This window comes from Cervus elaphus, chromosome 21 (genome assembly GCF_910594005.1).
Source record: "Cervus elaphus chromosome 21, mCerEla1.1, whole genome shotgun sequence".
NCBI classification, from domain to species: domain Eukaryota; kingdom Metazoa; phylum Chordata; class Mammalia; order Artiodactyla; family Cervidae; genus Cervus; species Cervus elaphus.
Genome location: NC_057835.1, coordinates 16,862,691 through 17,000,800, shown reverse-complemented (window position 1 = coordinate 17,000,800; position 138,110 = coordinate 16,862,691). Strand labels below are relative to the sequence as shown.

Here is a 138,110-nt window from a genome sequence, read left to right as displayed (position 1 = left end):
GTTATTTGTTTGCAGCCATCGGTAAATAGAATCTCGGAGAGGGGAGGTCCAGCATTAGCAATGCTCATTAGGACTCCTGGCATAAACAGAAGAATGTAGACATTGCAGACATAAATCTGAATCCCAGCTCTTCCACCTATGACTCTGTCATCTTTACCAAATTTTACCTCTCTGCAACTCAGTGTCCTCCTTTAAAATAAGTGGATAAGAGTAACAGTGGTAAAGTGTTGTTATAAGGATAAAATTTATATAAGGTAGTGTCTGGCCCCACCTCCAGCCCTCTTTTCAGCATGCACTTAACTGTAAGTGAGGAAAACATCAGATGCAATTCTCACTGAAGAATTTTCAAGCACAGACACATCACAGCTCTGCCAGAAAGGGCAATGCAGAGCAGCTTCTGGTTCTGCCTGGTCTCTTGAAAAACCAGACCATCCTCTGTAGAGTTTGAATTGAACAATAGTTAACTAGACACCGAACCTCAGGTTAAGACACCCAGTTGAGAGGTGCTACCATTCTTGCTTTATGGAGAATGAGGAATGCAGAACTTGTCACATAACTATGAAGTGAAAGAATAAGGCTTAGAACCAGGCTGTTGGACCCCAAGCCCAAGCTGGCAACTATAGTTACTGTCTCCACCTTTAGCTATGTGATCCTTAATCACCCAGCCCCCGCTTAACTACAGGCTCAATTCCAAACACAGTAGAGTCCTTGATGGAGACTGGGGTGCCCTGGGGACAAACTCTGAGCAGCATTTGGTCACATCAAGGTTCTACATTAAAATCTCCAAATACTCTTCACTTTCCCCAGTGGAACTATTACCAACGTTGTTATTCCAACACCCCTTCCCCCAAGAACTACATTTGTTCAGAAGCAAACATTAGGGAGTAAGATAATGAGACTTTGAAATTAGCAACATGATTCAACCCCAAAGCTCAAATGGAAGCATTTGCAGCTTCCCATCCACCCCCACTAATGTCAGTGTCTCTCTGTCACCACTGAGGAACCAGGAGAGGCGTAAAGATGCAAAACCCTACACTTGCAGAGTTGGGAAAGGAGCTAGTCCACTGCATGGCTAGCCCAATGCTTTTTTGCACAGATGCAAAAAATAAGCCCAGTGAGACCAAGAGACTTGTCCACAAGGCTAATTGGAAACATGAGAAATCCAAAGTGTTTCTCTGCCCAGGATTGCCTGTGACAAGGACATCATGAGGCAATAAAACACAAAGTGTTATTTTGCAAAAGAGAGGCTGGGTTGGCAGATCAAGGGCTTGCAGAGGATCTGGGCAGAGCTGAGAATAAGACTGCTGATGCATCAAATAGATTCATCTGACTCCTGATCCATCAAATAGACAAGACTATGTCTTGTCTTGACTTCGACTTGTAACTTGTCTTTAGGTAAATCAGGACTTTTCTGAACCTTAGCTTTCTCATCTGTGAAACAGGGATAAATATGATCATACCACAGAGACACTGAAGGAATTAAAATGAAAGAATAGGGACTTCCCTGGCGGTCCAGTGGTTAAGAATCTACCTGCCAATGCAGGGGACACGGGTTTTATCATTGGCCCTAGAAGATTCCACATGCTGCAGGGCAACTGTGTGCACAGATACTGAAGTCCTAGAGCCCGTGCTTGGCAACAGGAGAAGCCACCACAAAGAAAAGCTAGGGTACTGCAACTAGAAAGTAGCCCCACTCGCCACAGCTAGAGAAAGCTCACTCATAGCAACAAGGATCCAGCACAGCCATAAGTAAATAAATAAAAGCATGGTAATTGTGCTCCCTGATATTTACTCAAAGGAGCTGAAAACATGTGCACACGAAAACCTGCACACAGATGTTTATAGCAGCTTTGTTCATAATTGTCAAAACATGGAAGCAACCAAGATGTCATTATATAGGTGCATGGATAAATAGAGTGTGGGACCTCCAGCTAATGGGTATTATTCAGTACTAAAGAGAAATGGGCTTAGAAGCCATGAAAACATATGGCAGAAACTTACATGCCTATTACTAAGTGGAGGAAGCTCACCTGAAAGGGCTACATACTGTAGGAATCCAACTATATGACATTCTGGATCAAGCAAAACAATGCAGCTAGCAAAAATATCAGAGTTGTGGGGTAAGGGGTTGGGAGAGGGAGGATGAATAGATGGAACATAGAGAATTTTCAGACTTGTGAAAATATTCTGCATGATGCCATAATGATGGATATATGTCATTACACATCCATCCAAACCATAGAAAGTACAACACCAAGAGTGAACCCCAAGGTAAAGTACAAACTTTGGGTTTGTATGCACCAGTGTAGTATGCATCAGTGTAGATTAATCCTTGGTAGAAATGTACCATTCTTGGGAGTGTTGTCGATAATGAGGGAGGCCATGCATGAGTAGGGGCAGGGAGTATATGGAAAGTGCATGCATCTTCCTTATAATTAGGCAGTGAGCCTAAAACTGCTCTAAAAACTCTTTTTAATTAAAAAATAATAATAAAATGAAAAATGGTGCGTTGAGCTCTTGATGCAGAATTTAGCATGTGACACATGCTACTTGAGGGACAGCTGTTTATATGATCATTTTAGTTCCAAACTCCAAGTTTTTACAAAGTATTACTGAGTAATGGAATATGACTCAGTCATAAAAGAATGAATGAATGCCATAAAAAGAATGAAATAATGCCATTTGCAGCCACATGGATGGACCTAGAGATTATCAGACTAAATGAAGCAAGCCAAAGACAGATATCATAAGATATCACTTTCATGGGGAATTTAAAAAAAGAGAGACAGCAATACAAATGAATTTATATATGAAACAGAAACCGATCCAAAGACATAGAAAACAAACCTATGGTTGCCAAAAGGGGAGGGGTGGAGGATAAACTAGGAGTTGGGGATTAACATTTATGCACTGTTATATATAAAATAGACAACCAACAAGGACCTACTGTATTGCACAGAGAACCATACTCACTATTTTGTATTAAGCTATAAGGGGGAAAAGCTGAAAAACAATAGATAGATATTTGTAAAACTGAATCACTTTGCTTTACACTTGAAACTTAACACAACATTGCAAACCAAGTATACTTCAACAAAAATAAATTTTTTTAAATATTATGCCTTATCTGGAGTTTTTAAAAGGTTTTGATGGGCTCCCTGGTCTCCACTCAACTCTTTGCTTCTTTCTTTTTCCACCAAAAGGGTAATTTAAAGTGTCAGTTTGAAGACACTGAACTTTTGTTTGAGCTCTGATGTAATATCCAAATGATTTATTCACAGAAGCTAATCTGCTAACTCAGGCACCTTGTTTTATGGTCCAAACTCTTTCCATCTCATTCAACTCAGCTCTAGCCAGTTCCCCAGAGACAAAGTCTAAACACTGCTTTCTGAGACAGAGATCCCTACTTTGATCCTGAGCAGCAGAAAAGCACTAGATTTTGTTTTGTACTGTCTTGTTTTGTTTTGTTGATCCTAGACGGCCTAAAGGAACACAATTCACAATCCATGTTGAAAGCCCTTACGTCTGGGTGCATCCTGGTCTGCTTTCCCAGTGGAGTTCAGGTCCACACCCTTTCTCCTGATCTATCTCTACACATTAGATAAGGTCTGCAGTCCTATCTCTCAAAAATTCTCACCAATCAACACATTTCACAGCAAGAGGCTTTGTAGTTAAAACCTTTGACCTCAGAATTTTATCTTATCCCCTTCCTGGGTCATCCAAGACATTTCTACCAATCTCATAGAGTACAGGTGAGGCTAAGCAAATATTTGTTGAAAGAAAGAATGACTACATATTAACAGCTAACATTTATTGAGTATTTATGATGTGCTAAGCAATAGAAGCACATTATATGCATAATCTGATTTATTTCTTCTAAGAATACTATAAGGCAGGTACTAATATAATCCCCATTTTAAAGATAAGAGGACTGAGGCTCAGAAATTTTTAGCTCAGATTTATAGAGCAGGGACAGCAGGATTTGAACCCAGGGGCTTCTTTTCTCTAGCCACTCATGGTTTAGAACCGCTCTCTTCCCACTTCATGGATTATGAATATGAGAATATACAAGTAAATGGATAATTGATAGGAATGTCCCAATTCTTTCTTCAGCCCTTGGCCCTCAAAAGCCTATGTGTGGGTCTGTTGATCTTCCCTAATATCCTATTTCAACTGATTTAATTGATATCTTTCAGGAAGCCAAGGCTGGCTCATCTGTTTTCAATGAAAATTCAGCCTTTTTTTTCAGTCAGAAAATCTACCACAAAAGAATGGATACACATATAGGTATCGCTGAGACCCTTTGCAGTTCACCTGAAACTATTACAGTATTGTTAATTGGCTATAACCCAATACAAAACAAAAAATTCAGAAGAAAAAAAATAAATAAGAAATCTACCACAATAGACCACATTTTCCCAGTGACTTAATCATGGTTTTTGCTCTCCATTTTTTTAATAATATATATTGTATTTATTTATCTGGCTTCATTGTTGCACCATGTGGGATCTTTGTTGCTGTGTGCAGAGTCTTTAGTTACAGAATACAAACACTTAGTTGCAACCTGTGGGATCTAGTTCCCTGACCACGGATGGAACCTAGTCCCCTTGTACAGAGTCTAAGGTACTGGACTCCCAGAGAAGTCTCTTTTGCTCTCCAATTTGAAAGTCTCCATTCTGCCCTCTTCACACTGCCTGAGTTTGAATCCCTGCTTCATTGCTTACTAACTGCTTGATCCTAGGGAGATGATTGAACCTCCTCATGCTGCAGTCACCTCTTCTGCAAGGTGGAAATGAGAATGATGATATGCATCTGATGGGGTTGCTGTAAGGTCTAAGTGCTGAGTACATGTCAGTGCTTGGAAGAAAGTCTAAAGATGGAAATCTGCTCTCCACCCTTTCAGCATGTCTCTGGAATTGCATTTATAACCTCATCTGGAGACAAGGGCCAAATATCTCTTTGTGAATGAGGGAGCAGACCAAACGGGCCTCCTGCTTCCTCCTCCCACTCCCCAGCCTAGGTTCCCCGGTGAGATATCACAGAGAAATAAAATATTCCCCATGTGTGCATGCTAAGTTACTTCAGTTGTGTGCAACTCTGCAACTCTATGGACTGTAGCTCACCAGGCTCCTCTGTCCATGGGATTCTCCATGCAATGATACTGGAGTTGGTTGCCATGTCCTTCTCTAGGGGATCTTCCTGACCCAGGGATCAAACCCACATCTCCTGTCTCCTGCACTGGCAAGTGGGTTCTTTACCACTAGCGCCACCTAGGAAGCCCCCAAATATTCCCCAAGTAAATCAAACTAAAACAAAATGTTTGAAGACTCTTAACCTCCCAGAGTTCACTAAGCCTTCTCCAATCGCAGCATTTTCCATCTTAAGTCCCATCACACATGCCTCCAGCAGCTCTGACTGTCTACCTGCACTGTGTGGATTTTTTCCTTGCACTGTCCAATGTAGCCGTCATTCACAGGGGAGTAGGCCTCTCTATTCTGATAAGGCTTAAAATATGAGCTACAGAGTAATAGTCCAGCCATATGTCCTTCTGCCTTATCTGCAAATCCCCTTATCAGCTGTTTTATTGAGGCTGTTCAGGACACTTGATTCTCCTATCCTCACCAGAAAATGCCCTCATTCAGTCTTTCTTGGGCTCCTGGAGGAAAATGCACCAATGATGTAGTATCTGCTTTTTTTTAATTGGCATATCAATTAAGACATGCTGCCATGGTTTGTATAATTATTAGATTTGTCCCCACTGTTAATCAAAGAAATGTAGATTCAGGCAAAGCTTTTCTTAGAATGACAATACACCCAGTTCTGACACTGTTATATATATATTGAGGGCAGTCTAAATCACAGCAACATCTTCTCTGGGCTAGTACTTTAGCAATAAACATCAATGCCTTCAATGCCTCTGACTCAATAATTTCCCTTCTGAGACTCTATGCTAAGGAAATAATCCTAAACACAGAAAAAAATCTTTGTGCCCCAAGATGTTCATGTCAGTGTTATTTACCATAGCAAAAGCAATGAAATCATATAAACACATTTTTTAAAAAAGGAAATGGTTATATGACCTATTTTATAATGACCTCATAGAATACTTTGTAGCCATTTAAAATGGTACTTTCAATTAAGTTGACAATTTTTGTAATATCACGTGAAATGGGGGAAAAGGCAGAATACAAATGTACATATATTGTTGTTGTTTTTCAGTTGCTCAGTTGTGTCCAACTCTTTGTGACCCCATGGACTGCAGCACACCAGGCTTCCCTGTCCTTCACCATCTCCCAGAGCTTGCTCAAACTCATGTCCATTGAGTCTGTGACGTCATCCAACCATCTCGTCCTGTCATCCCCTTTTCCTGCCTTCAATCTTTCCCAGTATCAGGGTCTTTCCCAATGAGTCAGTTCTTCACGTCAGGTGGCCAAAGTATTAGAGCTTCAGCTTCATCATCGGTCCTTCCAATGACTATTCAGGATTGATTTCCTTTAGGATTGACTGGTATGATCTTTTGCTTAAAAGAAAGATGAGAAAATATAAAGACACTAATGAATGAATGCTGTCACAGTAATGGTTCAGAGTGCTGTGAGAGTGGATAAGTGCTCAGATTTAGACTGGAGGATCAGGGAAGCCTCTCAGAGAATCTAGAAGATAGCCAGGGAAAAGGACTACTCACGGAAGAGGAAACAGAACGTGCAAAGGTTCTGAGTCAGGAAAAACACAACAAATAGACGTTATTGAGGCACTGGCTACTGGGTGCTAACAATGCAATGAAGTCTTTCTTTTAGATTTGCTCTCCTGTCCAGAACCAGGAGCTAAAATTTCCTTGTATGTAATAAGGATTAATATTATCTGCTGAAAGTGAAAATCACTCAGTTGTGTCTGACTCTTTGCAACACTATGGACTGTATAGTCCATGGAATTCTCCAGGCCAGAATACTGGAGTGGGTAGCCTTTCCCTTCTCCAGGGGATCTTCCCAACCCAGGTCTCCCTCATTGCAGGCGGATTCTTTACCAGCTGAGCAATCAGGGAAGTCCATCTGCTGAAAAGACACTGGCAACTCAAAGTCTGAGCTTGGCGTGTCATGGGGAAAGGTAGCAGTAACAGCACTTGTCACCAGCAGTTGTCATGGGGCTGAGGATTCCTTCACTTAAGCCCTTAAAATAGGGCTGGCAAATGGCCAACAAGCACATGAAAAGACGCTCAATATTACTCGCCATCAGGGAAATGCAAATCAAAACCACAGTGAGACACCATTTCACACCAACTAACATGACTATAATAAAAAAAAGACAGATAACAACAAGGGTTGGTGAGAATATGGAGAAATCAGAACCCTCATACACTGCCGGTGGGAGGGGGGGCAAGTTGTGTCCAACTCTTTGTGACCCCATGGACTGTAGCCCACCAGGCTCCTCTGTCCAGGGGATTTCCCAGGCAAGAATATTGGAGTGGGTTGCCATATCCTGACCCAGGGATTGGACCCTGGTCTGCTGCATTGCAGGCAGATTCTTTACTGACTGAACCATTTCAGCTCAGCACACTACCAGTAGAAATAAAAAATGGTGCAGCCACTTTGGAAAACAATTTATAATTTCCTCAAATGGTTAAACATAGAGTTACCATATAACCCAGCATTCCCACCCTCAAGAGAAATGAAAACCTATGTTCTACACAAAAATTTGCAGAGGAATGTTCATAGCAACATTATTCATAATAAGAAGAAGTGGAATCAACCCAAATGTCCATCAACAACCCCATGGATGAAGAGATAACAGAGAAGTGATATATCCATACCAGGGAATATTATTCATTAATAAAAAGAAATCAATAAACAAATTAATTAAATAGAAATGTAATATCAATAAATGCTACAACATGAACCTTGAAAACATTATGCTAAATGAAAGAGGCTGTCACAGAGGACCACATGTAGTCTGATACAATGAACACGAAATGGCAAAAATAAACAAACCCATGGAGATAGAAAGAGTACTTGATGCTCAAGACTGGAGTGTTGATGGGAAATGGAGAGTAATTGCCAATAGGTACAGGGTCGCTTTTGAGGGTGATAAAAATGTTCTAAAGTTGATTGTGGTGATAGCTGCATAACTCTGAATATAGAAATAAAACAATGAACCATGCACTTTTTTTTTTTTTTTTTTGGCTGCTATCTCACAGTTTGCAGGATCTTAGTTCCCTGACCAGGGACTGAACCCGCACCATCGGCAATGAAATCATGGGGCTTTAACCACTGGACCACCAGCGAATTCCTTGAACCATGCACTTTAAATAGATGAATTGTATGATATGTGATTTTTATCTCAATAAAGTTGTTATAAAAAATAGGGTCAGACCAATTGGCACATAGTGTGTGCTTAATGTTGGCTAATATCACCACTATTCAATAAATATCTCTTTTCTCTGGATGAAACTTTTCCTTATAATGACAACTGTGAATCAATCAGGAAATTTTCTGAATAGGGGTCATAAATTCAAAGGCTTACAAAAACCATGCGGGAGCCAGAAAAAGGTCATAAAATGAAGGTGCCCAGCATAACGGAGTGGTGGAGACTGAGTCAAAATAGAAAGCTGACTGCTTCTCACCTCCATCCACATGGGAATCTAGGCCCAAAATTACCAGAGTTGACTTTTCCAGGGAAGGCAGACTTTCAGATTTTTATGTGAAACCTATTGACTTCTAAGTATTGGCATGCATACCTGCATGCTCAGTTATGTCTGACTCTTTACGACCCTGTGGACTGTAGCCCACAAGGCTGCTCTGTCTGTGGGATTTTCCAAGCAAGAATTCTGGAGTGGGTTGCCATGTCCTGCTCCAGGAGATCCTCTCCATCCAGGGATCGAGCCCACAACTGCTGCGACTCCTGCATTGGCAGGTGGATTCTTTACCACTGAGGCACCTGGGAAGCCCAAGCATCCACACCTATGTTAAAATGTTATAAGCACTGAGAAAGTCAAAACTTAACACTTGAGCCAATGAAGCAGCAGGAAAATTTCAGTCTTCAAGTTGCTTTGTTGTCTCTGCTCGGAGTACTTTAGCATGATTCCCAAAATTGTCCCCTGTCCACGTCCCTCCTCCTAAACTCTGCTTTACCCCTCACTTCCTCTGCCAAAACTCATCCAGGCTAAAAAGACAGAAGAATTCAAACATAAATAGTTTCTAAACATTCTGTAGAGTACAGTAGAGTGGAGAGTGACGGGGCACATAGCGTTTGATTCCTAATCCAATTAGAGAATCCCACAACAGAGTTTTTACTCAAAGACCAAATGTGACGTACAATCCTGTATCTCCAGTAGGGATTCCCTGGTGGCTCAGACGGTAAAGAATCTTCCTGCAATGCAGGAGACCCGGCTTTGATCCCTAGGTTGGGGAAGATCCCCTGGAGTAGGAAACCCACTCGGGTATTCTTGCCTGGAGAATCCTATGGACAGAGGAGCCTGGCAGGCTGCAGTCCATGGGATCACAGAGTCGGACACGACTGAGCGACTAATACTTTCATCTCCAGCGAAGCCGGTTTTCATTAACTTCCAGCACAGCATTCAGATATACTGGCCAGAACTTCAATATGTTCTTCTTCAGTGTTTAATCCTTTAGAGCATCACAGTTAATTATTTCAGTTTTATGGCTCACTGGGGGCAGCAAGCATCCAAGCGGGGTGCCTTCCACCTCTCTTCCCACCCAGTCAGCCCAGGGAGGTGTCAATATAATTATTTAAGGAGGTGAAAGGTAACGGGCAAGGAAGAGGAAGGGAATTGAGCCCGCAATTATGCACTAATGCTTCGACAGAGCAGCAGATGGCATTCCTTGCATAAATTATTATTTATCCGCGGAATTCCCCTCTGCCTATTACCAATTCCACCCTTTTAAAAAATTCTTTGTTGGGCCTGTGAAGTCCCCTGGCCAGTGTCCAAAGTCAGCTCCCTCCCCCACATCCCTCAGTGAGGGTGAGAATTCCAAGATGACCGCAGGCGGGCCGCAAGGGTTTCCGAGGGCACTGATGCTGAGGTCACAGGAAGGCATCCACTTTATTGTGCAGGCTGGAGGCAGGGTGCAGTGGCTGCCTGGGTGTGAAAGCAGAAAGTGACAAGCAGGGTCACCCAGCCTCTGCGTCACCCTCAATAATGAGACCTCTTGCGGGAGTTCCCTGCTGATCTAGCAGTTACAAATCAGTGCTTTCACTGCTGTGACCAGGTTCAGTCCCTGGTCAGGAAATGGAGATCTCCCAAACCGCAAAGCATGGCAATAATAATAATAAGACCTACCACATATAGACATCCACCAAAATGCCAGCTCAGGCAACATAGCTTGGAAATTACTATGCATGCCCCCATAGGACCCTTGCATCAGCCCCCAAGGCAAGCAAGAGCACTTCACTGGGGGAAAAAAAAGAAAATGAAGAAACCGGAAGCTGTGAGATAAAGAATTCTGCTAATCCTAATGACAAGACACCTTTTTAAAAAGACTATATAGCTGCATTTTTCTTTTTTCTTTTTTTTTAGCTTGTACAGAGTTACAAAAAACATCTCTACCTTTTCAACTATATGTTTTTTCTAATTCTTATTTTTTTCTGAAGAGAACAGGACTTTCAATCCATGTAATTGAAAGCAAAAAAACAGTTTTTAATTCCAGAATACTAAAATGAAAACAAAATCCTCAAGAGAGTAATGATACCCAAGACAGCTATGGTTTTTGAAGACAGCTGGCATTCTCAGCTAACCTTCAGGACAACTCTGGGGGGTTACGCTTGTTACCATTTCCTACAGATGGGGGCACTGAGGCTCTGTTCATTAAAGTCATTTCTCAAAGCCTCCAAACCCACAGTCAATGCCATGTTTGAACCCGGACTTACAGGGATTCCCAGGACAAAACAATGTAGTCTCTCCTCTGTATACCACCACCACCCTCACCCCCTCACCAACACAAAAATCTACTTCCCAAACACAAATATTAGCTGTCTCATGAAATTTTTCAGCAGACAGAGAACCAAGCCTCCTGGAGGGCAAAGACTGTCCATTTCTCTGTGTCCACTGCCTTGATACTCATCTGCTCTTGCCTCTTTGGCAGTTATACACCAGGATATAATGGGTATATATAAAAGGGTGTACATATATAAGGGTAGCCGTGAGAAGCAAAGTGCATTTCCCAGAGGAAACTGGCCCTGGTCAGCAGCAGCAGCAGCAGAGACATGGCAAGTGCTGGGCATCAGGGCTGACTGAGGCTTGTGGTAGAACAGATGAAGCCAAGACTGTGGCATCAAAAGGATTTGGATGCTGAATTCCACCTCTACCACTCACTGTGTGAGTTTGAACAAGTCCCTCCAAGGCGTCAGTTTTCCCCATCTGTAAAATGGAATATTAATCTGCACCTCATAGGATTACTGTGGAGACATAATGAGATAATGCAATGACTTTCTAACATTTTTAATACACAGTTAGAGATGCGGATGGTGACTGCAACCATGAAATGAAAAGACACATGATCTTTGGAAGGAAAGCTATGACAAACCTAGACAGCGTATTGAAAGGCAAAGACATCACTTTGCCAACAAACATCCATATAGTCAAATCTATGGTTTTTCTAGTAGGTATGTATGGATTTGAGAGGTGGACCATAAAGAAGGCTGAGTGCTAAAGAATTGATGCTTTCAAATTGTGGTGCTGGAAAGACTCTCGAGAGTCCCTTGGACAGCAAGGAGAGCAAACCAGTCAATCCTAAAGGAAATCAACCCTGAATATTCATTAGAAGGACTGAAGCTTCTAACACTTCGCAACCTGATGTGAAGAACCATCTCATTAGAAAAGACCCTGATGCTGGGAAAGATTGAAGGCAAAAGGAGGAGGGGGCGGCAGAAGATGAGATAGTTAGATAGCATCACCAACTCAATGAACATAAATCTGAGTAAGCTCCGGGAGATGGTGAAGGACAGGGGAACCTGGCATGCTGGAGTCCATGGGGTCACAGAGTGTCAGACAAGTTAGTGACTGAACAACAACAAAAGAGATGTAGTGTGTTTCATATTATAACCAAGTTCATGGGGGGGGGGGGCGGTCATTAAACCATACTTAGTAATATTCTTTGATAGCTTGGACACTTTCTATGCTAGTCCACTTCTGTGAACTACCACACCACTACCAGTTAAATTGACTTCATACCCAGTAAAGGATCATAACTTTTCCCTGTGAAAAGCCAGACACGATAAGCTTCTCCCTGCCCAGCACCAATAACTGTGTTCACACACCTCCTTTCTTCTGGGGGATTCTGTAAGAATCTCCTCTGGGTTTGATTATAAAACTGTGAGGAAACAAACCTGCAGGGGGCGCTGTTTTAAGCGGTTGTGAATTTTGGTTTAGTTTTTATTTTACCGTTTTTGTTTTTTGGTCATTGAGTCCAGTTCTGCTTATCTGGATGGCTTCTGTCTTCATCCTCCTCCTCAACCATCTCCAGGCTTCAACTATCCTCAAGGAATATGAACAAGACCCACCCATCGGTGGAACAGGAGCAAGGAAGAATTCTCAGATGGCTATCTTTGGATTAAAGCTGGGCTGGGCTGCATATGTCTTCCTCTTGGGAGCTCCCTCTGATAGCACTCATTCAATAGGCATTTACAGGACTTTCCTGATGGTCCAGGGGTTAAGACTCCATGCTCCCAAATGCAAGGGGCCCAGGTTCAATTCCTGGCTGGGGAACTAGATCCCATATGCCTCAGCTAAGACCTGGTGCAGGCAAACAGAAAGATAAAAATAATAACTTGTCCATGAGTGTTCATAACAGCACTATTAGTAACAGCCAAAAAAATGCACCAGGCAGTGTGCTAGGCCCTGGAGACCAGACTCTGCAAACGGCAATGTGGAGGCTTTCTTGGCAGGCGCCAACATGAATATGACACAGTCCCTCCTGACCCCAGAAATTTCTGGGCCAGGAATCACAAAAATCCATAAAAGCAGTAAACTGTTAGATTTATTATCACAAAAGCATGGACAATTAAGACTCTCAAGGGGAACTTCCTTGGTGGCTCAGTGATAAAGAATCCACCTGCCAATGCAGGGGACATGAGTTTGATCCCTGGTCCGGGATGATCTCACATGCCCAGGAACCCACACACCACAACTAGAGAGTAGCTCCCACTGGACGCAATGAGAGAAAAGCCTATGCAGCAACAAAGACCCAGCATAACCAAAAAATAAATAAAATAAAAAGACTTTCAGTGGAAGGGGAAATATTATCACAAGAGGAACACTCCTTAGGTGGCTTATTAACATGTAAAAGCAGAGATCTCAGACAGGCAGACCGAGGGCTGAATCTATCCCACAAACAGGTTTCTCTTCTATATATAATCTTCCCTAGTAGCTCAGCTGGTAAAGAACCCACCTGCAAGGCAGGAGACCCCAGTTGGATTCCTGGGTTGGGAGGATGCCCTGGAGGAGGGCATGGGAACTCCAGTATCCTTGCCTGGAGAAATTCCGTGGGCAGAGGAGTTTGGCGGGCTATAGTCCAAGGGGTTGCAAAGAGCCAGATGCTACTGAGCAACTAACCACAGCACCCCATAATTTTTTAACTGAGTTGCCAGCATTCGATATTCCACCTTCCCTGAAATTCCACCGTCCCTGAAAAATTGGAAGTGTTGGCACCAGTGGGCCCATATTGAGGGACAACAATCCACAGATGCCGAGTAGCAACTGCCAGCTGCATACAGACAAATGTTCTCCCGTCTGTCACAGTCCTCACCACTCCCTTCAGGCTTCCTCATCTACATTCCCTGTTAGGCCCCTGGGAGCATTCTAGCTTGCACGCCTTGATCTAAAACATGATGAAGGAAATGTGGATTTGAAGTCAGCAAAAGCTTTTCAATCAGGGTGTCAGTCTATGCTTTAAAGGAATAGTTTTTCCAATATCCCCGTCAGTTCACCAGGGCAAGAAAAGAGATGTAGATTACAGCAGAAGCTTTGTTCAGCCAGGAATTCACTCTGGGGTTGGTAGGACCACTCTGATGGTCAGTTACTAGACAGTATATGAATTGAATTCAGTCAAAGGAGGGTAATTCTAACAGAATGCCTGGATTTGTATTAAATAAGAACAATACATAATTCGACCTTGCAGATCTTCCAGAATTTTGCTCTCTCTGGATGAAGGGATCCATGAAATGGCTTAGGGTTGGAATAGTCAGTCAGTCTTACAGCAGAGGGAGACTGGCAAGGGGTGGGTTCGAAATTAGTCATCAAACTTTATGGAATCTCTCTGGGAGAAGAGACAACCCCTCTGGTTCTCATCTGTCCAATGTCACACATGTACTCATCCACCATTTTTCAATCCTGATGAAGTGATAAAGGAGAGAAATGTCATGGAACTCTCTGGGAAGCACCATGACATACTGATACATTAAACTTAAAATAGCATATTTTTCTGCTAAAATTCTAACAACTGCTAGCATTTACTGACCATAAGCCAAGCATTAGTGTGCATGTGTGTGTGTGTTCAGTAGAGTCCGACTCTTTGTGACCCGATGGACTATAGCCTGCCGGGCTCCTCTGTCCACAGAAATTTTCAGGAAAAGATATTGGAGTGGGTTGCCATTTCCTACTCCAGGCCAAGCACCAGGTTCTATATCAAATGCATTGTCTCATTTAATCTTTACAATAAGAAACTCAATAAGAAAGATGCTATCCTATGTACAATAGCCAGGACATGGAAGCAGCCTAGATCTCCATCAACAGATGAATGGATAAAGAAGCTATGGTACATATATACAATGGAATATTACTTAGCCATTAAAAGAAATGAATGTGAGTCAACTGTAGTGAGGTGGATGAACTGAGAGCTTGTTACAGACTGAAGTAAGTCAGAAAGAGAAAAACAAATACTGTATACTAATGCATATATATGGAATCTAAAAAAAAAAATAGCTGATGAACTTATTCACAGAGAAGAAATGGAGACACAGACATAGAGAACGGACTTGTGGACACAGCGGGGGAAGGAGAGGTTAAGACAAACTGAGAAAGTAACGTTGACATACATACATCATCACGTGTAAAACAGATAACCAGTGGGAAGTCACTGGATGACACAGGGAGGCCAGCCTGGCCATCTGTGACATCTGGAGGGCTGGGGAGGAGGCGGCCCGAGACAGAGGGGGTATATATACAGTTACAACTAATTCTCATTGATGTACAGCAGAGACCACCACAATATTGCAAAGCAATGATCCTCCAATTAAAGAGAGAGAGAGAGAGACACTGTGATGACAGTAGTCCCACTTTACAGATGAGAAAAGTAGTCAGATTCAGAGATGTCATGGGATTTGCCAGATTTAGCAATGAATGAGTCAGTGCACAAGGTTAAATGGAAGGGGACCCTCAGAACGATTTGGAATCCACTGCAGGCCAAGTCTAGGAGCGACCTGTAGTGGGTAGAAGAAAAAGAAGAGTCAATAGTGGAAACAGAAGAAGCAGCTGGGTATGTTAATGTCAGGAGAAGAAGTCACACTGGGATTCTCACTCTGACATATCAGGGCTGACACTGTTCTGTTGGGGGGCTGTCCTGGGCACTGTTGGACATTTAGTAGCATCCCTGACCTCTACCCAGTGTATGCTAGTAGGAACACTCCTTGGTAACAACCCCTGAATGGCTCTAGACATTTTCAAATGTCCCCTGAGGGCAAAATCACCTTCAATCAAAAACCACTGATCTACCAAAGAAGCAATCTTCTTCGAAAGCCATCAGTTTCCCTGGCTGCAACAAAGTTAAGAAAATGGGAAAGGCCCAAGGTGATCCAAGGGCACTAGGTGCTTTTAAGAAATTCCCTTCTGTCACAAAATCCATTAAAAGTAGTCACAGAAGGAACAGAATTTAAAAATACTAACCACCAAGGGTGAGCTGTTCACAGAAAGTCCAGAAGCCTTGGTTTGGGATCTCCCATCCCCCTGGCTTCCAAATGAAGGTCTAAGATTGAAAAGTAGACATTTCTACCCAGTGAGTCTCCATTACAGTCACCTCCCCACCTCCAACCCAGCTAGGGTCCATCCTGGAGACAGATGTTGCCCAAAAGGACCACGGTGAAGACAGGCCAAGTGAGCGAAAGTGTGGAAACTTCTGAGATTGGCTTGGGTTTGGCACTTACAGAACAATAAACCGAGCCTTTGAAGAAGCTAAACAAAGGAACCATTTGTCTATTCTAGCAGCTACAAAGTGAGGCAAGATTACAGCGAGGGACTAAAGAGTGAAAGAAGAATGCCAAGCTGGAGAGGAGACCAGGGTTTACCGAGTCCAACTCGGACCCTCCGCCAGGATCTAAGGTCCGTGGGTAAGACAGGCAACTGAGCGTCCTCAACGCGACACAGGAAACGTAGGCTCTAGAGCTTTATGTTAAAAACACTTGCTGATTTTTTTTTTCTTTCTCAGCTGCTTTAATGTATGCAGTATGCTAGAAGCAAGAGTAGGGGGAGAGAAACAACATTCAAAAACATGCATTTTTAAAAAGGCACAAAGCTTTTCTTCACTGCTTTTTTTTTTATATCATTCCTATGAATTAATGATGCTGGATTTTATTTGCTTGTCTGTTGGAGAGCTTTCCTGTACTCCTCTCATTGGGAACAAGGTTGGCATTAAAATGCTCGTCAGACTTTCCCTTCTTTTAACATTCCCTGGCTAGCTTGGTTTTAATCTAACAGTCCTTTCCAAATGATCTTTCTGCTGGAGCTATGTATGTATTTATCATTCTCCCCCGACCCTTTCCTTGACAGTCCTCAATGACTTGAAGGGTTTTTCTTTCTTTTCTTTTTTTTTTTTAAGTCAGTTTCTTATTGATTTTGGCCATACAGAGCAGCATTTGGGACCTTAGTTTCCCAAACCAGGGATTGAACCCAGGCCCCCTGCATTGGAGAGTCCTAACCACTAGACTGCCCAGGAAGTCCCTAAAAGGGTTTTGAAATAGCGTCCCAATCACCTTTGAGGGGCTTTCTGTCTCATCTCCAGGTTGCAGCTAGCTTTTTGATCACCCACGTCCAGTTTCTTTCCACTGCTCTTGTCTGTTGAAGATCCATAGGAAAGTTTCTCTGGGTGGGCTGGAGGGGGAGAGATATTCAAAGAAGGGGAGGAGACTGGGGTTACCTTATACAAGTCACACCTTCTGAATCTCACCATCCTGTGCCTGCAAAGAAAAGAGAAAGTGTGGTCAAATTGCTCATTCTTTCTGTACTTCATTTTTCCTAAGTATAAAACTGACGCATGACTGTCAATGTAAGAATATGCAGAGATCAAATGACTTCCAGTTATACCACCCTGGAGGGAAAAAAAAAATGTTTCCTGCAGTGACCCAATGTTCTCTTCCGTGAGGCAATCTTACTGGACCTGGAGTCCCAACCCCATGGGTGAAAACACAGCTGCTGTTTGGGCAACCTGTCTTTTCTTAGAAACCCAGCAGCACCCCAGAAAGGAAGGAGACACGCAGCCTGGGAGCGTCCTTAGACCAGCAAACCAGAAATGCTCATTTAATAGACACCTTGCCCTGACTTCCAAAAGGAAGTAGAAAGACCGAGGCTGTCCCTTAAAAACTTTTCTTAAAAGACAAACTTCATCAGCTATCTCCGGGTGATCAGGATCAGAAACTCTTTACAATCAAAAGAGATCTCAAAAGAGATCAAAAACTCTTTAAGTTCTGTTATTTTTCTATTTATAACTTTTATTTTACAGTAACATGCATCTCTTTGGTCATCTCGAATGATATTATTAGTTTTAAATTCCCTTGCCATTTCTCAACCCAGCAAATGTCTCTTCTAGGTCAAATGGCTCTTTAAAATTACTAAAAGAAAGATAGAGAAGTCCCTTAAGACAAGCCTTGCTGAGACATGGCTTTCCATTTCCTCGGCTGTGAAATGGGATGGCCCCTACCTTATTTGGAAGCACAAAACTCCAGGCTGCTACTTGAAAATACCACCACAGTTGATACTACTAGCCTGGGAGAGAAGGTTGAGTCCTGAAGCCACCAACAGCATCTCTGCTTGAGGTTCACATCGCCTACACATGGCTGGCATGGTTTGGTAGTCAGACCTTAAGACAGGTATAACAGCCATCTTTAGCAACTTCCAGAAACAGCCATCTGAGGTCAAACGAAACCTACTTTTATTGTTGTTGCTTGATTTATTGGTTTGAGTTTTTGTGGTTTGTTTTTTTTTTCCTTGCCACAGTAGAGAGCAGTCATTCAGCCTCCACAGAGTAATGCCAAAAGTGCAAGATTCCTAGGAAAACAGCTGAAGAGACCTCTTCCAGGAAGGAGTTCCTATTGCCAACGTTTCCTGAGGATCTATCTAGGTGATCAGACACTGTCAAACATCCTTCTGGTCACAGAGACCTATCTGAAATAGTCACACTCATTAAGCATGCTATGTAAGTTTCCTTCACATTTACTTCCACCTTTATTGCTCAGTTGTTTTGATATGAAAGCTTTTTATTAAAATAATCCTTTACACTTTTTTCCCAGTGGAATCCCAAATGCCCCCCCCCTTCATTGTTACGAAAACATCTGGCTCTTCACCAATTTTTTTTCATTTAAATAAAACAGTAGCAAAACTAATTCCTCACCTTCCCCGTGCCTCCACTTCCCCAATAAATCTAACGTCTTTCTCTAAAACTTGGTGGCTAGAAGATGATGGTTTCAACGGTGTGTGGTCTAAAGCGTGTTTTGCTGCTTTAAAATTTTGCTGGAATTTTTTTCGTGTGTATACTTGTTAATTATTTCACCGTTTCCCATAAATGGAATCAGCTCTCTATAGGGTGATGTTCGTTGTCTGCACGTTGCCTGCGTGCTCAGTTGCTCAGTCATGTCCGACTCTGCGACCCCATGGATGATAATAACCTGCTCCTCTGTCCATGGAATTTCTTCAGGCAAATATACTGGAATGGGTTGCCATTGCCTCCTTCAGGGGATCTTCCCGACTCAGGAATCGAACCTGCGTCTCCTGAGTCTCCCGCATTGGCAGGCAGATTCTTCACCACTGAGCCACCTAGGAAGCCTGCCCGTGAGTAGCTATGGGTTAATTTTCACCACTGCTTATGCAGTTGAACAGCCGCCTCTGAACCACTTTTCTCTCCAGTGATTCCTCTTTCCACCTCCCTGCAGTTGGCCTGAAGGAATCGTAAAACGGCGGCTGGAAACTCATTTTAAGGAACCGCCCCTTCCTCAGCCCGGTGCAAACCCTGCGCTCCCGGACGCCCCTGCCCCCACCCGACCCGCCCGCCCTCAGCTGGCATCCCGACGCAGCGACCTAGGTTGCCAGTAGAGGGCACGCTTACTTTAACTTTCGCAAACCTGGGGCGCGGGTGCAGCTCTGGGAGGGGGCAGGGAAAGATGCTTTGCAGCAAAACCCTGGCTAGGGATTGGTCACTTTTGCGTTTGCGGCAAAAACCTGGAGGCTGGAGCAATTTGCAGTCCTTAAAACCGACTTGTGCCTGAGCCTGATTTGGAGGAAGTTACTACTCTTAACAATTGAGCGCCTAGCAGCAAACTCAACGGGTAATAATTTATCTCAAACACAGGCATGACAGAGGCGAGCCCTCCCCGTCCCGAATTTTTTTCACTTTTGGAAGGAGGGGGAAGGGGCGTGGAAAAGTTTACTTATAATGCCCTTGGATGAGGGACCGGGGCTGGGATAGATCGCCTCTGTGTAATGCAGAATAGTAAATCCCGAGGGGATTTGCATTATATGTTAAATATCGATTCATTGAGGGAGTGAACAAATCATGTGTCGTGTTGGGCAAAATTCTAGGTCAACGTGAGCATGAAAGGTATACAGATGTACGTGGATTCTATTATACATACACACTTCAGTATGGTATTCAGAAATAATTTTAAGAGTCAGTGAACTAGGAAATCAATGCCTGAAATTCGGCCAATTTTTAATTGGCTCAAGACACTGCCAGCACCCCCCCTCCCCGCTCAAGACACGGAAGTAATACTTGGCTCCTCTCCTTAGATGAGAATCGATGCATTGTGTGTGTGTGTGTGTGTGTGTGTGTGTGTGTGTGATTTTGAGCCCAATGATAAAGAGGAAAGCAGACCCAGAAAGAAAGTCAACGTCGGGTCTGTCCGAGCAGGAAAGAGTTAACGGTTTTCCTCACCGGGGACTCTGCAGACTCCCCAGGCAGGATCCAACGGCTCGCCCCCTTCCCTCTTCTGGGGAGTCTGGTCCCGCGCCTCGCGCTCCCCTCCCCCGGGCTGTATCTTCCCGTCTAGCGCCTTTGATTTTTCCCCAAACCTGGGAGCCCCAGAGTGGTGCAAACCGGCGCCACGGGGCGTAAAAAGGATTCGTCTCTTTTCTGAAACCTGGCTGCGGAATTGGGAACTCCGAGAGAGAGGCGCGGGGGTGGGATGGGGGTGTAGAGGGACGGGGGTGGTCCCCCCGCGGCGCGCACCCGCAGGCGCGCTCCTCCCTTACTCCAGCTCCGGAACGCGCAGAAAGATCTCAGGGATTAGCGCGTACGGCGGGCGGGCGGGGGAAGGAACACTGGCTCCTGCACAGATCCGTGGAGGTCTGCGCGGGCAGGGACGGGAGTGGGGGGTCCTCTGCGACTTGGGCAACAATCGGGGGATTCATTGTGGGTGGAAGGTGCCCAGTCGAGAAAGCTGCGCACACCCAGAATGCATAACACCCCCAACAAATGCAATGGGTGTTTATTCATAACGCGCTCTCCAAGTATACGTGGCAGCGCGTTGCAGAATTATTTTGGTTATTCCAGGCACCATTTCTCTTCCCTATACCTCTGATCATGTATCCCATCGACACTTAACAACACCCCCCCCCCCCGCCACACACACACACACACACACATTCAGAGCGCGCGCCCATCAATACCCCTTCTTTCCTCCTCTCTTCGTAGGAGTTATTTTCCAAAGGCTGCCCCTTTCCCGGCCTTAGGGAGGCGCCAGTCCACCCGGGACGTGCATGGCGCAGCCGTGGGTACACGGTGTATTCTCAGCGTCAAGGGATCAGCGGCTCTGCCCCAGATGATTTAAGCACACAGGACAAGTATGCCGTTTGTCCAACACAGCGCTGCTCCAGAGGAACCAGGCAGCACAGAGAGACGGTTTGAGCGGGAGCAGAAGAAAATGGTAGGCGCGCGCAGTTAATTCATGCGGCGCTCTGACCGTGTTTACATCCGAGAGCTCGGCGCACTGGAGTGCCAGGCTCAAAGAGCTGAATCTCCTCCCCTCCGGTCCTCCCTCCCCACCAGCGCCCCTCCCGGGTTCCCAAAGCAGAGGGCGGGGGAGACAGAAAAAAAGATCCTCTCCGGTGAGTCCCCGCCCACCAGCCCTTTATAGGCGAGGGTCTCCGCTGCGGAGGACCCCCGGGCTGCGCATCTCGCGGCTACCGAAGCGGCTGGCTCGCCGCGGCCGCCGCCGGGCTCCACCACTGCCTGGAAGGGCAGGGCTACTCTGAGGCTTGGCGGGAAAAAGAACAGAGGGGGAGGGGCCTACCTTCTCGGTATAAAAGCCGGTTTTTTCTGGGCTTTATCTGACTCGCTGTAGTAATTCCAGCGAGAGGCAGAGGGAGCGTGCGGGCGGGCCCTCCAGGGTGGAAGAGCCGAGCCAGCCTAGCGAGCGGAGTCGCGCTCCGGGCGCCCGGGGAAGGGAGATCCGGATTCAAAGGGGGGCTTCTGCGCCTCCAGCCCGGCCGGCCCCCACCCCACCCTCCCCGTGGACCCCTGCTAGCGGTCCGCCACCGCGCGGCATCCGCGAAACTTTGCCCACTGGAACTTACAACACCCGAGCGACACCAAGACTCCCCGGACGCAGAGAGGCTCTTCTGCCTTTTTGGGGAGACACTTTCCCCCGCCGCTGCCCACGACCCGCGCCTCTGAAAGGCGCTCCTCGCCGCTTTTTGGACGCTAGATTTCCTTCGGATAGTGGAAATACGGGTGAGCACCCGGACCTATTGGCCTTTTCCATTTATTTTTGCTACCGCCTTGACGCCGCGATGAGCAGAACGCCCGAATCGAGCGTCTTTTCTCCCATTCCTGCGCTATTGACACTTTTCTCTGAGTAGTTGTGGCTGGTCGGGGTGGGGTGGAGAGGAACCAGAACTGGGTCGGGGTACAGTGACTTGTCAAATGGGAAGAGAGAGGAAGGCAGAGGGAAACCGGGGCTGCGTTTTCTGAAAGTGGCCTTTAGAGGTTTTTGCCCGCCTTAGATGGACGCTGACCCCGGCCGGGTGGACATTCATGCTTTATTGCATTAATTGCTTTTTTGCCTTTTGTCGGGGAGAAGGGTATGCTTCGCGGTTGGCAGAAAACCCTTTACATCCTGAGCTCCTTGGAGTAAGAATTATACATTGCGTGTGTGAGCGAAGAGAGCTCCGCAGCCGCTGACTTTTCCCTGTCTGGAAAAGGGCATTTAAATTTCGGCTTACTGCATTTCTGACAGCCGGAGACAGACACTGCGGCGCGTCCCGCCCGCCGATCCCCTCGGCGTCTCCGACGCTCCCGGCTCCTTTTAGAAGTTGGCCTTTGGCTTTTTTTTTTTTTTTTTTTTAAGGATACTAAAATTAAAGATTTTGGTCTACAGAGAGGTTGGGACTCGGTGTTGGGAAGGCGCGGGGACGGGGCAAGGGAAGCTGGGGCAAAGATGTGTCCGAGTCTCCTAAAATTATTGACTCGGGGAGGGGGGGAAATGAGGGCAAAATCTCTGCACCCAGCCTTGGCTCCCCGGCCGCCTCCGGGGTCCCCGCGCGGGTGTCCCTGCGCCCCCTGAGATGCGAAGGAAAGCCAGGAGCGAGGCTCCGGGCTTTTCGAGAACAGCTGCTACCCTCGGCCGGTGAGGGGGAAGACGCCCGGCTCCCGGCGCGGAATCGTAGCAGGGTCTCTGGCGCAGTTGCGTCGCCGTAGTGAGTGTTGAAGGGAGACGTCCCTGTTATTATTTAACACTCTCCTTTTATTTATGAGGGTGGGGTGGGAGGTGGTTGGAGAAGGGCTAAGGCTCGAAGCTGAGCTCGCCACCCCAGCCGGAGAGAGAAGGAAAGCCCGCAAAGGAAGGAAGGGGGGCGCGCTGGGGGCAGGGATGCGGGAGGCGGAGAAGGGAGGCTGGGAGGGGCGGCGGCGCCGGCAGGGGAAGCAGCGAGACGAGGGCGCGCGAGTGGGAACGGGCGCGGCGCTAGGGGCCCGGGAGCGGGAGGGGGCCGAGCGCAACCGCTCCCGCCGCGGCGCCTCTCGCCGCCTCCTTCAGGTGGCGCAAAACTTTGCGCCTTGGGGTTTGGCAGATCCTATTTCCCACCGCCGCCGCCGCCTCCCCCGGCCTGTGACTGAGGCCAAAGCTGATTTCGATTGCTCGGCGGTTGCGGGGCCGACTCCCGGGCTTCGCGCTCCAGGCTCCCCGGGGGGGAGCAGAAAAGCCCCGCGGCGCTGCGGAGCTGGTTCGCCAAGTGTGTGTCTGAGATAGTAGAGGGTCACTCAGAGTGGGCTAAAAGGGTGCCTTTTTTGTCCGTTCCCCACCCCCCATCAGCCCCATTTGGGGATCGCGCTGGAAGGGGAGTGGTTCTGAATTGTGGCGCGCGGTGCGCGCTGCGTGGGGTTTCGGCACCATCCAAGACCCCTCTAACTCAAGACTTGCCCCGTCTTTGTGTGCCCCCTCCGGCAGGCTGCAGCGATGCCCCACAACGTCAGCTTCGCCAACAGAAACTATGACCTCGACTACGATTCGGTGCAGCCTTATTTCTACTGCGACGAGGAGGAGAACTTCTACCACCAGCAGCAGCAGAGCGAACTGCAGCCGCCGGCGCCCAGCGAGGATATCTGGAAGAAATTCGAGCTGCTGCCCACCCCGCCCCTGTCCCCGAGCCGCCGCTCGGGGCTCTGCTCGCCCTCGTACGTCGCGGTCGCCCCCTTCTCGCCCAGGGGAGACGACGACGGCGGCGGCGGCAGCTTCTCCTCCGCGGACCAGTTGGAGATGGTGACCGAGCTGCTGGGAGGCGACATGGTGAACCAGAGCTTCATCTGCGACCCCGACGAGACCCTCATCAAAAACATCATCATCCAGGACTGTATGTGGAGCGGCTTCTCGGCCGCCGCCAAGCTCGTCTCGGAGAAGCTGGCCTCTTACCAGGCTGCGCGCAAAGACGGCGGCAGCCCGAGCCCCGCCCGCGGGCACGGCGGCTGCTCCACCTCCAGCTTGTACCTGCAGGACCTGAGCGCCGCAGCTTCCGAATGCATCGACCCTTCGGTGGTCTTCCCCTACCCGCTCAACGACAGCAGCTCGCCCAAGCCCTGCGCCTCCCCGGACTCCACCGCCTTCTCCCCGTCCTCTGACTCTCTGCTCTCCTCTGCCGAGTCCTCCCCGCGGGCCAGTCCCGAGCCCCTGGCGCTCCACGAGGAGACCCCACCCACGACCAGCAGCGACTCTGGTAAGCTGGGACCCTCCAGGCACGTCAGAGGGGTCGGCTGTGTCTTTCCTATTCTCATTGGCTGCCAACTCAAGGGGCCACATTTCAGTTGCCCCCTCTTCCCCCCTGCCTTTTTTCCCCTTATATTTGGAAAAGAAATGGCAGGTCTGGAAGGGTCTGGGAGCTTCACCATCCCTGAAACACTGAGCTTTACTGTTCTTCCCACTCCTTCCCCTAAGATCGCCCTAGTGGCCAGTCCTCTCCTTTCCCTCCCCCCGCCCTTAGGAATTTCTTTTGGGTTTTTAAATCTTCTAGCTTATCTAGCAACCCAATCCGCTCCCTCTTACCCCTCTTAAGCATTTTAATTGCCCTGGAAGGGGGCGGGGCGGGTCGTCGTTGTGGAGTTAAGAGAGGATTGATCTCTCCAAGAGTGAATGAATTACCTCCCTCCTCCCTTCTGAGTTGTTGGGATTTAATGGACTACAGATCAACAAAAATGAAGAGGGGCAGTGTACAGAGAAGGGGCAGCCTCCCACCTGAGCGCCGGGAGCTAGTGAAAGTGCCTTAAAAGTGTACGGACTGAGTTGGGATCTTTGCACCTCTTTTGAACACTTAAGAGCCAGTCTCTTCCAAAATTAGACTTCGTTTTTTCCTTCCCCCACCTTCTAGGACTTTTGGCAAAGCTACAAGGCTTTTTTTTTTTTTTCTTTTTGCACTTCCAGTAAGATAGGGAGTTGCTAAAGTTATACCAAAGATTTGCAGCTATCATTTGCAACACCTGAAGGGTTCTCGGTAAAGATAAAGTCCCTTCCAAATAGGAGGTGCTTGGGAATGTGCGTTGTCTGGGTGTGTCCAGGGCCTCATTAAGTCTTAGGTAAGAATTGGCATCAATGCTGTATCCTGGTAAATTGTAATTTTCTTGTCTGTGCCATAAACCCAGCTGTCATTTTCCTCCCTGAGATTCTGTCTTCATGAGAAGAAAAGCAGAGATGATTGGCTACCTGTCTGGGAATAACTTTGTGCCAGGGTCCTTTTTTTTTTTTTTTTTTTTTTTAAGCCTCACTCAATGGCATGGGGGATTCTTAGTTCCCCAACCAGGGATCAAAACTTGCCCCCTGTGATGGAAGCATGGAGTCTTAACCACTGGACTGGCAGGGAACTCCTCTGGGTCCTCTCTTATCTAATAATCCCTTGTGTTGGCATAGTATTAATTTCATCTGGTCATTGATTGCTTTAAGAAAACTGATGTTAACTGGGTGATTTTTTTTTTCTTTCTTAAAGAGGAAGAACAAGAGGATGAGGAAGAAATTGATGTTGTTTCTGTGGAAAAGAGGCAGCCCCCTGCCAAAAGGTCAGAATCGGGGTCACCCTCTGCAGGCAGCCACAGCAAGCCTCCTCACAGCCCTTTGGTCCTAAAGAGATGCCATGTGTCTACCCATCAGCACAATTACGCAGCGCCCCCCTCCACTAGGAAGGACTATCCCGCCGCCAAGAGGGCTAAGTTGGACAGTGGCAGGGTCCTGAAACAGATCAGCAACAACCGCAAATGTGCCAGCCCAAGGTCTTCGGACACGGAGGAGAATGACAAGAGGCGGACACATAACGTCTTGGAGCGCCAGAGGAGAAACGAGCTGAAACGCAGCTTTTTTGCTCTTCGTGACCAGATCCCAGAGTTGGAGAACAATGAAAAAGCCCCCAAGGTAGTTATCCTTAAAAAAGCCACAGCGTACATCCTGTCAGTCCAAGCAGAGGAGCAAAAGCTCACTTCAGAGAAAGACGTGTTGCGGAAGAGGCGAGAACAGTTGAAACTCAAACTTGAACAGATACGGAACTCTTGCGCCTAAATTGACCTATTGGAGGGAGGAACTGGACTCCCTCAGGAAATTCTCATTTGTTACTAAGGGAAAGTGAGGAAAAAGGTTCCTCTGTCAACTCCTTACATAGGAACATCTTTCATGTGCATGAACAACCTCACAACCTTGGCTGGATCTTTAAGACTGAAAGATTTAGTCATGCTATAAACTGCCTCAAATGGAACTTTGGGCATAAAAGAACTTTTTTTTTTATGCTTACCATTTTTTTTTTTCCTTTAACAGATTTGTATTTAAGAATTGTTTTTAAAAACTCCTGAATTTCACCTGATTTTCCTTTGTAAATATAGCCATGAAATGTAAATAACTTTAATAAAATTTATAGAAGGTTATACCTACTATATAGGTAAATTTTTTTATTTAAGTACATTTTCCTTTTTAAAGTTGATTTTTTTCTATTGTTTTTAGAAAAAATAAAATACCTTCAAATATATAATTGAGCCAAATCTTAAGTTGTGTTTTGTTTTCTTTTTTTTCCCCCCCTGATTCTCTTTTCATCGATTGCAAACTAACAGTATTTGGCCCTTAAGGGAATGAGCTTACAAGGATGGGAAAAGAAGTCATTTAAGAAAGGGTGAGGGCTTGTCTTTGTTCTAATGGGTCTGGGGACTTAAGGTCTTTAAGTTCTCAGGGTTATAAGATGCTTCCTGGAGATCTCTGATAAGGGCCAGAGTTGATACTTCAAAGAATGAAAGGGCAGTAGGCTAGTGAGAGGGTTAGAGGTAGGTAAAAGGGATGCTAGAAGTTAAAGATAACAGTTATGAATACAAAGGAGGGTGAGGACTGGGGATTCGGAAGATGAAGGAAAAACTCAGCTTGGAGGTTCTGTGCCATTCCCCAGCTCCATTGGAACCCAGGGGTTCTGCCCCTTGAAAGAGTCAATGGCAAAAGAGTAGGAACTGACTTTTGCTGCTAATCTGCAGTAGCAGGCACTCTGGGAGGCAAGTTATTAACCCTATTTTACAAACCAGGGAATGTAGAAGCTCAGAGTGCTTATAGAACTTCTCCGCAGCTACATAGTAAAAGGCTGAATCCAAGTCCCATGCTTGTTGAAAAGCACTCAACACTTGGCTATCATGCTTGAGCTCTTTCTGTGTCGGCAGTCCTGAGATCAAAGATACTTTGGGGTTGGGGCCTGATGGACTGACCCAAGGAATAACCGTATTTAGGTTTCAGGCATTTTTCTGAGCATTTTCCTTTGAGTAACTCCCCAGCCAGCCGTATGAAGGAGGTACTGTTGATTTCTCCAAGATAGGGAAACTCATCCATGTGCCAAGGTGCACTGATAATGAAGAACAGAACCAGGATTCCAACGTAGGCTTAACCTGTGCTCGACCACCTGTCAAACAAGCCAGTAGCATTAAACTAGCCAGTCTCAAGGACCTGAGGTTTCAGCACTTAGGCCTGATGGAACCTCAGTTCTCCTTTTCTCCTTTTATTTTGTATTTGTTTGTATTCTGTTGTTCCTTGCTTAGTTTTTCCTTTCACAAAGAGAAACTCACGGCTCATTCACACCTGTTGTTCAGTCACTAAGTCGTGTCTGACTCTTTGCGACTCCATAAACTGCAGCAGGCCAGGCTTCCCTGTCCTTCACCATCTCCTGGAGTTTGCTCAAACTCATGTTTATTGAGCCAGTGATGCCATCCATTCACTCCTACCTTAGTCATTTGTTAAATGAGACTCACCAGTTGCTCCTGCGAAGCAACCAGTATAGAAATGCTACAGTCCAGATCATAAAACATACTTGCTCTTCATATGTGAGTCATTATTATTTTGGAAATGACAAACTCCCCTTCCTTCCAGCCCCTTTCACACAGGGACATGCATGATATATGCTCATCACTAGAACATGAAAAGCATTTTTGAATGTAGATTTTGGGCTTCCCTGGTGGCTCAGACGGTAAAGAATCTGCAATGAGAGAGACCCGGGTTCGATCCCCGAGTTGGGAAGATCCCCTGGAGGAGGGAATGGCAACCCACTCCAGTATTCTTGCCTGGAGAATTCCACAGACAGGAATTCCAGAGGATCCTGGCGAGCCCCAATTAGTGACTAACATACACACACGTTATTAATTACGAACCTTTGAAAACCCCACAGTCCAAACCAGAAACTAGAACATTGATGACATAGGTGAATGGAAGTTACTATCACTGTTATAATTGTCTCATTGTCTCAGCCTCAGAGTAGATCTTTAGATCCCTGTACTTACTTGGGAATTTAAATCTACCATGACCCATAAATTGATAAATAATTGCTGTCTTTGGCTTTGGCCTCTAAAATAATTTATTCGAGTCCTTAATGTCTTTTTTCTTGAGGCTTTATTCTGGATCCTAAGTCCTACCCTAATAGCTTCAAGCTGTCACACCCTACATCCTAAATTCAAAGAAAGATTCCATCCACAGAGGTGGAGTAGTTCAAAGTGTTAGAGAAGCAGAGGCAAACTTACAGGATTCACTCTCTGCCCCTCTGTGGCTGTAGTAAACCCTGGAGTGAGTCACTGGGGAACACGGAAGGTGATAGTTTGAATCACTAAGTCTGGACAAGCCTGTGGAATAGGAGAGAGTGTTTCTCACTAGAAAAAGAACTACCTGTTCCAAATGAGCAGGAAACAACTTTCGGGATGCTGACCTTGGCTGTGGAGAAGAAAGGGAACAATTCCAAATACATATCAGCCCCCGCCCCCTCCTTAGGCTTGTGAAGCCAGGGAACATTCTGAAAACAGAATAGATGCCAATTTCTTTCCAGAAAATCAGGCTGACCCTGACCCTCACTCACACAGATTGGTCCTCCTAGCCAATCCAGAGCATCCCCAGCATTTATGCTGTTATGTAATCTTATTTTGTAGGTAACAATGATCAAGAACTGGAAAAGGAGGGATGGAGCTTATGATTCTGTCAGGAATATACAAGAAGGAATAAGTTAATATTAACTATACCTTTAACCCAGGATGCTGTCCAGGAATTAATGCCTTCCCCAGGGGATTCCTGGAGTGGTTTTGCTTAGGGATGGAACGTATAAAGAAGAAGAAAGTGTTATTTTATGCTGCCATTTGGATAGAGATCCACATTATAAAAACAATCAATCAGAATTTTAAATGCACAAAGTTTTCACAATCTCAGCCTCATAACTGGGTACTCACAGCTAGGATGTGTAAGTAGAGTTCTCTGCTGGTCTTTGCGAAGGAGAACAAAATAATCATGTTAGGGTTTTTGTTTTGGGGTTTTTGTTTTTTTTTTCTTTTTTTTTTTTTTTTTGGTGTGGCTTGGTTGCAATACCCCATGAGAATTTGTTAGTGTACACACTGAGGGCCTCTGAAACATTTCTTCCCAACAATGCATAAACTTTAGGTTAGAAGTGGCTGAACGGTGTCCCCCGACACTATAAATGCATTTGTAGCTTCACAGAAGGATTCCCTTTTAAGATTATAAACCGCTTGTTGTTGTCCTTCAGTTGCTCAGTCATGTCCAACTCTTTGTGACCCCACAGACTGCAGCACACCAGGCTCCCCTGTCCTTTACTATCTCCTGGAGCTTGCTCAAACTTATGTCCATTGAGTCGGTGATGCCATCCAACCATCTCATTCTCTGTTGCCCCCTTCTTCTTCTCCTCCTGCCTTCAATCTTTCCCAGCATCAGGGTCTTTTTCAATGAATCATCTCTTCAAGTCAGGTGGCGAAAGTATTGGAGCTTCAGATTCAGCATCAGTCCTTCCAATGAACATTTATTACATGCCTGTTTCAAAGAAGGAGGTAGACACAGCTATAGAATGAGAACAGGGACCCGTTTTGAAAAAAAAAAAAAACAAAACTAAAAAGACTCTACCACCCACCACAAAAGCTGTAGCAATAATTTTTCTCTACTCTAGATCCCTCCAAGGTGAAACTAGACTAACTCTATTTATTTATTTTTATTTTCATTACTCTAGAGATTAATTCCAAATGTAGAAGAAATACCCAAGAATGCTCATTTTGCCAAACTGATTTGAAGTGACTCAAAATGACTCTGAGCTGATTTCTCATTTTGTTTTAAATCTTATTTCTTTCAATATTAGTCCACACTAAGCTCTTTAGGAAGACACAGTGGAGGGGAAGCGTTAATGGTGTGTAGACGTTCTGAGGCTAAAGGAATGTGCTTTGTTTTTACACAATGCCTGGGAGCAGCTCAACGGCAATCCCCAACACTTTCTTCCTTTGTCACCCCATCAGCCCATCAAGGGATAAAACAGGCCAGTGCAGTCAGGGGTCTCTCCGGACTAGGGAATGGGAGAACTCAAGGAGAGAGGATTAACCTTCTTTACACACCTCCTATCTCCTTCCATCTCACGGGGCCCTCCCAGCAGCCCACCTAGAGAGTAATTTTTTAATTCGATGACACTGAAGTTCAGACAAGTTCTCCCCAAATCACACAAGCAGCCAACAATAAAAACAAACCCACTACAACAATAATGAGTCTTCACTGTGAATTTTATACACAGTTTTCTTAGTTCACCACCCTCCAAGCAATGGGTAGAAGATAAATTCAATTGCTAATCCCTAATTTACATATAAAGAGATTGAAAACTTCTAGAGATTAAGTAATTTGCCTGCATTCACAGAGCTGGCAAAATGGTCAGAGCAAGACAGATTGTTGTTTGCCCATAAATATTTACTGAGCACCTACTAGGTGCCCATAGTGTGCTGGGGGTGTGAAGAGATGCTGAGATAAATGACATAGATAAGGTCCTAGCCCTGAGTCACCTATGGACTAGTGGAGAACAAAGGAACTGAAGACAATTAGACCCTGAGTTATTTCACAAACAATTTCAAAGTGTGCTATGTGGTAGGAAGGGGTTCAAGCTCTGGGAGCTGCTGAAGACCACCCCCACCCTCCCTAGGGTAAATGGAATCTAGGAAAGAACCCAGGAAATACTGGAAAGGGAACAAAGAAGAAGACACTATTATTACTTAGGAGGGAGAAGGCTCTATGAGGAGGCCCTTCTATCGGAAGTATCAAAGACAGCAAGAGGGGAAGCAGGGTGTGTGGAGAATGGTTCCATGGGATTTAGCAAAATGGAGGCATCTTCTTGACCATACCTCCTCCCCAGTGGGACAGCAGCCTCATCCACCCAAGATCCTTCCTCTTCTTCATTCCTTTCATTCAGACTATCACTTAAAACAGCAGCCTAATCTTTCTTCTGGCATCCTCAGTTCAGTTCAATTCATTCAGTTGAGTCCGACTCTTTGCAACCCCATGGACTGCAGCACACCAGGCTTCCCTGTCCATCACCAATACCCAGAGCTTGCTCAAACTCATGTCCATCAAGTCAGTGATGCCCACCCAACCATCTCATCCTCTGTCATCCCCTTCTCCCCCTGCCTTCCAATCTTTCCAGCATCCTGCCCTCCCGTTATACCTTCTCCAAGAGTTCCCAAAGTGTGATTCCTGGACCATCAATACTAACACAGACTGTGAATTTGTGACAAATTCAGACACATTGTCCCCTGAATTAGAATTTCAGGAAATGGCTCCCAAGCTTGGGTTTTAATAAGCTGCTGCAGGCCTTGAAAAAGTTGAGAATCACTCACTGTTTTCTCCATCACTGCCACTCCCAAGATCTCTCTAAATCACAAATGTAATTACGCCCCTCCCTTGCCTTTCACATATGAAGTCGAAGGTCCTCCACACAATGGCTTCCACTGACTCAAAGATCTCATCACTCTGGTTTTCCAATATCCTATGAGCTTTTTCAGATATTTTGTCCCCTCTGCTTAAAAACTTTTGACCCACATTCCATCTGTCCATCAACACAACACTCACAAGCCCGGCACACTCTTATTCATATTTCATGGCTCACCTCCTAATACTCTAAGGCCATGAGACGAGGTTCCCTAGGAGACCAAGATTGTCTGCCCAAACACTCTCCACTCTTTATAGAATCACTTGTCTTGTCTTGAGGAATGGAATCACATCAGTCCTGTTCAGCAGTGAATCTTCATCAGTGACAACATAAATGTCTGACATTGAACAATGACTCAACAATTCCTTGGTGAATGGCTGAATGCAGTGCCATTTTCCCGGTGGTGTGGGCTTTAACAGTGAGTAGAAAGCAAAGTACAAAGTACAACAACTTTTTCAAGAAGCTAGCTCTGAAGATAAGGAAAGAGATGGATTTATCAAAAGAAGACCAAGATTTGCATTTGGTTGATTTTCCATCCTAAAGGAGATCTGTCCTGGGTGTTCATTGGAAGGACTGATGTTGAAGCTGAAACTCCAATACTTTGGCCACCTGATGCGAAGAGCTGACTCACTTATTTGAAAAGACCCTGACACTGGAAAAGATTGAAGACAGGAGGAGAAGGGGACGACAGAGGATGAGATTGTTGAATGGCATCACCGACTCGATGGACGTGGGTTTGGGTGGACTCTGGGAGTTGGTGATGGACAGGGAGGCCTGGCGTGCTGTGGTTCATGGGGTCCTAGAGTCTGACAAGACTGAGGACTGAAGTGAAGTGATTTGCTTGATTGGATCTCAATTTTATCTTATTAAAGATAAGTGAAGTTGCTCAGTCGTGTCTGGCTCTTTGCGACCCCATGAACTGTAGCCTACCAGGCTCCTCCATCCGTGGGATTTTCCAGGCAAGGGTACTGGAGTGGGTTGCCATTTCCTTCTCCAGGGAATCTTCCCAACCCAGGGATCGAACCTGGGTCTCCTGCATTTGAGGCAGATACTTTACCGTCTGAGCCACCAAACTTCCTTATTAAAGATAAAGAGATTATTAGTTTGTAGACTGATGGGAATGAAGTTGAGAAGGGGAGAAGTAAAGATACAGGTGAAAAGGGGTAATGTATCTAAATGTAAGTATCTCGAGGGCAGCTTCTATCTTTTTCTGCCTGGTGCCAATAACTTGTTGCCTGGAACTCTAAGGGGGAAGATAAAGATTAGGTGGACTAGGTGAGAAGGGCATGCCTTCTTGAACATAGTCACCCCTTCACAGTGACTCTTCCCAGTCACGATGTCAAAGACCAGGCCAAGTCTCTCCTTCTAGGCTCACAGAACATGTTCATCCATATATAAATAACCTGTTTACTTCTCTTTTTCCCTTGCTAGACTCTAAACTCCTTGGGGACACATACTATGACTTTTTCCATCACTGTACCTCATAGGGCAGACATAGTATCTAGCATATAAGATTGTGCTGATTGAATGAATGAGTGTATCGATGAATGAATGAATGAATGAACCTATTCATCATATACTTTCAGTTTCTACACCCTGGATTTGCCCACCCTTTTTGCCCCATTCAATCCAATGCTCTGCGCTCAGTTCATGCCAAACCTATTCCCTGCTGTGATGTCTACCTAATTCATTCCAAAGAGCAGAAGCCTCAGTAATAGCTTCTCTGAGTCTCAGTCAGAATCTGTAGGTTGCAAGCAACAGAAACTCAACTTTAGCTGGTAGACATGGGCAGTGGGGGGAATGTATATAATTAGCTTTTGTAACTGAAAAAGCCCAAGGCTGATTGAATCTAGGGGCTCAAACAGACAGTGGCATCAGGATTCTTTCCATACTTCCACCTCAGTCAGGATCTGCCCTCCTGACTGAGGGGCAAATGGGTGTCAGCAACTATAAGCTAACGTAGGCTCATCAAAGAAAGCATGTCCCTCTTTCCCTGATTGTTCTTCTGGGGTCACTTGCCCACCCTGAGGTTTGGCTGCCAACCCTCCTCCTTGGGTACAGTTGGGGCCACGAGTGTGACTGATAGCCTCCCATCCAGCAAGGGAAATACAATTAATTCCTGAAACACAAAGATGGATGCACACAAAGAAGAGTCATTCCCAAGACTGACTCACTGGGTAACAGTGATGCTGAGCTCCTCAGAATTGCTTGGAAGAGGCCAGATATTTTAAAAGCCTGACTCAATCTCAAAATCACCTGAGGATCTTTTTATAAAAGATCCACCTCAGAGCTACTAAACCAATGTCCAGAGGGTGGGGACAGGAATTCTGCTTTTTCTTTTTCTTTTTAAGTTCCACAAGTGATGGGGATGAAGAAATGAGTTTGGGAACTAACCGTCATCGTCAACAAAGGCATCTGGCAGCAGGAATCCCACAGACTTCAGTTTCCGTCCGGTTGGGTCACCAGCTGGCCATGTGATCCAGGGCAGAGGACGTCCCTACTCTGGGTCCGACTTTCCCAGTTTGAAGGGAGAAGAAAGGAAAGGTGGGGCTGGGGGTATGTGGGAACCATACCTCTCTGCCAGGACGGTTGAGAGAATTAGATGAGATTGTGTATGGGAAATGGCCCAGCAGGGCTCAGTAAACGAGCATTCCCTCTCCCTCGTCTCCCTCTCTCCCCCTCCATTTCTAACACGTCAGCAAGTCCTTCAGATGCTCAGTCCTTCCTCCTCTCGGCCCTGTTCCCGTGTCTCACTGGTGTCAGCCACCGCTATCTCTCTGACTACCGACACCTTGTAACTAGGTCTCCACCGTGGCATCTCCCTGACTCTAATATGGCCTCCTCAAAGCAACAGGAGTGGTCTTCTTCAAAAGGTGACTGATCTGGGACTTCGTTGCTCACCAGTGGTTAAAGAATTCATCTTGCAACGCAAAGGAAGTGGGTTCCCTCCCTGATCAGGGAGCTGACTCCATTTGCCGCAGAGCAACCAAGCCAACGTGCCGCAGCTACTGAGCTGAAGCATCACAGCTAGAGAGCCCGTGCACCATAAGGAAAGATCCCGCGACGAAGACCCAACACAGCCAAGTTATTAATTCTAAAAAGATGACTGACCAGATCCCTCCCTGACAGATGAGAACTTAGGAGCCCTCCTTACTCTGGCTATAAAAATATGAATATCTTTGTACCTCTTCCTAACCTGCCCCAGCTTCCCTGTCCAGCCTGCTGCCATATCATCCCTTACCACTTTATTGAGGCAATTTGCATTTTTCTTTTTCTCAACTGCCAGGCACATTCCCTCCTCTGGATCTCAGTTCCTCGACCTGCCTGGTGTTCCTCACACACTTCTGTGTCTCATTTTGAATGTCACCTCTTCAGGGAAGCCCCTCGGGTTGCTGCTTCCTCAGTTCTCTTTTCTACACCTTTGCAGCTAATAAGAGCTAGGCACCGTGACACCCTTCTCATTCAGCAGGTTGTTTGCCTGTCTTATATCTCAACATCCTCATGAGATGAAAACCCTTACTTCCTCATCACACACTTCAGGGTCCTGAGTTTCAGAGTCGTTGGGTGACTTTCTCAGTGTCATAGAGCTAGGCAGTGTCAAAGAAGCGATTCAGCCTAGGTCCCCTGATCCCACATCACTAGGCTTCTCCACTTCCTGCTGTTCCCCACCTCGTCCAGATGCTCCTCTGGCCTCCTCGATGGAGTTGGAGCTGCTTGCTGCTGTGTCTTGCTATCTCCAGCGCTAGCAATGACTGGGCACATAGAAGGTATTCAGTTAATGTTGCAAAACAAATGCAACTGATGAGCTTCATGGCCAGAAAAAGGCAATAGGTTGATGCTTAAAGGAATTTGTTCCTGCCATGCTCCTTGAGGGACGCGTGACATACAGCTGGAGGTAATGTAATCTTAGCCTTGGCTTTCTAGAAGAACCCACCAGAGCAGACGTAATCTTCCCAAGAGCCTTCTACTCATGTTGGGCTGACTTGGTTCAAAATCTCATATCTTTCAAAATAAAGGCTTTGTTTCCTTGCCTTATCTGAATCCAGGATAATCTTCTAAACTAGGGACATCTGGAGAAGGCAATGGCACTCCACTCCAGTATTCTTGCCTGGAAAATCCCATGGATGGAGGAGCCTGGTGTGCTGTAGTCCATGGGGTCACTAAGAGTCAGACACCTCTGAGTGACTTCACTTTCACTTTTCACTTTCATGCATTGGAGAAGGAAATGGCAACCCACTCCAGTGTTCTTGCCTGGAGAATCCCAGGGACTTGGGAGCCTAGTGGGCTGCCATCTATGGGGTTGCATAGAGTCGGACACGACTGAAGGGACTTAGCAGGGACATCTTACCACTGGGATGGATCTTCCAAACTGGCTCAGTGCCAAGGGCATGCCAGGTCTGATCCCCACCCTCAGACTGCTCCCATCAACAAATATTTATTGTATTACTCCTACATACAAAGTAGGCACCAGTGTGGAAGAAATAATTTAAACAATCTAGTGAAGATGTGTGATATTAAATAAATATTTATGCAAGCAATTAAATAAATTCAAGGACCCAATGTAGTAGGGTGAGGAAGAACAGAGTGTTATGGGGGTGCCTGACAGCCTAGAGGTCCAGGGAAGGTATTCAGCTAAAACATGGAAGATGGATATGAGTTAGTCAAGCCAAATATTTCCAAGACTCTGCTATGGAAGAGAGGAAGAACCTAGAGGAACCACAAGAATGGAAGGAATGGACAGCACAAGGAGAAGAACATCTTTGGGCGGGGCTTAAGGTGTGGGCTCCAAGCCGGATCCCCTAGGGGCTGCAAGAAGGGGTTGGGCTTTGTCTAAGGACAGACTCTGCAGTGGGGGAGGTCGCATCATTCCCACTACGTTTCTCTGGATCTTCTGGTCATGCTGGCACCATCCCTGGGGCCTTGGGTTATGGTCAAGTTGAAAGTCATGATGCTGAGTACCAGGACATGGGATTTTCCCAATGGCTATTGTCTGAATGAGTTATATTCTGTACCTTTGTCTGTAATGAGGATCAGTAAGCCCGGACCAGGTAATCATAAATATGATATTCTTTCCAACTGGGACATAGCAACAAAAACCCTAAAAATAATAATAGCAACGTTAACATATATCAAGTGCTTTCTAAGGGGCTAGTACTATGCAAAGCACTTCACATGCATTTTCTCCATGAGTCTTCACAGTAAGCACACAAATAAAGGACTGTGATCATGTCCATTTTACAGATGAGAAGAAAGATGCAAAGAAATCTTAAGAGAATGGCACAAAGTCCTTTAATGAAATAGAAGAGATAGGCTTTTTAAAAAAGAGAGAGAGATAGGATTCAAGCCCAGGTCTGCTCCATTTCCCTGTCTGACTTTCTTACCAGCCACATCATACAGCTGTCATCCTTTAGAAAGTCCTGTAGCCTCAAGCACCAAGATGATTTGTGCCAGTCTAACCACAAGGGCTTCCCAGGTGGCACAGTGGTAAAGAACCCACCTGCCAATGCAGAGCTGCAGGAGATGTGGGCTCAATCCTTGAGTCAGCAAGATCCCCTGGGGTAGGCATCCCACTCCAGTATTCTTGCCTGGAAAATCCCATGGGCAGAGGAGCCTGGTGGGCTACAGTCCACGGGGTCGAAAAGAGTCAGACATGACTGAGCACAAGCACAGACACTTTAAGGCCATTTCAGGGTCTTTGAATTTTTGACAAAGTACCCCGTGTGATGCTGGAAGGTTCTAGATGGAGCACTACAGAAGCATCCCATGAGGCCTGGGAGCCAAGGGAGGTAACCCCACAGTGTGAAGAATCTGGAGTCCCAACCGTCACCAGATTAATCCAGGCCAGACAGGTATCCTGGGGCCATTATTTCCAGGAGGCTGGCATGCCCCTCTCCTCTTCTTAACAAACTAAGCTGTCATTTCCCTCACCTCACACATCTCCCTCATAGGCACTGAGACTGCTGCCTTTTCCACAATAAATTTGGAAACTTATCATGGAATGCCTCCCAGGCTGGCCTGGGGAATTTCGCCAGCAGGGCACTCACTGTTAATGGGCTCATCAGAAAGGAAGTCAGTACTGTGAGCTGGGGGTGGACCAATTAGACATAATGAAATAGGAGATCAGAGCATTGAAAGTGGTCAGTGGGTGTAGAAACATTCTGCGTGCGAAGCCCCTAATATCTGGTGAACTGACCATCTTTTGCAGATGAAAAAGTGGCGGTGAGGCAGGGGAAGGATTGTGTCTAGAGTATTCAGACTTCCAGGGGCACCCTGGGAGAGTGACTCTCGAGTCTCCCCACTTTCAGGAGCCCTCGGGGTGCTGGGGCTGCAGTCATCCTGTCCTCTTCAGGTAAAGTACCCCTGTCCCCTTTTGGAATGTCCTCTTACCCACTGTTGGTGGTCTGGGCAGGTTCAAGGGAGTGCCCTGGCCCCTTCCAGCCACGTAGATGCCCATGGGAGACTAGGCAGAATTTTTTTTCTCCCAGGACTTTGAGTCTTGACTGGAGTGAACCAAGAACAGGAGAGAGAGGTCTGAGTGCATTCTTTCTGGTCACTCACTGTCCCCAGGGAGACCAAGTTGTCTGGCTCTGTAGGTGCTTGGCATTGCTTCCCAGGTCTCCATCAGTTCTGGGAACTCCCCAACATCCTTCTAGAAAATTATATTTAGGACTCAATGACTCAGTAGGAATTTCTATTTCTTACAGCTAACAAGCCCAGTATGACATGAAGCTTGCTTCAAGTTTGCCCCCACAATAGGATGCTGCCTTGTTCTGGGGACAAGAAAACAATAACGTTCAAAAAAAAAAAAGGCAAAGAGAGACAGAGGACTGAAAGCCATAACAAGGTGTAAATACAATCAAATCCTGAGCCCTGATATCCTTTGAGTCGCATCTCATTGGCTGCATATTTTGTTCTCTGGTTATCTACAATTAGGGATAGTTTGCACTGCAGTCCAGGCCCACAGATACAATGACAGAAGGCTGTCTGGATGCTGTAGTGTCTCCACTCCAACTGTCCAGGAGTTCTTCCTTCATGCAAACCCAAATAAACTCTGCACAGCTTAAAAGCAATCCTTTTTCTCATGTCCCATTTAAGAAATAATTGTTTTGTTACAGGTATTGCAATTAGGATTTTACATATATCATTTAATCATCTCAACAATTCTGTGAATTACGCACTGTGATTAGCTTCATTGCATGAAAGAAAAAACTGGTCCTCTGAGATTGGGGAGAGGGATAATAAATGAATTGCCAAGGTCACAAAGTGAATAGGTGGTAGACCTTAGATGTCAACTCAGTTTAGTCCAATTCTGGAGGCTTTGCTCTGAAGCCCTAAAGCTGAATTGTCTGGGAACTGACCAGAGACAGTTCATTCAAGTGGTTCTCAGTCAAGAAACCCCCTTGAGTTAGGAAACCTGAATACCAGAACTTCCTGGGAAATTGTTGTTTGAAAAGCATATGATATTATAATTTCATATTTGAAACGTAGAAAATCAAAGCAATCCTATAGTTTTGCTTGTTTTTTATTTTACTTAATTATTTATCTGGCTGATCCACATGGCAAATGGGATCTTAGTTCCCAGACCAGGGATTGAACCCATGCTCCATGCAGTGGCGTCTTAAACCACTAGACTGCTAGGGAAGTCCTAGATATTTATTTATTTTGTTTTATTTATTTGGCTGCTCCAGGTCTCAGTTGCAGCATGCAGGAACTTCAGTTGAGGCATGCGAACTCTCAGTTGCAGCATGAGGGATCGAACCTGGGCCGCTCGCATTGGGAGCACAGAGTTTCAACTACTGGGCCACCAGAGAAGTCCCCTCCCCCACTTGTTTTCCGGCTTGACTGATTTTTAATACAAACCAGGGCACCGCTGAGAGTGAAAGAGGCTGCTGTGAACAATCAGGTCTGGGTTCCCCCAGGAACTTGATTTGTGATCACTGTTTCACAGGTGAGGAACTGAGCCTCAGGTAGAGAAGGATCTCACAGCAAAGAAGTGATAGGGTCAGAGCTGAACCCTGAAAGAAGGAGAGGAGGCCCCCTACATTCCCCTAGATGACTTTTCTGAGAGCCTCTGCTAATCTTTTAAAACTCGCTTATAATAGCAGAAAGGGGCTTCCCTCATAGCCCAGTTGGTAAAGAATCCATCTGCAATGCAGGAGACCCCAGTTCGATTCCTGGGTCAGGAAGATCCCCTGGAGAAGGGAAAGGCTATCCTCTCCAGTATTCTGGCCTGGAGAATTCCATGGACTGTATAGTCCGTTGGGTCGCCAAGAGTTGGACACGACTGAGCGACTTTCACACACACACTTTCACTATGGCAGAAAGCCCTTCCTGATTCAACACAGTTGATTTTTTTTTATAACTCACTTTGTCCTGCTCTTCATTAATTTTCTCTTGATTATGAGCCATGTGTGCTTTCCCTGGGGGTGGTGGGAGGGGATGCATATAGTCACACTTGGTATGGTTCCGTGTTAACTGAAACTGGGCCTCAGTGACCACAGAACCTGCACGATGAGGACGCAGTTCTGATTTGCTCATGTTTCGGTTAATACAGTACCTTGCAAAGTGAGGGGTGTCCGCGTTCTGTTTTCCTCTTACAGCAGGAAATCAGATTTTGGGGGCTGGCATAACAAAGCACCCCAAACTGGGTGGCTGACAGAACAGAAATGTACTCTCACAGGTGTCAGCGAGGCCATGCTCCCTCTGAAGGCCCTCACTGTTTAGTCACTCAGTTGCCTCCGACTCTTTGCGACCCCATGGACTATAACCGGCCAGGCTCCTCTGTCCACGGGACTCTCCAGGCCAGAATACTGGAGTGGGTCACCATTTCCTTCTCCAGGGGATCTTCCTGACCCGGGGATGGAACCTGAGTCTTCTGCATTGCAGGCGGGTTCTTTACTGCTGAGCACCAGGGAGGCCCCTAAAGGCTCTACGGGAGGATGTTTTCCGGCCTCTTCCGAGCTTCTGGTGGAGCCCAGCAGTCCTTCCACGCCTGGCTCGTAGCTGCGTCACTCCAGTCCCTGCCCTGTCATCACATGGCCTCGGCCCGCTCTTGGGCTTATCCCTCCATCTCCCCTCCCCTTGTTATAAGGACGCCAGTCATCAGACGGGGCCCACTCTGATCCAGTATGAGCTCATCTTAACTAATTACATCTGCAGAGATGCTATTTCCACACATTCTGACTCCTGGTAGACATGAACCCTGGGGCGGGGGGAGAGGACGGACAGTCTAGCCCAGTGCAGGTGGGTCAGCCCCTCCAGGGCTGGACGTGTGGCATCGATGAGCTCCAGTCCCAGTGCCCAAACTGGGGAGCACGTCGCAGGCCCTCCAGGAGCCTGGTGGGGCCCATTGATGAGGGCAGAACTGAGGGAGGGCAGCCAGGAGCTCAGGTCACTGGAGGCCAGCTTTCTCTCTACGCCAGCGCTCTGCACAGCGAACCACTCCTAAGTCCCCTTCCTTCCTTTTTCGATGTGGCTTTCTCTTTCTGCCTCCTACCCTCCCTTGCCTCCTTTGCGCTTTCCTTCCTCCTCTAGGCTCCCCACGAGTGGCTGAACCCACAGCGGGGATGTGTGTGTGTGTGTGTGTGTGTGTGTGTGTGTGCTGGCGAGAGAACTCCCTCCCTGCTTGGCGCCTCTGTCCTCGGCACTTCGAGTTCCTCACCCACCCAAGCATTTCTTTACTCTGCGCTCTGAGGGGACAAGGCCACTCCTGCCCCTGCAGAAAGTCCAACTGAATCCTCAGCCCTTAGCCAAATCACCTCTCTCAGCCACATACCCTTCTGACATATTTTTTCTCTAAAAGCCCCAGATGAAAAGTTCCCTCATGGGGAGTGGTGCCTGTATCTTCCTCTTTCTCTGGTTTCTGGACACCAGTTCACTTTTTCTGATTAAAAATGAATAACATAACAAAAGAAATGAATAACATGTTGTCACTCAGTGAACTTTTACTCTCTGCCAAACTGTGCCACACATAGCACACTCATTAGGTCACGTCCTCTGTTGTTATGTTTTTGTTTTCCTATGTTGATTTTTTCTTTTTTTTTTTAATAGAGAGACAGTTGATATACAATTGCTTTTTATTTTTTTGTCCACACCGTGTGGTCTGCGGGATCTTAGTTCCCCAATCAGAGGTTGAACCTGGGACCTTAGCAATGAAAGTGAAGAGTCCTAATCACTGGACCACCAAAGAATTCCCTGATATATTGATACAATATTATATGCTTCAGATGTATAATACAGCATAGCAACTCACAATTTTTAAAGGTGATAGTCCACTTGTAGTTATTATAAAATATTTGCTATATTCTCTATATCATATAATAAATCCTTGAAGCTTATTTATTTATTTTATTAAAGTATAGTTAATGTTTAATGTTATATTACGTAAGTTTCAGGTGAACAAAACAGTGATTCACAATTTTTAAAGGTTATACTTCATTCATAGTCATTATAAAATATTTGTTATATTCCTCGGGTCTTACAGTAGGTCTTTGTAGCTGGTTTTATACATAAGAGCACATACTTCTTCTTCTCCCACCCCAAGCATTGTTTATTCTTGACATGATTGTCATCAGGCAGATGAGATGAGGTCTTAAGCAACTGTGTAGTTCACCCTGGGTCAGGCAGCCAGCTCAAGGTAGAGTCAGAATTTGAACCTACATCCATCAGATTCCCCAGCACTTTCTCTTCCCCACTCTGGGGTTATGAAAGGAATTCTTGGAAATTGTCTTCCTTCACACTGCTTGCCAGTAAAGCTTCTGGAAAACATATGAGACAGTTGAGTGTGATCTGTTGCTTTCTTTACAGGATTGGACAGACTCTTTCCATTTCCCATCTCCTCTGTAATCATTGTGGGGTGGAGTTGCTATAAAATGCTATTAAAACAGAACCCTGAAGACAGAGTGACAGCCTGCAGATCTTTATCAAAGGTTTTCTTAGAATCCATTTTTCTCAGAGCGGCTACTTTGGGCTTCTGGCTGCAATAACTTAAGCCCTAAAATGCAAACTTCTCACACTTTCAAAAGCTTGTTGGCAGGTTTCCACTGAACTTGATTCAGCATGTTCTGCATGCTGGGGACACCCAGCCAGTGTCTCCTCAAATCAGAGTCAACTCACAGCCTCACATACCCAACACCCCAATCCTGGCAAATTTCTTGCAGCTTCACAAGCAAATCAGTTCACTCCTGTTTCTTTGTACCTGTTGGTCCCTCTGCTGAGCACCTCCCACTGAATACAACTTGCTGAGGGGTTTGTCCTTCAAGGCACCAGAGCACCAAGGAAGGCATTTCCCCACCGTACTGCAACTTAACCCTGAAATAGGAAATGGCAACACTCCATTATCCTTGCCTGGAAAACCCCACGGATAGAGGAGCCTGCTGGGTTATAGTGGGTTATAGTCTGAAGTGAAGTGAAGTGAAGTCACTCAGTCATGTCCGACTCTTTGCGACCCCATGGACTGTAGCCTACCAAGCTCCTCCCATGAGATTTTCCAGGCAAGAGTACTGGAGGTCGCGAAAAGTCAGACACGGATGAGCAACTGAGCGCACACACAGTGCACCTTAAGGAATTCTCATCTGAACCCTAATGCAGCCCCCTGGTGGGTCGGTCTCAGGGTAGTTGAGGGGAGGGGATTTCAGACTCTCAGGTAGAGTCTGGGAAGCATGCATCTTAATTAGTTCTCCAGGCTCTTAGGAAGATGTCCTAGGCTGAAGCTCCAGCTTCCCACAGTAGTTCAAAATTTTTGTCCTTACTTAAAAAAAAAATTAATAGACACACTGGGCTCTCTGTGTTCCAGGTACTGTGTGCATTTCACATGATCCATTCTCACAAGATCCAGAATAACCCAGTGAGGAACATACCCTATTATCCCTATTTTTCAGATGGACTATACCCCATGGACTGTAGCCTGCCAGGCTCCTCTGTTCATGAGATTTCCCAGGCAAGAATATTGGTGGAAACTGAGGCACAAAAAGACTGAGAAACTGGTTTGAGTTTACCTGAGGAGTAAGTGGCAGAACTGGCTTATCTATGGATTTTTTTCTTTAAGTCATCTCATGTTTTGAATTTAAGTAAGTTATATGAGTTTAATGTGAAATCCATGAAGGCCAAGATTTTCAGCAGTTTGTTCACTTCTGGACCCTCAGTAGCTAGAATAGTGACCAGGTACAGAGTAACCAACACTGTATAATTTGTTAAATGAATGAGTAAATTCATAAAAACAAAAACATTTAGCATGAGATTGAGGTGTTGGATATATATATTTTTCCCATTCATACTCGAGGTACACTGACATATGCAATTATTGCTATTTAAACAGTGTGTACCATCTAAAATCATGTTGTATTTTTATACTGTAGCTTTATCCCAGCTTAGGAAGCCCTGGGCTAGAGCTTTCCCCTCTTGTCATTATAATGACTCCTTGCATGTGTGCTAAGTCACTTCAGTCATGTCTGCCTCTTCGACCATGCGGACTATAGCCCCCCAAGCTCCTCTGTCCGTGGGATTCTCCAGGCAAGAATACTGGAGTGGGTAGTCATTCACTTCTCCAGGGGATCTTCCTAATCAAGGGATCAAACCCAAGTCTCCTGCATTGCAGTTGGGTTCTTTACTACTGAGCCACCGGGGAAGCCACAACTGATTCCAATTTTCTCTTCTATGCTGTGAGCTCCTGGAAATGGAAATGGGTTTATTCATCTTTGCATCCCTGTGCCTGGGGTAAAAGTCAACTACTGCATTCTTCATTCTTGCCAGAAGGAACTGATTTAGATTTGAAATCTAAATCTTTTCCAATCCTTTAAGATCAGAAAAGAGGTAATAGGATTATGTGTGTGTGCATGCCCAGTAAAGTTCAACTCTTTACAATCCCATGGACTGTAGCCTGCCAGGGATTTTCCTTGCAAGAATACTGGAGTGGGTTGCTATTTCCTACTCCAGAATAGGACTGACTGGATGGCAAAGAATATGTTGTTCTTCAGTCACTAAGCCATGTTCTACTCTCTGTAACCCCATGGTCTGCAGCACGTCAGGCTCCTCTGTCCTCCACCGTCTCCTGGAGTTTGCTCCAATTCATGTCCATTGAGTTAATGATGCTATCTAAGCATCTCATCTTCTGGAGGAAGAAATGGTAACCCACTCCAATATTCTTGCTTAAAGAATCCCATGAACAGTAGGAAAAGGCAAAGGATAACAAGAAGGCTAAGGAAGCCTGAGACACTGCCCAAAAAGAGAAAGTGTAAGTCGCTCAGTTGTGTCCAGCTGTTTGCTACCCCATGGACTGTATAGTCCATGGAATTCTCCAGGCCAGAATACTGGAGTGGGTAGCCTTTCCCTTCTCCAGGGGATCTTCCCAACCAAGGGATCGAACCCAGGTCTCATGCATTGCAGGCGGATTCAACAAAGAGACGAGCCCCTCATTTGATCTGTTGAGATAAGGAGATGTGAACTCCACTCTGGCTGACTCTTGGTACCCCAGAGACTGTCTTCTTTGAGCTTGTGGCCTTTCTCAGTCTGTAGAGTCCTTGTGGATAAAGATTGTGTCCTTCTTGTTGCTCCCCATTGTATCTTCAGAACCTGCTTAGTGCCTGGTAGATAGAAGACAATAAAACTGCCCTGGTTGTCCAGTGAATAAGACTTCATGCCCCCAATCCAGGGGGCCCAGGGTTCAATCCTTAATCAGAGAACTAGAACCCCATGCATGCTGCAACTAAGAGTGCCACAGCTAAGAAGCCTGCATGCCACAGTAAAGATCCTGAGAGCTGCAACCAAGACCCAGCACAGCCTAAATAAATAACTTTATTTTAAAATAAATAAATTAAAAAACTGTGGGTTGAATGAATAAAGGAGAAATTGTTGAATATGTTCTCACGAGAAAAGCATAACACATCTTCCCACTTGTTTCCCTATTTTAACAGTCTCTTGTGGCTCTAATATTTCCATGTAAAATACTTTTGTGGGAGGCAGTTGGGTTGGAAAGGATGACCTGAAGTTGTCTGAGAAGAACATTTTACAGAAGCTGGAAGAATACTAACACAAAATTGGGGGACACTGGAGATTGCCAGAGAGAAGATTCTGTGTCCAGCCTCATTCCAGGCCCCACAAGGTACCTAAACTCCATTTTCCTGACTGTCATATTCTGGGGTTGGTGCAGTGACCTTATCAGACCTCATGTGCTCCAGCTCATTACTCAGAATACTGGTTCTGCTTGGGACAAGATGCCAACGAGAGTATCATAAGCTAATGATAGGAAGGCAGGCAGGCAGGAAGTCAATGGTAGCTAAATATTCCTTGGTATACAGCAGCTAAGGCCAGAGCACACAGGAAAGATAAAGGCAGAAGCTGCCAGGAGTTGAGTAGTGAGGAAAGCATAAAGACACAGGATTTAACAAAGCATTAAGGGCCCCATCTTTGTAGCGAATACCCAATTGTAAAGAATATCCTGATTGGATGGAGCAAAAACCAGGCCAATGGGAAAAAAGAAAAAGAAGGCTGATGGACACACATCAGATTAGTAGAAAGATTAGATGCTGTGTTAAATTCTTTCCAACCCTGAGATTCTTGATAGAATGACAAGCGCCTCCAATAGCATGTACCAAATAGCTTGCCAATTCCTTTGCATCAACAAAGAGAGTCGTCATCTTTTAATATATCAAAGAGCCTACACAGGGTCAAAGGAAGGGAAAGGAAAAGAGAGAGAGAGCAAGCAAACTTAGAGAGTGTTTACAGTCACCAGGCCAGATGTGTTCACGTGTATTGTTGTTTAGTTGCTAAGTCGTGTCAACTCTCTTGCTATAGTCCCATGGACTATATAGTCCCATGGACTATATACTATAGTATATATATAGTATATATACTATAGTCTCATGGACTATAGCTTGTCAGGCTCCTCTGTCCATGGGATTTTTCAGGTAAGAAAACTGGAGTGGATTGCTATTTCCTCCTCCAGGCGATCTCCCCGACCTGGGATCAAACCCATGTCTCCTGTATCTCCTGCATTGACAGGTGGATTCTTTACCATTGAGCCACAAGGGAAGCAATCATATGTATAAAAGAATATTAAACTATATCTCCCAGGGAGGTACATCCTATTACAAGTGCCTTCTTGTACATGAGAAAGCTTAGGTGGGTTGAATTGTCTGCACAAGGTCACCCAATCAGTGGATGGTAGAATTGGGATTTGCCAGCAATCCCATTGTGGAAAGCAGCCTCTAAACAGCCCCCAAGTCCTCACCTCCTGGTATTCGCATCCTTGCCTAGCTCCTCTCCCCAGGTGTGGCCTGAACCTAGTGACTCACCTCTAACAGACATACCATGGTAAAGATGATGGGATGTCCCTTCTGAGGTTAGGTCATAGAGGACTGTGGTCCCATCTTATGTTCTTTGTTGTTCTTCCTCAGATAACTCACTCTGGGGAGAGCCAGCTGCCATACCATGAGGCTGCACGATGGAGGGGCTTACTTGGTAAGGAGCTGATATCTCCATCACCAAGAAGGACCTACGGTCTTTCTAAAGCCACAAGAGCAACCATGGAAGGGAATTCATGCCTAGTCCAGCCTTGAGGTGACTGCAGCTCTGACTAGTGCCTTGGGAGCAGCCTCAAGAGAAACCTTGAAGAAGAGCCACCAACTAACTGAGCCTGGATTCCTGCCCCCGTGAAACTGTGAGATAGCAAACATCTGTTGCTTTCATTCATTGGTTTTGGGGGTCATCTGTTACACAGCAGTAGATGACTAACACACCTATTAAAAAAAATGACTCCATAGGAATAGTCATTAACTCTGTTCACCAAGTAGTTCACCAAGTTCTTCGTCCTTCTGGAAAGACTACAGGATTACTTTCCCATCCTTTGAGTTGAGTGTGGCTAAATGATCTGCTTCGACCAACAAATTGTTAGTAGAAGTGACACATGCCATCTCTGGGCAAACTTTCCAAGAAACAATATGCAAGTCGCTAGCTTGCTTTTTTCCTCTGCGGCAGTCCTAGAAATACAGCGATAGGACCTCCCCATCTGGTCTCCTGGCTGAGAATGACACAGAGCAGAACCACCCAGGATCTCAGGAGTAAGTCCTGAGAGTAAGGATAAACATTTGTTGTGGCAGACCTCTGAGATGTTGGAGTTATTTGTCACTGTGGCATTACCTAGCCTACTTTGACTGGCCACTTTATCACCTTGAGAATTATAACTTAACTCAACCTTCAGTTCATCAACCATATTATTGTTTTGCTTACCTGAATTGTTAACAATATTTTCATCTACATCAAATTTTACCTGTGGTCACATGCTATCACAAAGTAGGCATGTCAGTAAGGATTGATATAGTCACTACAGTCACCTTTATCAGAATCCACATGAAAAACCTTTCATCTGTCTCAGGGCCAAGATAGCTCTTCTTTTTGGACACAGAGATTACAACCAATTTTTCATGTGTTTATTTTACTTTAAACCCCAGAGGCATTAGGGGAAAAATGATGGATGTTATTTCCTGCTTCGCCTTGGTTGCTGGGAAGCTCAGAGTCAAATCGGTGTCCATCTGTAGCAAGCATATGATACTTTAAGGCATTTATTTTTAGTGTTAACCTTGTTCTTGGCTTTATTTTTCTTATCGTTTTCCTTACCCTGATTTCTTCACCCTGTTTTCCTTACTCTGATTTCTCTACTTAGTCTTTCCCTTGGTATAATATATATCCATGAGGTCTATCATATCCATTTTGAAATGAAGGAAAAAGTAAAAATAATAAGAGCATCACTTGGGAACATCAGTGACGGAACAAGCTTATACATTGACATTAGAAAAAAAGCAATCAGTGTTTCCATCCCAGTTTGACCACATTAGTAGCTATACGGACTTATAAGAATGATTGTGCCTGAGTTTCTTCTTTTTCAGAAAAGCTTGGGGTAGAGGAAATGCTAATAATATCTCCCTTGAAACTTTGTGTTGAGGATTATGTTGGGGAAAGTGCCTGGCCCTTAATAAGTGCTCTCACCAAATTTTAGTTCCTTCCTTCCTTGACTCAGAACCCCTTGAACAGCTATTTGCTCTTGAACTTGCTCAATCATGTTCCTGGGTGACCTGGTGAGCTCAGAAATATCCGTTGCTGAGGAAATGGATTTTAGCTGTGTCAGGAGAAGCTTAGGTCAGAAGGAAGTGGGAAGAAAGGGCTGGATTAAGAGGAAATCACCGCTGTCCAGCGCTTGCTAAGGAAATTAACATATACGAGTTCATAGGGTCACAGTGGGAAGAGCAGAAATTCACGGCCGGAGACACTGCAAAGTGTCCTAAGAACAGCTAAGGGGCTGCCTCTAAGGGGCTTCCTGAAAAAGAACCTCTTTAGTGTGGCCCTGCTGGAGAGTAGGGGATGGTTATACCAGTGAAAATTTTAAAAATATTTTCTGCTCCTAATCTCCCAATTCGTCCCCCCCTCCCCTCCCCACTACCATGCCACCCTACTGGATCCACATGTCCTTTCTCTACATCTGTGTCTCATTCCTGCTCTGGAAATAGGTTCGTCTATAACCTTTTTCCAGATTCCACATATATGCATTAATATATAATATTTGTTTAATAGAAACTAGCACAATATTGTAAAGCAATTATATTCCAATAAAAAGATAAAAAATATTCTCCATATGTGCAATTTTGTATGACAGAGTATAGAGCCCTATTGACATTTTGGGTTTGAATGATTCTGTTTCAGGGGCAGGGGGCTGTCCTGGATATTATAGAATGCTTACAGGATATCTGGCGTCTACCCACCAGATGCCAGGATCCTCCCTCACCCCAGGTCATGACAATTAAAAATGTCCCTAGACATGGCCAAACATCCCTTGGTTGGATGGGGGGTGGGGGAAGACAAAATCGCTCCCTTGCCTCCTCTGAGAGCCACCCATGTCGAGTAACCAAGTATCTGACATCCTTCAGTGACTACTAAGCAAAGCGTCTGGGGAGACAAGAATGCTTACAATGTGGTCTCAGTCCTCAGGCAACTTGGAACTCACGTTCTGGTTGGGGAGATGGACAAGCAGACATATGATCGCCATCAAGTTGGGCCAGCACCTCAGCAGAGCAATAAACTGGGAATGCAATACACACTAGGCTCAAAGTGACAGCGGCCAGCTCTTGGAGGGAGGAGAGTAAGCTTTTCTGAGAACAGAGCCTTGCCCTGGAGCCACTGACCCCCTTCCCCAAACTGGCCTCCTCCCACCTTTGTGATACGCTCAGTACTCCCTGTGTTTCCTTCATAGCAACGACTATAATTTATAACTGACATTTTTTTGTTTCTCTGTGATTTCGTTTGTTTACCTCCTTCCCCAGACTATAAATTCCATGAAAATAAGGATCTTCCGTCTTGTCTGCTCTAGATATCCTGGCCCCTGGCACAAGGTGGAGCCCAAAACAGGGACTCAGCAGCTATTAACAGAGGAAGAACAGTAGGAAGGAAGGAAAAGAAAGAGGCAGGTAGGGAAGAAAAGAAAAAAGGAGAGAAAAACTTGGGATTCCTTGGGGCACAGGAGGTGGGAAAGGCATTCCAGGCAAGGAACAGCGTATGCAAAGGCATGGAGAAATCAACAAGCTGGGCTGCATTATTTGCCGGGTTAAGGTCAGGGTTAGAGTTAGTGTAAAATGAAAGTGCAGGACCCCCTTTACAAATGTTATTATAACTTTCACAGCAGTAGTAACAAAGCCTCAGAACAAATGTGGGCCCCAGAACAAGTGCAGGGCCCCATGGGACTGCCCAGCCCATCTGTCCTCGGAGATACACGTCCTGGGTCACCATTGTCTGTGAGGTTCGTCTCTTAGTCCACACGCTGGTCCCACGGGGTCGTCAACGTGACCTCCAGCCACCACACCACACACGTTCTTTCTAGCGGCCAAAGTCACTTTCCCAGAAGAGAACAGAGCCCGGCTAAGTGTGTTCTTCCAAATTCGATGTTGATATTGAGAAACACTTGCAGGACTCGGGGAGCTAGACGCAGGTTCTACAAAGTGCTGCTTGGCGGAAAGCTCGAGAAACCCTCGGCAAGAACCAAACAAAGCTGCAGTGTGTGGAGCTCTGGATCCGAGCCTGAAAGCTGCAGGAGGAAAGTGGACTGGTTCCTACTTAACCAGCCTCATTCAGAGTCTCGTCAAGTCTTCCTGGACTCTGAGCCTGGAGAACACGACAACTGGTTATCAGCCTCCAGTGCGAGCTGTGGATAAACGCCCTCTGATCCGGTCTTTGGTAAAACTAAAATTTGCAGGCTATCTGAAGGGATAACTTTAATTAGGATGTACATGTTGTGTTTTCCTTCCAGTTGTGGTTACCTAAGTCATCTGTTCAAATCCGTCTAAATTTAGGGTTGAGTGGTAATGGGGCCGGTGACTACTTTGTCTGTGGTGTGAGTGGGTGTTCATGAACACACACATGCCCTCTCTCAAGATTTGCACATACAGGAATATGAAAAGGAATGATGACTATACTTACCTTTTTTCTTGTAAAGCTAGAAAAAGTTGGTAATCCAAGAACTCTTAGAAATGAGCTTTTCTCAGGTCATATAAATCATAACCTGATTATTAAGATCTCCTTCTGGAATGGAGGCTTCCCTGGTAAAGAATCCATCTGCAATGCAGGAGACTCTGGTTCAATTCCTGGGTCAGGAAGATCCTCTGGGGAAGGGATAGGCTACTCTCTCCCATATTCTCGGGCTTCCCTGGTGGCTCAGCTGGTAAAGAATCCACCTGCAGTGTGGAAGACCTGGGTTCAATCCCTGGGTTGGGAAGATCCCCTAGAGAAGGGAATGGCTACTCACTCCAGTATTCTTGCCTGGAGAATTCCATGGACTATACAGTCCATATATATACAGTATATACGGACTATATACTATATAGTCCATAGACTATACAGTCTATGCAATCATGGGGTTGCAAAGAGTCAGACACGACTGAGCAACTTTAACTTTCACTTTCTGGAATGGAAAGGAGAAGGAAAGAAAATCACCTTTCCTGAGCATTTACCTGCCACGTGTCAGGCTCTTTCATGAACATAATTTCAGGAACTTTCACAAGAACTCATTTTACAGATGGGAAAACAAAAACTCAGGGTTTTGCTGATAGCCCATTTCCAACACCACATTAGAATTGTCACCCAGGACTTTAAAACTCATATTCTTGCCATGAAACCACATTGTCTCTCAAAGGGGGTGAAAAGGTGATAGAAGAGAAGAGGAGAGGTCATTTCTTTTTCTTGAGGATTAAAAAAAACCACACAACACAGTCCCGTGACTTATGCGTTATTAGTCCAGACCCAGTGTCCTGCCTCACTGGTATTGAACGTCCTCTCTTGTTCTACTTATTCAGCTCCAGAGAGGCAATGGGCAATCAGTTAGGCTGCTTATAATCCATGGTCATGCAAAAATCCAAAAGAATAGTAATCTGGATAGTGTATGGTTTCAGAAGGCATTTTCTACTGCTCTTTGATGTTGGAATTCTGGTCATTCCCAACATTTTCAGTAACCCATTGATTCCACACTCTCCTCTCATTCTTGAGATTCTAATAGCCCTGTCTGCTCCTACTTTTTGACTTTCAAGTTACAAGAGAAAATGCCAGGTCCCTCCCTGCCCACTCTCAGAGGAGGAAGCAAGGACACAAGGGTCTGGCTTGAGAAGGGGGAGCTCATTTGCTCTTCTTGTGGGTAAGCTGAATCCTGCCCAGACTTCTGCTAGAAGAGAGGGAGCCATGAGACCCCAAGTCCTAAATGTGGGTTGGAAGACCAGCTCTGCCCTGTACCAGCTGTGTGATTTAGGGGAAATCACTTACCTTCTCTAGTTCTCAATTTTCTGGTCCTTAAAAATGAAGATGTTAATATACAAGACCCACATGTTGTGGTGGTGGTGGTGGTTTGGTTGCTAAGTTGTGTCTGACTCTTGCGACCCCGTGGACTATAGTCTGCCGGTCACCTCGTCCATGGGCTTCCCCAGGCAAGAATACTGGCCGTTTCCTTCCCCAACATACTGTGGATGGAGGAATTTTAAATTGTATAGATTTTGACCCAACAATTCCACTTATAGAAATGTATATGAAGGAAATATTCAGGCAAATACACAAAATGATACATGAACAGAGATGTTCTCTGGGACACTCTTAACAATATTGAAAGATTTTAAGCAATCTGATGCCTGTCCACATGGAATGTGTTAAGTAATTATGATATATCCATGTGTTGCAATACATGTGGGCATTTAAAATGATGCAGTAGTTCTCTATTGGCTGAATTAAGAATTTATAGGTGATACTATTACATGTGCAAAGAACACTTCTGGGGTTATAGATGGTGGGAGAGTGAGAAGTATGAACTAGTGGGTGTAAGATAGGCTATAAAGATTTATTGTACAACATGGGGAAGATAGTCAATATTTTGTAATAAGTGTAAATGGTGTGTAATCTTTAAAAACTGTATAAAAAAAATACCCCTGGTAGACTATTCAAAAGCCTGACTATATCGGCTGATTCAAAGAGTAGAAACTGGGGATTTGTAAGAGAACATTATTTCACTGGCTATCTTTTGATATTTTTTGAAGTTTATATCTTGTGCATGACCTGTCTGATAACTGCTTAATTAATTAAAGTATTTAAGAATTTTAATGTAGTTTGACTGTATATGAAAACTCAGAGGGACATGTGTACTACCAGTAGTTGTCTTGTGTTGTAGATCACATGGAATATTTTTCCCCTTAATTATGCTTTTCTGAATTTTCCAAATTGTTTACAATAAGCAGTCATAATCTATAATAATGAAATAAAACAAAACAATGAATTACTTTCTGTTTTAGAAAAGCAAAATCTATCTACTAGTTGTAAACCCTTTTACTTATGGAAAGCTTGAAGTAATTATATTATTATGTTGGTTATATTGCTGTATAACAGATTACCCACAAACTTAGCAACTTAAAGCAATAATAAACACTCATGATCTACAAAAGTTTTTGTGGGACAAATTTTAGGGACAGACTAGCTAAGTGCTTTGGGCTCAGGCTATTTCTTTTAAAAAGAGAGAGCTCCTTCAGGAACTTAGTTGTATTAATATTACTCTGTACACCAAGGACTTGGCACAATGCTGTCTCAGCAGCTGCTAAATAGCTGCTTGCAGATTTAAAGGAACATAAGCAATCCATAATCTGAAAGGCAAGTCTGCAAAAAAGTAAATGCAACCGATGGCAAAATGATCATTTGACCTCTTCAAATCTCATCTCCAATGTTCTGCCTGCTCTCCCGTTCTCTGATCTTCCTTCCATCTTGCCTCCCTCTATTGCTCATCTGCCCTTTACTCCCCATGTTCATCTCCTTGGGTCTGATCCCTGGCCCAGTTACCCATTAGCTATTTGATTTTGTGCAAGTTTCTTAATGTCTCTGAGTCTCAATTCCCTGATCTGTAAAACACGGATAATACTTCCACAAAGAGTAATTTTTAAGCTGGAATTAAAGAAAAGTGCATAGAGTGCCAGGAACTTCAGTCAGTCAGCCAGGAACTCAGGGGAAGTTAAATAAATATGATTTCCCTCTCGCTTTTTATGTTGTCATGAACTATGTGCACATTTCATTTTGTGGTTGACTTGTGTCACTTAATATGATTTTGCAATCATTTTTATAAGTTGTCACCTGATGTTCACAGTTATATTTTTTACTGTGTAAGATTTTATCAATCATTTCCAGTTATGAGACATTTAAAGTCTTTCAAAATTTTTGTTGTTACCCATGACATGTCCTCTTGGAATCTTTTTTTTTCCCCATGGGATAACTTCCCAGCTTTGATATTTTCTGTCTATAAGCAATCTGAGTTTGAACTTATTAATGTATAAAGTTTAGGTGTCATTTCCCCAAGTAGGATTTATACCCCTCGACAGCAGGGGTTATATCTCATTTTCTTTAGTATCATTGTTCTCCAGTATGTGGGTCACCCACCCGGCAGGTATGAAATTTGATTTTATCATGATTGTGCTCCTCCTACCATCTCGATGAAGCTTCTTCTTTGTCTTTGGACATAGAGTAACTTTATTTGGTTGGTTCCAGTGTCTTCCGGTTGGTGGTTGTTCAACAGCTAGTTGCGATTTTGGTGCTCTCTGAGGAGGAGATGAGCACATGTCCTTCTACTCTGGAAGCCCCCCCTTTTTTTTTCTGGTCCTAATACACATATTGAGGAGGGCATGGCAACCCACTCCAGTATTCTTGCCTGGAGAATCCCATGGACAGAGGAGCCTGGCGGGCTATAGTTCATAGGGTCACAAAGAGTTTGTCATGACTGAAGCGACTTTGCACACACGTAATATATGTATTTTATTGAAGTACAGATGACTTACAATGTTTCAGGTGCACAGCAAGATGAGTCGGTTATACAAATACACATATATTATTTTTGAGGTTATTTTTCATTATAGGTTATTACAAGGTATTGACTATAGTTCCCTGTGTTATACAGTAAATCTTTGTTGCTTGTTGCATATTTATCTTTTTTAAGTAGAAATCTAGCATTCCATTCATACTAAATCAAACAAATGGAGTGAAAATGCCATAAACTTTTGAGTTAGGCAAAAATTAAGCTTTCTAAGATATATGTTATACGTACTATGTATATATACATATATGTATATATACATATATGTATATATATATATATGAAAGCTTTTATATTATGCTTGATGAGGGCTTGAGAAAGAAGATCTATATCTCATTTCCAAAAGACAGTCACATGTGTTGTGTAGGGCCACAGGATTCAGAACCAAACAGAATTTGGATTCTGGCTTTGCCACTAGCCAAAACTCAGCATTCCCAGTCGTAAAATAAAAACACCTACATATTGGTATTAGTACCAGTTATGTATTGCTGCATTACAGAATATCCAAAAGTCAAATGCCTTAAAGCAGCCTCATTTACTTGGTTCCTGTATCTGCAATTGGGAAGCACCCAGCAGGGACATCTCATCTCTCCCCCATGCAGTGTGAGCTGAGGCAGCTTGAGGGGTCCCCTTTCAAGATGGCCCATGACTGCCAAGAGACTGCTGCCAGTCTATCAGCTGAGAACTCAGTGGAGGCTGTGGTCTGGGGTTCTTGGGTCTCCTCCATGGGGATTTTATCATAGATCTCTTGTATCTTCTCTCAGTGTAGTGGCTCATTCCCAAGAGTGAGTCTTCCAGGAGCTCAGGTCATAAAAAGTCTGGCCTTTTTATGATTATACCCCAGAAGTCATACCGTGTCACTTCCATTATAATCATAAGCCCATCTAGATTCAAACAGAGAGAATACTGACCACACCTCTTGACGGAAGGAAAGACAAATTGCACTGTAAGAAGAAAGCTGATAAGATGGGACAGTTTGCTAAGGTTTTTTTGGAAAGTAAGTTCAGGGATTTAAAAATTAAATGAGGGCTTTCCTGGTGGTCCAGTGACTAAGACTTTGCACTTCTAATGCAAGGGGTCCAGGTTGGATCCCTGGTCACAGAACTGGATCCCACATGCCATAACTAAGACCTGGTATAGCCAAATACATAATTTTTTTATTTAAATGAACAATATATGTTTAAATGCCTAGAAGAGTACCTGGTTCATAGTAGGCCCTCAGTTCACGGTGGATAGTTGACATGTGAACAGGGAACCAAGGGTAGCAGAGACTCAGGGTAGAGCTCCAACAGGCGTTCAGGGTTGAGTGATTTTTAGATTATCTATGTTGCCATTATGAGGATCACCTTTCTTCACCTCACAAGTATAATGAAGAGTTTGTCTGTCCTGATGTTTTGCTTACTCAAATGTTTTTCTCATTTACAAGTTCATAACCCGCTTTATTGGTTAGTTGTGAAAATCACTAGGAATAGGTGACACTGTGTGGCATTGTTTAGCCGCAGCCCGTTTGTGTCGTGGTTGGGTCTTTCCAAACTGTACTGTATGGCTTGGCCTTAAAATAGTTTGTCTACAATGTGTGAAAGAGGATGTTAGTGATAACACAGGATGTGGACCTGACCTGCTGTCAGTCAGACAGGAGGTTTGGGCTCGAACTGTTCCTGTCACTTGGTCTCAGCAGCAGAGATGCCAGTTGTCAAGCAGACCTTTCTTTAGTCCAGTTGGGTTGAGTGGGGCTGGAAAGAACCATTGAAAGGGGCCTGGAGACAAGATGACGTTTGCCCAAAGTTGTAGAGCAAGTTGATGTCAGAGTCACTGATCAGAGCAGGGTTTCTCGGGCTCAGCACTGTTGATATTTCAGACTAGACAATTCTTTGTTATGAGAGGCTGTCCTGTGGTTTGTAGGATGTTTAGAAGCATCCTTGGCTTCCACCTATCAGTTGTGAGTAGCATTCCTACCCCCATTTGTGACAACCAGAAATGCCTCTACACTTTACCAAGCATCTCCTGGGGACACTACTGTCCCCAGTAATGAACTACTGGGCTAGAATGCAGGTCTTCTGGTTACCTGTAGATCTAGCCAACTAAAATACCATTTCCACAGATGCCAAGTTGATTTACAAAGACTAAATTCAGGGCTTTTGAACAAATCTTTGTGAACTAGTAAAACTTGCTGGGGAAAGAAGTTCCCCCTCCCTCCCCAAAAGGTAATATAGGACTTTCTATGAAATAATTGCCCTGATTGCTTTAAAATGTCAAGGTCATGAAAGAAATGAGGTGAAGATGACTATTAAAGATATAAAAAGACTCATTACCTTGTCCTTGATTAGATCTGGTTAAAGACACACACAGTGCTATGAAAGATATTTGAGGAAAAATAGGGGAAGTTTGAATATTCAATTATTGTCTAATTTTTTAGATGGATGTGGTATTGTGATTAAGTGAATGTCCTTGTTTGGGGGAGATGCTTGCTGAAATATTTAGGAGTGAAAGAGGTTACATCTGTAACATTGTGAAATGGATCAACCATTAAAAGTAGAGATATATGTCAAAATGTTAATCATTGATGAATCAACATTATAGAGCTATATTACTCTTTTTTACCTTTCTGCATATTAGAAACATTTTCTGACTTAAAGTGTTGGGAAAATAAGTACATGCAAAGGTAAAAGGAAAAGCAAAAAATTGAAAAGTCTATGAAAAAAACCCTCACATATATGCACAAAGAAATTCACTGCAGCATTGTGTATAATATGAAAAAATCAGAAGTAACCTTCCTAAGCAATAGATAAACTGTGACATTCTACATGATGTAGATACCATGCAACAGTTACCAAGAGCAAGACATACACCTGAATCTGCTCACAGAAGTGACAATATTCTGACCTGGTAACAACTGTCAGGGGTTCCTCTCCTGGGACCCCAGTTCTCATGACTCACTGACTCTCATTTCAAGCTGGGCGTCAGCACCAAAGCGCAGCCGCCACACTGATGCTGAACACTGCAGATGAGACCCTGAAGAGTGGAAATGCAGGTCTCGGTCCAATAATAACACACCAGGCCAGAAATGAAACTTTTATTTTTCTAAAATATACTTTGCATTTTAAGCTTGCATTCCACTGAGATTGTAAGAGTTTCACTTTGAGCCATTTAGCATTCCCATTCTCTCTGGAAGAGGTTTGGGGTTGAACCATCTGAAGTGGCTAGTATTTTTACTATTAAGAATGTCAATTTTGTGCAGTACAACAGAAAGCATAGGCCATCTTTATTTGATTGGAATTGGGAAAGGGACTAGAGAAGAATAAGGTTGATCTATCAATAGATGCCTACTAGGGATGGCTTTTCAAAATATACTGCTGAGTGTTATATATGCGTATATTTAGTGAAATCAGATAGGTTGCAGATCAAAGAGTAAAATAAGGGCATATATTTTCCTGAGAGTTTGTGTGTATTTGTTTCTCCCCTTAACCTGACTACTTCTTATTATCTCCCCCTGCATCCTTCCTGGTCCAAGCTAAGATGTCTGTGTTACTGCTTCCACCTTTGACTTCAGACAGCCATTCATGTAGCAGGCAGAGGTACCCTTTTAAAAGCTAAGTCATAGTCACTCCTCATAACAATGAGATATCACCTCACACCAGTCAAAATGGTCACCGTGGAAAAAAAAACTCACAAACAACAAATGCTGGAGATGATGTGGAGAGAACCATTCCTACTGTGGGAATGTAAATTGCTAGAGCCACTATGGAGAACAGGATGGTGGTTCCTTAAAAAACTAAAAATAGGGCTATTGTATGAGGCTGCAGTCCCACTCCTGGGCATATATCCAGAAAAAAACATGGTCCTAAAGGATACATGCCTCACAATATTCACTGCAACACTGTTTACAGTAGCCAATTTATTCTTTTCCAGAATAAATGTCAGTAAACAGGTGAATGGATAAAAAGATGTGGTATATATAGACAATGGAATATTACTTAGCCGTTGAAAAGAATAAAATAAGGCCTTTTGCAGCAACATGGCTGGACCTAGAGACTGTCATACTGAGTGAAATATGTCAGACAGAGAAAGAGAGGTACTGTGTGATATGGCTTATATACAGAAACTAAAATGAAATTATACAAATGAAACAAGACTCACAGACTTAGAGAATGAATCTATGGTTACCAGGGAGGGAGGGTGAGGAGGAGAAGGGATAGTTAGGGGGTATGGGATTGACATGTACACACTGCTATATTTCAAATGGATAACCAACAAGGACATAATGTATAACACAGAGTATGCCACTCATTATTATGTAACAACCTAAAAAAAGAATTTGAAAAAGGCTACATGTATATGCATAATTGAATTACTTTGTTGTACACCTGAAACTATCGAAACATTGTTAATCAACTATACTTCATTACAAAATAAAAAGTTAAAAAAATATGTATTTGCTGAATGAATACAAAGAAAGAAAGAAGAGTCAATTTTTCATCTCTCTCTTTACAGTTTTTGACACATTGCTGAGGCTCAATGCTAAATAAATCCAAATGCTCACAGGCTATTAAAGCTTGAAAGATCCCTAGTGATCATCCTGTATAGTTCTTCCATTTTACTGATGAGAATCTGAGACCCAGAGGTAGCAAGTGTCTAATCCAATAACATTAATAGGAGCAGAATGTTCTCTTTCCTGGCCTTTTAACCACAACCACTGTCTTTATTATATGTAATTTTCCCAGTAGCCAGGAAATTCCATGATGACAATTTAAAAGCAATCAGCTTCTTTGTGTTTGGCCAATGACAGATGGGCACATGGCTCTGTTTGCCCTAGATAAACTGAGATGATCAAAACATCAAAGACAGCACACCTGATGGGCCAGTCCAACCAGCCTATGGTACTTGGGGATGATGTCAATCCATTACAAGTGGCAATAAGCCAGCACCATTAATCTTGGCCATTTATAAGGAAGTGCTTCTGTTTAAGAGAACCTGTGCTTCTGGTTCTGGACAAAGAATTGCTCAATCAGGACCTCACAGTAGGGCAAAAACTCACAAGATCTTCTACCCCTTGCTTGTATTCCTGGGATGCTGGAGGAAAGGAAACATGTTTCAGAGGTGGAACACCCAGCATAATGTCTGGCACTAAGTGAGCCCTCCAAAGATATTAGCTGAATCTAAGTTTAAAAAAAAAAAAAAGAAGAAGCAAGCTAAAATATTTAAAAATGTTTTTGCCTCTTTCTTCAAAATCTAGTGATTATGATTATGGACTCTAGGTGCAGCTGAATAATCTTGATCAAACCCACTAAAGCTTTGGGTGCCTTGGTTTCCTCTTCTATAAAATGGGAATAATAATGTTAATAGTTTTGACCTCATAGGTTGTTGGGACTTCCCTGGTAGCTCAGTTGGTAAAGAATCTGCCTGCAATGCAGGAGACCCCGGTTCGATCCCTGGGTTGGAAAGATCCCCTGGAGAAGGGATGGGTTACTCATTCCAGTATTCATGGGCTTCCCTGGTAGCTCAGATGGTAAAGAATCTGTCTGCAAAGTGGGAGACCTGGGTTCAATCCCTGGGTTGGGAAGATCCCCTGGATGAGGGTATGGCAACCCATTCCAATATTCTTGCCTGGAGAATGCCCATGAACAGAGGAGCCTGGCGGGCTACCCTGGAGTCACAAAGTGTCAGACAGGACTGAACGACTAAGCACAGAACAGCACAGCATAGGTTGTTGTAAGACTTCAATGTGATAACCCACAAAAATCACTGAGCACAGTGTCTGACACCTGGTAAGCTCTACTTAAGTTTTGCTATAGCTTGTCCCTTGGCTCACCCATACATTTATTCAACCATGTATTAACATGCATGAAGGACCTGTTTTGGGTTCTAAGCTCTGTTCTGGGCACTGAGGAAATGAAAGTGCAAAAACGTGATCCCTACACCCCTGCAGCCCGCAGCCCATGGCAGGTATTATTCATTGAGAACCCACAGACCCATGAACTGGGGGCACAGGTATGTGACTCTGGGGTGGAGGGCTCATAGTCTTCATTATTGCTCAGAGGGATGCATGACAACCTCCAAAATAGGATTTTCAAAACTGGCTAAGAATCTTCATTGTTTGTAAAAGAAAGCAGAAGATTTAATGCACAATCCTAATGCATGTGGGAACTGCTATGCGTGTGACACAGAAAGGAACCCAAGCCAGACCTGGGGTTGGCTGACAATTCACTTTCTTGTTGATGTGTAGTTCTGTGTTCAACTTGGTTCAATGTTACCTGCTTGATCCTGGATCTGGACTGATGGACGAGCTCATATATGGGACAAATTGTTCTCACAGCAGAGTGTAAGAGCAGGGTGAAAGTGAAGTGAAAGAGTTAGTCGCTCAGCCATGTCTGACTCTGCGACCCCATGGACTGTAGCCTGCTAGGCTCCTCTGTCTATGGAATTCTCCAGGCAAGTGTACTGGAGTGGGTAGCCATTCCCTTCTCTAGGGCATCAAACCCAGGTCTCCTGCATTGCAGGCAGATTCTTTACCATCTGAGCCACCAGGGAAGCCCCTTCCAAGTTGCCCTTCTCTTAACAGAGTCAGATCACAAAAAGACTTATTCACTGCGTTGTGAGTTTGCTTCTTTTTCCAGAAACCAGAGCAAACATATGTTTGAGCATTATTGCATACTCACTCTCATTTCTCCTACCTTCCCACATGTGTCTGAGGTTCTCCAGTCCTCAACAAAGGCACCAAGATGCCATCATATGCTTAAGATGGCGGCCTCCTACATGAGGCCGGGTCGGGAAGATCTCCTGGAGAAGGGAATGGCAACCCACTACAATATTCTTGCCTGGGAAACCCCATGGACAGAGGAGCCTGGCAGGCTACAGTCCATGGGGTCACAAAAGAGTTGGACACAACTTCGTGACTAAACATCAATGGCTGTCAAAGTGAAATCCAGGCAGACATTAGTTAAAGCAGTGAAAACAGGTATTATTCAGTAACCACTGACAGGAGCGGAAGAACTGAGCTCCATCCTGACTGGCACACAGGTGACTGAGTATTTTAAAGGGAGAAGGAGGCAGTAGAGAAGTGAGTGGGGGCTTGGTAGAACCAGGAAAATGAAAAATTACAAAAATCGAGAAGTGGAAGGGGTGGTGGTCCATGTGAAACCCATCTGGGCTTGCTAACCAGTGCTTTTTGAAATTGGGGTCCTGCTCTCGCAGCAGAGACTGGGAAACAAGGATATATCTTCAGGCATTGTCTGAAACAAGCAGTTCCTTCTTTGGCAGCCTTGAATTTTCTCAGACTGATATTTTCGCCAGGTTAGGGCCTTTCTAGGGGTGCCATGTTGAGCTTGTAGAAACTATGTTCATGTTTCTTTAAGCCTTTACAGTCCAAGGTTAAGGTCTAGTAGAGAAGAGAGCTCAGTTGGGCCTGGCTAGAGTTTAGCCAAGGACAAAATCTTTGCTATTTTCTCTACTGAGTTTGTTCCATTCATTTAAAGTGAAACCTAAGAGATACTGACGCAGATAGGTCCAGGTCAAGGGTTTAAGTTCTGATAATTCTTAACAATGTCTATTAAGAGTTTACTATGTGCCAAACGCTGTACCACAACCTACTCCCACAAAGTCTCTTTTAGCCCCATTGTATGAGTCTGTGAATCACATGTTATTATTCAATATATAGATATAAACACACATAATACATATACAGGTTGAATATCTATGTGGTCAATGACATTTTTTATCATGTGTCTGGAGACTGGCAGAAGCAGATTGGAATCAGGTCATTTTGGCTCCAAATTCAGCATCATGACCACACACAGCATTGATTTCTTGTGTCCTACAAGTTTGGAAAAACATGTAGATGTCAGGTAACCCATTCTGACCTGAGACCCAAGTACAAAAACCTAGAATGTTGAAAGGAAAAGATTCTATTTCTGCAGGGACCCTTGAACCTGAAAGACCACTGAGTCTGGATGTTGGATAAAGTGTAGAGAAGTTAAGAACGACAGAAAGATGGTGACTAAAGAATCAGGACTGAACCAGTACCCAAAGAAACATGATGGGAAGCGACAACACTTGCCTACAACGAACTGGCTAAATGGAGGGCAAGAGGAGAAGGGGTTTGACAGAGGATGAGATGGTTGGGTGGCATCATTGACTCAATGGACATGAGGTTGAAAAAGCTCCAGGAGATAGTGAAGGACAAGGAAGCCTGGCGTGTTGCAGTCCATGGGGTCGCAAAGCGTTGGACACAACTGAGTGACTGAACAACAAAATGTTTAATTATGAATCAAGCCGTAAGTGTCACATGAGAATATTCATCTAACTTCCTTTAACTGTGTACATTGGAGTACCCCTAATTTCTCCCCAAACAGAAATGATATCTATGTATTCAAATGGTCCGGAGACCATTCATTCATCTGACTTCCCTTGTGTGGATCGGAGTGGCCCTAATTCCTCCCAAAACAGAGAAACGATACTTATGCATTCAAATGGGTTGAAACCCAGTGGACAGATAAAAGGCAAGGTACAGCCAATGAAATAGTACCCCAGAGACATATATATAGCAGAGGAAAGGGATGTTGAGAGAAACTTAGCTATAATCCTGTTTTGGCCTGTAACTAACTCTGTGACTGTGGGCAGGTCAGTTTCACCTCTCAGAGCTCAAGCATAGACAGGAGATTGGCTTGGGAATTTTCCAAGGTCTCTTGAAGGTATGCCAGTCTGGTCATTGGCAGTTGTTCATCTAGGCCAGTTTCCATGGGAGCATAGATCTATGTTAGGTGTTCTCTCTCCTCTGGCAGGACAAGTAAGATAAAATGTGTGGTCTTTCTTTTATTTATTTATTTATGTTGGCTGCACAACGTGGCCTGAGGGATCTTAGTTCCCTGACCAGGGATTGAACCCCTGTCCCCTGCAATGAGAATGTGGAGTCTTAACCACTGGAGCACCAGGAAGATCCCTCCTTGTGTGTGCTCTTATATATAGAGGCTGCAACTCATTCAGAATCACAAAATTGTACCCTGTAGAAGAGCTAGAATTGATCATCTCCTTGGGCCCTCTCATTATACGGATGAAGGAATAGAACAGAAGCGCAGAGAAGGAAAGTCATTTATTTAAGTCACGCAAGTCTACACTAGCAAGCTTGTAAGTTGGACCCTGCTTTTTGATGCTGAGCATGGCATTTGTTTCAAAACAGCCTCCTGCATTGGTATTGGAGGAAGAATAGAAGGGAACGATCATTTGCTAAGCACTTACTGTGTGTGAGACTCCACCCTAGGGTCTGAACACAGTCTACAAATACTGAACTAGTTTTGTTGAGTACTTGCTCTGCATTAAGCCCTGGGGACACAGAGATAAACAGACAGACAAAGTCTCTGCTTGAAGCTCACATTCCTGTGATGGGGGATGAAGAATGCTAAGAAACCATAAATAAATATGAAAATATCAAATAGTGCTAGCAAAAGTATACCCAGATGTGCTATCTAGAAGATAAAAGTGCCTTATACAGGGTAGGAAGCTATATTACACGAGGAGACAGACCCCACTTCCCGGAGTTTATTTTATCTCCACAAACATGCTAAAGAGTAGGTATTATCATTTTCATTGTTTCGATAAGGAACTGAGATTCACACTTGCTCCAAATTAGGTAGATAGTTGGTCAAAGTTCACTGCAGATCCCATTGCAAATCCTCTCTGGTCCAAAGACCATGCCTTGAGACTTCCCTGGTGGTCCAGTGGCTAGGACCCCACTCTCCCAAAGCAGGGGACCCAGGTTCAATCCCTAGTCTGGGAACTAGATCCCACATGTATCAAGCAAGAGTTCACAGGCCGATCCCATATGCTACAATGAAGACTGAAGATCCCTAGTGCTTCAGCTAAGACCTGATGCAGTCAAATAAATAAAAATAAATAAATAAATATCATGCCTTGCTTCACTGTATCTTGTATTGAGTTTTTTTTTAAAAATGAAAATATGTATGCCAATATATACAATTGATACATATCATAGCTGATTAGGATTAGATGTTTGGTAAATGGTAGCTGATTTTTTCCCTTGCAGTTCTTGTCTACTAGAATCATTTTCAATGTATCAAAGCCAGCTACTCTTTTAAAGACCTCACTCAGTATGGAATGCACCTGATACTCTCTGTGGGTAGAGGCAACCTCAAAAAAGAAAAAACGAAACAAAATTTCTCTGTGCTTGGAATTAACTAACTTGGAAGCTAGGGAATGGACCTTACAACTTAAGTAAGACTCAGGAGCATTGACTGTAACCTAGGATGCTAAATCACCCAGTCCAGGATGAAATTCAATGACAGATCTCCCTGTTGTCCTGACCTTGCAGGTAAGATGGAAGACATGGCTTTTTCACAGACCTCTGAACTTCAGCATTCAGACTATTTTGCAGGATTCTCTGTGACAAGTGCAATTTTATATTTCAAGTTACTAGTGGGGTTCCTATTCTCTCCTGCATGGAAAAGTTTCAGAATTCTATACCCTAAGAAAGCTCAATTTAAGACAGATTTAAAAGTTAAGAAGTTAAATAGAAAACTATTAAAGCAACTAGAAGGGGAAAAAAAAAATTCAGGTCTTCTTACTTAAGATTCTCTCCAAACAACAGAAACCTAACTGAAACCAGCGAGGCAGACACCCTGTCCTTTTTTTCAAAATATTCATTTGTTTTATTATTTTAATTTTTGTCTGTGGTGGGTCTTTGTTGCTGCAAGTGGCTGGTGGGGGCCACGCTCCAGCTGTGGTGTGAGGGCTTCTCTTGTTTGGGAGCACAAACTCTGGGGTATGTGGATTTTAGTAGTTGCAGCTCCCGGGCTCCAGGTTCATTAGTTGCAGCTCCCGGGCTCCAGGTTCATTAGTTGTCAGCACCGGGACTCAGTTGCCCCGAGACGTGTGGGATCTTCCCGGATTGGGGATTGCATCAGTGTCCCTTGCATTGCAAGGTGTATTCTTAACCGCTGGACCACCAGGGAAGCTCCTCACCCTATTATTAATCCCTTCCCACATGGCTCCTTTTGCTGCAGAGTTTGGAAGAACCAAGTATTTCTACTGTATCTTCACTTGCAACTAGCAGAGGCCATGTGACAGCTCCAGCCAATGAGACTGGATGTCTACCAACAGCTGCTGGGAAGACTTGCTTTTTTTCTGGTAAAAGGGTCAGATTTGGCTGACGCTGCTCATTTCACTTTATTCTCCCTTAACCACAAACGTGATGTCCAAGGATGCAACAGCCACCTGATAGCTACAAATGAGCCACTGTACTAATACCAAGTAGGCTCCAGACTACTGATTAGCATGAAATGCAAATCCTTATTTGTTTAAACTCCTTCTGTTCCCTGCAGCCAAAAGCACTCCTAAAGGTAACCAATGTCTTAAGCAACAAAGAAATGTATTCTTTTTTTTTTTTTCAATCTAAGAAGAGAAATGATACCTTCTTTCCTCTCTTCCTTAGGCTTAAGTTTTCATAGCAATACCCTCCTGGCCTTCTGTTCACATGCTGTTGTCTAGAATTGGATCAGCCAGTCCATGCTTGAATTGATCACTACCAAGGGAGACAGCATGACATTCTAGATTTACACTGATTGTTGAGTGGAATAAACATTTATTTAGGCATCAGCCAAAACATGCTTGAAAGTGGATAAATGTGATCACAGGTTAGGTAGGGACTTTCTGAACATAATAACAACAGGAACACAAGGCACATTTAAGGACTGGTAGATGTGAGCTTATCGAAATTAAAGAGTCTTCATAAGTGACCCATTACAAACAAAAAGAAAAAGCAAATGAGAGATCAGGGAGAAATACTTGCAATTTATATGGCAAATGAAGTGTTAATACATCATAAATCGCTTATGAGAATTTACCCGAAGGAAATCATTAAAGACATATGCAAAGATTTAGTCACAAGGATGTTTGTAGCAGTACTGTGTTTAATAATGAAAATTTGCAAGTGAGATGAACTACTAGCAATAAGGTACTAGTTAAGTAAAATATGATACAAACTTACAATGGAATGCTTTAGGACTATTAAAAAGTAATGTTGTAGAAATACATGTACAGCCATGGAAAGACCATTGCAATGTATTATTAAGTGACAAAAATAGAGTATAAATTATGTGTATCTGTGATTCTATTTTCCTGAGGAAAGAAGTAAGGGTGTCTGTGTGTACATAGTATCTAGGATACATACCCCAAAGCTAACAATAGCTATTTCTGGTAGGTGATACATTTGTTGATTTGTTTTTATAATGAGCTGCTTCTCTCTCTCTCTCTCCTTTTAAAGAATAAAAGGGGATAAAAAGTAATTTAATTTGGGGAACAAATATCAAGAAGTAAAAGAACACCTCCACAGAAAAATGGGCAGTGGGTCTGAGCAAAATAGGTTCATGAAAAAACTGCAACGAGCCAAAAATCACATATGGGAGTTTTCATTCTTGGTAATAATCCAACATGCAAGGAAAATGAAGCTGACATGCAAGGTTTTCTTTTCCTCCCTTCCTTTTTTTTTTTTTTTTTCCTTTCCTGCCCTTTGAACTGGAGTGTTTCTCCCACAAGAAAAGAGAATGCCATGGCTGGGATGGAATGAAACACCCAAGCTCACAGGAAAAACTTTTCTATGAAAAATCTGTCAATAGACAAGGTTTCAAAAATTTTCATTCACAGGGACCCAACAAGTCTATTTCACAACACGGAGTCTATGGAAGAGATTAGAGGTTCCCAGGAAGACTCATGCCCTGAATTTCCATGCCAGTTTTCTACATCATGAAGAATGACTGATTGGAAATAGTCTAATTTGTTCAGGGTGAGAGAAAGGGCTAAATCTCTTACTCTGGATGCATATGCTACATTATTAAGCAAGTGTTTGAAAGCATATTGAATTGCAGATGTTTAATGCTATAGAGAAATATTCAGGGTTTCAAGATGAGCTAAAGCAAAGCAGGTTATAAAGAAGTGTATGTGATATACTAATTTCAAAGAAAAGACATAAAATTATATTCATGTACTCCTATTCAGTATACCTTCAAGAAAGACTGAAATAGTATGAGTCAAATGTTAATAATAGCTATCTCAGGTAGTGAGATTATAAATAATTCTGGTGTTCTTCACATTTCTGTACTCTCAAATTTTGCATAAGAAACATTCCTCTGTACATTACTAACCAGAAAAAAGTCCAAAAAGACTATAAAGATATCCAATGAGCCCTATGTGACAAGCCTTGTTGAGATTCATAAGCACTAATATCTTCTAGGTGCCTATAAAATGCCAGGAACTATGCTATACGTGACTTGTTTCAGTTCATCCTCACAACCGTTCTGTGATATAAGTTCGGACTGGGAACCGATTTTATAGATAAGGAAACTGAGGCACGAACAGCTGAAGAGATTTGCCCAAAGTCACTCAGCAAATGGATTCAAGCTCAGGTTTGCCTGACTCCAGAGCCCATATTCTGCTGCTGTTTTTTTTTTTTTTTTTTTAATACTTATTTATTTGGCTGTGCAATATCTTAGTTGCAGCACATGGAATCTTCAACCTTTGTTGCAGCACGTGGGATCTAGTTCCCGGACCAGGGATTGAACTCAGGCCCCCTGCATTGGGAGCACAGAATCTTAGCCACTGGACTACCAGGGAAGTCCCCAGAGCCCATATTCTGAACCGACTTAGAAAGACACTGATTCTTTAGAAGGAAAGTAATAAATACACCTCTTTTGCTCCTTACTTTTGTTGATTAGCTATTATCTCAAGACACAGGTAAAGAATCTCCTGGGGTTTGAGCTATTCAGTTGTGATATAAACAAGTCCTCTGTGAAAATTTAGTAAAGAGGAAGAGTTTTTTCTTTTTCCCAGAGTCACTTTTTTAAAAAAATTGAGATATAATTGATACAGAATGTTTTCTAAGTTCAAGGTGTACAATGTGCTGATTTGTTACATATTGTGATATGCTTACCCCCTAGTGTTGGTTAACACCTGTATCACGTCGAATTATTGTCATCTCTTTTTAGTGGTTAGAACATTTAAGATCTATCTCTTAGCAACTTTCAAACACACAGTACAGTATTGTTAACTATAGTTACCATACTGTGGGTAGATCTCCAGAACTAATTCATCTTTTAAATGCTGAGTTTTGATCCCTTGACAAAATCTTCCCAATTCTCCCATCTCTCAGCCCCTAGTAAGTACCATTGGACCACCAGATTCTATAAGTTCATATTTTTAGATTCTATGAATGTAACAACAGTTGCCTTTTTCTATCTGATGCACCTCACTTAGCATAACACCTCTAAGGTCCATGCATGTTGTTGCAAATAATAGAGTTTCTTTCTTTCTTATGATTGAACAATATTCCATTGGGTATATCTACATCTTTATACATTTGTCCTTTGATGGACACAAGTTGTTTCCATATTTTGGCTATTGTGAACAATGCTGCTATGAACATGAGAGCGTAGATATCTTTTCAACATCCTGTTTTCATTTCCTTTGGATGTATACTCAGAAGTGGGATTTTTGGGTTATACAGAACTTCTATTTTTAATTTTTTTGGAGGAAACTCTATACTATTTTTCTTAATAGCCAAACTAATTTACGTTTTTTATAACGGTGCATTCAGTTCAGTTCAGTTGCTCAGTTACGTCCAGTTCTTTGCAACCCCGTGGACTGCAGTGTGCCAGGCTTCCCTGTCCATCACCAACTCTCAGAGCTTGCTTAATTAAGTCTTAGCATTACAGTGCATAAGGGTTCTGTTTTCTCCACATCCTTCCCAGCATTTGTTATCAGTTATCTTTTTTTTTTCTTATCTTTTTTACGATAGCCATTCTGACAGGTGTGAGGTGGTAGCTCATTGTGATTTTGATTTGCATTTCCCTGATAAGAAGGGTTTTAAACTACTGACTTAAATGCAACTAAATGATCAGTTTTGATCAAAGTTCATAATATTCTCAAAAAATAGCTTGACTTAGCATATCAGGCAATCCAGGAATCAATGTTGGAGAGACAAAATCTTAAACTACAATAGCTCATTTAATTACATATAACCTGTGAAATAGTTATGTCCTTTTTTTTTTTTTAACTGATGAAAGTATTAATGCTAAGACTTAATCATTAGAAAAACATCAGACAAACTCCATATGAAAGATATTTCATATAATGTTGTTGATGTTTAGGCAATAAGCCATGTCTGACTCTTTTGTGACCCCTTGGACTGCAGCCCGGTCAGTCTCTTCTATCTGTGAGATTTCCCAGGCAAGAATACAATATCTGACCAATTATCAAAACTGACAAATCCATGAGTAACAAGGAAAGTCTAAGGATCAGACCAGAAAAGACTAAGGAGACATACTGACTAAATATAATGTTATATTGTAGATGGGATCCTTGAATGAGAAAAGGATATTAATGGGAAAACTGGTGAAACCTACATAAATCCTGGCATTTCTCAGTTTTGGTTTCTCAGTGCAGAGGTTGGTTTCTCAGTTTTGACTAGTGTACCATGGTAATGTAACATGTTAATAATAATGGAGCCTGGGAATGCCCTGGCAGTCCAGTGGTTAGGACTCTGTACTTTCACTGCCAAGGACAGGGAACTAAATGTGGCCAAATAAAAATGAGACTTGGGTAACAGATGTAAGAGAAAGCTCTATACTATCTTTCAACTTTTCTGAAAATCTAAAGTTATTCCAAAATAAAAAGCTTATTTAAAACATCTGAACCAGGGACTTCCCTGATTGTCTAGTGGCAAAGACTCTGCACTCCCAATGCAGGGGGCCCAGGCTCCATCCTTGGTCAGGAACTAGATCCCACATGCTGCACTAAGAGTTCTCATGCCACAACTAAAGATCCCACATGGGGCAACGAAGATCAAAGAGCCTGCGTGCCACAGCTAAGACCCGGTGCAGCCAAACAAATAATTTAAAACAACAACAAAAAACAAAAACAAAAACCATCTGAACCATCTGGTGAGTCCTAAAGCATTTAGAACTAGAGTTGCAATATGATATAGCAATCCACTTCTGGGTATATCCCCAAAATAATTGAAGGCAGGATCTTGAAGAACTATTTATATACTCATGTTCATAGCAGCATTATTCACAATTGTCAAATGGTGGAAGCAAGCCACGTGTCCATAGACTGATGGATGGTTTGACAAAATGTGGCATATACAGAGAATGGAATGTAATTCAGCCTAAGAAAGGATGGACATTCTGAAACATGCTGCAACATAGATGAACCTTGGAGACATTATGCTAAGATGAAATAAACCAGTCACAAGGGATAAATACTGCATAAGTGAAAGTCACTTCAGTCCTACTCTTTGTAACCCAATGGACTATACAGTCCATGGAATTCTCCAGGTCAGAATACTGGAGTGGGTAGCCTTTCCCTTCTCCAGGGGATCTTCCCAACCCAGGGATTGAACCCAGGTCTCCTGCATTGCAGGCGGATTCTTTACCAGCTGAGTCACAAGGGAAGCCCAAGAATACTGGAGTGGGTAGCTTATCCCCTCTCCAGGGGATCTTTCCAACCCAGGAATGGAACTGGGGTCTCCTGCATTGCAGGCAGATTCTTGACCAGCTGAGCTATCAGGGAAGCCCAAAATACTGTATGATTCCACTTATTTGAGATGCTCAGTATAGTCAAATATGTAGAGATAAAAAGTAGAATGGTGGTTGCCAGGGGATAGAACTGGGGGTGGGGGGACCAGGAAGTCAATGTAAATTATACATTTTTAAAATGGTTAAAATGGTGCTTTAATGTCATGTTTGGTGGTGACTCAGTCACAAAGTTGTGTCTGACTCTTGAGACCCCATGTACTGTAACCTGCCAGGCTCCTCTGTCCATGGCATTTCCCAGGAAAGAATACTACAGTAGGTTGCCTTTTCCTTCTGCAGGGCATCTTTCCAACCCAGGGATCAAACCCTGGTCTACTGCATTGCAGGCATGTTATGTTTACTTTACCACAATTAAAATAATCAAACTTTTCAAATCTGAGACTTTGATGAAGTAACTCACTAAGAGTCATCTGATAGCTTTTGGATTCAAATTCAGATCTTCCTGACATCAATGTTTTCCCAGTGCCCTCGGTGGGATGGTGACAGGCTGATCTGTATGGTCCAGAAGTGTCCATGCATTGAGAGCTCACTTTCTCTTTTCTTTGTGCCCAAAATACAACCTGACCCGGTTTCATTTCACCTGGAGGCAGATGAGCTGTTGGCCACCTAGGCCAGTTGACTTGGTGTCCGGTCCTGGCGCAGCCACAAGCTTGACTTGACCTTGGTCAAGACCAGTGAGCTCTCTGGGTCTCAGCTTGCCTGACTGACTCAATGAATGAGAGTTGTGGCAAAGTCTCCGCCCAAGGGCTATTCAGAGGCTGAAGAGGGAGGTGAGGTGGACTCAGTAACTCCTAGAGATTGCCAAGCAGGGCTGGTGAGAACGTGACCATGAGTCTGACCAGGAGAAGAAGGTGTAGTCTCGGGTATTCTCTGAATTGCTCGTGGAAGAGGAGATGCTGGGACCAATCCACAAAAAAGCACAGGTGACCCCTAATGAAAGATATTCTAGAAGAAAGCAAAAGCGAAGGAGATGAGACAGTTGGAGAATAGATGACTGGTGGGGGGTAGCAGGCTGGGGACAGTGGAGGGGAGAAACTTGCTTCTTCTTAAGGTGAATCTGCAGAAACTACCTTTTTTTTTTTTTTGGCTGCACCTTGAGGCTTGCAGGATCTTAGTTCCTTGACCAAGGATTGAAACCAGGCTCTCAGCAATAAGAATACAGAGCTCTGATCACTGGACTGCCAGGGTATTCCCTGGAGAGACTACTTGGAGGCTATCAGAGAGGAGCGATTGGAAGGCAGAGGGACCGGCTAGGCTGCAGAATCCAAGAGGGAGAGATAGAAGCCTCTTCCATATCCATGGCTGTGAGCATCAGGAAAGATGGGTGGGTGAACCTCTAGGCTGTAATCACCTGATAAGCCTTGGGAAGAGGAGAAGATGGAGGTTCCGTACCCCAGCAAGTGATGGGGCCTGTTCTCATTGCCATTCAGGCCTGTGAGTTCAGGCAGAAAGCAAAGGACCATAGGTTTACAGAGAGCATTCTGAATACAAGCAGCTTCCTTCTCTTTCTGGGGCTTCCCAAGCGGCTCAATGGTAAAGAATCTGTCTGCCAAGGCAAAAGGTGCAGGAAACTGAGATTCAAATCCTGGGTTGGGAAGATCCCCTGGAGAAGGAAATGGCAACCCTTTCCCATATTCTAGCCTGGAAAATCCTATGGACAGAGGAGTCTGGTGGGCTACAATCCATAGCAGAGTCAGACACGACAGAGCAACTGAACAGCAGCACCTCCTCTTTCTGCCCCATAAACGTTCGTTCCTCTGAGTGTGACCCTTGGCCCCTCCCTTAACATTTCCTGCCTGGGCTCAGTCCTGCTCTGGGCATCCACTACCCATGAATATAGGGCACTGAGAGCCACCTGCCTCCCAGGCTTCACCTGGAAGGACCAAAGGTTTGTGAAACCCTCGCAGTCCACAATGGAGGCATCCCTTCCCCCACCCAGGCCTGCATCTTCCAGTGAGTTCCCACCCAAAGAGTGACACTTCGCCCACCCACCATTTCTGAAATCCCAAATCTGGCACTTACCCTTGCGTCTTCCCCTGCTCCTCCCCAGATTTACTGGGTGAAGGTGTTTTCCTAAGCATTTACCTGTTTCTCCTCCTTCCTAAGGCAGCCTTCCTCTGGTCCAGGCTCTCACTGTTTCTCAGCCAGGTCCTGAGTGGCATCTTCCTTTCTTTAAGCCAAAGGCGAGAATACTTGGACCTCAAGGTCTCTCAGAATCTGATCTACCTTCCTCTGACCCAATTACCCTTTCTTCACTTTTCCAACAGTGATTTCATACTCCAGCGATACCAGACCACTCAAAGTCTGTCAGACTCTAAAAGGATGCACATTCCTTTTGCTCAAACACCCTACTCTCCTCTCTGTCCAAGCTATTTTTCAAGCTGCAGTCTCCACTTCCCCTGGGGATTCTTCTTGGCCTGTGCCAAACAGATGCCTTTCTCTGTGTTTCTACTGCACCTGGCACTTTTCCACCCTCATTCTGCTACCACAGGATCCAGGGTGTCCGTTCAGTCATTCACTTATAGCTTCTACGTATATTCACTGAATTGGTGCTGGGGGTGAAATGGGGAGCTGAACGCATGTGATTCCTGCCCCAAAAGAAAATGATGTCTGCAACTGTTTGCCGGTCTGACTCCATATGCCTTTGTGGAATGATTGATGATCTTGCTTTCATGTGCCTCCAGGCTTGACCCTTGTGGTTCCGTTGGCCTGGAACACTCTCTTGTCAGTCTGCACAACTGGCTCCTTCTTGCTGATACTGTCTGGAGTCAGTTGCTCGCCTGCCCCCAACCACTCTAGCTCTTCACCCAGATTTACCCATCTTGGTAGTGTTGCTGTTGAAATTCACTTGCCTGTTGGCTTATTTGTCTGGCCTTTCTCACTAGAATGAAAGGTGCTCAAGAACAGGGTTCTTGTCTGTCTTATTGCCACAGAGTCTAGGGGACTAGTTCGTGCCTGATACTCAACTGGGGTTCCAAATGTGTGATAAGTGAATGGGTGGATTTTGCAGATAAGGAAGCAGATGTAGTAAAGGGAAGGATTGGGACTTTCCTGGCAGTCCAGTGGTTAAGATTGCATCCGTCTAATGCCGTGGGATCCAGTTCAATCCCTGGTTGGGAAACTTAAGATTATGCATGCAAGAGATGCAGCCAAAAAAACAATAAGTAAATAAATAAATAAATAAAATTTTTAAAGAAAGAAGGAAAAGGGAAGAACTGACCATGAGCATGAAATTATGTAATTATAGACCCAGTATTAACTAACCATGGGAATTTCAGTTATGGAATGGAGCATGGCAATTTAAAAACATTAAGAAAATTAAGAGATAAAAGAGGTGAAGTAAGGGCAGGTGGGAGCAAGGTATTGCCTGCTAAGAGAAATTTATAATCAACATCTTTTAATATGTCTGTTGGCTATTTGTATGTCATCTTTGGAGAAATACCTACTCATAAATAATTATATGGAGAGACCTACAAAGAAAACATCATGACTTCACTCTCCTTTTGTTCATCTGACCACATGCCAAATTATTTAGGAAGTGATATCTCTCACATGGTAAGGAAAGATTTAAAGTTTAACAATTCCTTAACTTCTTGTTGGCTTCCTTGTCTTCTATTCAAAGAAAGTGAAATGCCTTAAATTTAAAAATAGCAACTACACAGTATTAAGATTTCAAAATCAATATATTTTTTCCTGTCTGTCAATCCTGCATCTAGCTATCCATCTACCTGGATACATAAATAAGTATGACTAAAAAGATGTCTTGGATTTATAGAATATTTATGGAAAGTATTTCTGGCTGATAAAATTTTTACTTCCCTTTATTTTCTATACTTTCTTGTGCAGTTTTAATTTTTTTACAATGTACTTGTACTGTATCCCTTATGCAAGAAGAGAACAAGTTTTAAAAAACAATTGGAAGTAGGTATACCAAAATGTCATTTTAGTTAATTTTGGATGGTAGGAATAGTAAGATATTTTCTTTGCATTTCTTCTGAAAAAAAATTTTTTTATTTTAAAGAGGAATTTTAAAAAACGGAAAAATGTGAATTTAAGATGAATATTTCAGGGATCCAAAGAGAGCAAGCAAAGTCAAGGTCAACGTTTAGTGAGTCCTGGGTCAAAGTGTCTTTTCAGCCCAGAGAGGCCCCAGGGCAGACAGCCAACAGGAAGGATACAGTAGCCAACCTACCGTCTGAGAGAATGGAATTGTCATTGGAAGCCTGGCCTCACCTGGCCTGCAGATACCAGATACCGAACAGGAGGCGGGCCAGCTTCCCTGGGGATGACAGAGGTCGGTTCCAGGGAGAACTTTAAGCAGCCAACGGGCTGTTCTCACAGTTCTGACAGTGCCTTATGCAGATGCTGAGGTCTGACCATCAGAACTCCAAGACCAGGCACAAAACAAGCGTTCAGTGATTATAAATGAGTCTGTGTTTCAGATGGTACAAGGAGCATCACCTGAAGTTTTGCTTTTTTTTTTTTTTTCCAAGAGCGGGGAACCAGTCAAGTCAGGAAGAAGCCCTTGGAATAGGAGAAACTGAATAGAACAGAGCGGGAAGGTTGGGTCGAAGGCTGCTGGGTGGGCTGGAATGAAAGGGAGGGTAGCGCACTGGGTCGGGGAGAAAGGGACAGTCTTCGCTTCCATAATTCTCAAATCACCCACTTGCGTGTCCATCTTTTCACCGGGCTGTGACCTCCTTCTAGGGTTTGTATCTAACTCGTCTTTCAGTCGCTCCTCCCAATCGCCTAGCAGGGCGCCTGTTTCCCTTAAGGGCTCATGAGATGATGGAGTGAACTGGAGGCAGCTCCTCGCTTCGGTCCAGTCCAGGGCTTTTGTAGAGAAAGCAAGATAAATGCTTTCCCTGCAGGAGGCCAGCGCTCTCTCTTTCCTTCAGGCGGGGAGGGGGCGGGGAACTGGACATTCACGGGGGGGTGGTAGTTTAATACACCCGAGGGGAGGCAGCTGTGTAGACAGACGCCCTCTGCACGGATGTGCCAACCTCAGCCCTCGGGGGCAGCTGGAGACGTCGAAGGAGGTAAGAAGGGTGAGAAGGTGTGTGCGCCTCTCTTACCAGGCCAGCAGATGCTGGTGGTACCCAAGAAGGCGCTCGGGTTTCTAGAGATGGAACTAAGCCAGGGTCTGCTGCGCGGAGAGCTCCCATCTTAGAGCATCTCGGTCCATCTTATTTCCCTAAACTCTCCTTCCACATCTGGCAAGTGGGAAGACTCCAGGACGCCGGCGGGAGGGGGGGGGGGGAGGGTGTGGAGGTGTGGGGAGGAGGGCAGCTGAAACCGCCACGCACAAGTGAATGGGCACCATCATCGAGTTCGAGCTGACTCTCCCCGGGCCGCGGTGCGAACGCAGCCAGGACCCCCCATCCCGGTGCGCAGCGCGCCCTCCCCCGCGCCATCGGGGCCCCCGGCGGCCCAGGCCCTCCCCGCCTCCGCGCGCGGCCCTCCGCGGCTGGATGCCCGGGGCTGCTCCGCCCGCGGGCGGAGGGGCTCCCGGGGCTGCAGGCAAGGCGGCGGGGAGCCGGAGGGCGCCGGCCGAGCAGGGGCAGAGGACGCACGCGGCCGGCCGGGCGGCGCGCGCTTTCCCCTCCCCCGCGGCCCGGAGCGCGAGCCGCCGTGACGTCAGGGGCCGCCCGCCAGCCCCGCGCTCCAGCGGGCAGAGCGCGTGCGGCCGCCGAGCACATGGGCCCGCGGGCCGGGCGGACTCCGGGCGGCGGGGCCCGGGGGAAGGGCGAGGGGCCGCGAGCGAGGATGAGCCCCGGCACGCCCCCGCCCCGGACCCCCTCGAGTGGATTTCCACGCGGAAAGGATGTTGGCGGTCCCGGTGACCTGCGGAGACACGGTGGGAGACACCTTTCAGTAAGTTACAATTTTGTCCTCCGCCTTTCGGGAGAGTCGGCAGCCTTGGCCTTGCGGGGAGGGATGCGCGGTGGGCAGCTGGACCGACGGAAAGAGCTTTCAGATCCCAATATGTTTGTTAACCGTGCACTTTGCTCATCTCCAGACTCTAGACTGGCAGCGAGTTTGGGGCGTTTGGGGGCGGGGGGAGGGGAAGAGGGTGACATCAAATAGCCCTTGCAGAGAGATAATTCCGGATTTGTGGTCTTGATGAAAAGTATTTATTATAACCTCCAAATATAGACCCCCTCCGATCAGTACTGATTAGGATTCGCAGACAAGGTCGGGAGGCCCCTTTGCTAATTGAGAAGCCTGTGAACCATATGATACACCCTCCATTCTTTGCCCATCTCCCCCCGCCCCACCCCGCCCCAACTCCCCAACAAGGTGATTTCCGAAAACTCAGCAACTCTGGTTTTGGAAACTTTCTCTTCTTGTGCCTTGCATTTACTGATTTTCCGGGTGCCCCCCCCCCCATCCTGGTAATTCTATTTGGATGGATTGTTGGTTTATTTAGGTTTACCCTCCCGAGGCTAATGTGCTTTTATTTATGCCAGCGTTTGTGGTCCAAGCAAGCCTAGACTTTCGGGAAGGGCGACCATGAGGGTGCATGTGGTTGGTGTGCAGGTATTTTCCCGAGAGTTGGCAGGCATGGAATATTCTGTTCATTTGAGCCCCTGACTTCAGGCCCGTCTGTAAGATGAGAGAAGAGAGGAAATCCCTAAGTGAGGGGTTTTGGGGACATTTGGGTGTTTCTTTTCCGTCTTCTGTTTTCCAAAGGGAGGCTGGCGGCCCCTCTCGCATCCCCCCCTCCCCTCCCCCACCACTTTGCGTCCTGGCGCCTGGAGCTGCGTAGTTGTTGGAGCAAAGCGGGAAGAAACGTGTGTTTGTGTGTGGTGGGTGCGCGGAGGCTCTGAGGAGGTAGGGACTGTGTCTGCTGCGCTGTTTGTTATAGGATGTTGCAGCCCTCTTTTGCATACTGGAAGTGACAAGTTCAGGCTTGTTCATCTGACACAGTCCTGTGATCACAACGAATCTGTCTCAAGCTTTAACCAATGAAGGAGGGTGTTGGATGGATCCTCTGAACACTCAGTGGGACTTCCTGAAAGATTTATTAGGAGAAAAACCTTCCTGGAAGCAGCAGCAGAACAAGCACAGAGTGGCTGGCCTGGGCAAGAGCCTCCTGGCCTGATCGCCACTCTTTGGGAGCAATTACATCCTGGAGGTGAGGAGTACCTCGTGGTCTGAGGCCTTGGTACGGCAGGACTGGGATTCCATGGATGGGTCTGGTGATGGCAAGGCCGAGAAGGTCCTGGGCGGATCATAATGCTGTCCCCAGTGAATTCCCGAGGCAGGGGGCGGGATTTGTTCTGCGGTCATTTTTGTTTTGCCTGGTGAAGGGTAACTTTTTATTGTTGTTGCTTTACTGACTTTGAGTGCAAAATTTTGCATCATCCAGGCTTCTCTTGAAAAGGAGAAGAAATCAGTTTCTTTTTCTGATTGATTCCCTCCCACCCCTGGGCGCATGCTGTCTGGGCTTGCCCTTTCTGCTTGGGACTAGAGCTTTTCTGGGCTGGAAAGAGGGAGTTCTTCTCGATTCTGAAATAGCAGACAGACCCTATCCCCCGAAACTGATTTGTGAGTTTGCTGATCTAAAAACTGGGTAAATTCTCACCAGCCACATTCAGCTGATCTCTTGTGCTTTAGTTTTTTCTTTTCCTCCTAAATGGCAGGCAAGCAGGCAGGCTGGGTTTCAGAGCCTGTGTCCCAGGGCTTTTTGCCTGACTGGGAGGGACGTTTTTTTCTCTGCTCAACTAAAGAGCCTCCGGGATGATATTTACTCCTCTTTGTGTGAGTTTCCCTGAAAGTGGTGATACCCATGGCTGGTGGTTGAGCCTTTCCTGTGGGAGCAAGGACCTTGGATGGTTGCTGGTCCATGTTCCTCGGCGAGGTAGCCTTGTGCCTGCTAATGGCTGCGCTTCCCTCTGTGCTTTGGGTGTCAGATGGCCTCTGGATGCTCAAGCTTTTTCTTTAGTATTTCCTGTCCTCGCTGGCTGTGGACATGGTGTTCTCCCCACCTGCCCCCTTAAAAAAAGAAAAAAAAAGACAAACCTCTGGATGCAGGTTTGTGATCTCTTTAAGAAACCAGGATTGTTCCTGCACATACCCTGGGTCAGTGGGGGGACTCCTGACCCAAAATGGGATAATTTTGAACATGGATGAGCCCTGTTGATGGTCATTTCTACCCTTTCCCAAAAAACGTCAGGGGTTTGAGGCCTTACAGGAGGCACTACCAAGATGGGTCCTTTGATCGACTCTGCCTCTGTCTCTTCTATTTTTCGGGTTCCAGCTAATCTAAGACTCTAATAACAATAATAGTAAATGATCATAATGGTAGTGTAGTAGTTTCTTTCTTCCCCTCCCCACCCCGTTTTTTTTTTTTTTTTTTTGCCATGCCACGTGGCATGCAGGATCTTAATTCCTCCACCAGGGATGGAATCCTTGCCCCTTACAGTGGAAGCATGGAGTCTGAACCACTGTACTGACAGGGAATTCCTGATAATAGTAGTAGTTTTTGTAATAACACTGAAATCTTATATCAGGCCAAGCTGTTCTTCCCATTTTATGCTTCCTATAGCCTCACCACGGCAGTTACAATCAAGTGTCCAGCAGTGATGGAGTTCTTACTGTGGGCCAGCCTTGAAATGCTTTATATTTGTTATTTCATATAATCTCCCAGCTATTGTGCTGTTGTTTAATTGCCAAGTCGAAAGTCTTTGCGACCCCATGGACTCTAGCCCGCCAGGCTCCTCTGTCCATGGGATTTCAACCCACTGGAGTGGGTTGCCATTTCCTTCTTCAGGGACCCAGGGATTGAACCCGGGTCCCCGGCATTGGCCACCTGGCTAGCTACCTGGGAAGGTAGAATTATTGTTGTCATCACTGTTTTGCAGATGGGGAGCCCACAGGTCAGATTAAGGATCCCCCCACCCCACCCCGCACCTTCAGGTCATACAGCCACGGAGTGGCAGAGACACCCGGATTTGCACTGGCCATCTGACTCCCCAGGCTCACTCATAGAAGTCAGAGGGCAATGAAACTAAAGACAGACAAAGGTGCTGCTCCGCCTGGAGTGGGAAGGTCAAGCTCATTCTCCAGTCATCCCTCCTTGCCCAGGCACAAAGGAAAACCCCACACCTCGTGTGAAGACCCCACCTGCCCTGACTGCTGGCCTGGTTGGGGTCAAGAAGCCACGAGAATGGGGCTTCAGTGCTCAGAAAATTCTAAACTGGAGAGTCTGGGGACCTCTGGGGCCAGGGGACAGCCTCCGTCTTGGCTCAGAATCTATGGGCTTTTGCAGAAAGCTGTATCCAGGTGTCCGGCCTGGCTCTGTGACCAGCATTTATTACTAACAACATTCACAGCAGATGGGAGATAGAGCTGTTTCTGCAAATGATCCAGACCCTCCACCTCCACGACCTGCTCCCCCCCCACCCCCCGCCCCCCAACCAACCGATCCGGAGTACCTTCCTCTCTCTTGGGTGTGTTTTGGTCCTGTAACCACCCTAACAACACAAAGATTGTATCGTCCCAACCGTGTCCTGAAAAACAAAAACAATGCCAGCCCATAAACACAAGATTCACAGTCACGAGGCCCAAATGGTCTCAGTTATTTTTTTAATTTCAGAGTTCTGAATTTTCTTTTATTTTCTCTTCCTCTTTTTTTTTTTTCCTTTTTTTGAAGGGGGGAGGCAAGGAGTAGGGGTGGTGTTGTTTAGTTGGTGCCCGGTGGGTAATCAGAGCCCCTGTTATATCTGTTTATCTGTTTCTTCTCCCTCTTGGACCATGAACTTCTTGGGAGCAACAAAGGAGTAGGGATGGGCTGGGAGGGGTGGTCGCTGTTTCATCTGCTGGCTCACACAGCCCTGAGACTGGCTCGCAGGTGGCTATCGAAGAACTACTTTATTTTTAAGTAAACAAGCCATGCCCATCCCTCAAGTCATTGTCTTCTTTAGATGTGGAGCAGCCCATCAGGATGGGAGGCCAAGGGTTTGCCCCCCGAGGGAGGAGACTCTGAAGAAAGGAAGGAAGCTGGAAAGCAGTGGAAGGCAGCTGGGATGGCTGAGGGGTAGTGCAGACCTGGGTTACTGTGGGGCAGGTTACGTCACCTCTGGGAGCCTGTTTCCTCACGTGGAAGATGGGCACGGTAAAGCACCACCTTCTGCCCTGGCTGAGAGGAGGAAATAGAGGATGCCCAGCAGGCAGGCATTCAGCAGGGCTCCTGGGCTCCTGCTTAGCCCTCAGCAAAAGGTAACTGATAATATTACTGTGACAATTACTGGGTTTTATTGCTTCCTGTGGCTGCTTGGAGCTGGTGGTTTCTGAATACATTTTAATGTGTAACAGTAACATTCTGGTTACATAGATCATGAAGTGCAGTGACTTTACTAGTGTTCTTTGCAAGCCTCTGAACGAAACACTGGCTAATAGAAGAAAGATAAGAAATCAGGAGAGGTCTCAGAAAGGACAGAAATCAGAGGGTACCCCTCAGTTGGCAGCCTGCTTTTGCAGGTTATTTCAGCTCTCAGCTGCTACACGGGGAGAGGAATAGTGTCTCCCTCTCAGGCATGATGCAAAAAAAAAAAAAAAAAAAAAAATTTGCACTTAGCACAGAGGAAGTAAGCTCTTGAGGAAGACAGAAAAACGCTTGTTTTTACTGGTTATTCTTTAGGGCTGTCTTTCCCTGGCTGTTGTTGTTTAGTTGCTAAGGCATCTCTGACTCTGCCACCCTGTGTACTGTATTGCTTGCCAGTAGCCTGCCAGGCTCCTCTGCTCATGGGATTTGCCAGGGAAGAATACTGGAGTGGGTTTGCCTTTTCCTTCTCCAGGGGATCTTCCCGATTCAGGGATTGGGCCTGTGTCTCCTGCATTGGCAGGCGGATTCTTTTACCACTGAGCAACAGGGAAGTCCTCCTTTCCTTGGTACATTGGCCCTTAACATTTGCTACTCTGTTTAAGATGGACTGACTGAGCTGTTTACTTACTGGGCAGTTGCCCTGTCAGCAGGCACTATTCTAGCTCCTGGAGGTCCAGCAGAGAAGCAGAGACAAAAACCCTTGCTCTCCTGGTGTTTTCATTCTATTCAAGTCACACAGTAGGGACAGTGTGGTCCCCACAAGGAGGCAGAGAACAGATGGATGCAATACAGGCAAATACTACAGCGACTCCTGACCCCACTGTATTAAGAGGTGTGAGGTGCTTAGCACAGAGCTGATGTGGTAGAGACTATGTAAGTGGTGGTTGCTATATTTGTTATTGTTTTTCTTTGGTGGCTGCCTCATAAAGTAGCAACCTCCCCTCCTCCCATTTCCATGCCTGAGTCTTACTATTGTCTATGGTACTTGTTGTGGACTGAATGTCTTTCTGCAAAATACATATGTTGAAATACTAACTCCCAGTGTGATGGTGTTTGGAGGTGGAGCCTTTGGGAGGTAATTATGGATTAGTTCAGCTCAGTTGCTCAGTCGTGTCTGACTCTTTGCAACCCCATGGACTGCAGCACGCCAGGCTTCCCTGTCCATTACCAACTCCCAGAGCTTGCTCAAACTCATGTCCGTCAAGTCGGTGATGCCATCCAACCATTTCAGTCCTCTGTCGTCCCCTTCTTTTTTTATGGATTATGGATAGATGAGGTCATTAGGGTGGGGTCTTTATGTGGTGATTAGTGCTGTTACCAGAAGAATACCAGAGAGGTTTCATCCTCTCTGTCTCTGTGAAGATCCAGGAGGAAAGTAGCTGTTTACAACCCGGAAAGAGAGCTCTCATCAAAATCAGATTGGCCACAACCTTAGTCTTGAACTTCTTAGCCTCCAAAACTGTGAGAAATAACGTTTCAATCATTTAAGCTACCTGGTCTGTAGTGGTTTGTTATGGCAGCTGGAGCAAACTGGGACAGCACTGATCATTACCTGGTATATTGTGTATCTGTCTTCTCTCCAGAAATTGTCAACTTGGTAGGGCTCATGGCTTCATTTATTCATTTCTTAAAAAATTCCTCTGTACTACACAGCATGTGGGGTCTTAGTTTCCCAAACAGTGATCGAACCTGTGACCCCTACATTGAAAACTCGGAGTCTTAACCGTTAGCCCAGGGAAGGTTGAAGCCAGGGAAGTCCCTATTCATTTTCATTAATTCAATACATTGCATACCAGCTCTGTGCCAAGCAGAGTTCTCAGTGTTGGGAATGCAGGAAGGAGCAAAAGAGATGTTGCATGAATGGTGCTTGCATTATAGCTAGAATAGACATCCGAGCAGCAGACACAGTAAACTGAGGATATTAGCAGTGTATTCGAGGGGAATGTGTCCTGTGGGAACAAGGGTCAGGGTCTGGAGGGTTAAGGTCAGTGTTAAGGTGGCTTCAGGGCAGGCTCCGCTGAGAAGCTGACATTGGAGCAGCCTTGAAGGAGGTGAAGGGGTTCGTCTTAGAGGATGGTGTTTGAGCCCAGGAAGGAGCCACGTTAGAGGTTGAGGGCAGGGCTGGACTGTGAGATGGGGGAGCAAGATGAAGAACGAATTGGAGTGGTGTGAGCAAGGCGGACAGAGGTAGAAGGGGAAACCGCTCTTTGGCGGTGTTGCTTGTAGTATCTCCAGGCCTTTCTAAAAGATGAAAGATGCTGTCTTGTACACAGTAAAATGGGGAGCCATGGAATGGTTTTAAATGGAAAGCTGATTTGCACTGCTTTAGCTTTTTCTTAAAAGAAAAAAAAAAAGTTAATCTTGGCTGTGCTGGGTCTTCATTGCTGTGCCAGGGCGTTTTCTCCAGGTGCGGTGCAAGGGCTTCTCACTGCTGTGGGGGCGCTTTAATGACCAGGCAGGAGTGATCTGAGTGGGTCCTGCCCACCCTGGGGCCGTAGCTGAGGACAAACTTCCCAAATTTACAGTTAGAGAGATAACAAACTCCATAGAGGGTGGATCTTAGAAGGGAGGTGCCTGAAATGGCCCTGGGTGGACAGACTGTAATTAGGGAAATTGGAATTATCTTTTTTACAGATTAAAAAAAAAAGCCTATCTCTAAACATCTGAGGGGACAAGTCTGTAAAGATAAGTGTTGTTTCTCGAGTTAATGCAATCACTATTTTGTCTTTACTGTGGTTTTTTAAAAAAACAGTTATAATTGTGTATGTATGTTTATGTCTGACCTTGTAAGTTGTAAGCGTTCCTGAGCATTATTACATATGCTTTGGTCCGAGTGGTTTTTGGGAGGGGTGTGAAGGTGTCATGCGGCATGTGGGATTCAGGATCTTAGTTCCCTGACCAGGGACTGTACCTGTGCCTCCTGCAGTGGAAGCTCAGAGTCCTACTCACTGGACTGCTGGGGAATTCTCTGTCCATGGCATTTTTATATAATACATTATAAAATGATATATTATAAAATGATATATCACAAAATAAATTATAAAATATAATATATAACATATATAACAATAACATATATAATAGAAAATATTATAATATATTTATAAATATATATATTTATATTTTTCATTTAATTTTTTGGGATAAGTCCTCAGTCCTAGGACTATTGCATCAGAGTATAGTATAGTGTTAGTCACTCAGTCATGTCCGACCCTTTGCAACCCCATGGACCAAAGCCCACTAGGCTTTTCTGTCCGTGGAATTCTCCAGGCAAGAATACTGGAGTGAGTTGCCATTCCCTTCTTCAGGGGATCTTTGAGATCCAAGGATCAAGTCTGGTCTCTTGCATTGCAGGCAGGTTCTTCACCATCTGAGCCACTAGGGAAGCACATTGCACCATAGCATCTCGGTATTTTAAAAGTTTGAGGTAAACATTGCAACTCATGAGATCCGTACCGAAGCCAAACTTGCTCTTATCTGTTGAGACATGTGGTGTCTATTGCCGTGCGTGATTCGCAGTGTCATGAGCCATGACGTGTAGTGTGCGTTGTGTGCATATGTGCGTATACGTCATATGCACCTGTACTAGCTTTTTCTTAACTTCCATTTATTTAGCAGATATCTGTGGGGTGCCTGTTGTGTACCAGACACTACTCAAGGTTTTGGATCTTCAGCAGTGAGGACAGCATTGACGGTACCAGTTCTAAAGGAACTTGTTACTTAGTGGAGAGACAAGCAAGTATACACCGAAGTATAAGGAATATGAAAGAGTAGGAAATAGAATAATATAGAAGAGAGTTTGTATGAGAGGAAGGGATTCACACTGAAATGCTACATTTGAGTGAAAGTGAAGATTTTGGGGAAGTTAACCAAAGAAGCAGAAGAGCAAAGAGGAAAAGGAGAAGATTGATAAAGATGAAAATAGTAAAGAAAAAAAGGAATATTTAAGTTAAAAAAGGAAAAGCTTTAATAATAAAGAAGAGTTCCCCAAAGTCAATAACAAACTAAACAGTCTCATAGCAAAGTGAGTAAAGGATATGAATAAATAGTTCTCAAAAGAAAAAAGCATAATACACGTGAAAAGATTCTGAATCTCCCTAATATAGCTGCATGTGTTGAGGTCTGATCTGTTGATAGTAGAATCTGCTTTTTTTTAGTAGGTAGTGGTAGGCAATTCAATAAATGCACACAGCTCTGTAACACAGTCTTGGAATCATTACCATCAACATCGCGGACATCTCCATCACCCCCCAAACATCCCCTCTACTTCTTTGTAGTCAGTCTCCTCCCTGGTCCCCAGCTTCCGACAACCACGAATTTGTTTCCTGACCTCATGGTTTTGTCTTTTGCTTGTAAATGGGATCATCCAGGATGTAGCTCTTTGAGTCTGCTTTCTCTCATGCATGTGAGATCTTCCTTGTGGTATATGTCAGTCGTTCTGTGGATTAGATTGCAATTAGTGTCCTGTTCTCTGGATATGCCACTGTTTTTTGACCCATCTTCCACTGGAAGGGCACTTGAGTTGTTTCTGGGGCACATTTTTCCCTGTATTTCAAAATGTGCCCAAAATAGGAGGTCTGACTCAAGTCTTGGGAAGGCTGTGTGTGGCCTGGGGTCCCCTGACTCAGCTAGTGAATGTGAGGTCACTTGAAAGACCAACTGGCAGCTGGCAGTGAAATCAAAAACACATGTGCAGCCCCACGCCTTGGTACATTTGGGAATTCACAGCTCATGTTCTGTGTATCCTCTAAGTATCCTCTAAGGATACTTAGAGGTGGGTGTGAATGTCTAAAAAAAATGGAAGGATGTAGATCAGACTCACTCTCATCCCCCTGGGAGAGAGAAGAAGATGAGGCAGGTGGTATGCTTTGTAGAGGAAGACTATAGACACATGTATCACTTAGGCATTTTGAAACTATATAGTAAGGAAAGCAGCCAGAGTGCATCCATGACCATGTGCTCATGGTCATAAATTCAAGCTTCTTTGTTGTTGTTGTTTAGTCACTAAGTCATGTCCGACTCTAGAGACCTCATGGACTGTAGCCTGTCAGGTTCCTCTGTCCATGGAATTCTCCAGCCAAGAATACTGGAGTGGGTTGCCATTTCCTCCTCCGGGGGATCTTCCTGACCCAGGGTTCGAACCCCTGTCTCCTGTGTGTCCTGCATTGCAGGCTCTTCTTCACTGCTGAGCCACTAGGGCTAGGTATTACCCCATAGTCCACTTAAGTCATAATTCATTCAGTGGGGGCCAGGGTAGCCTTGGGATCATTCAGCCAATCATCTCACTTAGAGATTTCGTGGCAAGATCATTCCTGTCCTTGTCGTGTATTGCTTCTTACGAAGCAGACATTTGCATTTGGTCCAAGAAACAAACCTGTGAGGTGAGGCCAGACTGACCCAGCTGGGTTGACACTCAGAGGACACCTCTGGCGGGGATGGTATCCTGCTCATCAGCCTTGCAGGGCCGCCTTCCCCTCAGAGCACGGGGGGCAGGCGGGGAGGGGGGGAAAGGGAGGTATGGGGGGTCAGTAGAGAGAGACGGTCTCCCAGAAAACGCTTTCGAAGTAGGAGGGCTGCCCCCTGGCTTTTGCTGTCTTCTCCCCCTGCCTCAAGGGTGGCCCCAGGCAGTGTCTCTTCCCTGTCATTTGCCTGGACAATCCATACATGCTTTCTCGATTGCAGACATTCCCCACATACTTAGGGATGCCAAAGGATGGGGGTGATCACTGTATCAGTCCTGGTAATGCGTGGAGGTGGTCTTGGCAACCACACCTTAGACAGCACCCTATGATCTTTGTGTTTTATACCTGAGCAGTTGCTGACACCTTTGACCTGTGACTACGCACTCTCTCCAATTTGGTCCAGCAGTGACATCGCTGGCTCCAGAATGCACCCTCCTGCCACTGGAAAGCATCTGTCATCGGCCCCAGCTGTCTCCCTGCTTCCCTGCCTGCCTTCCTCCTGGCTTTCTAAAGGGCAAACTAGACCCTGAGCTTTTACTGGCTTCGCATTATGAGTTCGAGCACCTGCTGTGTAATAGCCCCTCTATAGATTGAATTGCTGAGGGGTGTGGACCCGTGGAGCTGGGCTAAGGACCCCGCCCTCGCCAACCCTCCGGGCTGAGTGCTTCCTGCCAGATGGTTGCCTTTGCTTGGAGCAGAAGGAAGGCTTGCCTGATCAGAGGCAGCTGGGGAATGTGGGTTCTGCCTGAGGAAGGTTTGGAATGATGGGATTCTTTTAGAGGACAGGTGCCTACAGATTCACTTCTGACATCCCTGTCTCATCCAGCTGGGGAAACGGGACAGGCTTCAGTTCCTTTCCTAACTTCGTCTCCAAACTAACTCCTACTGATGCTTTCTGACTCAGCTTAGGGGTCACCTCCTCCTGGAAACATGCCTTCATCCCCTCCAGGAAGCCTTCCTTCATCCCCTCCCCGCACCTTGAGTTATGGCAGCTCACATCCCCATTGTTCTGGGTTGCGGCCATGGGTTCCCATGCAGACTCAGCTGTTTAGGAAGATGAGCAGATGATGTAATGCACAGTGTGGACCCAAAGGAGCACAGTAGGATGTGTGAGGACTAGCCCACAACTGGTCCCCACTCTAAACCCGGCAGCTGCTTTTTGAGTCCAACTCCCTTTTCCCACCTCCCTGTTTCCCCCAGGCCACAGAGGAGATTCAGTGTTGCCAGACTTTCTACTTGTGAAAGAGAAGCCAGGGAATTTTTTTTTTTTTTAATTAAAGTTCTAATTTTCAAATATTTCAGTTTAGATTTTTGAAGACCCCCTCACAGGTCAGACAAAACACATGCTGGCCAGCTGTGGCCCCCAGGCCAGCAGTTTGCAACCCCTGCTTATGGCTCTCCCCGTCCCGTTGCACAGGTTCCACCAGACCCGACAGGCTGTTTGCTGTGCCCCCAGCGCCTCGCAGGCTGCAGGTTCGGCTTGGTGGGCTTAAACCCTTATTGACTAAGGTACTGCAGCAGAGCACCTCTCGCATACATGTGATTCACTTTCTTCCCTTTAGAGCTGTTTGCACATGATGCTATTCTAGGTTGCTTCTTCAGTTCCTTGATTGCTTTTGTGATAGGCTGTGTGTCCTGGAAAAGTAATAATTTCCTAGATGTTGACTGCCTTTTTCCTTTTCCCTTCCCTCTCCACCCCCTCAACACATGTTAGCTTTTTTTTTTTTCTTGTGGAGGAAGCCAGACCTTTTGTATCCTGCTGGGCTCCAAAGTGTTGGTCGGCTGTTATTAGGCAGTGGTGGTTTCCGGCCAGCTCACTGATGTTTGCCCTGGAAGTCTGTGAGCCTTTGCTGATTTCCATCAGGGGAAAATACATGCTTTTCAGATTTCACTTCCTTTAGGTGAGCCATCGCGGCCAAGTTACTTAAAGAAACAACCGATCCAGGAGGAAGTAAAGCCCTCCCCCGATCTTGTGCAGTGTTTCCATCTTGTCATCTTTCTTCACATTACGGAGGCAAAGTTCATTAAGGATATGACTGGGAGCTCTAAGCTTCCCCGGTGGTTTAGCAGTAAATAATCCGTCTGCCAGTACAGGAGATGCACGTTCGGTCCCTGAGTAGGGAAGATCCCCTGGAGGAGGAAATGACAGCCCATGCCAATATTCTTGCCTGAAATATCCCAGGGACAGAGGAGCCTGGTGGGCTACAGTTCAAAGGGTCGCAAAGAGTCAGACACGACTGAGTGACTGAGCACACTCATCTGGAAACTCTAGGAGCTGAACATGTGCCTGGAACTGGTCAAGGCTCTTGGGAAATAAAAAAGAACCATGGGTTTGATAGTCTGGTAGATGTATCCTTGCCTTTAGAGATGCAGACAGGCAGAGGAAAGCCACCGACAGTGATGATTCGGCGTTAGTGCAGTTATGGTGGAGCATCACAGTCCTTACTCAGCATTATTAGGAGCTACAATAACATGACTTCTTAGAGTTATTAAGCCCTGCCTCTGTGCTGTTCTTAAGAACTTGTCCGTATTAATCCATGTAATAACTCTGAACTAATTACACAGAAAACTCACAGTGGAACAGTGCCATTCGCTCACCTGGTATTTACTGCGTGCTACTCTCTGGCGCTGTGCTGGACATGTAGCTACACTTGGGGATCCCTCTAAGAACCCCCCCTCCCAGTCCACTGCAGGAAAACAGATGTATGCTTTTTGCGCATGGCGACAACACTGGGGTGAAGTCTGGTTCTCAGAAGTGGACAGAGTGATGCTGGTGCTTGGGGGTTGAAGTAGTTGAGGACCAGGTTTGGCTTCAGATGGCAGATGCCTTAGATGGGCCCACAAGGCCAGGATGACTGAGGTCCGGCTGGTCTGGGAGGCTTCTTCTAGAGGAGCTGAGCCCAGCAATGGGATTGGTGAGTGGCAGAAGGAGATGGGTATGCCTGTTGTAGAAGGGCTGCAGTCTCTGTTTCTTATTTCTGAATGGAAACACTATCTCCTGCCTCTGGTGGGTTGGGAGGATTTGTAGTAAAAATAATAGTATGGTTGATAACAGCAGCTGGCATCCTGAGAGCCCACTGTGTGATGGGTACAATGCCGAGGGCTTCCCTTTCATTATTCCATGTATGCTCAGCAACTCCTTATGGAATAGGAACCATCATCAACCCCATTTTTCAGATGGCACAAACTGAGACTCAGAGACATCAGTTGATTTGCCCAGGTTCACACAGCTGTTAAAAGGTAGGTTGGAACCCAGGTCAGCACGCGAAGATTGGATTTGGAATCAATCCATTAACCAATCTCTTATCTATTAACTCTATACCCAGGAAGTATAAATATGAATTCTTTTCCCTAGAGGAAGTTTGTCTTTATTTCCAGCCCCACTTTCCCATTCCCTGTTTCTTCATACCTCAAAAGGGTAGGCAGTTTCGACTGCAAATTTCAGCTCTGATAACTCCACAACTCTGGTGCTAAATTAGATGATCTCTGGATAGAGATTCAGAGGGAAAAGGGGAAAGTGAAACTGGCAGATGTCCTAGGTGATGTGAGTTACAGTAAAATGGCTTCCAGGTTTTATTTTTTCTGTGCCATACACCCATTTTAATTATACCTAGAAATTGGTGGTGTTGAGCAAGAGTGGGGGTGGGGAGGATAGATTGACAATAGACTGACAAAGAAGCTCCGATGGGGAGGAAAACTGTTAGGTACCCAGACCAGCACTCTCTTCATTTGCTTTGCTCTGCTCATTATCATAATGTAAGCTTCAGACAGCATGGGTGATTCTATCTCCTCAAACTCTGACCTTTGACTGTCTGGTTGGAACCTCAGCTCAATCACTAGAGAATTGCGTAGCCTTCAAATCTCTGTGCCTCAGTTTCTTCATCTGTCAAATGGGAATAACAGCCTTGCTGTTCTGGGATGGTTAAGAGGATTAAATGAGTGAATACACAGAAAGCCCCTGACTTTGCCCAGTTATTTATTTATTTATTTTTTTTACTTTCCGGTGTCAATCTGTGCTTTCTTGGGGAGATCGTGTCATTATAAATGATCATTGGTGTGGCTCCCTGTGGCTCCTTAAGTTCTTCCAGCAGCAGAGTCGTCTTGGTGAAACCTAGGTCATCATGTAAGTCCTGTTCAGAACCCTCCCCTCAGCCTTGGACTCCCCTGGGATGAGCCCCAGCCTGCTGGACCTGTGCCCCGGTCCAGCTCTGGGACCTGCAGCGGTCTGCCGCCCCACCCGCACCCTGCCCTGTCAGTTTCCCTGTGGCTTCTCCACCTTCAGCGTCACTCATCCAGCCAACACTTCGTGCTCCTCTGAGCTGCTTTGTTTCCCTGTTTACTGCCTCCCACCGTGTAAAGTCCAGTCTGAGTTATCTGTCTTGCCTGCTTTCTGTAGCCCCCAAATAGAAAATAAGCCCCCAATAGAAAATAAGCCTCAAAATTTTTGTTCACTTTATTGTCTTCCATTTTCCCCAATGTCTAGTCCAAAGATCATTGGCTGAGTGAATGAATACAAATGATCTTTGCATTTTAGTTTCTGACAACAGACCTGAATTGGGAATTGTGAGCTGTTGGATAGATAGGAAACTGAATACTGTTTTTATAGAAACTGCACCCTTTTCTATCCCTACCAGCTGTGGGTGAGCAAGGGTTCCCAAATCTCCACATCCTTAAGACTTGTTATGTTCTTCTTTTTTAAATTTATAATAACCATCCTAAAAGTATGTAAGTAGCATCTCATAGTGGTGGTGATTGGCATTTCCTTAGTGACTAGTGATGTTGAGCATCTTTGTATATGCTTATTGGCTAGTTGTATATCTTCTTTGGAGAAATGTATTTTTTTGGTTATTGTTGAGCTCTTCCTATTTTCTGGATGTGAATCCCTTTTTAGATGATTTGCAAATATTTTCTCTTGTTCTATGGGTTGTCTTTTGACTCTTTTGAAGATGTCCTTTGATGCAGAGGGGTTTTAAATTTTGGTGAACTCTGATTTATCTAGTTTTTCTTTTGTTGTTTGTGCTTTTGGTGTCAGGTGCAAACAATTGCTTTTGGATTTTCCTGGGACCATAGACTTTCAAAATTGGAAGAGATGTCGTTAGCCATGGACTGTTGACCCTCATCATGATCTGAAAAGATCTAAATGATCTAAAAAGAAATGCTGTTGGTGTGATGGTGAGGAACGTGGCTCCTGGAACGGAATGGCTGCAGGTTCCCTCTAGCCTTGGCCTCATTCTGTTACTTAGTTCATCGTGCAGTGAACTTAACTTCCCTCTGCCTGATTCCTCAGCTGGGAACTGAGTTGAAAAGATCCACATTAGTTTAAAGTTTAAATGAGATGGCACACAAAATGTGATGAACTCATCTGGGCTGGAGTGATAACAAGCACTGAATAAGCAGCCCCTGCTGTTAGCATTGTTCCTGCGGGCGGTTCAGGACCTCTTATACCTGCCCCAGGCTGATGCTGGGGTAGAAACTGATGCCCAGAAGGGTCCTGAAACAACCCTTGGTACAGATTATGTTCCCATCCAAGTGGACCCAGGACTCCAGGCAAGTTCCAGGTCCCTCAGGTGATCTTGACCTCCCCAGGTGGGATTTCCCCCTCTTTCCATCTATGCTTCCCAAGCTCTTCTGCATGGAATGTAGGAATGTCAGGCACCTCCTCCAGTGTTTACAATAGCCCTCAGCTTAGATACCCCCAGCCAGGATAATCCTTTCCGAAACAGATAAACTGACAGATAAACTGGCAGCATCGGAAGAGAATAGGCTCCCCAGAGAGGCCTGTCCTGGCTTGGAAGCCTCCAGGAGGAAAATACTACACATCATCCCTCCGTGGCTGCCTGCCTTGCCCAGCCTAAATCATGGGAGCAGGGCGGGCAAGTCCCTCTTCCAGGAGAGGGACCCGCTTCATCAGCAAGATTTATTCATTCATTTGTGGCTGAGACCTGGAGCCTGAGCTTTTTACAACTGGGGGCCTCTGCCTGGCATTTTGAATCATTCTGATACTCCGTAGCAGAGGCCACCCAAAGTCAGAAATAATCGCTCACCTGCCTGAGAAGTATAGGAAAACAGCTTAATGGATATGTCTGCTTTCAAAAGTCTCAGATCTCCCCATCTTGAGTCTTACGTTCCTCATCTGTAAAATGAAGTGGTTAGTACTACCAACTAGATACTTGATTGTGAGCATTGAATAAGATTTTGTACATTAGCGGATTCCTCCAGCACCGTTGAGTATTAGGTGCTTGGTAAGATCTGATTGTTGACAAAGTAATGTCTCTGCTTTTTTTTTTTTTATAGACAGCATATTAAAAAGCAGAGACATTACTTTGTCAACAAAGGTCTGTCTAGTCAAGGCTATGGTTTTTCCAGTAGTCATGTATGGATGTGAGAGTTGGACTATAAAGAAAGCTGAACACTGAAGAATTGAGGCTTTTGAACTGTGGTGTTGAAGACTCTTGAGAGTCCCTTGGACTGCAAGGAGATCTAACCAGTGCATCCTAAAGGAGATCAGTCCTGGGTGTTCATTGGAAGGACTGATGTTGAAGCTGAAGCTCCAGTACTTTGGCCACCTGATGCGAAGAGCTGACTCATTTGAAAAGACTCTGATGCTGGGAAAGATTGAAGGCAGGAGGAGAAAGGACGACAGAGGATGAGATGGCCGGATGGCATCACCGACTCAATGGACTTGAGTTTGGGTTAACTCCGGGAGTTGGTGATGGACAGGGAGGCCTAGTGTGCTGCGGTTCATGGGGTTGCAAAGAGTTGGACACGACTGAGCGACTGAACTGAACTGAACTGAAGATCTGATTATCAGTATCCAGTTGGCCTGTGAGCCCCAAATGGGCACAGGAGTACTGGGTCTCTGGCCTCCAGGGGTTGGTTCACAAACTGTGGGCCGAGTGATCGAAGGTGTTGTGTACTTTCCAGTTTGAAAAGCCCACTGATACTTGTTGCTTTGCTTCTTAAATTTCTAGTTTTGGAGTCCAGTCCATGACATTCATCATTTCCTTCCTTCATTCCCTGATCTGCACACTCTTGTCGGCTCTCAAGTAAATAGCTCTGCCTATGGGCCTGCCTCCGAGAGCACTCTGCCTCTATATCTAATCTATGTATTTAATCCTTACAACAGTGTGTGCTGTCAGTATTAATCTCCCCATTTTACAGATGGGAAAACTGAGGCAGAAAGGGAAGTGGCTCTCCAAGGGGACAGCCACTAAGTTGCAGGACCAGAACCAGGATTTGAAGCCAGGCAACCTGCTTGCAGGATCTGAGGGGTCTAACTGGTTTGCTGTCCTGCCCATTGAGTTCATCTCTTGCTCAGGGCTCCAGGGCATTGATTATGAAATGAGGGAGCTTGGGGGCACTGAGAGAAGTTTACTAATGGGTCCTATTGCCTGGCCCTCCAGATCACAGAGCGTGGAGTGAAGCCCCCCAAGGCAAGCTGAAGTGGCAGAGATGGGAGCAGATGACAGATGGTCCTTAGGTCCTCTTCCATCTTCCGCTCTCTTCTTGGGACCTAATCAGCACGAGAGGATTACTGGCAGGCTCATTCCATTTACTGCAGTGGGTCAGGCGACCCAGGCAAGCACTCTGCCTTGCAGCCAAGAAACTGATAGCTGTAAAGTCACACCCCACCCAGCAGACAGTCTGGTTTTCATTGCTAGGGTGATGAATTATGCTTCTCAAGGATGCGCACGTCTTTCAGTTGTTACGTGTTTTAGATTTTTAGATGTTCCTCTGCCGAGGAAGCAGAGAAGGGTGCATGGTGGGGTCTCTTTAAAAGCTGTCACACAGAGACATGGATGGACATAGAAACTGCCATACGGAGTGAAGCAGATCAGAAAGAAAAACAAATGTCGTGTAGTATCGCTTATATGTGCAATCTAGAGACATGATACAGATGAACTTATTTGCAAAGCAGAAATAGAGACACAGATGCAGAGAACAAATGTATGGATAATGAGGGTGGGGTGGGGAAGGGGTTGTTGTTAAGTTGCTGAGCTGTGTTTGACCTCGTGGACTGTAGCACACGAGGCTCCTCTGCCCTCCACTATCTCCTGGAGTTTGTGCAAATTTATTCCGTTGAGTCAGTGATGCTATCTAACCATCCCATCCTCTGCTGCCCACTTCTCCTCCTGCCCTCAATCTTGCCCAGCATCAGGGTCTTTTCCAATGAGTCGGCTCTTCACATCAGGTGACCAGCGTGTTGGGACTTCAGCTTTAGCAACAGACCTTTCAATGATTAATCAGAGTTAATTTCCTTTAGGATTGACTGGTTTGATTTCCTTGCAGGAAGTGGGGGGAAGGGAGGGGATGGATTGGGAGGTTGGGATAGACATATGTACACTATTGACACTATGTATAAAATAGATAGGTGATGAGAACCTTCTGTGTAGCATAGGGAATCAGTGCTCTGCAGTGACCTCAATGGGAAGGAAATACAACAAAGAGGGGATGTATATACGTACAGCTGATTCACTTTGCTCTACAGTGGAAATCAGTGTAGCATTGTAAAGCAACTACAGTCTGATAAAAATTAATAAAATGCTGCTGCATAGAATGGCTTATTAAATTTCAACAACTTGCCTGTGATTCCCCAGGGGAGGGAAGGAAGAAGGGACCCATTTGCTAGTGTGGTAATAGTAAGTGAAGATAAAGTGAACTGAATTTGTAGGCAGGAGGCCTGAGTTCTGGGTCCTGCTGGCTGTGTGACTTTTTGCTGAGCAGACAACCACTCTGAGCATCTGGTTTCTGAAGCACATTTTAGGAACTAAAGGAAGCACTGTTGCTGGTACCATCCGAAAGGGGCTGTGTATATGCTAACTCTTACAGTCAATGAAAGGTTGTTGAACTGCATTTGACGATGAAAGAAAACAGGTTAACTCCATCCTTGTTTTTAACATAGGACTATAGTGGCCAGAGAGGTTGGGCTTATTCAAATTATGGCTAGACCTGTGCTAGCCAGTATGATAGCCAGTATGTGGTTGGTGAGCACTTGAAAGGTGGAGAAGTCTGCATTGAAATGTACTGTGAGGGTCAAATGTGCACCAGATTTCTAAGTCTTAGTACAACACAGAGAATGTATAATATCTTTAATAAGTATTCCTTTTGATGACATGCTGAAATGATAAGACTTAGATATATTGTGTGTGAAAGTTGCTTAGTTGGGTCCGACTCTTTGTGACCCCATGGAATAGTCCATGTAATTCTCCAGGCCAGAACACCGGAGTGGGTTGCCGTTCCCTTCTCCAGGGGATCTTCCCAACCCAGGGATCGAAGCCAGGTCTCCTGCATTGCAGGTGGATTCTTTACCAGCTGAGGTACTAGGGAAGCCCAAGAATTCTGGAGTGGGCAGCCTATCCCTTCTTCAGCAGAAGTTCCCGACCCAGGAATCGAACCAGGGTCTCCCGCATTGCAGGCAGATTCCTTACCAGCGAGGTTAAGTAAAAATACCTGATTAAAAGTAATTTCACCTCTTTCTTTTTGTGATTTATTTCTTATTCGTGGCTGCTATAAAATTTTAAATTACCTACGTGTCTTGCATTGTTTCTATTGGACAGCACCGAACTAAACTATGACGCGGATGGCAGGCTGCTGTGTGTACACCCAGGATTCAGCCTTCTGTGCTTGATCTGCAGGATTCATTCTAAAAGTGGCAGTGCTGGTAAACAGTGTGTGATCACACCTCTAAATGGCCTTCCTGGTACATCCAAGTGGTGGGTGATCATGTGTTCTGCCTGGACCACTGTCTTTTTTGGGGTTTCAGATTGCTTCTCCTTCTTGAACCACTTGGCTATGTCCTGAGAGCAGCTGTGTTTTGAACTCTCAGTGGGCTTCCTCACACACCCCCGCCCCACCCAGTTTCTCAGGCTGCTCCCTTGGGGCCATCCCAGCCCCCGGCACCCCAGGGTTCCGTTACTATGGACCTGCCTTGAGGTAGACAGTTCCTGGACCACCCGCCTCTGCTCTCCATGGCTTTTCTGGACTTGAGACACATGTTACCGGACTCCCCCATCAGTCTCTATGTTGGCTCTCTTATTTTGCAGGATCTTGTACTTCGTTAGGAGCATACTCTGGAAAGGAAAGCAAGTTCTTTTCACCATCTTAAATTACACTTGTTGCCCATTGTATTCAGGAGCATGGGCCATTGCTTTTTTTCAAATAATGCTTATTTTTCTTTTCTCAAGTAACGCTTATTTTTATAGGAATGCTCTGTCTTAAAGAAAACTGGGGAAATGTTAAGAGGATAAAGGAGAAAACAACGTTAACACGTTTAGCTGCACTTTCTTTTTTCTGTGTGTTTTTCTTTTAAATGTGAGATCTCTTCATGTTGACACTTTCATTGGATTTTTCTCTTAATGTAATAGAAGTATTTCCACATGGTGTTAAAAGCAGGCTTTTAAGTATCACTTTGCAGGCAACATAACATTGTAACATCCCTGTTGCAAGGATATTTTGTCATTTTCCCAATTTTACCTGTAATTTTGAGGATTAAGAATATTTCCCATAATTTTCCCTCACAACTGGTGCTGAGATGCATGTTCGTGTATGTGTATGTAGGTGTGCACCTGTGCGAGTGAAGCTATTTCCATCTTTCGGATTTCTTTAGGATAGATTTCTGGAAGTAGAATTATGAAGTCAAAGCTTCTAGGCGTTTCAAAGGTTCTTGATGCTAATCTAAGTTGCTTTCCCATTTGGTTTTGCCAAATTGCAGCTACGAAATGATGTCAAATTGCAGCTTCGAAACGATGTCAGATGGTTGCCCCTTGACAGAGTTGCCTTCTTGTTTAGTTGGGTTTCTGAGCCAGATGTGGGTCTTGGTGGGGGTGGGGAGTGCCTCTTTAGTACTGGTCATTGCTTCTCATTCCGATTTTGGATTTTCCTTAAGTAGCCCCCTTTGTTGCTTGAGAGGTGGGAGCAGTTTTCATGGGCCTGCCATGAAGGTCATGCCCCGACGTTTACTGTGGCTGAGTGAAAGACTTCTGGCCTGAGCCTGATGACCGATCGTTGTCAGTCTCACCTAAGAGAGCTTAGGAAGGTCCCTCAACTTCCATCAGCCTTGATTTCTCATCAGTAAAGGATAGATTATGACACCTGCTGGAGGGTAAAACTAGCTAATGTAAATCTGACTGCTGAGAAGGGCCATACCGTATTCTGTTTTCAGGCTGCTTTAGTGATACTCAAAAGCTTGGGGCTTCTGTACATCTGTGTCTCTTTTTCTGTTTTGCATATAGGGTTATCGTTACCATCTTTCTAAACTCCATATATATGCGTTAGTATACTGTGTTGGTCTTTATTTTTCTGGCTTATTTCACTCTGTATAATGGGCTCCAGAGAAGGCGAGGTCCCCTGCGTCTCCTGCAATGGCAGGTGGCTTCTTTTACCATTGAGCCACTTAAGAAAAAAAATCTGTTTTTGAAAATTTGTCTGTTTTACAGCTGTCCGTCTAAACCCACATTCCCTGAACTCCAGACCAGGGGGCTTTTTTCCACTCACACAGACTGTCTCTTACCCCCGGCTGGCCTCCCTCTTCACCTTCTAGGATCTGCCAACCTGAGTCCTAGATACCCTCGGCCCCCAAGCAGCTGACCACCCCTCTGTCCCACCCTCTGGGGTGGCCTGTGTGGGCAGCTCTGGGCCTGACCGAGCTGGCCTGAGGTTGGAAGTCTTGGCTTCCCTCTCACAGCCCCATCCTGGTCTCCGGGCCTCCCAGCGCGGGAGAAGGAGTCTGTGCAGCCTGTTCCTTACCCTCCTTTGCCTCCTTTGAACCGAGCCTCGTTCCGAGAATTTGGGGCCGTTCTGGCTGCACAGCAGGCTTGAGCTGCTCCCTCAGGCCCCGTGCATGGAGCTGGCAGCTCCCTGGGAAAGTTTCCTTTCCCTTTTCTTTCTGGCACACAGAGTGGATTCCCCGCCCCGCCCTGGACCGTGCATCCTAGGGGTTATTTGAGTTGAATCCCAAAGGAGCATCTTGTTCTGCTGCATCAGTGGGGCAGGGAAAGAAAGCTGAAAACCCTGTCTTCCTCCCTCCCAAAAGCCTTTGATCACCACCCCGCCCCCTCCAACCCTTCCTGGCCTGGACCCGAAGTCCCCTCCCTCATTCCCCCAACCTTGTTTTCATATCTGTTGAACCAAGTCACTAGCCTCCTTACTGTCTTTGGAGGTCATCTAGTTCAATGGTGAGCCAGTTTTTCCTACCCGATGACCAATTCAGGAAACATGAAGGCATTTATGGGCTCCCTTTTTGTTTTTCCATCTATGTTGAAAATTACTCTGTTAGATCCAGGATCAGGCCAGTGGTGTGTGTTCTCACTGCTTGGATTATCCACTTCCTAGGAGGAAAGACCCTTCTTAAGAAGGGCCAGTGCTCTTTGGCCATTCATACCTGGACACATTTCAGCAGCGTGGGCGGGGCCAGCCTTTCCTGCTCTTTCTTCTCAGAGTAGATTTCAGGCCACGGGCTTCTGACTGTTGGTCTAATTCCTTGCTGGACAGATGAGGGACACAGGTCCAGAGTGGATGTGGCATTCCCCAGGGAGAGACTCTTGTAAGATTCCCGGTAAAACATTATTATTATTGATAACAACAACATGCGTGCTCAGCTGCTCAGTCATGTCCGACTCCTTTGCGCCCCCGTGGACTGCAGCTCTCCAGGCTCCTCTGTCCATGGGATTCTCCAGGCAAGAATACTGGAGTGGGTTGCCATGCCCTCCTCTACGGGATCTTCCCGACCCAGGGATCAAACCCAGGCCTCCTGCATTGGCAGGAGGATTCTTTACCACTGAGCTGCCTGGGAAGCCCGGTAACAGCAAGAATAATAACAATAAGGAGTAGCAGTAGCCTCTGCAAAGCGCAAGGCTTGTACTTTTCAGCTGGGACAGTGAGGGCTCCGGCTTCCCCTCTGTCGTGTGTGGTATTTGTGTTTCTCCTCAGCCAGGGATGTACTTTGCAACTTAAATGATAAAGCAAACAAGCCCTGTTTTCACAGAAGCTTTAGGAAACTTGCATGAAGCCTCTCACCATGGTTTTGGGAGCCCAGATAGGCCAATAGGCCAAGTTTCCCTTGATGTATGGGGCAAGAGGGACATTGAGGACAGTTGGTCCTTGGAGCGCGTGAATGACCGCATTCATCTGGATGAAGCGCCGAGCGTTAGCACTGGGATGATGTGCGCGTGGCCCACCCGGCCCACCCTTTCATGTATGTGCTTGTGGCCAGTTTGTCTCCACTCGAAATGGGAGGCTGACGGGATGGGCTATTTTTTTTCCAGTTAAAAATAATTACACGCCAGATGCTGTTCCAAGTTCTGCGCCTCAACCCGTTAAAGATTTTTGGATCTTTTGCCCAGGAGGCCTGTTCAGAAGGTAAGCTTGTTAGCATCTGAGCCAAGTAAAATAATAATGATTCAGGTTAGGGGCTACAGAGGACTCTGGGATGAGCAGAAAAATAATTATTGCATATTGCATATTATGAAACCTTTTAAATATGTGTGTACACACACATACCCATATCATATATATATATATATACAAGATGGGATGGCCCCAGTGACAGATGTATATTACAACATCAGAATGAAGCCTCTGTCTGCCTTGGTTTGTTTTAATTTTTGTTGTTATTTTTTTATGTTGGGTTGCAGTGGACCTTTGCTGCTGCACAGGCTTTTCTCTAGTTGTGGTGCATGGGCTTTTCATCGCAGTGCTTTTTCTTGTTGCAGAGCATAGACTGTTCCCAGGCTCCAGAGCACAGGCTCAGTAGTTTTGGGGCATGGGCTTAGTTGTCCTGGTACAACTTTATGTGGGATCTTCCCAAACCAGACATCGAATCCGTGTCTCCTGTGGATTCTTTACCACTGGGCCACCAGGAAGCCCCCTTGGTTCTCAGAAGCAGTTCCTCGCTCCCTGGTACCCAGAGCTTCCCAGAAACCCTTTCTGACAGAAGAGCTGCGCAAGGCCTATTAAGGAAGCAGGACATTCCTTCAGGTGTTGCTTCACAGGCCTCCTTTTTTCTTTTTTTTTGCACCCATTCTCTAAAAAGAGGGTCCCTGCTTTGCCCAAGTGTCAAGCACTGGTTTTCTGGAGTCAGACTTCAGTTGGATCTCAGCTCTGCCACTCACTGGCTGTGTGAACTTGAACCGAAGGTCCTCTGCTTCCCATCTGGAGAGAGATCCCCGCCTGTGCAGGGCTGGGGCCGGGACTGGAGAGAGTGTTTATAAGGTGCTCCATTGGTTTCCCAGGGCTGCCTTAATGCCGGACCACAAACTGGGTGGTTTCCATCAACAGATATTTATTCTCTGTCAGTTCTGGAGGCCAGAGGCCCCAAATCAAGGAATGAGCAGGGCTGTGCTCGCTCCGATGGCTCTAGGGGAGAATCTTCCCTGCCTCTTTAGCTTCCAGTGACTGGCTTGGAGTTCCTTGGTTTGTAACTACATCACTCCAACCACCACCCCCATCTTCACAGGGCCTCCTCCTGGCGTGTGTCTCTATGTCCTTTTCTCTTCCTATAAGCACGCCACTCACTGGATTTAGGGCCCACCCTAATCCAATATGGGCTTCCCAGATGGCGCTAGTGGTAAAGAACCCACCTGCCAATTCAGGAAACATGGATTCTTCCTGGGTCAGGAAGATCCCCTAGAGGAGGGCATGGCAACCCACTCTGGTATTTTTGCCAGGAGAATTCCATGGACAGAGGAGCCTGGCGGGTTGTAGATAATAAGGGTCGCAAAGAGTCGGACATGACTGAGAGACTTAGCAAGCATGCAAGCACTAATTCAATATGACCTCACATTTACAAATTACTCTGCAAAGACTCTTTCCAAATAAGGTCACCTTCTGAGGTTCTGGGGACACATGCATTTTGGGGTGTACATTATTTAACCTGGTAGAGATGGCTTGCTCATTATGACAGATAACTTGCCACATGTCAGCATTGGGTATTCTTAGGATTAATCCTTATCAGAGGTCTGGATACGTATGTGCTAAGTTGCTTCAGTCATGTCTGACTCTTTGCAACCCTATGGACTGTAGCCTGCCAGGGTCCTCTGTCTGGGATTTCCCAGGCAAGAATGCTGGAGTGGGTTGCCGTTTCCTCCTCCAGGGCATCTTCCCTACCCAGGGATCAAACCCGTGTCTTCTGTGGCTCCTGCATTGCAGGCAGATTCTTTACTGCTGAGTCACTGGGGAAGTCCAGAGGTTTGGATAGATATTTCTCAAATAATATGGGAGCCAGCCTGGCTATTTGGGGAACAGAAGGACTGCCAGACAGCAAGGCCGATGAGGGGAGGGAGGTTGGATTGGTGATTAGAGAGGAGACAGGATGGCATGAAGCAGCTGGCGGGTTCCATGGACGGGGTGGCCCTGGAGCTGGGGAAGCCACATTTGCTTCATTCCAGGTGAGAGCGATGGTGGCCTGGTTGGGGTGGTGGCCAAGCAAGTGGAGAGAGAACATGGTGCATTCTGGATTCTGTGATTCCCCCATTGATTCTCTTGGCCACTCTGGGCCCTGAAATCTGCCTTGCTGTGTTATCTTGGATGATGAGCATGGAATGCTTTAGAGTCTACGAGAGCAAGTCTGACCCCAAGGGCCCTTGAAAGGAATTGCTTTTTATGGCCTCTGAGCCTGAGTCCTGGCTCTGTTACCTGCTAGTTGCTCATCATCCCCTGGGCCCTGCTGAGCCCCAGGGAGCAGGTGGTCAAGGGGAGTGAGTGGGCAAGGGCTACAAGGCATGCCAGGGATTCGGCCAGATTCCATAGGCCACTTCTGGTCAACCAGCAGGCATCCTAGCGTCCTTTGTACCTCAGGTCGGTGCTGCCCAGGACTCTGAGACATTGTCCGCATTCCTCTCAGGGCACTGGAATGTGGCCACCATGACGGCAGCTCCAGGGCAGTTGGAAGCTTTCCTGGTCCACCTGCCCTCTGCTCTGCTGCTGCTGATCGGGTCATGCCGGTTCTGCTTGCTTGGCCCAGTCCCTCCCACTTCCTCCAGCTGGCCCCAGCTGGGGCAGGTAGACATCGACCCCATGGACAGTTATTTTCCAGAAACCAACCTCGAGGATCTCGGTATCTTGGTGTTGGGGCTTGGAGTTTGTCTGGTCCTAAGGGCAAAGAATGTTCCCCCCCGGGGACATGCCTGCATATTTGTTAATGTCATCAGTCTTCCTGTCCAGTGCTTCTCAAGCACTTGAGTGAACGTCAGAACCGCCTGGAGGGCTTGTTACAGCCCAGGTGGTGGGACCCCACACCCAGGGCTCTAGGGTGAGGCCGGAACATCAGAATTCTGACAAGCTCACAGGTGGCACCAGAGTTAAGGATCTCATCTCCCAGTTTGAGTAGCAGAGTCCGTTCTCCCTGCTCAGACCGCTCGGTCTCATAGGCCCCTTCCCCAAACCTCTGTTAATCTGAATCACCAAGTACTCTTGATGTTCCTCGTGACACCAATCACTGTCTTCAAACAATCTTCGTTGATTCATTTTGCTTCTTGTTTTTGATATGTTTCCTCCATGAGAGGGTAGAAGCCGTGACTGGGTCCTTCTTGTTCTCCATGTTCAGTGCTTAGCGAGAGGTTAATAAATATTCTTCAATGAATGAATGAAAAATGAATGAATGCAGACTGTAGAGAATCAGGTGGAGGCTAAACCATGTTATCTGACTTTCAAGGGACTGCAGTGAAAGCTTTTCACTGTGGAAGGAAATGGGATGTCCCCATTGGCGAGATGACCAGAACTAGACAGTTCCAGAGGCTAGGTGTGGTAGGAAAATGCTAATTGCTAATCATAAAATAAGAATTTGGTGCTTGCGGGCTTCTCTGGTGGCTCAGTGGGAAAGAATTTGCCTGCAATGCAAGAGACGCAAGTTTGATCCATGGGTCAGGAAGATCCCCTGGAGAAGAAAATGACAACCTACTCAAGTATTCTTGCTTGGGAAATCCTATGAACAGAGGAGCCTGGCAGGCTGCAATCTGTGGCGTCGCAAAAGAGTCGGACACAACTGAGCAACTGAACAACAACAACAGCTCAGTGCTTGTACTGTGTCAGGCACTGCTTTATGTTTATTAAGTTTCCCTTAAGAAACATGTTTTCCAGACAGTAAGCAGGGGAGCCTGGCTTCAAATCCGAGTACCACAGCTGCAGGGTTGACATATCACATTTAAGGAGGCTGTGATGAGGAAGAGGAGAGAGAGGAGATGGTCCTCTCATCTACTCTGTTTTTACAAAGCTTCCGTGACAGGTGATTCAGTGAAGTCCTCTAGTTGGAGGGTAGGTGGACGTGGCTGGTTCTGGTTACAATTAGCTTTCACTAGCCTGTGTCTTGCTGGAGAATATGGACTCACGTTCATGGGGCCAGAAGCCAGGGCTCCCAAGGCTGAGTTATTATTTTCCCAGCAAATGCCAGAGTTCTTTGAAGTCCTGTTCCACTGCATGACCGACAGGTGCCCCCTTCCCCAGGGCAGCTGGAATTACCACCCGGTGCCCACAGGCAAGCCACGGCTGACCTGACTAAGGAGATGGTGTCTGGCTGGGGCCACCAGGTTGGGGAGAAGAGGCTGTGGACTCACCTTCTGTGTGGTCCAGGACTTGCTGGAGAACGACTGTGGGCTTCCAGCAATACTTTTAACCTGGAAAGAATCAAAAAAGGTTCAGGGTGGACCCCTCAGCTGCTGCCACTGACATCTTATCACTTAAGCACATATTTTTCTGAATACCAGAAATTAAGGGGAAATTTAGAAACTCCATTCTGAAGTTCACGAACCGTTGCTCTTGGAAGATGGACTTCTGAAAAATTCCCTTGATGGCTTTTAGGAGGCTGTGGATAACTTTATATTATTCCTGAAAAATTTCCTCAGTTTTCCATGTCAAATATTTTAGTTTTATTACAGAGGGACAGAGAACTAAGATTGATTGAGCCCATCTTGTGTGCCAGGCACAATGGTCCTTTCACTTTGGTCTTGCCTTTTGCAGAGTTATCCTGGGAGGCAGGGAAATGAGTATCCCTGCTTTACAGATGAGGGTGGCCCCTGTGGGGAGGGACTTGCTCATAGCCAGGATTCACACTGGGCCCCAGCTTTCGTAAGTGTGGAGCTGCCAGCGGTGATAAGTTCGTGTATTGCTCTCGTGACTTTGTTTTGGGTGGGATTGTGGATATCAGATAAAATAATTTATGTCTATGTATCATATCTGTCTCTATGTAGTATATTAACAAGACTGATTTTGAAGCTGAAGCTCCAATACTTTTACCACTAATGCAAAGAGCCAACTCATTGGAAAAGATCCTGATGCTGGGAAAGATTGAGGGCAGGAGGAGGAGGGGGTGACAGAGGATGAGATGGTGGATGGCATCACCTACTCAATGGACATGAGTTTAAGCAAACTCCACAAGATGGTGAAGGACAGGGGAGCCTGGCATGCTGCAGTCCACGGGGTTGCAGAATTGGACACGACCGAGTGACTGAAAAACAAAATGCACATATCATGTGTATACAATTATATACTGCATCGCAGTTTGCATGGAAACTGAAAGTGGTCCTTTTCAAAGCAGTTGTCTTGAGGGGCTGTAGGTAGATGTCAATAGTGGGTCTACACTCAACAAGTATTGGGAACACGTAGTTTGAAGGTTTGTCATTTGGAGGACTGTTGAGAAATAAAGCAAGTGACTTAGTCCAAAGCGTGTGGGATCAAAACAAAATCTGACTCCAGTGATAATAGTATTAATAATAGCTTTTATTTATAGCATGTTTACCACGTGTCCGGTGCAAACTCCTTTTGTTAAAAATATTTTTTTGATGTGGACCATTTGTAAAGTCTTTATTTAATTTGTTATAATATTGCTTCTGTGTTACATTTTGGTTTTTTGGCTGCCAGGCATGTGGGATCTTAGCACCCCGACCAGGGATCAACCCCACACCCCCTGCACTGGAAGGCAAAGTCTTAACCCCTGGACCGCCATGGAAGTTCTATCAGGTTCAATTCTAAGTGCTCTCTGTCGGGTAACTTGTTTCATCCTCATAACAATCCTGTGTTCTGAGTACCGTTATCACCACCCCCACCTTACATTTGAAGAAGCTGAGGCACAGAGAGGTTTATTAATTTGGTCCACGGTCACCCAGATAATAAAAGGCGGAACTGGGATTTGAACCCAGGCCCCACAGGCTGGGAGGCACCGGAGACTGAGAAGTTAACCCCGGGGTTAATAGACCAGTGATGGGCCTGCCTTTCTTGTGGGTCTCATGAACAGGCTCTGAAGGTTAAGCACAAAGAAGCTTTTGTTCGTTTGTTGAAGGGACTTTTCTGAGTGGCTTGACAGGTTGTCGGGCACTGTGAGAGGTGAGCCAGGTTAGAAAGACATAAGCAAAGATTCCTGGCTTAGATGGTATCCCAGTTCAGGCTCACGTGTCACTGCTGCCCTTTCGATGGGTGGGGATACATCCCTCCTCCTAGAAGTGAAGCTTGGTCATGGGACATGCTCTGGCCGATCAGATGTGTGCAGAAAGCTGTGCCTTCCTGATGGATGCTCTGAGAGTCCCTCAATGCTTTTTCTTTCCGCTGCAGCAGGTGGAGGGCTCCCAGACGGTGGCTGCAGAGGGCGCAGGAGACCCCCAGACCAGGCAGGAGGAGCTTGGATGAGTCAGAGTCCCAGTGGGCTCAGCGGAGGAGGATTTAGTGAAGGGCGGTGGACAGAGGCAGGGCAGGGTTAGGGACCAACATGGGGCACCATGCAGGCCCAGCCCCGGCGAGAGGGGCGGAGGAGGGACCACTCGGCAGGGCTGTCGTGTGGGGGGACCCAGGCTCCTCCGTGTGGAGCCTGAACGCTTCCTCCATCCGCCCACGAACCTCCTGCTGGTGCTTCCCACTGGCTGGACTCAGCTGACAGCCGGCGCGTCCGGGGTGGTGCATGGAGCCCTTGGCTTGCCAGGTGCAGAGTGGGGTGAAGAAGAGTAAGCCCTGGGCTGGAGTTGGGCAGAGGGGGCAACAGGAAAATAAGCCAGAGAGTGAGGAAGGTTCACGTGGGGAGAGGCATGAGCTGGTGAGGGAGGGATTGGGGGGAATCAGGGAGATGGGGGTCCGTGCCACTGGCAGCCTTCGGGCTTTATTAGGAGCGATGTGCAAAGTCAGTGGATTGGAGCAGATGTGCTTAAATATCAACACGACTCTCAGGGTAACGTCTCTGTGGTGGGCATGGATGGAAGCTCCCTAGCAGGAGGGCTGGGACCCCAGAGAAAAAGTCCTCCTGCAAACCCCTGCGTGAGGCATTTGCCCGGTCTACGTGCTGTGTGCCCGCCAGCCCATAAAGGACAGGAAAGAGAAAGGAGCAGAGCGGCTCGAGAGAGGATATTCTGGAACTCTTGATAATCAGGTCCCATTGTAAAGTCATGCTTTGAGTTACAGCACTGAATATCTTTGTGCCAGTGGAAAACTTTTACAGACTATCCCCGGCGAGCTCAGAATCCTGTTTGGATCTCAGAAGGTCTTAAAATAGTACCAGATGCTGGTAGAGAGACTCTGAAGGGGCAGAGGTCACGGACTCACTGTGCCGACCACACCTGGGTGGGACAGCCCCGGCCACTCCTGCTCCCAGAACTGGGCACACGGAGGCTTTCTTGTCTGGTCGAGTTCCCCGAAGCGGTCCTGCCCACGTGGGAGGTGGTTCCAGCCCGGCCAGGCACCAAGCGTTGCCTGGCGTCTTCTCAGGCCAGACGGCAGCTCTTGGTCAGCTAGTTCTGACAGGCTGCCTGGGAGCGGGAGGGCACACTCGTGGGTTTTGGGTCCATCTCAAGTGGGATTCCGAGTGAGGGGCGGGGGCTGGGGCTCAAACAGCTTCCGGTTCTACCGCTGTGGCCAGGAAGACCAGAAGCCTTTTGCTGACTGGAATCTTTCTTTATCCCCTAGAGCTTGCCCTGGGGACAGATGGTTTGGGGCCAAGTGCTTCAAGGTCCTTGAGTCTCAGTCTACACCCCTGTAAAATGGGGATGATATACTCTAGGGATGTTGGGAGGGAGGCAAGGTGTCTGGCAGAAACTTGTGCTCCATGAATTTCCTTTCAACTCAGAGTCAGATCTTTCTCTGTCTCTCAAGGGCCAGGAGGAAGGGGCAGCAGGTACTGCTGGCCCCTTTGATAGGCAGTCAGATGAGAAGGCAAGAGGCTGGGTACCCTGCCTGAAGTGAGATCATGTAGAATCCAGGTTTGACCCGAGAGCCTGTGCGCTCCTCATCACGGCAATATTTCTGTAATCCTGTCATCTGACCAAGGAGATGTACAGCTGCATTTTTATTTGTGAAGGCAATTTAGCGCATTTTTCTGTCGTCTGAAAATAATTTATTTTATTATTTCTTATTATTTATTCATTTATTTTTTTATTATTATTATTTTTTTAAGTTGTATGGTTTATGTTTACATCATTGGAATTTTACATCTCTCCTATATTACCACTTATCCACTTTGGATTTGTAAGATAAAAGCTGGAAAACTGTTTTGCCCTTTGATGGACTTTACACTGGATTTGTTGATGCCCCAGTTCCGGGCAGCAATTCCGGACTCTTCTTGAAAAGGCCATGTCTCTGTGTTACATTGTTCTGCTCCCAGACCCAGCTCCTTGAAAGGTCATCTGTGTCTTCCTTCCTGAGGGGGCCCAACGGGGCCCCTCGTAACTGGTGTGCATGAGCCCTCCCTCTTGCTTCAGAAAAGACCTGGTTCACCCCCAGATAATTAATCAACCTTAGAGCATCAGCATCTTGACCCAGCTCGGTCACCAGTCCTTTGCTGGGTACCAAGGGGAGTTGGACTAAGTGGCTTTCCAGGGGTCTGCCCAGTTCCAGATGTCCTAGGTAGGATTCACCAGTGGACAGCAAGTAGGGCTCAAGGGCCGGGTCAGAGTCCTGTCTCTGGAACCTTCTGTCATATCATCCAGCAAGTCCTTAGGTAAGAGCTCCAGCTTTCTGGTCTGCAGAGGCCAGAGGCAGGACCCTACCACCACACAGGTGAGGGTGGAAACAGGGGATGTGATTGGAAGAGGTTTGTAATGGGCCAGGAGTCCATCAATCACACACTTGTGAAGGATGCTCACTTTTGTGTACTAGGTCGGAATCATCTTCTTGGGCAGACTTAGAGGTCCTCAGGCGGAACCTGGGATGAACTCCTTGAGAGAAGCTCTTTCTTTCCAGAGTGCAGCCTCAAGGGCCATGCTTTCTGAAGCTGCTAAATCCCGGGCGGGGGATTCTTGATATTCTTCATGGTTCCTTTGGGGGAGCCTCCGGGCTTCTGAATTATTGATGCATGTCTGCATTATTAAAAGGCGCTATTTGCATTTGTTAGCTGAATTTGGAGCCCCTGTGAATAAGAAAGCTGCCTGGGGAAGCCATTCCTGATTGCAGCCTCACGACTGGTCTGAATAAGTGTGGACCAGTCTGGATGCTTTGGTGTTTCCACTCCAGCTGCACACACAGCTTGTTGCTGTCCTTTCCCTTACCCACGGGGCCTTTGGAAGTCCACTCTTCTCCTCCCGTGCTTCTGTAAGCCACACAACCCTCCTGCAACCTGCAGTCCTCTTGGTTTCTTAAAGGTGCAACTCAGATGCCACCTCCCCCAGGAAGTTCTCCCTTCCTGAGGATAGACTTAAGATAGCCACCTGCATAAACTGAGAACAGAGACCGTCTCACCACCTTGCATCAGAATGTCTGTTTCATATACTAGACTCAACTTCGTGGGGATGAGGCTGTGTTTTATGTGCCTCTCATTGCCTGGGAGTGGTACCTGACACCTAGCAGGTGCCCTTCATGGGGTGTTGACTACAGTGGTGGGGAAAGATTCCTTCAAGAAGGTAGGATTGGATTTGAGCCCTTCCTATATTCTTAAGCTGAATTGAGACGTGAACTTTATTTGGCTGTGTGTTATTCACTTAGTCGTATCTGACTCTTTGTGACCCCATGGAATACTGGAGTGGGTAGCCATTCCTTTCTCCAGGGGATCTTCCCGACCCAGGGATTGAACCTGGGTCTTCTGTGTTGCAGGCAGATTATTCCCTGGTAGCTCAGCTGGTAAAGAATCCGCCTGCAATGCAGGAGACCCCAGTTTGATTTCTGAGTTGGGAAGATCCTCTGGAGAAGGGATAGGCTACCCACTCCAGTATTCTTGGGTTTCCCTAGTGGTTCAGCTGGTAAAGAATCTGCCTGCAATGCGGGAGACCTGGGTTTGATCCCAGGGTTGGAAAGATCCCCTGGAGAAGGGATCGGCTACCCCACTCTGGTCTGGCCTGGAGAATTCCACGGACTGTACAGTCCATGGGGTCTCAGAGAGTCATGACTGAGTGACTTTCACTATAGTCTTAAGCATTGATTGGTCCCCAGCCTTTTTGGCACCAAGGACCAGTTTTGTAGAACACAATTTTTTCACGGACTGGGAGGGAGGGATGGTTTTGGGATGATCCAAGTGTATTACATTTACCGTGCACTTTATTTCTAGTCTAACGCTGCTGCTGTTCTGACAAGAGGCACTGTCCACACCCAGGGGTTGGGGACCCTGGGTCTAAAGAGTGCGGGGAGGGGGTGTGGGAAGGGGGAATGACGCTGGAGGACAGAAGCAGAGGCTCCCTTGTGGGTGCTGAGATGACTCCTCTCTCTGGAGCTTGTGGTCTGAGAAGGGCTGGTGGAGATGAACTTGGAGAGAGTAAAAGGCTGGCTTACTGATGCATTAACAGCCTGAGTGAAGAGTGTGGTCTTGAGTCTAGCTGAGAGGAGGAGAGGGTGAAGATAAAGCCTGAGAAGCGGTCTAGATGCATTTGACAACCCAGTGTCCTGGGAGGGAGAAGGAATCAGGGGACAGAGATATTATTTGAGTCTGGAAATTGAAGAGCGCTCACCCTTGACCCTGAGCGCACATCTAGCTGACTCAACCTTGCCATTTGTCCGTCTGCAGGAGGAGGTTATGAAAGTGACATGACCCCGCGCACGCTGGGATCTGGCAGGAGCATAAATAATATATCTGATATGCAGATGAACGGCCCAGGGTGTCTCTGGTCTGGGGAGAATTCATAGTAGACCTGAGATATTTGCGAAACTGAATGTTCTGTTTCCCGTCCACAGCCTCAAGGCATGGCCCCTATTCCTGTGTGCGAGAGAGATTTCTGACATGGACATCTCCTCCGCACCAGCCACTGTCTCTCCTGAAAATTCCTGTTGTCCCTGGGGACCCGTGTCGGGCTGTCCCACTGCTTGTCAGCCTTGGGGCCAGAGGGGGTCCTTTATCAGAGGTGTCCACCCACCTGGGGGCCTGTCCCAAGTATGCACCCCGGACCCCACTGAGGGCTGGAAGATGTGCTTTTAAAGGCTTTCAGGTAATTGAAACTTTGAAAGCCTCTGAACTAACCAGTCATAAAAGTGAATACAATCACTGCCCTCAAAATAGCTATTGAGTGTGAAGAAAGGACGTTTGCATTCCTGTCCACTTGCACCATGAGACCCAGTTCTGTGACTTGATTGGTGTAACTTCAAGGCCTTGGCTGGCGTCTGTGCTGCCTTTGGTCTTTCTCTCCCTCTAAACAGACCCCAGAAATGTAGTACAGCATTATAAAGCAACTGTCATTATTCAGTAGCTAAGTCGTGTCTGACTCTTTGTGACCCCATGGACTGCAGCACGCCAAGCTTCCCTGTCCTTCACCATATCCTCAAGTTTGCTCAAACTCACGTGCATTGAGTCGGTGATGCCATCCAACCATCTCATCCTCTGTCGTCCCCTTCTCCTCCCACCCTCAATCTTTCCCAGCAATCAGGGTCTTTTCCAATGAGTCCAATAAAAATTAATTAAAAAAAAATGAAGATGCAGACGTAGAGAACAGAGGTATAGATACCAAGGGGGGAAAACGGGGGTAGGATGAACTGGGAGATTGGGGTTGACGTGTATTCACTGTTGATACTTTGTGTAAAACAGATAACCGATGAGAACCTACTGCATAGCCCCGAGGACTCGGTGCTCTGTGGTCACCTAAATGAAAGGGAAATCCAGTGAGGATGGGATATATATATACACACATCTAGCTGATTCACTTTGCTATACAGCAGAAATGAACACGATGTTGTAAAGCAACTCGACTCCAATAAAAACAATTTAAGAAACAGTGGAGTAAACAGGCCCCAGAGTCTGCTGTAACCTTCGGTCTCCCTGGTGCCTTGATCCTAGTGAGGTCCTTTCCTATCTGCCTGTTTCTCTCAGGAACAGAAGAAACTTGGATGCAGTGGCCATGTACCACCTTCTAGACGTGAAACCTTCCCTTGAGACTCTAGCCACCGCTGAGCTTTTCCTTTCCGGAATGGTCCTGATTCTTGGCCTTGCAGTCTCACTGCGGGCTTCCTCAGGCTGTGTGCAGAGCTGAGCCTGTGTGACATGTAACACCCACGGAGCCTGGCGTGTGGCCGTGGGGCCGCCCTGGATCCGAAGACAGTTCATAGGAGGGCATCTCCATTGGCACCTAAACATAAGATCATCTACCCAGTCATAAAAAGGGAAATGGCAATGAAAAATGCCTCCTTTTCCTGTGAAGATCGCACACTGCCCAAGGTGGTCGTGTCCTGGATAGTTGCAAAGAAGCAACTCTGTGAGCTCCCATTGCTGGGGTGTGTGTGGGGGAATTGCATTGGTCCAGCCACGGGGCGGGCACTGTGGCTCTTCCTAACCAAACTGCCTGTGCGGGTGCCCTTTGACCCAGCAAACTCCCGTGGGGATGTTTTTCCCAGAGATGTACCTGCAGATGTTTGTGCAAAATGAACAATGCACACGATTATTCACAGTGTGTGATAGGAGTGGGGTCCCCAGGTGGCTCGAACCTACTTGCCAACGCAGGAGACATAAAGAGACCTGGGTTCTATCCCTGGGTCCACAAGATCCCCTGGAGAAGGGATTGGCAACCCACTCCAGTATTCTTGCCTGGAGAATCCCATGGGTAGAGGATCCTGGCGGGCTACAGTCCATGGGGTCACAAAAGATCAGACATGACTGAGCGCCTAGTACAGTAATATTGAGATGTTAGTAGGGATGGAGATATATGATAATATAATTTGCTGTGGAGTGTGTGAACTCTCTGTACCATATTCAGATTTCCAGATTTTTCTATAAAATCTAGAACCGTTCTAAAAAATTTAAGATTATTTAAAGAGAAGCAGAAGGACTTCCCTGGTCCAGTGGCTGTCAGATTTCCATTTGGAAAGCTTGGGGGCATATGGTTATTCAGCATCCACCGTGGGCAAGATCCTAGAAGCACACAGTGGGGGGAGAGCGGGTCTTGGGGGGAACCTGGGCTCCAGGAGAGAAGGGAGATGGAATCTCCTAAAGAACTAGCAGCCGTGGAAATGCAGAGCATGAGTGAGAGTGAGAAGGTGAGTTGTCCCAGTGGGAGGCCAGAAAAGGAAAGGGAAGGGCTGGATCTCTGGCAGGCTGCCTGGAAGAGGTGACCTGGGATTGACCTAGGGTTTTGAGTGGGGTGGGGAATGGAGAGTGGGGGCTTCTGCTGGTAGAGGCTCAGGTTTACAAAGAGGCTGCTGGGGATGATGCCCCAGGGTGAGTAGCAGAGGCTTTCAGTAGGGGAAATGCTTGTGACCAGACTGTCTGAAAAGGGGTGAGAGGTCGGTGGCAGGGGGGGGCGGGGGGGGGGAGGGAGAGAATCCCAGGAGAGGGAGGGGGCGAAAGAGAGGGATCCAGGGAGGGAAGGAGTGAGGGGCAGGATGCTAGTTATGCCTCTGAACCGCGTACAGAGTAGCTCACATCGTTGTTGGTCTCAGAGTAGCTCACATTGCTGGTGGCCACTGTCCCAGGGGCGTGCTCCGTCCCCTCCCTCCTCTGTCCTGCACGTCTGTCCTTTCTCTCCCTGGCTCCTCACTCCTGGGCCCCAGAAGCCAGTGAGCGGCATCCTGGCCATTTCCAGTCCCATGGGCTGCCCACCCTCCTCTGATCTCGGTCGCCCTGTGCTGGTGTGACCTCACCCCCATGGCCTGTTTACCCTGGCGCAGCGACAGGACGATCAGGTCACGTGGGGGCGCCTGGCATGCCAGCCGCGTGAGTCGCCGGCTGTGGGCACAGGCAGGCAGGCGGGGAGGGGGGGTTTGGTGAATGAGGGGGCATTCCTCGGGGCTGACTGTCCCAGCCTGCCTGGCAGGGGACCCCCTGCTCCTGGAGGCAGCTCTAGGGTGCTGGGCTGGCCCAGCTCTGCACAGGAGTGCTGAGTCACGGCCCGCAGTGCGGCCTCTGAGTCACCCAGCAGTCCTGTTCTCCATAGACTTTGTGAGAGTCCTTTGTGGGAGTCTCCCAGGCCCGAGGGTCACAGGACCCTCTGTGCCACTGGCCACCCTCCCAAGGTCTCTTGCCCACCCTCTCACCACCCCCATCACCTTACAGGCCCAGCCCAAGTCCGCCTGGTAGGATCAGTTATGTCCTTTTGAGATCCAGAGCCCCGGAGTTTGACTCCAGCCAGCAGCTGAGTTACGGGAAAGAAGCGTGGGCAAGTTAGCAAGTCAGGGCGGGAGCCATCCAGGCAGGATCTGGAGGTGGGGAGGGCTGGGTCGTCTGTCCCATCAGTCACAGGGAGAGCACACAAACTGACTGTCTTGCGTATGTTGTGTGTGTCTTCAATGACCTTGAAAACCCACCCTGGGAGGGAGCACTGCATCAGTGACATCAGAACCAAGAGGGCTGTGTGCAGCTCAGTCTTGTCCAAAGATGTCAGGCTCTGTCCTTATACCCATTTCCTGGTGGCAGAAACTGAGGCTTTAGTAGAAGGCACTTGCTTGGGGTCCATGAGCTAGAAAGTGGCGTGTCTGGAGTTTGAGCCCAGACCTCGGTTCTATAGTTAGACTCCCCGAGTCAAGTTCGTTGGTTGTGCTCATTTCATCCTCTCCTTTTCCTTTTTCTCCTTCTCTCCTTTGCCCCTTGGCTGCTGGAGTCCTTCCCGCGGAAGGCAGCTGTCAGCAGCGTTAAGGGGAAGCCGCTGTAAGGAGAGACCAAAGTGGTGTTTGGAGTCCTGTCATCAGCGTGGTTCAGCCTGCAGGCTGAGCCCTGGGGGCGAATGGGCACTGACTCCATCCACTGGGATGGAGAGAGAACCTGGAGGCCTTGGCAGTGAGGACCCCCAGGGGTCTGTCTGGGAGGTGGGGAGGGGGCGTGGCCCAGTGCAAGGAGATGCAGGGGTAACTCCTTGACAGTGAGGATCCCCAGGGGTCTATGTCTGGGAGGTGGGGAGGGGTTGTGGCTCAGTGCAAGGAGATGGGGGTAACTCCTTGACAGTGAGGATCCCCAGGGCTCTGTCTGGGAGGTGAGGAGGGGGCGCGGCCCAGTGCAAGGAGATGGGGGTAGCTCCCTGACTCTGAGGGGAAACCTGTGTTGAGGCTAGGGAAGCCCCCGGGGGTTCAAGTACTAGATGTACCCCCTGTTTGTCAGAAGGCTTTGGGAGGGTCTTTTTGTTTCTGCTGTTCTCAGTTATCTTTTGCACAGAGGAAGCTGGGCTAGATGAGGGAGCCTAAAGTATAGCCCCCCTCCTTTTACCCCGGGGACAGGAGAGTGGGGCATCTGCAAGAGGGTGAGGGGGTTGGAATCTGCATTTGTAACAAGTTCCCAGGTGAGGGAACCCTCTTAGATCAGCCCCTGAGATGCAGGTAGGACCTCCCTGTCTTCCGGCCCTTGGTGGTCTCAGCCAGCAAGGATGCTCAGGGCTGACCGGCTGCACAGAGGGGGTGTTGTTGAGTCTGTGTTTGAAATCTCTCACTACAGCTGTCCATCTATTTCATATAAAAACTGGGACTTCTGGCTTCACTTGGGGTGGCTGGGTGGGGTCCTGTGTTCCCCCTGCTGGAAGGCCACCCCTGCTGGAGCCGCCTGTACGGGCCTGGGGATTCTGAATTCAGGTGTTATCCTCAGAGGGTAAAATGCCAGGAGACTCAGGCCAGCAAGTGGCTCTCAGGTCTCTATGAACCTGAGGTCCTCGCCAGCAGCAGGTGTGAGTGAGATGGGGAGCGGTATTGAAGTGGATGCTGCTGGAAGACAGAAGTATTGGCAGAAAGGCCAGATGTTGACGTGGGACTTCTGGTCTTGATTGAAAAGTGTCAGGGCGGTCTTTTTTTTTTTTAAACATTTGTTTATTTGGCTGGGCTGAGTCTCAGTTGCAGCACATGGATCTTCTGTCTTCCTTGTGACATGTGAAATCTTTAGTTGCGACATGTGGGATCTAGTTCTTTAATCAGGGTTCGAACCGGAGTCGCCTGCATTGGTTAGCCACAGGACTACCAGGGAAGTACCCCAGGGCCATCTTCTGTAAGGGAATGGTGGTGATAATGAGCTTCCAGAACTGTGACTGGCCCATATGAGGTGGCCAATGTCGTATGAATTTGAGTGAAGCCTGATGTGGAGCATTTCTGTGACCTTGGACCACCACGCCTTTTCCCAGCCCACTCCTGCCTCTTTCTCCTCTTGCTACACCTGAAGACTCGTTTTTCATGGCACTTTTAAATGAGAGGAAAACTGAGTATTTCCTCCCAGTATTATCAGGCTTGTTGGCAATTGACTGTCTTATTTTGGACAGTTTCAGGTGACGCCTTGGCTGTTCAACTCCTTAACTGTATTCTTACATTCTTAGCACATACAGAACAACTAAGTGTGGGCCCTTAGCTTATTAGGAAGTGGAAGGAGAAATAAGAACCAACATTTCCTGGATGCCCAACCCATGCACACAAGGTGGTACAGGTTATTTTCTGAGGACCGACTTGTAGGTTGCATAGCTTGGTCATGGTCAGGTAGAGTCAGAGTCAAACTGAGCATCTCTGTCTCTTGAGCTTGCTTTCCTCCCACTGCCCTGGATGAGTTCTTCTCCTGAATAACTCAGTGGCTGATCTAGCACAGGCCGTGGTACCTAAGAAGCCCCAAGGCTGGGGCAGAAATGTCCACAGCTCACCTGTGGACAATTCTGATTCCTCACTGCGTCTTGTTCGGTATCTTTGTGCTTTGTCTCCGGATGGAGTTGACACATGATGCTGAACTTGCAGGCACTGGTGCAAAGTCAGATCCAGGCTGGAGTGTCATCTGAGGTTGGTCTTGGGTCTTTTTTTTTTTTTTTTTAATATTTATTCATTTGGCTGTGCCAGGCCTTAGTTGCAGGTCTTAGTTGCAGATATTTAGTTCCATGTGGGATCTAGTTCCCTGACCAGAGATTGAACCTTGATCACCCCTTGTATTGGGAGCTTAGAGCCTTAGCCACTGGACCACCAGGGAAGTCCCTTTGGGTCTGGTATTTATTGAACCTGCCTTAGCCTCAGTTTCCTTATCTGTGCAATGGATGTGCTAGCATCTAGGTCAAGGTGGTCAGGATGAGCCTCTCCAGGATGAAGTATCTGGTACATGGGAGGCCCTCAGCCATCATTTCTTTGTCCCTGCAAGTAATGCCACTGAGTCACAGGTCCCTGAAGGGAGATGGCTTTCTCTCCCCTCCTTCAATGTGTCATCTCCCTCTCCTTAAGCTTGTATTATCTGGGTGTGGTGAGCCCTGGGATGAAAGCCGCCCTGCCAGCCGATCAGTAACATAAAACCCGTGAGCACCTCCTTTCACGTGGGGCCCCGTGACTGGCTGGCAGCTGCCAGCGGTGATGGGAACTAGTGGGGCCCCAGGGGCTGTGGGGATCGGTGTGTGGGAATCTGGGCAGGGCTGCTGGATGGAGAGTGGAGGCCCAGGGTTTGGCAGGGGAGGTCGTACTGCAGGATCAGGCTCCTCCTGGCACAGCGGGTTCCCAGCTGTAGGCGCTGGGGTGCGGTATTGGACCAGGAACCGGCTGCTCCCCAGAGGCACCTTTGGAAGGCACAGGGAGGGCTGGGCATCCCTGCTGGGGGTGTTTAGGGAACAGATTTCTGGGGGCTTAGGAGTGGGAAAGGGCGTACCCGGGAAAGCTCACTGGGTTGGTCGCCTGCTGTGTGGTCTTAGAAAGAAGAGGAGTTGATAACCTCCCTGTGCTAGTGCGTGAGTTCTTACTCTCCTGCCGAGTTCATCACTTGGCTGTATGCTGGTGTCTCTCTCTCCTTCTATGTGACCTTCCCAAGAGCAGGTGAGCTCCTTGCAGAGCGCCCTTCCCATCGAAACATTTGATGGCTGGAGGTGATCCACAGGCAGGACGTGGGATGCCCCTGGAGATCTTTGTCCTTGCTGCCTCTGTCTGCCATGGTCTAGTTGCTTGGGAGTGTCTTCATCTCTTTCTGATGGTTTCAGTTCCCTCTTCTCTTTTATGCTTCATTCTAACCTTCCATCCTTTTTTTTCTTCCAACCCTCCTTGGTGGCTCAGATGGTAAAGAACCTGTTGCCAATGCAGGAGACCCAAGTTTGATCCCTGGGTTGGGGAGTTTCCTTGGAGAAGGAAATAGCAACCCACTCCAGTATTCTTGCCTGGGAAATCCCATGGATAAAGGAGCCTGGTGGGCTACAGTTCATGGGGTTGCAAGAGTCAGACATGACCTTGCTTGAAGGCATGGGTGGACTTGGTCCAGAGGCCAACCTGTAAATGTTGGTTAGATCTTTGTTGCCCAACACACAGTATGATCTTGGTAGCCATTAGTTACTTCCTTTGCTAAGGACCTCCTCATGGTCCTTTCCAGAAGTGAGTTCCTTTTGCATCCATGCCCTTGTCCAGTTGCTGGCCTGGTGAGTTAGCAGCTGCTGTGAGAAGCACATGTCCCAGTGGGCTGAGGTGGGCTGTGTCCTGGCGGAATAGCCCTGAATCTCCCCCTTCAAGTCCACCCTCACTTAAGCCCCACTCACAGAATCAGGGGTGGGGTGGGGGGATGCACAGGCAAGAAAATCTTTTTTCTTTTTTTTTTTTTCCCCCATCAAACTTGCTTAGTGGCCAGTAGTTTGGCCACCTGATGCGACGAACTGACTCATTGGAAAAGACACTGATGCTGGGAAAGATTGAGGGCAGGAGGAGAAGGGGCCAACAGAGGGTGAGATGGTTGGATGGCATCACTGACTCGATGGACATGAATTTGAGCAAGCTCTGGGAGTTGGTGACGGGCAGGGAAGCCTGGTGTGCTGCAGTCCATGGGATCTCAAAGAATCGGGCCTGATTGAGTGACTGAACTGAACTGAAGCTTGCATATTTGTAGAAGCGGACGATACAGACGTCTTATATTCCTGACCCTCTGGAATAGCAACACTTCCCTTTCAGCCCTCTTGTCCTGCTTACGATAGGTTTGCATCTCTACTCTGCTCACTTAGCATTACACCCTGACCGTTCGCCAGTGTCTTTCAGTTCTAAAAGCTTGTCTTAAGCACCTTTCCCATGTTTCATCATGCACCTGCATGAGAAAGGTGCTGCCACTTGTTCCTGCTGTGAAAACAGGAGAATCACAGCCGTCTCCCCATGGGGCTGATGTGAGAGAGAGGTGAGGAAGATCCGTCCGAGTGCCCCGCCTCGGATGGCACAACGCAGGTGCTGCCAGTATTACTGTCCTGGTCAGCTCGGCCAAGTTAGGACATGCGGGCGTTCAGATCTGCTGCTGCTTTGCCTGCTATAACGCATGGACCTTTCCACATGTCTCTGACGGTTTTCCTGGCAGAGCCCCCAGAAAGGTCTAAGGAGTTTTACAGCATTTGGGTAGAATCTGTCCTACCTCTCCAGGTATATTCACCGGTCACCCCGCTGCACTTGGTTCTGGAGGTTACTGGGGCAACTCCTGGTGTGTGAGCATCTTACTTCAGGCAGCAAACTCCTTAGCGGGCATGGAGCTCTGTGACCTGCAAACACCCAAAACAAAGCCGTGTCCCTGCCACTTTTCTTTGACCAGCTTTTCATGTGTCTCAACTACTTGTGTATCCTCAACCGGTCATTTCCTTCGGCATGTTTAGCAGATTCCTCCCCCCGCCCCTCCATCCCCCCCACCGCCTATGAAGAGGTAAGGTCTGTCTGGACCAAATTGTGGATTTTACAGATGCGGGATCTAGGGGAGTCCCACTGGACTCTTTGTTAGGCATGAGGTTCCAGGAAATGACACCTCCTCTGTTTCTGTGGGGTATGCCATCTGCATCTGATTGTGGGAGCGAGATCATGCTTTACAAATGAATGCAGGGGCGCCTGTCTCCTTAACCCGGGCTCTTGCCCATTTTAAATATTCCTCCCTAAGTGGTATTTGTTGGGAGCTTCTCCTTTTTTTCTTCCTTCCTTTCCTCATAAGCAAAATAAAAAATCCTGCTAACCTTCAGGTGTCATTGTAAATGTCAGCTCTTTAGAGATCTCCACCTGGAACCCCCAGATTAACTGCTGGGAGTGGGGAGGTTGGGCTGGCAACTCCTTCACAACATTGGTTTGTAGGAGCATTTGTTGACCGTCTGCTTCCCCTGTAGACTCCAGGCACGGACCTTGTCTCTTACTGCATCGTATGTGTTCCCTCAGCCCCTCCTGCGGGGCTTGGAGTGGGTGCCCAGAGTGGTAAAATGCCTTGCGTGGATGCAGCTGACCCAGAACTTGACGGGGCATGTGAGCCCACCTTTGAGCTGGGTACCCCCGGGACCCTTTGCATCGGCAGCCAGCCAGCACTTGGCTTTGGTGTCTGGGTGAGTGGAACAAAGGTCTGCTGGCGTGGCAGGGCTTTGTCCCCGTGCCTCGCTGGTATCGGTCACTCTGGGCTACCTTGGCTCAGCGAGGCCAGACCGAGATCCAGGGGAAAGGTTGGGACTGGCCTCCCGGAGAGTGCCCAGTGACAGCCAGCCGTGCCCTCTGCTTGACTGCACCCAAGCCCAGCCCCTGGCGAGATTCCTGCAGGCCTGCTGTGGAAGGAGAAAGAAGCTTCTCTGTCACAAGCCGAGGCTTGAAACCAACCGAGAACTCCGGTTCCACCACTCCGGGACCTGTCCTGCTGGCGGAGGAGCCTGGGGTGGGGTGCAGATTGGCGCGGGGGAGGAGCAGAAGGAGGGAGAGGACATCTTCGGGTGGTCTGGTAACTTCCTCGAGGGCTGGAATGCTGGGCTCTCCAGTGAGCAGGGCTGGGGAAGGCCGGATGGAGGGCAGAGAGCGCCTGCCCAGCTGGAATCCTGGTGCTGCCAACCCCCTGTGGGCGTGGTACCCAGCCCCGGCAGCCCCAGCCTCCCTCCGGGAGAACGGAACTAACTAGGCTTGTGGGCAGATGCAGCGGCCGGGTGCCCCTGGCACTTTGCAAGCACCCGGTGGATGCTGCCTTTACGCTTGCTCTGCCCACCCACCTCCCGTCACCGTTGCCTTTGGCAAAAAATTGCTCACCTTACGGACTCGTCAGCGGAGTCAGTGAGAATTCACATCGCAGGTCCCCGGGCCATCAGAGCCCCCGATGAGGGTGGCAAGGCTGCCCCGGTGCTGGGAGGGACCCCGGCAGGAGGCTGAACTCGCAAGACTGGCACCAGTCTGAGTCCTTGGGGTTGGTGTGGGTTGGCAGAGAGCGGGCAGGCTGGAACCCCGTGTTCCAATCCCAGGCCTGCTACTTGAAGCTGACTGACCCTGGGTGGGTGTCTTGTTACTCTTCCCTTATCGTGAAGTGGGCAGAGGAGGGTCCCTGCACCACAGGTTGGAGGGAGACCCTTGGGATGGGGAGGCGGTTGAAGCCATCTGGGAGATGCTGGGATCAGGGCTGGCCAGGCTTTTTCATGGAGGGGGGTGGCAGGCAGCAAACTGGGGGGCTTCTTTCTGAGCGGCTTTTCTGGAGGCCTTGCAGACACACAGCAGCTCAAGGCCTGGCTTAGATGCGGATGTAGTTGGCAGGATAATCCAGTAATTACCTCTGCTTCCCCAATATTTTCATATCCTAGTCACTGGAACCTGTGAATATTCCGTGTGTATTAAGATTGCAGGTGGAAAGAAGGACGACCTTAACAAAGGGAGATTATCCGGGATTTTGCTGTGGGTCTGGTATCATCACAAGGGTCCTTAGAAATGGAGGAGGGAGGCAGAAGAGGAGGTCAGAGTGATGCCATGTGAGAAGTTACGTCACTGCTTTGAAGATGCTGGACGAGCTGTCAGGCAGGGAATCCCCCTTGGAGCCTCCAGAAAGGAATGTTGCCCCACTGACAACCCTTTAGACAACCTCGTGAGACCTCTTTTGGACTTTTCATCTTCAGAACTGTTTTTGGTTAATTTGTGTGCATTTAAGGCCCAGAGCTTGTGGTCTTTTGTTCTGACAGCCCTAGGAGTCTAATGCCATGGAGGAAGCATTTAATGGCCACGCTTTGTTTCCTGCACCGGGAGGGGTGGGAGCTGGGGACCGGCAAAGGGGAATGTCCTTCAGGGGTTGGCACTGGCGACAGAAGATGAGATGGTTGGATGGCATCACCAACTCAATGGACATGAGTTTGAGCAGACTTCGGGAGACAGTGAAGGACAGGAAAGCCTGGCGTGCTGCAGCCCACGGGGTCGCAAAGAGCTGGACACAGCCGAGCGACTGAGCAACAGCAAGTGGCCAACAGCCCTGTGTTTGGGTGTGATCCCTGGTAACTGGGTCCACAGGGGCCTGCCTGGTGACCTGGCGGGGGTGGCTGGGGTAAGCAGGTGTGCTGAGATCCTGTGATAGAGGCCTTGTGTAAATGCCGCCTGCCCATCACCTCTCGGACAGCCCAGCCTTCAGCTCTGGCAGCCTGGGGAGAACAGTGTAATGGTGCCTCAGGTGCTGGGAGGCACCCTTCCCGTCTTGCCCTCCTGTTTTAATTGTCAGTCTGTTGGAGGTATTTCTTCAAACATCTTGGGAGTGCTTGGCAGGTGTACGCACATGAGCTTCAAGCGATGGCCTGTCCCTCCTGCACACTGGCTGCTCCTGGCCTCAGGGCCCGGCACTTTCTCAGTCTTTACTGACAGGCCCTCCTGAGCTGCGCTGCGGGGAGGGAGGTCAACACCTGCCCCCGTCTCCTGCTCCCATCCCCTGTCCACTTTACTGCAGGAATGGATTGTCAGGCAGCAGGGGGGCCAGACGGAGGTGACCTCGACCTTGCTGTCCCGCTCTTGGAATGCAGGCCCTGGTCCTGTCTCAGTGTGGCCATTTTAGAAGAAGGCATGCTGTATCTGTGAGGGCTTTTGCACTAGTACTGTATGTGTGTGTGTGTGTGACGTGGGTTCCATGTATAGGATGACATGGGCTTCCTTGGTGGCTCTGACAGTAAAGAATCTGTCTGCCAATGCAGGAGACACAGGTTCGATCCCTGGGTCGGGAAGATGCCCTGAAGTAGGGAATAGCAACCCCCTCCAGTATCCTTACCTGGAAAATCCCATGGACAAGGAGCCTGGCAGGCTACAGCCCTTAGGGTTGCAGAGTCAAACACCACTTAGCCACTGAACAACAACATAGGATGACATTTAAATGCCTCCTTAAAGCCAAAGCAGGACAGCGCCCTGTCATCATCACCTGAACTTGGCAGGCATCAGGGCAGAGTGTGGGCTGCTCACCTGGACCGAGAGGCTCTCCCGAGTAAGTGGCTTTCACCCAGGGCCGGCTCAGCTGCTCTCAGGGGCCCTTGTCCTGCTCCAGAGCTGCCTGCAGCTTCCTGGGGCTCAGTCACTCAGAACAGGAGGAAAACGGGGATGCTACCAGGCTTGGGTTTGGCCCCCGCCAAAGCCAAGTTGAGAGTCCCTTGGACCGTAAGGAGATCCAACCAATCCCTCCTGAAGGAAATCAGTCATGCATACTCATTGGAAGGACTGATGCTGAAGCCGAAACTCCAATACTTTGGCCACCTGATGCAAAGAGCTGACTCTCTGGAAAAGACCCTGATGTTGGGAAAGATTGAAGGCGGGAGAAGGGGATGACAGAGGATGAGATGGTTGGATGGAATCACTGACTCAAAGGACATGAGTTTGAGTAAACTCCAGGAGTTGGTGATGGACAGGGAGTCCTGGCGTGATGGAGTCCATGGTGTTGCAAAGAGTGGGACACGGCTGAGTGACTGAACTGAACTGAACTGAAAGTCAAGTTGTCAGGCAAGATGAAGCAGGAGAAGCTGCCTTGCAGAGAGGGAGGAGGAGGGGCCAAGACCGCTGGCTAGCAGCTCTTTTATATGCAAACCCGATCTATCAGCTCCTCTGCCGGGATGGCTACCATCCTCTCCTCCCCCAGTTAGAGGGGTGGGAGGTGAGGAATTTCATGGGGGGCATTATCTCTGATCTTGGCCGCTACCTTCCTCTGCTGCATCCTGCATCCTGGGGCTGGAGGATGAGGGGCAGACACCTGGCTGGAATGACAATGAGCCGTCCTGGAGATGCTCCTTGAGGAGGGCTCCGCTGAGCCAGCTTCTCTGCCTCTCTGCCTCTCCAGCCGGTGCTCCTCTCCTTCTCTGACAAAGGCCAGGCCATCGGAATGGAGATGCCCTCTGGGCTGGCCTTGGCTCCAGGTGAGAGATGAACCTGGAGATCCATCCTTGAGGCTGTCCAGTCTCATTTTTTATGCAGATGTGTTGGGGTGGGAGGAGGATTGGGGCACATGGGGAGAGTGGAGACAGGCTGGGCCTGGGAGGTCCTGAGATGGTCCAAGCTGTCACCCCTTGGCGGCGGGGGAGCATCTCCTTTGATGTCAGTGTCCCAGGTCACCCACCCTCCGCCCTCTGAGAAAATGACCTTGTGCTGCTTTAGCGGTGGATCTGAACTATGCCTTCACTGAGGTGGGAAGTCCACTGGAAACCCTCATGAAAAGAAAATATAAGCAAAGAGCAACAACAGAGTCCAGGTGGCATTACATTTGAGCTTCTGTGATGCTGTCTTCACCCACCGATAGTTTTTTCCCTGACTTTTAAAATAATAGTATGTTTTCCTTATTATAAAATAATGCTTTGTTTTGTTTGACGAAGAATTTTGTAGCACTTCTTATGAACTAGCCAACCTTTCTAAGCCCTTGGCAAATATCAATATGAACTCATTTAATTTAACCCCACGGCAGCCCTAGGAGGTGGTGCTGGGCAAGAAATGGAGGTTAGGTGATGCTACTGAGGGCACACGGCCGCTGCTGGGGGAAGACCAGGAGCACTGCCCCAGGGTCTGTGGCCTTCTCTTTGAAACGCAGAAAATTAAAAATGTTAGTTCTGCCAGCCAGAAATAAATGCTCTGAGTACTAATCCCACTTCCAGAATTAGGGGTATAGTATAGCTGTATCCTAGTTTTTTTAACCATATTGCATGTCTGACTCTTTGTAACCCCACCTACCAGGCTCCTCTGTCCATGGGATTTCCCAGGCAAAAATACTGGAGCGGATTGCCTTTTGCTTCTCCAGGGGATCTTCCCCACTCGGGGATCAAACCCTCATCTTTTGTGTCTCCTGCATTGGCGAGTGGGTTCTTTAACAGTTGAGCCACTGGGGAGGATTCATTTCCTATGATTTGAATCTGTCACTTAAAAAAAGAGTTCTTGCATATATACTTGTGTATCCTGGTCTCTCTTCTTCACTTCTTTTTTAAGTGCCATCTCTTTACTTTTGAAAAGTATACTAGACTTTCAGAATAGCTTAAAATTCCCCCAGACATGCCCATAGGCACTCGTCAATGCAGTGTCTTCAGCTCATACTCTGCTATTCGGGAGTTGCTTCTGGTGGACAGAGATTGGCAGCTTAGGGCAGGGTTGACAGCAGTGATGGGAGTGACCAGAGGTCTAGGGGCCAGGAAGTCCAGTGATTGAGTTAACAAACTTGTAGGTTGCATATTACATCTTGCAATTAATTATTTAAGCAGTCATTAGTAAATCATGAAGCTGACATTATTATTCTTTATTATTAAATAACAGGATGTTGCTAAGGCTATCAAGTATTAATTATTTAAGTCTCATTACTGAGTATTATGCTTTGTAGTGTTTGACTAACATGGAAAGGCCAAGGAACAAAGCCGGTGTAAGGCAATGGCCGCTGTTTTCCATTAGCATTTTTTCCCTCTTGGTTTCCTAAGAGCTTGAGGGCCCGGTTTTATCTTACTGTACCTTGTAACTCCATTACCCAAAAGTTCGAGAATGTTTGTCAAATTTTAGTTTCTAATGGAAGGTCAGAGTAGACAGCCATACTGGAGTTGAGTAATGTTCTCCCCAGGTTATGTCTGTCGGAACCTCAGATGCTGTCGTTGCGGTGTAGGGTCTTTGCAGAAGTCATTAGCTCAGTTGAAATCTCACAGAATTAGATGGGTCCTAAATCCAATGACTGGTGTCCTTGGAGGAGGGGAGAGGACTGAGATGGAACGACATGGAACAGAACACTCCGGAGAGACACGGGGAAAGGCCTTGTGACAGCTGAAGCAGAGATGTGAGAGGGGCAGCTACAGGCCCTGGGAGACCCAACATTACCTGGAGCCTCTGAAAGCAATGAAGAGGCGAGGGAGGATTCCTAAGACGCCACCAACACAGAACCAACTGCCCTTTGCAAAGGACGAGGTGCCAGGGAGGGTCTGCCAGCTCTCCCTCAGGTAAGCATGTGGCGAGCTCAGTTCTGTCTGACCCTTTGTGATCCCGTGGACTGTAATCCGCCAGACTCTCCTGCCCATGGGATTTCCCAGGCAGGAGTACTGGAGTGTGTTGCCATTTCCTCCTCCAGGGCATCTTCCCAACCCAGGGATCACCTGTGTATCCTACTTGGCAGGTAGGTTTGTTACCACTGGGCCACTTGGGAAGCCCCTCTTAGGTATAGGCACTCAGTAAATGTTTGCTGAATGAAAGAAAGACTGAGAATTCAGTGAACCTTGTGATTTCATCCTTCACGCCCTGGCCACCGCTCTTGGGGCTTTTGAACCTTCCAGACAAATAACCTCTTTTTGGATAACTAAGGGAACCTCATCCTCCCACTTAGTAGCTGTGGGATCTTCAAAAAAGTGGCTTCAAAAGTGGCTTCAAAAAGATCCTCAGATCTTGGTGACCTTACTAGTAAAAAGTACAAACATGTCCTGGGTCATGCTGATGATTATACATGATGATGATCATAGAGCCTGGGGGCATGGTTATTACCCTGAGAGCATTAGCATTTATTACCGTTATTGGCAAAGATGAGCAGTGTTGCTGTGCATACCCCATTCTCTGATAAGCCTGAAACCACCAGAGTCACATCTCCTTCATGACTTTCTCCTCCTGGTCCTCCACCTCCTCCCCTTCCTCCTCTGTCCAGGGACAGGGGAAGGCAGGAAGCCCCCAGGGAGACACTTTCTCTCCTCTTAGACTGCCTTCCACATCCCCTTGTCACTGGGTTGAGCAGCCATGTCCTGTCTACGTCCTTCACAAGGGGAAAAAAAAGAGCAGAGCAGAAGTAAGCAGTGAAGAGGAATGGTTATTGCTCGACGCGGGGGTTCCTTCAGGCCCAGCCCGAGGGAGGTGGGGTTTGGGAACCGACAGTGCAGAGCAGATGCTGCCCGTGTGCACTGTGACCCGCCTTACCAGACAGCTGTCCTGCTGCTGCAAGGATCCCTGGAGTTGCTCCCGGGTGGTGGCGACCTCGGGCTAAATTGGGGGGGGGGGGCGGGGGCAGTGGATATGAAAATGTTCATAATCAAATAAACATTAAGGAGCAGAGGGAAATTCTCTCACCCAGTCTCTCATCCCACCTCCTTGGGGTGCAAGAGTTCTAGGGAAGTACTGAAATTCTAGCTCCTGCCATTCCCCGCAACAATTCTGTCTTACAGATTAGGAAATAGATGAGGAAGTGTGGTCTCAGGTTATTTTGGTTTCGTGGCCTTTTCCCAGAGCTGCGGAGCAGCCTGCACACTCCCTCATCCCTTGTTCCTCCCAGTCCTGGCTCGTGAGGTCAGGGGGCTGATGGCCTGGCCCTGCACATTCAGATAGCCCTGCCCTGGCTGCCTGCTGCTTCACACTGTAGGTTTGTGTGATGTCGGCCAAGCTGATTGTGGACTCTGATTTCAGCCTTGTTGCTGGGAGCAGGGCAGGATGTGTTAGACTCTGGGTGCCCGGGACCCCAGGCTTTCTTTGTCTGAGGCGGAGTGCCTCAGATCAGGCGAGGGGTGTGACTGCCTCTCAGCTTGGGTGGGACATCTGCCATGCAAAGAAGTGGATGCACTTCTTTGATGCCCTTGGACCTACACAGCCAGGAACTGTTCTAACTCCCAAAGAATATCTGCAGATTCTAACGCCAGATATGGATTCGAAACAAAACCAACAAAATGGAATTTTTTTAAAATTGCTTGTGTCAATATATGCTTGTTGAAAAGTGGCCTCCACAGACTACAGAGATGTAACAAGGAGGAAGTGACCTTTCTGTGTAAGGTCACCCCTGTCCTTTGGCAGAGGACGTTTATGGAAGGAGTCAGAAAATCTTGGCTTGGAATCCTGCCTTGACCATTTTGGTTTTTAAAGGTCTCATGTGAGGGAAAAGTCCTCCTACCACCCCCAAGGGCCTTCATGAGCGTTACAGGAGATGTTTGATGAAATTCTGTCCAAGGCTGTCATTTGTCCTTTTGTGGGTTCAATGCATGTTCTTTTTCCCCATCCCTGCCCCTTGCTTTTGATCTTTTAGGAACCCAGACACCTGAGAGCATCCATTCTCTGATCACCTCTCCCCTCCAGCCCTGCCCACTTGCTTGCTGGGTTGGCCAGCTCTGGCTTTCCCACTCCAGTCAGGCAAAGCGTCTGGCCTGGATTGGCTACGCTGTCACAAGACCTGGGCCTGCCTCCAGTTCCAGGCATGTCCTCCTGAGGGTTTAAGAGGGGGGTCCGGGCAGATTCAGATCAAAGGCACACTCCTCTCGAAGGGCCCCGTGACCTGTGTGTGCTTGGCACACGTTGAATTACCTGAAGGACAACACTTTCTCATCCTTAGCTAATTTGGAAAATGAATGGAAGGGAAATCCCTTGGTATTTCTGGAAGTGTGAGCAACATGTCCATCGTTCAGGTGTGTTCTTGGCTGCTGAGAAATCATTTTGGTTAACTTTCAGTTACTGAGATGCTGGGGGTGGTAGTAATAGCTAATATTTATTGGGTGCTTTCTGTGTGTGAGGGACCTTCCATGGGCTTTGCTTGGATCATTACATTTTATCCTCCCAGCAGCCTTATTAAGTAAGTGAAGAAAGAAAGTTAGTCGCTCAGTCGTGTGTGACTCTTTGCGGCCCCATGGACTGTAGCCCACCAGGCTCCTCTGTCTATGGAATTCTCCAGGCGGTAATACTGGAGTGGGTTGCTTGTCTCTTCAGGGGATTTTCTGACCCAGGAATCGAACCTAGGTCTTTTGCATTGCAGGCAGATTCTTTACCAACTGAGCCACCAGGGCTTTATTAAGTAAGGACAGGTGTTGATTTCTGAAAGGGAAGCTTCAACTTGCTAAAGGAGCTGCCTGGTGTACACAGTAAGCAAAGTGGCACGATATGGGAGGGCTGGTGTGATTCCAGAGCCCGGGTCTTCAAGGGGAATTTCCCTTCTAGAATCTCTGTGCATCTCTCTACTCCACTCCTTCTGTGAATCGGTGATTCAGCGTCATTCACTTTTCCTTTGGAGACTTTCAGCCTTCTCTCCACTAGAAGTGGTTTCCATCGTTCTGGCCGAACACAGTGACTAACACAATAGGTTTGCAGTAAATGTCCAGTGGATGAGTAGCCAGCGTGGATGTTAATTGAGTACCTACTAGCTGCCAGACCGCAGTGGGGGTGGGTTCTGGAAAACACAGAATTTAGGGATAACATAATTGCTATCCTCAAGCTGTTCACTCACAGCTTTGTCGTGGAGAAAGCCCAGGTGCAAATGACGGATGGATGCTCCAGGCGGGACTCGGGCCTTGGTGAGAATAAGGCCTGTGTGCTTTTAGAGCATGCCAGGTCTCCATTTGGGTCACTGTGCCGAGAGCGAGTGGGCCACAGATGACAGGCTTGGGATTTGAATCAAAAACGGTGTCTGTGTTTATGCTGTGAATGCACTGGGGAGGGGGCAGCAGCAGATTTAGCTGAGAGTCCCAGGGGGGTGATGAGAAGGTTGGAGAAGGTTGCACAGCAACAGAGAAGGCTTTGCAGGATGAATAGAAGCTCATCAAGAAGACTGAACAGCTGGAGGGATGGCAGGAGCAGAGGCCCAGGAGAGGGTCAGTGAGTGACATGTCCTATGTGCCTGACGCAGGGTGGCTGTAGCTGAAGCTGCAAATTTAAGAGCTTGGACCCTGGGCCGTCAATCCCAGTTCAGCTTATTATTACCTGTGTTATGGATTTTGTGGTTTTGTCAATACACCCATCTGAGGTGTGTGCTGCCTCTGATCTAGAGGACAGTCCATAAATATCAGCCGTGGGCATTCCCTTCAGCCCGACTGTGAAGCAGTGGACTGTAATCCTGCAGATTTGAGACCGAGAAGGATGAGGTGTGTCACGTGACCCTGTTCATCCTCCAAAGGAAGGTCCTCACCCTCCTCAAGGCTTGTGCCGCCGTGCCGCGGTGCTCTCAATGTGCCGGTTTCTTTGGATGTGAAACGCTGGGGGCCTGTGTGTACAAGGAAGCAGGAAGTGATGAGATGTGTTGTGTGAGCTGTGTTGAATGTCACTCCCCTAGGTGACTAGGGGAGAAATCAGGGTGTTTTAGTCACCTCTTCCCTGTGACTGTGGAAGTAGCACCTCATCCCCTCCTGCACCATCTGAGACCCGTTTCTTCTCCCGTCGTTACAGTTTGTGGGAGCCGGGGGCCCGCGGGAGCCGCATGCTCCTGGATGCCCGTCTGAAGGATTAGCAGGGCTGGCCAGGCGAGCAAGGAAAAAGTACTCAAGCTCCTGTTCTCCTTTCCCTTTTTCCTCTTCCAGTTCCTTCCTCTCCTCGAAGCCACTTCAGGATTTAGAGTGTACTCTTCCTTTTTATCTTTTCCCTCTGAGTCAAGAGAAAGTTTCCAGTTCTGCTAATTTCTAGTTAGGTGACCGTGGGCAAGCCACCCTGGTGAGCCTTAGCTCCTCATCTGTAAGAGGTATCAGTAACTGCTTCCGGGGGGTGGGTGGGCAGGAAGCGAGACCCTGAGCGTTAGGAGCTCAGCTTGCTCTTATCACAATAAGGTATTACCACAATAAGCCCGGAAGGGTGCTTGCTAAGGGTAGCCCCCTTACTCCATTCCCAGCAGCAACCACTCATACGCTCATCACTTTATCTCAAAGGCCTCACATTGAAGAGAGAGCAGTCAGCCCCCAGAAACAGTGCTTTTCCAGTGAGTCCTGTGGCATCCTGGCATCACCCTGGCCCCACATCACTGCATCACCCTGCATCTCTGCATCACCCTGCATCTCTACATCACTCTGCAACACTGCATCACCCTGCATCACTCTGCATCTCATCCTTCACCACCACAGCCCTGCATCATTGCATGACTCTGCATTACCATGACCCTGCCTCACTATCATCTTGCATGTCTGCCACCCGAGGGACCTGTAGAGTACGCCCCACCGCAGCTCTACTGGACAGAATTGCTGTAGTGGACCTTGGAGGTCTGTATTATGATAAGACCCTAGGTGATTCTTAGGCCCAGTCAGGTGTCAGACCCACCGGTCCAGAGAAATCTTTTGTGAGCCTAGTACTGAAATTTACACGGTGAAGGCATTTGGTAAATGTGGAGGGATTCACATACACCATCCCCAAAAGCAGTGTGTGTGTATGTGTTGTGTGTGATGTGTGTGTTGTGCTGTGTATGAGGTGTATGTATTACGTGTTGTGTGTGTGATATGTGTGTTGTGTGTTGTGTGATGTTGTGTGTGATGTATATCTCTTCTGTGTGTGATGTGTGTGTCTTGTGTGTGTGATATGTACGTGTTGTGTGTGTTGTATATTCTGTGTGTGATGTGTGTATTGTGTGTGATGTGTACGTGTTGTGTGTGTATTCTGTGTGTGATGTGTGTGTATTGTGTGTGATGTGTACGTGTTGTGTGTGTGTTGTGTATTCTGTGTGTGATGTGTGTGTACTGCGTCTGTGATGTGCGTATGTTGTGTATGTGTGGTGTGTGTGTGTGATTGTATGCGTAGTGTGTGTGTGATGTCGCAATTGGCTTGCCATGAATGCTGTAATACCATTCAGTTCCCACGGAGTTCTGGAGACTGAAGTTCCCGAAGTCAGGGTTTTTATCTGGACTGTGATTCTGATGTGTTTTTAACGCGTTTGAATGTCTGCTGCTCATTTTTCCTCCTTTTGCTACCTTCCTTCCTTTCTTCTCCTTTCTTTTCCTCAGTCATGTTCATGTTCCCCGTGCACTCTGTCTCCTGACGCTGGATGCTGGGGTGTGAGTGGGGTTTGCCTGCAGCGATCAGGGGAAGGGGGAGGAGGGCTCTACGCTGCTCCGCCTGGCCGAATCACTCGCTGGGTGCTGTGAACCCCTCCCCTCCTCCGCAGAGCACTGGTGCATGCGGGTGATGCCTCCCTGTCTGCATTCTTGCTCTGTCACCTCTTCCCCTTGCCCCTCTGCCTCCACTTTGGACTTTCCCAGTGCCCTGTGGGCAGGCAGCTCGCCGCCCGGGTTTACATAGTGACATGTGCCCCTGTGACTTGAAGGAAAGACCTTTTCTGTGAAAGTCAGAAGTGCATTCCGGAGTCACAAGCGTGACCTCTCCGGAAGCCCAGCTAATCCAAGTATTAAGAGGAATTGGAACAAAGGTGATGATTGAGGGCTGTGTACGGTAGGATGTGGGGGAGGGCAGGTGCGGCAGGCCTGCTGGGTTGAAAGCTCTGTCTTGAGGAAGGTAGTCCCCAGCCCTGAGAGTCCAGGACCCAAGTCCTAAAGCGAGGCCAGGGTTTGCTGTGATGATGGATCTGGAGGAGGCTTGTAGTCCAATGGTTTTGAGTTCAGTTCCACCCCTCGATAGCTGAGTAGCATCAGGCAAGATGCCTACCTGTTTGTTGTTCAGTTGCCAAGCTGTGTCCTACTCTTCACCACCCCATGGACTGCAGCACACCAGGCTTCCCTATCCCTCAGCACCTCCTGGAGTTTGCCTAAGTTCATGTCCGTTGAATCGGTGAAACCATGCTGATGTGTCTGTAATTTGGGGATTTGAGGCCTGGGATGTGAACATTAGTGGGGATTAAATGGGAGAATTAGAAAGGCGATCAATAAATGCCAGTCTCGTCTTCCTCCTTAATGGAGCATCACTCTTCCACCTACCCTGAATATCTTTTTTGCTTCTTCCCAACTCACTCACCTCTCAGGCTGCATGTGATCCATCCATGAAGACAGCTCCAGTCCGGCATGGAGCTCCCCAAGGTCCTGGAGCGCGTCGACTGCAGCTTGTGGGCTCCGTCCATTGGACTGTTTATTTCTCATAGCCCCGTTGCTTTAATGAGATTTGAAGCTCTTTGCAGACAGGGCCCCACGTGAGATCTTGAAAGTTACTTTCATGGAGAACACATGCCCCCTAGATCTTCTCTATTTGTAGTTTTTAAGGGTGGATCCCACTGTCCTATAGAGAACTCTGTCTTTAGTCACTATTGGGTGGTTCAGTTCTGTGGCACTTTGCCCCCGTTGTTCATGGGATTTGATTGACAGCTGGGCCTTTGCTGACCTTTCCCTGAGGTTCTTTGTGGGCAAAAGCAAACAAAAGGAACTTTTAAAAGAACTTTGAAGGTTTGTCATTTGTACAAGGAAAGTGTTCCTGACTTTCTCAGCTCATTTCAGTATCTTAATCGCCTTCAGGCTGTAAAGGAACATGGAGGTGAGCTGATTAAATGAAAGGTTTTCTTTGATTGAATGAAAGCCTACTACGTGTAAAGGCTTGAGTAGGTTAATTCTAATTCTTCCCCTAATTGTGCAGGGCAGGACCTGTTTTGCAGGGAGGCATGTGGATTCAGAGAACCGATGTTCAAGGTTTCACAGCTGTTTGGTAAGCACTGGAGCCCACCAGGCTCCTCTGTCCGTGGATTTCCCAGGCAAGAATACTGGAGTGGGTTGCCATTTCCTTCCCCTGGAGAAGGAATTTGGATCGAACCCAAGTCTCCTACATTGGCAGGTGGATTCTTTACCACTGAGCCACCAGGGAAGCATCTGGTCTGGTCTAGTAAGTGAGAAAGAAGGCTGTTGTGAAGTAATCCCGGAGATGTGTAATCAGGACACCTCTACCCCCAAAGCTGGTGGCTGTGTCATAGGGCAGCCTGTGACCAGTGTCCACATTCCACCTGGGCGAGCGCTGCCCCCGGTTTCTCCGGGATCATCTGTCTTCTCATCTGCAGGTGGGGAGAAGCAGTCAGGGGTCAGTGGTTTGGGGGGAGACCCACCTCCCCACTGCCACCCTGTCATCCCTGAGCCTGGTGGGAACAACGTGATGGACAGACGTCCAGCTCTGACGAGGAGCCTCCTGAGGATCGTGTCGTGGATGACACAAGAGACCCGTACCTCGGGAAAGGAGCGAGACCCACTGACAGGTCATTGGGCGGGGGCGTTCTGGTCAATGGATATTGATGCCTCCGAAGTCTCAGTTGCCTTGTCTAGTGATCAAACTCCCACCATCCCCAACTTTGTCTTCCAGAACCTGTCACCCTGCCCCCAATCTTTCCCACCATATAAGCCTTCTATGGCAGGACAGCCTCGTGGTTAGGCAAAAAGGCCTTGGGCGCTGAGTGCCTGGGCTCCCATCTCAGGGTCTCTGACTCCCCGCATGACTTTGGGTGAGTGACTTGCTGTGTGCCAGCGTCCTCGTTTGGAAATGAGTTCCTCCCTCACGGCACTGTTGGCTTTATATTACATAGCACAACCAGCGCTTTTGGAGTGAGCACGCAGGAGATCGGGTTATTACCTGCCCCTCGGGCCTCCAGTCACGAGGCGCTCTGACCGAGGCCTCGAACCTCACGACTTCAGGAGCAGCTCCTGCTATGCCCAGCGCCCCCCTCTCGGTTGAGATTTGCTTCTTACTCCGCATCCCACAGGTCTTAGCTGGGCACCTCGGGCAAGTCACTTGACCTCTCTGGGCCTTGGTTCTCAGCTGTTCAGTGAGGACAGATTATTCCCAAGGTTTCATAGGCTCTGACATACTGGAGCCTCTCCCCTTCACTGGTCCAGCCTCTCCTTCTCTGCCCAGCACCCACTACTACCCTGCCAGGGGAACTCGGACGTCACCCACATACCCAGTTACGGCCATGCACCGTCTCTGCTTATTCGCATCTCTGGATCCCTTGGTGTGTAGCCTGGAAGCTGCCTGAAGGCAGGAATTCTGTCTTTCTTGGTTGATGTGATTTCCAGCTCCTAGCACCATGCCTGACATCATGAGCATTCAGTGTACGGTTATAATTAATCACTTACTATTCCAGCCAACATTTACTGAGCCTCCACTGAGTTCTCCAGGGCTGTGGAGGTCTCTGCAAACCTGGCCGAACCCAGTGTCAGAATTTTTAAAGAATGGCTGTAATCAACATAGGTGGAAGTATTAATGTGGGCGTGCTAAGTCGCTTCAGTTGTGTCTGACTCTTTGTGACCCTATAGACTGTAGCCTTCTAGGCTCCTCTGTCCATGGGATTCTCCAGGCAAGAATACTGGAGTGGGTTGCCATTTCCTTCTCCAGGGGATCTTCCCAACCCAGGGATCAAGTCTGCATCTTTTATGTCTCCTGTATTGGCAGGCGGGTTCTTTACCACTAGTGCCACCTGGGAAGTTAGAAGTATTAACACTTGGCCTTACAAAGTGTGATGCAGAGGAAGTAAGACCCTCCCTCACTTTAGTGAGTGGGTTGGGGTGCGATCTGCACCTCCCGAGCAACCATAGTAGCTGATCAGGGCTGTTGAGGGTGATGCTGGCCTTCTGCTGAGTAGGGAGCCCCCGTGGGCAGGTCTGGGCACCAGGCATTTTATATACAGTCTCTCCTCCACATATGAAGCCCAGAGGACATGCGTTTCAATTCCCCGTTTTCATTCAACAGATGAGGAAGTACTTCCAAAGAGCCTAAGGGCTGTGCCCGTGGCTATTGAACAGCTGACCGCACTGGGACTCACACCCTGGTTTATCTGGGCCCCGAACCCCCATCCTCTGAATGAGGAATCAGGTGAATGCATGCCAGGGGGTGGAGGCGGGCAGGGGATCACGTGCTGGAAGGCTTGGGAATTCCAAGGCAGCTGATCCGTGTCACCCCAGCACACATTGGAGAGAAACCGAAATGAAGCAAAGATAGAGTCTGTCAGCAGTGGGACAGCTGTCACTTGCCCTGGGAACAAACCTCCTTGATTTATCTGCCCAGGCTTGGGCAGGCTCCAGCTCTCAGGATATCACCGAGAAATGACGTGGACATAGCTGGAGAAATTGTCAGCTCTCCCTTCCTCAGAGAAAGATGAGGCAGACACCTGCTTGGTAGCATCGGTGTTGAGGCCTGCGGAGGGAGAGGAATGGAGGCCAGCTAAGAGGGTGGGAGCTTCACTGACTGGCTCCTCCCCTGGGGACCTGGTCCCTCCTCCCCACAGCCACCCCCTCGGCCTCTGCTGACTCTTGGTCCTGCTAAAATCAAGCCTGTGACGGATCACTGCTGCAAGAGAGGGGAGGACAGAGAGAGAACATACACACACACAGGCGCAGAAGCAGAGAGAGGGTGTGATGCCCAGCCAGACACGCACCAGAGATGCTCGCTCTGGCTCCCACCGTGGACTGTGCTGCTCCCTGATCGCTATTGCCAGGGACTGCCTGACCCAGCTTTGCGCATTCCCGTCTCTGCCAACCCCGATCCCTGAAGTCTTCCTGTTCCCAGAGCACCCCTCTGCACACCCTATATTTCGAGGATGATGCTTTTTTAGCTTTATTTTTTTTTATTTTACTGATTTATTATTATTTTTTAAAACTTTTTATTTTGTACCGAAAAGTGAAAGGGTTAGTCGCTCAGTCATGCCCGACTCTTTGCAGCCCCGTGGGCTGTTGCCCACCAGGCTCCTCTGTCCGTGGGATTCTCCAGATAAGAACACTGGAGTGGGTTGCCGTTCCCTTCTCCAGGGGATCTTCCTGACCCAGGGATCGAACCTGGGTCTCCTGCACTGCAGGCGGATCCCTCACCATCTGAGCCACTGGGGAAGCCCATTTTTGTGTTGGGGGATAGCCGACTAACCATGCTGTGATAGTTTCAGGTGAGCAGCGAAGGGATGTACTTGGACCCATTCTCCTCCACCTCCCGTCCCATCCAGGCTGCCCTGTAGCACTGCGCAGAGCTCCTCGTGAGGCTGGGGTTTTAGAAAGATGCTCTCTTGGTGTTGGATAGGACGTCGAGGCAGGCTGTGTCTCAGTTTTCTTCAGCGTGTTCCCTACCAGGTGGGTTGGCTGTTGGAAATACCTAGTGGGGAGGGGTTGTCAAGGACCATATGACCTATCTGGGCCTGATGGAGGCAGAGGCTGAGAGGAGAGAGACTCAGGCGGCAAGAGAATTGGGCCGGGGGCTGTTTTCTTGTGGGGGCAATTCCGTGTCAAATTCCATGTCACCCGGCCAGAGGGGATTATTTGTGAAGTGTTCCCCTGAGCGCCCTCCCTGGGGCAGGGTCAGCTGGAAGGCAGCAAGGCATGAAAAGACACGGCAGGGAAACCTGGAAGGGTCCGTTCCCAGGCCTGAGGGGCTGGTTCTATGTCTTCAG

At 46.9% G+C, this 138,110-nt stretch overlaps 2 protein-coding genes across 3 annotated transcripts; both read left to right on the top strand.

The window, feature by feature from the left end:
- The first annotated feature begins 21,363 nt into the window (after positions 1–21,363).
- Positions 21,364–26,711, top strand: MYC (MYC proto-oncogene, bHLH transcription factor). Of its 2 annotated transcripts, none has more exons than XM_043880136.1 (3): positions 21,364–21,938; positions 23,653–24,415; positions 25,676–26,711. In XM_043880136.1, the coding sequence occupies exons 2-3, from the start codon at positions 23,662–23,664 to the stop codon at positions 26,236–26,238; spliced, it is 1,317 nt and encodes a 438-aa protein (XP_043736071.1). In that variant the 5' UTR covers positions 21,364–21,938; positions 23,653–23,661; the 3' UTR covers positions 26,239–26,711. The 2 variants fall into 2 exon arrangements, with proteins under 2 accessions (XP_043736071.1, XP_043736072.1); XM_043880137.1 differs by lacking the exon at positions 21,364–21,938 and adding an exon at positions 22,627–23,437.
- Positions 26,712–76,871: 50,160 nt separating this feature from the next.
- Positions 76,872–137,396, top strand: LOC122679075 (translation initiation factor IF-2-like). The gene is made up of 4 exons (XM_043879339.1): positions 76,872–76,917; positions 77,247–77,752; positions 134,333–134,401; positions 136,427–137,396. Exons 1-4 carry the CDS (start codon positions 76,872–76,874, stop codon positions 136,451–136,453), a joined length of 648 nt encoding a protein of 215 aa, XP_043735274.1. The 3' UTR covers positions 136,454–137,396.
- The last annotated feature ends 714 nt before the right edge of the window (positions 137,397–138,110 follow it).

What these genes read in the sequence shown, in the direction of transcription:
- MYC (XM_043880136.1), top strand. Translation starts at nt 23,662, where the DNA reads ATGCCCCACAACGTCAGCTTCGCCAACAGAAACTATGACCTCGACTAC. An exon ending in CACGACCAGCAGCGACTCTG is followed by an intron (nt 24,416 to 25,675) that starts GTAAGCTGGGAC and finishes TCTTTCTTAAAG; the next exon opens with AGGAAGAACAAGAGGATGAG.
- LOC122679075 (XM_043879339.1), top strand. Translation starts at nt 76,872, where the DNA reads ATGTGCCAACCTCAGCCCTCGGGGGCAGCTGGAGACGTCGAAGGAG. An exon ending in AGCTGGAGACGTCGAAGGAG is followed by an intron (nt 76,918 to 77,246) that starts GTAAGAAGGGTG and finishes GTGCGAACGCAG; the next exon opens with CCAGGACCCCCCATCCCGGT. An exon ending in CAAGGTTTCACAGCTGTTTG is followed by an intron (nt 134,402 to 136,426) that starts GTAAGCACTGGA and finishes TTCATTCAACAG; the next exon opens with ATGAGGAAGTACTTCCAAAG.